This window comes from Bidens hawaiensis, unplaced genomic scaffold (genome assembly GCF_021521415.1).
Source record: "Bidens hawaiensis isolate Kalapana, Puna unplaced genomic scaffold, B.hawaiensis_p1.1 tig00007413_1, whole genome shotgun sequence".
NCBI lineage: Eukaryota > Viridiplantae > Streptophyta > Magnoliopsida > Asterales > Asteraceae > Bidens > Bidens hawaiensis.
Window position 1 is genome coordinate 500,324 of NW_027491517.1, and position 121,896 is coordinate 622,219.

Consider the following 121,896-nt stretch of genomic DNA (forward strand, 5'->3'; position numbering starts at 1 on the left):
TTATCCATCTCCAATTATAACGGGTATGTTAATACCTTAAAAAACCAACATATTCTCGTAAAACTTCTTTAACATTGTTTGCACGTAAAAAGCCAACATACTTTTTGTTTTTTTAGTGGTTTTATATATAACCGTTTTAAAATAAAATTTTAACCGCTTCTATAGAGCTTTTTTGTAGTGGTGTCATGAACCGAGGCCGAGCTTGTTTTGACAGCTCAGCTTATTTCTAGCTTTTTTTTGTTTCTAATGCCCGAGCTCGGCTTATGAGTTGTTTTTTCAAGCTTGAGGTTGTTTATTAATTTAATAATTAGTTTACATACTTTCTTTTAACTATATTATATATTTTTTAATTATAACTTATATATATGACATAATATATATTATTTAGCTAGTTTTTCAAATTTAACATGTTAAGTGACTTTTACGATAACAGTTAGAAAGTATGTTGGTTTTCCATGTACAAGATACTGTTAAGTGACTTTTACTAAGGAATGTTTATGACCTATGTGTAAATTGTAATTACTTGTATTTGATGTTTGCAGTGTAGATGTTGAAAGCGAAGAAGGTGATGAAGATGATGAAGATATGAATGTTGATGCATCCAAACAGCCTGCAGAGATCGAGCAAGCGTTGGGTGCAGCTAATGCACCTGGTGGATCCAGCTTCCCTGACATTGCGGATGGTCTATGTGAACTAAACATGGATGATTATGATAATGAGGATGATGGTATTTCACTTGTTTCTTATATTCCCTTATTATATGTTATTTGAATGAAATGCGCAGCCTGTTTAATTAAACAAGTCAGCCTGAACACAACCCATTTTTTAAATGGATTAAACTTGATTATTTTCGTGTCGTGTTCATTCTGTATAAAGTAGGTTGAATAATGCATAACATCCTTAGTTACTGCAACATGTTCTGTATGTTAACCATTGTAATCCCCCTTGCATTTTTTTTTATTTGCAGTCGACATATTTGGTGCGGGGATCGGGGACACGTACTATCCCAGCAATGCATTAGACCCTTATTTTAAAAATGCAAACGTAAGTTAATCAATTCTTAACAAAACTTCTGTTTGCACTTTTGAGTTTGAGGTTAAAGTTTCAATCTTATTATTTTCAATCCCATTTCTGTAGGATGAGGACTCTGAAGAGGCTGAAAACATGATCATCACATCCGAAGATGCTGTTGTAGTTTGTGCACATAATAAGAACGATATCGGTGAATTATATGTATGTGATTCTAATACAATAATCATTTTTTTTATATTTTGATGTGCTAATCTGAGTGTTCAAACAGGTTCATATAATAGAGGATCCACACGGTGATTTTAACTCGTATAATCAACGTCATATTGAAACCGGTGGTTTTCTTCTTTGCACTGCTTGGCTTGATTGCCCGATTAAAGGCGGAGAAAAAGGTAATTATGTTTTTAAATGTTTTATGATCATCTATTTTATATATGTTTTAACAGTGTATATGCCTGCAGGGAATTTCATGGCAGTGGGATCGACGGACCCGGGAATTAAAATATGGGACCTTGATATTGTATGGAGATTTTGATTTTTGTTATCACGTGTAGGTTTTTAATCAATATATCAAAATATTATTCTAATACGTTGGTTTTTGTCGACAATTTTTCAGATTGATGAAACCAGACCGGCACTCACATTAGGTGGCTTTGCTGAGAAGAAGATAGTGAAGAAAGGAAAGAAAGTTAAGGTATTTAATTAATTCATTAATTTTTTTTTCATTTTTTAAAAACATATTTTTGTAAACCTATTGTAGGAATCCATCAAGTTTAAAGAAGATAGTCACACCGGTCCTGTAATTGCTCTAGCTTGGAATAAGGGCTTTAGGCATGTTATCGAGTTTAAAAATTAAATACTAATCTTAATTTTTTTTCTGTATGATGATGTCATTTTGTCACATTGGTGAATCAGGAATATTCTTGCGAGCGGTGGTGCTGATAAATTGGTGAAGATTTGGGACGTGACGACTGGCAAATGCAAGCTTACCATGGAACACCATACCGATAAGGCAATTTTATAAGACATTTTTAAGTCTTTGGCTAACTCTGATTATTTTATGAATTAAGTGATAAAATAACCAAACATGATGTGCTTAAATCTAGGAACTTTTTTTGCATAAATTACATGTAAATTTGATTTTCATTCAGGTTCAAGCAGTTGCATGGAATCATAATGAGCATGAAGTTCTTCTCAGTGGATCCTTTGATCATACAGTAGTCATGGTAAATTGTTTTGCTATAAACAATATTCGTATTTTAGCTCATAAAATGTTTTGATCGGCTGCAACTCGTCTCAGTAGTGAAATAAAAATATGCAATTATTGTTCATAAATCTTTCTCGGTTGATAATATTATTGTTACATTGCAGAGGGATGGAAGGGTTCCTTCACACTCCGGGTTTAAGTGGTCTGTTGACGCTGACGTGGAAAGCTTGGCATGGGACCCACACGACCAACACTTGTTTGTGGTTAGAAAACTCGTCATGTTTTTTTTTTTTAATTTTTTATTCTTCGCTAGTTTTTTTATTTGACCCGTTTTTGTTTCCAGGTGAGTCTCGAGAATGGAACCGTTGTTGGTTTTGACATCAGAACCGTGACGTCTAATTCACCGACGGAATCAAAGCCTAAATTCACTCTCCATGCGCATGATAAAAACGTGTGTGCTATTTCTTATAATCCCCTGGTGCCAAATGTAAGACTTTGGTTTTTAGCCTTAGCTTTTTAATTTTATATACTTTTATGTAATTACAGTTAACATTATATTCTCTCTTTTTAGCTTCTTGCAACTGGTTCTGAAGACACCATGGTAAGTTAGTATTTTTAGTTTTATATTAAACTAATTATCTCTCATGTCATGAAGTAATATTTTTGAAATAACAGGTCAAACTATGGGACTTGTCAAATAACCAACCTTCGTGTGTCGCCTCACGAAATCTCAATGCGGTACGTGTCCTGACTTCTATTTAAAGAAAACATAGTTTGTAATCATTTTACCTGTTTATAACATTGGATATATATATATATATATTTGTTTTGATTTGTCAGGGAGCTGTGTTTTCCTTGTCGTTCTCGGAAGACTGTCCTTTTTTGCTGGCTGTTGCTGGTTCTAATGGAAAGTTGCAGGTAAACATTGCTATAGTTTTTATACTAGTTAACGGGCGATTTATTTGTTTGTTTGTTTAGTATAATATAGTGTTGTTAACTTAACATCAATATATTTGTTACTTGCAGTTATGGGACATATTATCTGATGCTGGCATTTCAAAAAGATATGGAAAATACTCCAGGCAGAATATGACACCATTTTGATATTCTTATTTTAAAGTCAATTTATTATATTTAGATAAAAAAAAGGCATTTTTGGAGTATAGTGGATTAGTGTCATTTAGTGTTTAGAATTTTTATCTTATATTTAAACACTTTATAATCAAATTTCAAACTTATAAAAGTTTGTATTTTGTACTTTTTTTTCTAACTATTTATAAACTATGAAAAAAATATGCCTTTACATACATTAAACAGTACAAGTTGTCTCATCCAAGAGCAAGTTTTTTCTCTGAAAATAATCTTGATATGCCATTTTAGTTCTTACAAAAAGAAGAAAACCCGAACCTAAACCGACCAAAGAAACGCAGCCCCACCACCCGAACGTCTCGTTATAGCATTCTCGACCCATACACACCCTTGACCCGCCTACAAAAACCACCTCTTTTGACCCTTTGATATGGTGGTCATAAATAACACCACCATACAACAATGACCCCAATGGAATGTTAGTTATTAGGATGTTATGATTAATACCCGCGCTTTTCGAACCAAACAGCTCGGAAGTGATTGACACGGCTGCTGAAAACACGAATCCTGAGCAGATACCGATCAGCCCGGTGGCTAAACTCAGACTGCTCTTACTACCCGAGAAAAATAACACAAGAAACGCAACGGGCATTGGAACAAGTGAATGTGCTAGCCATCCGGTTCTAGTAGTATATCTCTCTGCATAAGGTTATAAACCGAATAATATTAAACATGATAATTTCGACCCGTTTAGACCAGTACTAAAAATATTACTTTAGACTTACTAGTACCCGTATATGTCGGGTAGAAACGGGTAACCAAGTCGGGGACAGCTGATATAAGCCGACCAAAAAACGAGCATGTCGAATAAATTGTAACAATCGAATCGGTATCCAAACCATAACCAAGTGATTGACAAATTTGTCCAAAATTATTACTGTAAACGAGCCCGATAGTACCCGTACAAAAATACCCAACGTAGTAAAGCCAGAAATCGATCCGGGTCACAAGCACCCAAGCAGTATGTTCTTCACCAAGAACCATTAACTGATCTTTCTTTATCATCTTATCAAAAACACCAAAATCACACTTCTTCAAACCAGAAGTTGATTCCTCTTCATAAAACTCGGTATAATTATTTATTTCAACCAAATTGTGTGCGCGCTTGAGGCTATAAACAATCTTTGGCAACGCTAACGGAAACACCACCAGCAACATCGCGACAATAAGTATATTTTGTGACGGTGCGTCTAAAATAAAAAGATAAAGACCCGTGAAACCGGCTAGTATATACAAAAACATGAATGTATGTGCATCATCTTTGTTGTTTGTGTCATCTGTTTGAAGGTTGTTAGTTCTAGAGGTTTGGAGGATTGGGAATAATGCAGCAATGGATGCGATGAACGGGACAAACGCGTTTAGAATAAGGTAAGACGTGCTGTCAATATTATCGTGTGACAGTGAGCTTATTTTAGTGGCGATGAGATTGTACAAGGCTGCGGTTAGACCGTTGAAACTAATGCTTAGGGATAACGCGAGTGGCGAGTTATTAGGAAAGTTTTTGATGCATAAAACATAACAAACAGTGTTGAACCAGGTGATGCTGCAACCAGCTGATAAACACAGAATGAATGCCTGTCAAGTATAATTTTTTTGTTAATTTTATTATATTGGAAATCAATTTGTTTACACATTTTCCATTTTGTTACTTGTAATTTACACTTTTTTTATTTTTATTTTGTTGAATAAAAAGGTTATAATTATTTTTATTTTTATCTTCATTCACATACTGGTCACCAAACCACCAAACAAGTTTGCTTGCTTTATCAAGCAAGTTACATAAGTACTTTAATATGCACCCAACAACTTATTAGGATACCAAACTAAACTGCATTTTGACTTTCTTTAGCAAGAGTCAAAAGTAATAAAAGTCAAAATCCTCTATCTTCTCCAAATTATTACATACCAGCTTAGAATCCGTATACTACACGGGGTGGAAAATATCAACACATAAAATTCTTAAATCTTTATGTACATCTTATAAGTGAAATATGTATTATATATACTAACGAATAACGATCTTTTAAAAATATATGTAAAAACTGATATAATTGGGTTAAAAATACATCAAGTACTATTTAATGTAACATGACTTTCATTTACTATTTCAAAATAGCGGATAATTTAAAATAAATGTGTTTTATTAGTATAAGTAGTATATATTTTCTTGAAAAATATTTCATTATTAAAAAGAGATACTTGTATTTAATAAGACGGATACGGAAAGAAATGGTGAGAATGTATACGGAGGCGATCGCATAATAGATATTGAAATCGTCTAACTAACCATGATGTAAGGCAACGAGACGAGTCTCTGAATAAGAAGCCATTGAAGCCCATAACCGAACAAACCAAGGAAAGCAGCCATGCAAACGATGACGCTTACTGGAAAATGCATTAACATGACACCCGAACACCATCCGAACAGCTTACCAAAATCCGAAGCCATTGATAAGTAGTTTAGCTCCACTTGAGATATCTGCAGGACAGATTTCAGTTGGGTTGAATAAGAAGGGAAGTCGAAATTTGTACCCGTAAACGCTTGTATCCATATCGCTGCCGCTAATACCGTCCATTTCGTCCATTTTATAGGTGCCTTCATAGTCCAGTTTTTGGCACCGTAACCGAGAAGAAAGAAGAGGTGTTGTACGTGTTTATGGGATTTTATAAGGTTGGTGTAATAGTTGGCATGTTTAAAAAGTTGTTTAAATTGTGAGGAATAAACTACGGGTTTTGTCCCTGTATTATTTAGATTTGCATTTTTGACCCAAGCGTGGTTAGTCACAGGCGTTGAGGCAGCAAATCTACTCAAATTTGGTTGTTTTTTATCGGTTTTCGTTATGGTATCATCACCAAAACAAAGAAAATGACATTTGGTCGGTTTCTCTTACGTTCGTTATGATATTAAACTAAATAAAACAAAAAAAAAACAAATTGACGGACTAATACGGTGCCGCCAAGTGGCCCAGTAGGGCATTTGCGACACCAAAATTCTAATTTATATATAGTAGTAATAAAAATATATGTACAATTAATATTAAAAATGTGATGAGCATGCTTGCTAACGAATAAAGCTTCGAGGAAAACTTTATCATACATTCATACCTAAGAGCATTCTCATCCCATCCCCTATAATTATGTGTGGGGAGTTTGCAAATTATAGGGTGAGGTTGTGAGTGATTGTGAGTGTAAATTATAGGTTGGAGAGAGAAACGTAGTGATTTTTTGTAAATTTGGGGAAACATTGTTGGCCCTATTTATTTTTTAATATTTGTTGGATTGGTTGTGAGTAGAGGAGAGAAAACTGTAATTATAAAAGTATAAAAAATATTATTTAATTGAATAGGAGAGAGAAATATAGTGTTTTTTAGTGTAATTATAGAGATAGAGATAAAGAATGTGATGAGAATGCTTTAAAGACTTTAAAAAACATTGTTTACAAAGAATATCATTCGGTAGTCTTTTCCATAAATTTATCCATACATGTTGAGGTCTAGACATATTATTAGTCATCAACATTGCATCGAACTAGAAGAACGTGATTGAATTGCCTCTTCAATTGCATCTATCTATTCTATGTTGTTATCTAATAGTCTAAGACCCCAAGTGAATAATATTGTATGTTGAAAAACCTCAGATCTTAACCTAGTAATTTATATATACTTTTAAGGGCGCTTTCATTTGATGGAATTGATAGAAATTTGAAAGAATTGGAATTTAAATTTCTTAACATGACGTGTTCGCTTGCATACGGAAGGAATTGGAATTTGACACCAATTCTAATCAAATCCCATTTTCACTAAAATTCAAGAAAGCTTTAACTTGGTTTGGGCTGAAACAAGCTTGGGGCCGTTGTTAAGTTTTCATGGGTTTCAGCTTGGTGCGGTTGAGTACATCGGGAGGTTGGGACGGGTTCTGAGCCGACCCGAAACCCATCGTTAGGGCTGTCACTTTTACCCGAAACCCAACCTGAGAAAATACGTACCCGAACTAACCCGACCAAAAAAACCTGAACCCGAGAAAAGACTAACCCGAACCCGAACCGAAGTAATTCAGGTTGGTTCTCGGGTTTGATTTATAAGTTTCGGGTCAACCTGAATAAACTTTTAATGTTGAAAATAAATATATTTTTAGGTATAATATGCTTTGTCTTAGCCACTAATTTTATCTAAATCTGGTCATAATCGATTGTTGTCATTACAACTATTATAGATCGATTCTTTATTGTTAATTTATGTTTTCCGTTTATTACTAATATAACCGTAATCGAACAACCAAATCACGCCCGATTGAAGACGATTATGGTTCGAGTTAGTTTTACTCTTCTTTTGGATTGTAATATCAAGTTATGTTGGTTTATTATTTGATTATTTGCTTACGAGCAAAGAATAATATGATGTTTTAGTTTTAGCATTGCAGTTTTTAATTTTTTTTTGTTTTGTTTTTTAGGATACTCGAAACCCAATTAACCCAACCTGATAAACCCGAACCCGAATGACCTGAACCCGAAAAGCCTGTGAGAGATTCGGGTTGGGTTTCAGGTCAAGATTTAAAACTTTGAAAAACGAACCCTAAGCGTAAACACAACCAGGTATAGACATAGACAGACAGAAAGCAGAAAGGAAAAGCACAAGAGGTTTTGTGGAACCCTAAACCAAATTTTCGTCCATCGATCACCCTACTACTACGACACCGCCATCTCCAACTTCGTTCTTCTCATCTTCCTTCCGGTAATTGATTATGCTTTTAGCTTTTGCTTCTTGCTATAAAAAATTCTTTAATCACCTATTTATTTGATTCATTTATTTCGATTATTCTGTTGGTTCTGTATAGTTAAATTCATATATCACATTATCAAGCTTTTGTATATGACCCAATTTTTAGCTTATGTTTTTGGGTTCCAAATTTAATATGATTTTGCCTGCACTGCACAGACCCTAATTCAAGTTTTGTTGTTGTTTATGTTAATAAAGTGACTTCATCAATGTTTGACTACAGTTTGTTAACGACAAGAGCCACAAATGCTATCTCATGTATTTTCTAAATTAATTTTATTAAAAGGGTATAAATTGATATTTGCAGCAGCTCATTCGGCGAGCGATGGACACATCAGATGAATGGAAATCCTTATGGACAATCTCATCCGTCTACTCTCCACCACTCCTCCTCACTCCGACCGCCACCAACAAAATCGGACCGTTGATCTTCATCCCATCACTCCAACCGCAAACTCACCACCATATCTTCTTCACATTACCTCAAATCCCTCCTTACCCTGCACTTTCCGCCTCTAGATTCCTTCACAAATCATCTGCTATCCTCCCGTCAACAACCTCTTCTATTTCCCAACAACTCCCCTCATTTGATTCTAATCCTCAACAGTTTCTGTTACACAACTCTCTTCAGTTGCTCACGTGTCCTGGTACTGATTCCACTCTCGCATTCTTTCCAACCGGGCCCAACTCGGATCAAGTTGGCTTTGTTACATTGTCGGTTGTGAATTCCCGATTGGCGGTTAAAGGAAGTTATGGTGAGACTGAAGTTTTGAGTTTGGAAAATGGGTTAACTCATCGGATTATCAAGATTTCTGTAAGCCCGCTTGCTGATTGTAAATATACTTCAGGTAGTTAGTTATTATAGTGTTTTTTTTTTAAATAAATAAAATATATATATATATATATATATATATATATATATATATATATTTATTGGTTTTTGTTGTTATAAATTAGGGGTAACTTTACAAAATAGTAATCAAGCTTCTCCATTGTTTCTTTTATTTGGTTTTCCAATTTTAATGTAAATCTTTTATAAATGTTATAACTGTTTTAAAGTTACGTGAGGCAGATGAAACATGTATAAATCTTGGTTACTGTTTAGTGATTATTTTGTTTCCAATTTAACTTATATATAATAACTATGAAACTTGGTTATTATTCAGTGAATTTGTTTATCTTACTATTACCTCCTACTTCAAGCTAATCGGGGAAAAAATATTAGTTATTAGTAGGGGATGGATGATCAATAACCGAATTAACCAAACCGTAAATGACTTAACCAACTTAACTGAACCAAACAATTAACCTATGGTTCTTTTAAGCCATAACCGATAAATTGGAAATTGTGGTTGGTTTTGGTGTGTGGCATAATTGAATTAACCATAGTGAACCGTTTATACATATATGTTTCATTTGCCTCATTTAACTTTAAAACTTTTATACATTTATATTATAAAAGAATTACATAGATTTGAAATACCTGATGAAAGTTTAGTGAATTTAGAGGACATTTGGAAAACTTCGTTACTATTGTGTAAAGTTACCCGTATTATTATTGTACAAACTTATTGCTTTGGCTTTTGACAACTTGGTCAACCTACTTGTTGATTTGTTACAGGTGATTTTTCTGATTTTATCATTGGGTACTTATTGGTTTGCACTACGAATTCAGTTCATTACTTCAAGGTTACAGTCAGAATGGAACATTCTAGAACAGTTACATCTTGTTTAGAATTAATCGATCACAAATCTTTCAAAAGTTCTATAGTTCACGCTTGTTGGAGCCCACATATACCCGAAGAAAGTTTAGTCTTACTGGAAACCGGTGATTTATATTTATTCGATCTTGATACCATTTTGGGACCCACAAGCCCATCTCAAAGGTTGATCGGGAAGAAAGTCAAAGTTCCATGGAAAGAGTACGTTGACTTTGACCAAGGATGTTGGTTGAGTTGTGATTTCAGTTGGCATGCAAGAATTCTAATCGTTGTTCATGCAACTGGCGTTTTTCTTGTCGATTCACGATCTGAAAATTACCATATTACTCCTTTGTTAAACCTTGGCACCCGACACGTTGCAACGAACGATAGATTTCTTGCGTTTTCAATTGTCGGGCCCGACCGATTCTACTTCACTTTAGCTACCAATCACATGCTTTTCCTTTGTGATATTAGAAAACACACGGTTCCTGTTTTACGATGGGCCCACAATATCGCTAACCCGAGTTACGTTTCAGTTTCGCGTTTGTCTGACTTAAGGTCATTATCTGAGGATGTTAGTTACAGTTGGGCTTCTGAAGCCGGCTATGGGATTTTATTGGGCTCGTTTTGGAACGGTGAATTTAGTCTTTTTTGTTATGGCCCACGACCCGATTTCTCAGGGCCCGATTCTTCATCTTTGTATGCATGGGGACTCCCTTCTAACATCCCATTGGGTACCCGTGAATGTGGTTGTGGTAGTTGTCTTGTAAAACAAGATTTTGCAAAAGATCGGCTTCCGGTTTGGATTAATTGGCAACAAAAGAAAGATTTTGTTTTGGGTTTTGGGTTTCTTGATGCAGCGGTTTCTCATCATATGTTTAAAGGTGATAATTTTGGTGGGTTTTCGGTTGTTACATTATCGGCTTCAGGAAATTTTGAGCTACATAGGTATCGTGCTTCGTGGGATTCTTCTAGAATTCCAGATAAAGGCCACGCTGAACACGCGTTCGATGTTGAAGATCCTGTTAATTATGAAACAGGTGAGGATGAGTTTAAGTTTAAAAAGGTTTTTCACTATTTGAAACTTGATTGGCTTGATGGATACTTGAACTCTGATCTTAACCGAATTTTGAGTATAAATTTATGTAAAAACAGTGACAATGATAACGATATCACGAGAAACCCGTCTTTCGGTTCAGATTTTCACGAACATATATGCGAGAGTTTGAAGGACTACGGGCCGGGTGGGGCGCACAGGTCTGTAAACATTAACGATGTGTTTAAAGACGTTTACTTGCCAACGAGCATACACGAAATTGCCTTAAGAAGCATATGGTCAAATCTGCCTAAAAACGTACTACGTCATGGATTCTCGACATATTCAGATCTACTGAACGTCCCGGCATCGTTAACGAACGTACCGTTCGAGTTCTTGGATGTGCCACGTCAGCAACCTTACTTACCTCCGTTCTTCTTTCGTGTCCCCTCTTCTCGTAGCAGCAAGTGGTCGGAAAAACATAAGCCAAGTAATAATCTAGTGGGACCCGTTACTCCAATCCCATTCTTGATGGCGTATCAAAAAACGTTAATGTTAAAAGCAGATAACCGACCGGTTAATTCTGAAATAGATATTGAATGTGATAAAGTAATGAGTGTGGTGGATAATAATCTATTGGGGCCCGTTGATCCAATCACGGTATCTCTTGCTGATGATAATGAGGATGTGTTTCATAGCTCTTCAAATTTACAACATTTGGGTTCGTATAAGTCTCGTGCAATGATGGATGGTTCGGATGTTGAGGATGAGAAACACAATAATATTGTTTTTAGGTCGGGTCAAAAGGACGAGGAAGATTTTTTTGACTCGGGTTGTCATTTGAAGTTTAGATTTAAGGAACAAGAAACGGGTTTCGGGGAAAAAGAAAAGAATTGGTATAAATTGTATAAGAGGCAATTTTCTGATTTTAAACAAAAGTTTAATTGCTATCAAGAATACTTAAACGAGTCTAACATCAACAGTAAGTCTTCATTTCTGATATATTGATTTTTTTTGTTGTTAATTTTGTATTTTAATGTTCTATGTATATTACCAGGTAATGGATAGGGAGACTTGCATATTATTGATGGAAACAATGACGAGTGTTGACCCGGGTATGTTTGAAATGTATTTTCAGGAAGAAATCTTGAGTTGGTTGTTTTAATTAAATCTTTTGATATGATTTATTGTTTTTTTACTTAGGTTGTGAACCGAAAACGGTGTGATCGTGAAGCAAAGATGGTTGAAGTGTTTGTTTATATCATTTTCAAACTGATATAAAGGTAAGATCATGTGGTGATGTTGGTAATATGAAATTTTGGGACTTGCAATGTTATTCAATGATGAACTAATCTCAGCTGCCTCCGTTGTCTGCTTAAAAGATCACTGTCACCGGAAGAGAGAGAGAGGCAGCGGTGGAGGATGACCAGACTAGGAGGACAACCGATTAACACCACTGTCTGAGTTATTCTCGCAAGTAATTTATCATATAATCTCTATGTGTTTTTGCATTGTTATTATTCGTAAAATGGTTATGTGTCTTCTTTATATGCTAATTACATTGTCTTCTAAAGCTTTTTATGACCTGATAGTCATTTTTAGAGCTCACTGCTAACGAAATTATATGGTCCTTTTATAAATAGCGCAAATTAAGAAAAGGGTTTTTATTTTTAATGTATGTGTTACATGCCATAATACTATCTCCAAATAAAAAAATAAAATAAGGAAATTTGATCTAATTTCTCTCAAGTAATATTGTGCCAGAAGTGGAAGATATGTCTTTCCATCTCCATAATGTAAGCTTTACCATTCCTTATGTTCTCTTTGTTATCCTACTTTGACTTTTAACAAATTATAGTTTGAAATACATTTTTTAGAATTCTAAACAAAAACCAGCAATGGCATCAGTAAATTCACAACTGAACTGTAAATATAATGCATGTCAAAAACATTTAAAGCAAATAACAAAATTAAAGTTTTAGCAAATAAAAGTTTTGACATTCAAAATCGAAGGATGAAGACTAAAAGTGTGCGTGAAATTGCCTCAACGAAGATGCAAGCTTATTTCTCTTTATCTTATGTCTGTGTTACATTGCCTTGTATAGTGAATATTTGTTTTTTTGCAGGGTCTATTTAAAGTGAATATTCGATTTTTTCGTCTCTAACACCAAGTAATATGCTTTTAAGCGTTAAACATCATACAAAAATTGAAAGAAAGTTATTTGTATTGTTGCATCATGTAAAGGAGGAAGCTCCAAGTTACTTGCGGGTATTAAACCTTGTTTATATAAATGGAGAGAACTTTTCAATGGATTACTATGAGGCCCATATTACTTTGGGCTTTGGGGGTGTTATAATTATTTAATAGAAAAATTGGATTTTAATAATCCCAACTTAATGCAGTTGGCTGATAATAATCCTAATTTTGAAAGTAGCTGTCACTGGTCCTAACTTTCACACTATTTATTTTCATTAGACCTCCGTTAAAAAAAAAACTTAACGACGTTATGTTTTTCTCCAAATTTCAAACTGATATTTTAGGGCTTTTGATCGGAATGAGAATACGAGTCGTTTGAAATATTATCATAGATTGACCAGTGACAGTTACTTTCAAAGTTGGGATTATTATCAGCCAACTGTATTAAGTTGAGATTATTAAAATCCAATTTTCCTATTTAATATGGTAGGATACTCGGATGATTGCTAGGTGGGCTTTTGGCCTGCTAGTATACGGGTTGCACAAAATATAATTTATGAAACCTAGACAATCTATGATAATATTTCACACACAAGGCCAGTGTTTGAAATGTCTAAACCTTATAAACATAACGTTGAATATTTTCAAACTTGTCCAACATGTTTACAAAAATTACGACTGTAATTTAAGTACGTGTTTTGAGTTTTGATAATTCACACATAAGATTTTACACCGAATATTTTCAAATATTACAGCTATTTGTTTAGTAAATCTAGTTAAATTAAAATAACTTGGCTACACAAATTTTGCTTGTGCATGCATGACGAGGACACCACGAGTTTAAACGAAGGAGTGTTTAACCTCTCCATCACCATTAATTTCTAAACAAAGTTTGATTATTGTTCGTTTATATATACTAATTTATTGAAAGTTAATCTTGAAACAATTTATCGAGAAAGTTGAAGGGGCTAAGTAAAAGTATATTAGTAAGAATAATATGAATTATTTAGTTTTCTATAATAAGTGTTTGTCTTGTTTTGCAAGTTGTTAATTTAGTATAAATATAGGGTTGGGTTTTATGTATTTGTAAGAGTCAAGAATTATAATAAGAGAAGGGTCGAGCTTTGTTGAGATCAAATTTATGTGTTTGTGTTCTTGGGTCTGATTTCCAACATAATTGACTTGTCATAGGTGATGATTTGGGAAGTTAGTATCGGGTTGATTAAAACCAATCAATAATCCAAAAAACCACTTAGTAAATGTATACTTAAAACAGATTCTAGTTTAAGCCAACATGTTAAACTCTTGACCTAATTATTGTCACGAACCTTAAACTGGCGGCTTAGTTATATCTACTGCTTCAACTTTGTTGGTTGGTTTTAGCACGATGACAATTAATTCTAAGCGAAACACGAGTGAACCGTGAACGTGTGATAATCAAGCTCTTATTTGACCCGGTCAAAATAGAAAGCCGCAAAATGAATAGTGCTTAATTTATAAAGTATTTTAAACTGTAGTACCATTATTGTTATTAACTTATTATTATACATTCTTAATCACGTTAACCACGTAACAGGTATATAAACAGATAATAATTTATTATTATAATAAGTAAGCTATTGATTGATTTTTGCTATAAATTAATCGCCATTGTTTCCACGATGATTTTGAGATCCTTGATCTTGTCACTGTTCTGAAACACGTTGAAGTTTTTAAACTTCGTTCTATTTCCGTTTTAAATGGTTACGTCTCTTGGCCCTAGAAAAAAAATAATAAAAAAATAAGATAGTTAAAGTTATAAAGTAAATATTAAATTCATTGAAACCATAAAGATGAGAGAACCTAGAACTAGAACATGAGACATGTTGCAACAGTTGAATCAGATCCGGTTTAATTTGGACCATTAAAATGCATATTCAATGTTCGCATTGAGTACTCTTAAAAGTTTAACTTTTAATTTGAATGGCTGACTTATGATGCCAACCGGGTTGAACAGAAGAATCGGATCAGTAGTTGACTTTTATTTTATTCCAACTCTAGTTCCCGGCTTACTATTCGTGTCTTGGTTTCTTTTCGTGCTTTGTTCGAATCAGCCTCCACACCTACCAAGCTTATTCTAGTATGTCGTGTTCGTGTTCAAGAACTAGTACCCTAGGTGTCTTCTTTTTGTTGAACTTATCGGATTTTTGCCGCGTTTGAAGCTTCTTGATTCGATGATTCAAGCCTTATATATATTGTACTTTAAAAGAGATGGATACACGTTCCATTTCAATCGTTGTTTTGTATTATAAAAGTTTTATTTAATTTATAAATTAATTAACGGGTGCTATTAAACGTACCCCCTCATTACCATTTCTACTTAATGTACACCCCCCGAATTTATTAGATTAATTACAACTTTTAGCTCTTAACATTATTTAGATACATATTAGTCCCTACAACATTGGTTTTCACTTAATAGTCTTCACTACACATATCAAATTATAAACTATTAAGCTATTATTATTAATTTATTTTTTTTGTAGTAATATTGTAAATATTTATAATATCTTTTTTTAAAAATTTTAATAGTATTAATATATTGTTCTATAAATATAACAATTTGTCGATGCATATAATAATAATAAAGATTATTATTATTATTATTATTATTATTATTATTATTATCAAGGACAATAAATACCAAAAAATTAGAAAATTTTAAAAAATATATAGTTTTTATTTTAATATTTTGAAGAGAGACCATAAAATATGAAAAAAAAAGCGTTAAATGAGAATATATCAAATAAATATTTTAAAGAAATTGAAAGTTCGGAAAATAAAAAAAACTTATAGTTTTCAATTTAATATTTTTAAGAAAGACCATAAAATGCTATAAAATGTTGGAGGAGAATAGTATGTAGAAAAAATTTCTTAAAAGAAATAAAAGTTCAGGGGATGGAATATGACAAATAGAGCAGGGGTACGTTTAGCCTATTTTTCTATTTTCATAGTTCTATAATTAAGTCATCAAGTTTACATTTTATTACAATATTAAATGAATGTGGATAAGTTTTCATTGTTTTTCAATGTAACATTTACAAAAATACAATAATATAATACATTAATTTAACTAATGACTTATGGTAATTTTAAAACATGTAATTTAAAACAATATCAATTCTATTTTATAAAATGTTAATTGACATGAATCCAAAAACTCATTTATTTTGTGGGACTGTCGAGTAAAATGTATAATACAATAATTTGCATATATAATTGAATAAAATTACAAACAAGTGGGGTGGGGCCAAGGACATAGAATAAGCCAATATCCACATTACGACTCTTTGAATTGTGTGATAATGTTATATATAAACATTGGTGCAGTTCTAGTTGCCATAATGTATGTGAGCTATCTGGAGAGATGAAGGGGTTATGGCTATGGTCAAGTTTGCTATATGTTCTGATTATGGTCAAAAGCGGCACGGCTAGATTCGATGGTCATGCCAACTCACCTTATCGGGTTATTTTGGATACCGATGTTGATACCGATGATCTTTTTGCTTTATTATACCTCTTGAAGTATAACCGGTCTGAATTTGATTTACAGGTTTTTTCTCTTACATAGTACTCTATAGTCTATACACATATTTATCCATTCATTTTACTTTCACCATTTTTTTGGAAAAAAGTTAGGTTGTCGTTTGCTTTTTTATGCTATTGTCAGACTTGACTATATATGTTAGGTTGTTTGGTTCGTTGAATTCTTTTAGAAAAAAACAAAATATCTTAAAGGAATTAATTTTGAATGAATAATATTTGCACTAAAACTTTTGATACAATTGCATGCAAAATGATCTTATTTGTTTATATAAATTGCTAATAAAACTTGAAATGTGACTTTGTCGACGATAAATGTGGAGGAGTGTTTTACCCTCTTGAAAGAATTTGAATAAACTAATCACAATTATAATTAAACTAGATTGAGGCCCGTGTATTACACGGGTAATTAATGAAAATTTGAAACTTTAACCATTAAGTGAATTACAGCCAATAAAATAATCATATATTGTTAATACAATTACAATTTATATGAAAATTACAGAAATTACATAACTAAGATTACACAACTATGTTACAAATAAGTACTTTCATTCCATTATAAGTGTCATGGTTTGAAAAACATAAAGTTTAAGGTAGATTGAAAGATTATTTTTCTTGCTTAACAAATGATAATAATGTCCTTGGAAATTGGGTCCATCAATATTGGTTATTAATGTTAATTGTGTGTGTTTAAGGGTAAATTCAGAAATTGATTAATAAATTTTGAAAGTGAACATTTGTAATATGACAAACAAAAAAAAGAAACATTGACACTTTTAATTGGACGAAGGGAGTAAAACTTTCCTTGCACACTACATTTGTGATTGTATTGGTTGATATACATCGTTTATCAAAAATCAAAATCTTTATATATGTCTACTTATAACTCTTGATATAACCATGTATAGATGTCTGTGTAACAAATAAGGTTATTCAAGTACATACCGCGACCCTATATAAATTATAATATATATCAATGAAACTAATAAAAAAATATTCATACACATAAAATAGCATACTTTTTGATCAATTAATATATATGATGTCATTTGAGATCATTTGCTCATGTTTATAAAAAAAATGATTATCCTAAAAAAATTACCTGAACTTTGATGATATAATCATTCTTAAAATCTGAAATTGATTAATCATGATAAATTATTTGTTGTTATTAATATTCTGCATATGACAAATTTTAATTAATTTTATATATTAAAATTAACAATTGTATAATCAAGAAACATATAAAACCCAAAATTTAAATATAACAAAATGATTTGTTTTATTTCATATGAATGAAAAATGACAAAGACATACTAACCTTAAAGCCGTGTTCAAATAACAATAAAATTTTAAAAAAAAATATTAATTTGTATATAGCTTTATTATTTTGAATATAAACTATAATAGACACTTTAATTATTTAATACCCAACAGGTAACACTAATATTACCTCAAATCATTGTATTTGTCTAAAAATAAAATTATTAAGTTAATATAATATTGAAATAACTGATGAAAACGATATTGTAGGTTTTTATATCCTAAATGATTTTTGGAAAGCGAAAATAGTGGAAATGGATTGAAACAGATTTTTTTTAAAAAAAATTTTTGAATGCTTTTAATTAAGTAATTTGTATTATAAAGCATATTAAATTAAATATATTTGAATGTATAAAAAAGTATAAATCAAGTCATAAAATATTTGTTTCAGGAGCATTTTTGTCTTAGGTTATGAAAGAAAATGTTGAAAACCAAATATTGATCTTCTTGTTGCTAACCTTTTATACCACACAAAAAAGTCATATAAATAAATGATAAATAGTTCATATAGTAAATTGCTATTCACATGGATTATAATTATAATATTCAACTTCAATGATTTAATGCTAAACACTGAAATATATATAAAATGTATTCTTCATGTTTGCAATATTTATATAAAATGGTTAGAGAAAATTAAGAAAATACACATTTTCCGGAGTTCAAATACATATGAGAAAAGTTTAAATCCAAATTTGAAATCAATCTTATATAAAAAATTATGCATTGCTGTTCAAATCTCAGTTTAAAAAAGTTATATATTTTACCTTGATTTAAATTACCTATGATTTTAAAATTTTATTCTAATAGGTCTGCAACTTCAACTTTGGTATTTCCTTATTTTATTATATTTCACCATTATTGTTAATGAATGAATCGAATAGGATTTACATTCGAGAAAAATAAACTTCAATTCATATATTAAAATGACTTAAAATATAAGGATCAATATTGAAAAGTTGAAAGAAAAGATGAAGAGAGCTACAAGAATGACAAGTGGCAAAAATGGGTAGTCATTTATTATAATAGATAGATTATTCATGTTTGCAATATTTATATAAAATGGTTAGAGAAAATTTAGAAAATACACATTTTCCGGAGTTCAAATACATATGAGAAAATTTTAAATCTAAATTTGAAATCAATCTTATATAAAAAATTATGTATTGCTGTTCAAATCTCAGTTTAAAAAAGTTATATATTTTACCTTGATTTAAATTACCTATGATTTTAAAATTTTATTCTAATAGGTCTGCAACTTCAATTTTGATATTTTCTTATTTTATTATATTTCACTATTAATGTTAATGAATGAATCGAATAGGATTTACATTCAAGAAAAATAAACTTCAATTCATATATTAAAATGACTTAAAATATAAGGATTAATATTGAAAAGTTGAAAGAAAAGATGAAGAGAGCTACAAGAGTGACAAGTGGCAAAAATGGGTAGTCATTTATTAGAATAGATAGATTTTTTATGTTTGCAATATTTATATAAAATGGTTAGAGAAAATTAAGAAAATACACATTTTCCGGAGTTCAAATACATATGAGAAAATTTTAAATCCAAATTTGAAATCAATCTTATATAAAAAATTATGCATTGCTGTTCAAATCTCAGTTTAAAAAAGTTATATATTTTACCTTGATTTAAGTTACCTATGATTTTAAAATTTTATTCTAATAGGTCTGCAACTTCAATTTTGATATTTCCTTATTTTATTATATTTCACCATTAATGTTAATGAATGAATCGAATAGGATTTACATTCAAGAAAAATAAACTTCAATTCATATATTAAAATGACTTAAAATATAAGGATCAATATTGAAAAGTTGAAAGAAAAGATGAAGAGAGCTACAAGAGTGACAAGTGGTAAAAATGGGTAGTCATTTATTAGAATAGATAGATTTTTCATGTTTGCAATATTTATATATAATGGTTAGAGAAAATTAAGAAAATACACATTTTCCGGAGTTCAAATACATATGAGAAAATTTTAAATCCAAATTTGAAATCAATCTTATATAAAAAATTGTGCACTGCTGTTCAAATCTCAGTTTAAAAAAGTTATATATTTTACCTTAATTTAAATTACCTATGATTTTAAAATTTTATTCTAATAGGTCTGCAACTTCAATTTTGATATTTCCTTATTTTATTATCTTTCACCATTAATGTTAATGAATGAATCGAATAGAATTTACATTCAAGAAAAATAAACTTCAATTCATATATTAAAATGACTTAAAATATAAGGATCAATATTGAAAAGTTGAAAAAAAGATGAAGAGAGCAATAAGAGTGACAAGTGGCAAAAATGGGTAGTCATTTATTAGAATAAATAGATTCTTCATGTTTGAGATTTAAAGTTAACAAAAACCGACATAGTTTCCTATAATTACTCTTTCACCACTATAACCGACATAGTTTTTTAGAATTGTTCTTTCACATATATTGTAATGTCACTTGTCAAAAATCTATTGGTTCTTACCATTCTTAGGAAACTTTTCTTTTTATTTGAACCCTTTTCTAGGGGAGGGTTATCTTAAAAATAAATAGTTTCCTAGAAAGAATAGGAATAAATCATAGTCATTGAATCATGTTAATTAATGGTTGAGATTTAAAATTACCAATAACCGACATATTTTCCTAGAATTACTTTTTCATCATTATAACCGACATAAATTCCTAAAATTGTTCTTTCACCATCATTTGTAATGCCAAATGTCAAAATTTTGTTGGTTCTTACCATTCTTAGGAAGCTCCTTATTTTTATTTGAACCATTTTGTATATATATATATATCCCTTTTCTATATATATATATATAATGATTTAAAGTAATTTAGAATAAATCAAATAAAAGTCATCTTACAGTGGCAATATGGTAATTTAGAAAGAGGACATTTATGGTAATTTAGAAAGATGGCCATTTTTAGAATTTGAAGTCAGTCTAATTCTGACGAATCATAGTATCATACAAACCAAACATACGGATAATATCCATATTTTATTAGTTGAGAAAATCATAATTTTATCTCAACATATAGAAAAACTGTCATATATGGATTTTTATGAATAGGTTTTTTTATAATCTTTCGCTTGTAATGGGTCTTCTCATATACGGTTGCCGGGTTTTTTTTTAAGGGTGAAATAAAGATGATTATGCTAGTGGCCTGTTTGTGGTTCAAATGACTATTAAAAAAATACGGGTATGCGTTGCGAAATATTTCTTTGCACCAAACCTACCAAGTTATTTCGAGAGATTGATTTTCAAACAAATAGAATGATATCAATTTCGTTTTTGCAACTATATTTTAACAATTATTTAGTCAAACTTATAGACTTATAAATAAAGTATATTATGAATATTCTTTGAAAAATGACGTGAACGTGCTCGATTAACAAGCATATTGTGCATACCAAAAACATAATTAATAACTAGTTTATCTTACCCCGGCTGGTGTTGTACGTTTGGCTTTGTTATATGCGCGTGGTGAATGCAATTGGTGTGTTTTCGTATTATGGCGGTAAAATGACATGAATTTGGTCGATATCAGGTTACGATATCGCAACTAAACAAAACAATAATAATAAATAAACTCGTCAATACCTAAACACAATAAATTAGCATGATAAAAATAAAACTCACGCGTTACGACGGTTATCTGACGCAAATTTAGTCGGTATTGGGTTACAACACCAGAACAAATATAGTTTTATGAACGCACATATACCACAAATCAACATATTTAGAAAAAAAATATTCCGCACGTTGCGGCAATAAACATGTGTAAAATAAAAAAAAATCTCACACGAATTGGACGGTAAAAAAATATGTACTTCGCGACAGTGAACTAACGCGAATACGATCAAATCGATGGTACTGACACTAAATCGTAAACATAGAATTCGAAAAACATAATGCTTAAAATAACAAATAATGTGGACCAATTAGGTGCCGTCACGTGGTCCAATCACGTTATAGTGGTACCAAGCCATGCAATTTAATAACAACAATGAAACATAAGTCTTTTAGTTTACTTAACAATGAATTCTATTATACTCCCTCCGTCCCGTTAGACCCTCCATAGTGCCAAGTTGTGGCGTTTTGGCTCCGAAATGCCGGGTCCCCCCCCCTTGATTTTTTTCTTCGACGTTTTCAAAGGAGTGTTTCCCACAAAACACGATCATGGCACGAATTTTGATAAAATTGTGTGTGGGGAGGAGAGAGAGAGAAAGGAGAATATTTGTAATTATTGTTGGAGAGTTGTGGCGTTTTGCCCACTACACTACACCACTTTTTGCAAAACATATTGCTGACGGGGATGCCACATGACGCAAAATGCCCAAGGGTGGGACGTTTTGACTACACATGGTCTTAAATTGTTCACATGTCCCTTTTTAATTTGTCCCATTATACATGTCCGCTTTCAAAATTTATTAGCCAATTTCCAAGTCTACCCTTAAACACACACAACTAGCATTAATAAACAATATTTGTTGACCCAATTTTCAAGGGCGTTATTGTCATTTGATAAGCAAAAAAAGTTATCATTCAATTTACCTTTAACTTTGTGTTTTTCAAACCATAACACTTAAAAGAGAGACGGAGGGAGTATTTTATTTTAAAAAGGAACATAAGATTTTCAAGTAACAAGTTTAGATTTTGTGTTATACTTTGTAACAAACTTAGGTACTAACAATAACAATTAACCGAAAAGCCCCTCAAATGCCTAACATGCGATAGTATTTTCGTCACTCGCTAATTAAATAGCCCATATAAAAAATCATGGTTGCAAAAGTCGCTTGACGGACCCTAGGTGGCTGACTGGGGAGTTGGGTGTGCTCGGAGTACTCGAAAATGGTAACTAGAAAGAAAATTAATTTATAGATATTATATATATGTCAAATATCAAAAGTTTATTAATATTTATAACAAAATAAATGAATATCAATACAAATAAAATAAATACATGTGTTAATACTAAATTATGTTTTACTGTTTAAGTTAAAATCAGCCAAAATTGACCGACTAGATGTGATTTTGACTGAAATTGACCAATTTTGATCAGTCCTTAATAATTAGGCGGAGTTAAAGAAACTCCCCTTGACGCCATACCTTGTAACGAGTACTCGTGGAGTACTCGGCCTTGTAGACATACTTTTACAACATTGATAAAAATACATGATCATGGTGCAGGCAGTTACAATAAACACAAATTCATGGACAAATGCTGGACATGCAGCAAATCAAATATATGATATTCTTTACATGATGGGGCGAGATGATGTTGATGTTGGTGTAGGTGGTGATGGTGGAATACTTGAAGATGGTACAATACAACAAGATGTTGGTGGCTATCTTCCTATTATTGACCAGGTATATTAAATAAGATGATCAACATCCTTGTACATATTTCATATAGTAGTCGCTTAGACGACGACTGATATGAATTCGACGTGTATTTATGAACAGGGAAGAGGAACCTCCGGACCTTGTAGATATAGACAATCTATTCCAGTCGGAGGCGGAGGAAGATTAGACATCGATACTAATATGGGTTTCCGAAGAAGCTTTCTTCCACAGGTATATCCACGCTTTCGTAGTTGTTTGACGATATTAGTTAGCTCTTAAACATATATACATTTTCATTTTCAGTTTCGGTTTTTCTAGCCGCTAAGTTTCTGATCTCACTAAAAAAATATGTTTAGTGACCAGACTAGCGGTAGCAAAGGGGGGGACCAGGATCCACTGACAATGACCCTGGTCCCCCCCTCGGCTTGTACAACTATAATTTTTTTCCGGAGTAGTTGAAATAAATGTATAAAAGTTTTAAAATTATCATTTTGCGTCATTTCTTTAATTTACATTTTAGGGAAACCGGAGATACTCCCCTCTTCGACAGCCGACCGCTCAACAAGTATTGATCAAGACGATATCTGAAGGCCCCGTTACTGTTTTAATAACAGGAGCACACACAAATTTGGCCATTTTTCTTATGACAAACCCGAATCTAAAGAAAAATATTGAACATATTTACATCATGGGTGGAGGTGTGAGGTCCAAGAACCCAACAGGCTGCTGTCCCAAAAATGCAAGCTCATCTTGCCAGCCTCAACAGTGTGGTGACCGCGGTAACATGTTTACAACCTTTAGGAGTAACCCGTATGCCGAATTCAACTTCTATCTTGATCCTTTTGCTGCATATCAGGTAACCAGACAATCTAAAATTAGTAAAGTTAATAAATATGATTCTTTAAAACTTACTCTTGCTTTCAGGTTATTCATTCGGGGATTCCTATCACCCTCATCCCATTGGACGCGACGAATACTATTCCCATTACGCAAGAGTTCTTTACGGCATTAGAGAAAGATCAACATACATATGAGGCACAATATGTTTTTAAGTCATTAAAGATGGCTCATGATACTTGGTTTGATGATCAATTTTTTACGGTATATTATAGATTTTAATCAGCATTTATGTTTTATTATAATCGGTGTTGATCACTTGATAGGTTTAATGATCTTTATATTTTAACAGAGTTATTTCATGTGGGATTCGTTTACTGCGGGTATTGCAGCATCATTTATGCATAACGCACATAAGGAAAATGAGTTTGCGGAAATGGAATACATGAACATTACTGTGATTACGTCGAACGAACCTTATGGGATATCTGATGGCTCGAATACGTTCTTTGATGAACGCAATAAGATCCCCAAATTTAACTTGCAGAGAAATGGAGTTCATAGCGGTCATGTTCAAACAGGTGTTCAAGATCCATTTTGCCTTCGCGAGAATGGAACAGGGTTATGTAAGGTAACTTAATACAATTATATGCATAATATGTAATAGTATTAGTTACCTACCAATTATTTCTTGACAAATTTTGTTTTGATGTTTTCTTTCAACTACATAGGATGGTTATACCGAAGAAGTCATTGGACCCGGACCAGGTTCAGTGCGAGTACGTGTAGCAACACGAGCAAAGCCAAATCGCGACAAAACAAGCACCTTGGATAGAGAATATTATGTTAACTTTCTTGATGTATGTTGATAAAAAATGTGAAGCTTATATTATGATTTACCATTGAACTACATAAGACATAAGATGATAATACAAGTTTTGCTACGATTTTAGGTACTAAACCGACCCCTACATAAAGGCCGATTCAACTTTACAACCGAATTCCCTCATTATAAAGAAGTTATACACAAACCAGATTTCAAAGGGAAAACACTCGGGAAAATTGTGGTGTTTGATATGGATATGAGCGCGGGTGATTTCTTGGCGCTCTTTTATCTACTCAAAGTGCCAGTCGAAGAAATTTATCTCAAGGTAACACTTGAGCTCTTTATCGTTCAAGTTTACAGAAGATGGTAACAATGACTCGCTTACTTATAAGTGAGTTGAACATGTCAAACAGTTTGAAAGAATAGACATCAATCATTGTTTTAATATACAACATGCCAAATCATTTCCATTTAAAAAATTGATTTTTTAGTACAATAATTATCTGTTATCAGATTAAGTTTGTATGATTATTTTAAAAGAATAAACTAACATGTTTGTTTTTTTAGCACATGCAAATAGTAACCTTAGGAGTTCACCCTCCAAAACTATTGCCATTTTAGCCCAAACCAATATCAAGTTTCATCTTGTTATTTACTTTATTATAGGCTATACTAGTAACCGGAAGTGGTTGGGCGGATGCTGCAACAATAGACGTGGTATATGACTTGTTACATATGATGGGTCGTGATGATATCGTTGTAGGTTTGGGCAATACGTTTGGTGTGAATCAGTCGTATCCGAATAACCCAATCGTTGGCGATTGCAAGTATTCACAAGCTATACCGCACGGAAGTGGGGGCTGTCTGGATTCTGATACGTTATATGGGCTCGCCCGTGATCTACCAAGGAGCCCAAGAAGGTACACACCCATCCTACGATAGGGTCACACATTTTGAAAAGCTTAGATATATACACTAGTTGAGTTATATAAATTAATACATTTAAAAGGTGAAGATATGTGAGTGTTCTACACACAATTAAACTCGTTCCTTGGTTCGTTAATTTGCAGGTATACGGCAGAGAATTCAGTTGAATTTGGAGCTCCTCGTGACACCGATTTCCCTCAACTTAGACAACCATTAGCACTAGAAGTATGGAGATCTTTAGTAAAATCTATAGACGATGGATCAAAAATTACAATCTTGACTAACGGGCCGTTAACAAATTTAGCAAACATCTTACTTTCCGAGAGTAACGCTAGCTCAATCATTCAGGTTACCAATCCGGTTCATCTTTATATATTTTGTATTAATTCAATGTAATATTAATGCAATATGTTATTACAGGAAGTGTTTGTACTAGGAGGACATATTAACTACAAGAATAACCAAGAAAAAGGGAATGTGATTAATATCCCTTCAAACAAGTATGCAGAACTAAACATGTTTCTCGACCCTGTGGCTGCAAAGACGGTATTCGATTCATCACTTGACATCACACTCATTCCTCTTCATGCGCAACGTGAAGTCCACGCATTCCCAGAGATCATAAAAAAGTTGCAATCAAAGAAGACGACACCCGAGGCTGTTTTCACTCAACGCTTGCTGATGAGGCTTCAGCGCTTACATCAAAGAAATCACTTGTATCAACATGTGGTATGGAATTTAAACTACCTTGAATTTAAACAATGTTTTGACACAAACTGTAAACATCATGTTACACACTTAATCATTTCAGGACATGTTTGTAAGTGAGATTCTAGGAGCCATTATCCTCGGCGGTGATAAGAAAGCTTTAAATTTAACCTTTGAAAGCAAGCATTTGACGGTGTATGCAGAGGGACAGTTAAATAGAGACGGAGAAGTAATTGTTGACACACAGAGAAAGAAAGAAGTTAAAGTATTGCAGGGCTTCAATCATGTGTCATGTTATAATATCTTTTCAAATCGTCTTCTCCAACGAAAACAATCTGCGGTGATAGGAAGCTTTGATGAACAAAAAAGGCTATGGAGTTCCCCGTAGAATCGAACCAGCAACATAATTTCCGGCATTCATGCCTTTCAGTCAACATATATATTGGATTTCATTGGATTTTTAGCATCTTAATTTCAAAATAGAGATGTAAGATTTGGAATTGAAGCAATGTCAGATTATTGCCTGTGTAGAAGATAAATAAATAAAAAAGTTAAATTTCATTAAAAAGGTATGTGACATTTTTAATATTTTAAACTTAAATTGAGTATGATCAACTTTCAGATTTGCAAAATTGATAGATTTGTATTTTGTTCACAGGAAAAAAAAAGAGCACTGTGAAAAGTGTATAACTTAATTTATAGACTATTAATCATTTTCTGGTAGTTAACTATTTTTTGGTGGGAGATGTATTAATAACTAGTAAATTTCAATTGTGTTGTCATGAAAAAGTGTTCATCGACCAGAAATTTGTTACTTATGTTCATCTACCAGAAATTTGTTATTGAATAATTATAGTATTAGATATTTTCTCGTAACATCGATTTCCCTCAAGTTAGACAATCATTCGCACCGGAAGTTTGGGGAGATCATTTAATATATCAATGATGGATCAAGAATTACAATCTTCATAACAAGCTTAGCAAACATCTTACTTCGAGACACTAATTCTAGCTAGATCATTCATGTGATCAGTCGGTTCTATCTTTATATCATTTAATGTTGGGATGATATCCGTGTGACCATAAGTCTTTTGGATCACTTTCGGGTTGTTTGGTACTTGGGTTTGAGCATTTCAATCGCAGCATTGACAACAACGACAACAATTCTAGATCAACAACGACAATAGTTCTAGCCAAGTTGGAAGTAAATGTGATTTGTCGTTACAAACAATCATGTGGAACTAAACATGTCTCTCGACCCTTTGGTTGCAAAGATGGGATTAGACTCCTCTCTCAAATGATCACACTAATCCATTTTTACAGGTGTTCTTAAATATCTTTGGTTGCAAAGATGGTATATCTTTGAAGTTATTTTACTCTGAATGCATGAATGTTATTCAACATATGATTATGGCTTTATCAAAAGGATGTTTAAATGGAATGCGATAAATAAGAAACGGAGAAGAGGCCAAATTTGTGACGAAGCACGACACTTTACATCTTAGAACAACTTTTTTAACTAGACCCCCAAACTTCAATCACATCAACCCGTTCCATCAACCCAAGACCATGATTAAAGATTTAACGTTTCTTTATCTCATCGACTGACTGCTACCTTTTAAACTTCAATCACACCAACCTGTTTTATCAATTCAAGAACATGATTGAAGATTTAAATGTTTCTTTATCCCACTGATTGATTGTTACCTTTTTTCTTATTATCACCACCAATTTAAGTACTTGAAAATGGTTTCTACTTTCTAACACCATATTAGCTTCTTTCAAGTTGAACATTGATTGTTCGTTGTTCGTAGTGTGCCCGGGGGGGTGGGGGTGGTGATGCATGGCCCTTTATCGGTCATTGTGATCGAGATTAGGACTGTGCCCCCTTAGAATTATGATGAGTGATTCATATTTGTATAGTTGGTTCACACAATTCCAAAAACATATAAATGTCGCAAAGCAAAGAACATGACACAACTCTAGTCTTACTCAATATATATCGATGAGGCCTTGTCACTTACATCAAAAGCAATATTTATATAAACATGCCACAATAATACCTGTATAAACACTTGGTTTCACATTATCATACTTAATTTTCATATCAATTTAAATGCAACATTCTTATATTAATAACAAATTATGATCATGTTGAAAGTAGAAATTTGTTAAATGAAATATTTTTACGGTTTGATAATATAATTTTTACAAAAACATTATTACATTAACATTTAGAAAATACAAAAGAAAAGACAAAAGGGTTGGTGGGTCATTACTTGTTGTGACCATTTACCCAACCCATAAGACATGTCCATCTTGCCTCCTCACAACATGTTACACAAACTTCCACATGTTAATATTTTGGCGTACATTGCATATGATACATTATTGGGGTGAATTGTAGGTGTCATAATCACTGATTAGAAAATTCGAATTTTGACTTTGAATTTAAGCTTTTGAAAGAAGGTCTATGCAAAAAGGACAATGATTTAACAAGTTATTTAGAATAGTGGGATTATGTAATGATCATATTATGACATTTTTGCAAATCAACATCTTTGACGGAAAAATCGATTGTGATAGGAAACTTTAGTGAAGAAAAGGTTGTGGGGTATACCGACATAGAATAGAATGATGTGATCGTGTGTTTTGACTAAATAAGGTATCAAATTATCGTCATTTTGTAATTAATTGTTAATTTGATTGTTTAAAAACTTCTAACTAGAGGAAACTTAACAACACCGAATACGTGTTCATTTTGACGTAAAACTTAGGCTTTTATAAACAAATGAATCTACTACTTTTATGTCAATAAAGAATAATTACTAATAATACTACGACAGGTGTAACAACCGGGGTGATGGGAATTGCCACAATTTATGTCAATGACGTAAATTGGATAAACATCGCATATTTTTATTGAATGTGATCAATTCTTGAAGCATATCCAGCACCCGTTGTTGGATACCACTAAAAAAATTGCGTCGATGACGTAAACTAGATAAGCCATTTAGCTTCATATACTTTTAACATTCAAATCCAGCATTTTTATTTTAGGGATTTTCTAACATGTGCCCGGCACATGTAAGAAATATTAATTATGAAAACATTCTTGTTAAACTAAAATTTTATATTAATTACATTCGTCTTTTAATAAGTACCATATTTAACTTTATATTTTCCTCTTCTAAATATTACCTCCATTGATGACTACTAAATAAAAAAATTAATTCTCTCTAAAATTTATTTCATCACCCACCATTTTTATATTCATTTATATGTAAAGAATATTCAAATATGAAAGCGACTTTCGAAATTCCTATAACGTCTCTAAGTGTTGAACCCCCCAATTGCATTAGTTATAGGATCATTATTTTCTGTAAAAGATGATGTAATATCCAAAGTTCCATCTTGGTGTGATTGAGAGACGTTATTGAATTGAGCCTCTTCTCGTCTCCATCGTGATAGCCAATAACTAAAAGAAATTTCAAAACAACCCGTATGGAGAAGAACACTCAAAACATGACGACAAAGTGTCCTGACAAATTCAAAGTTTTGCAAGTGCTGACAGCCATCTTACCATCCCAAATAACCTTATGCCATCGAGTCGCTTTGTAATGCTTGACTACAAAACTTGTGTCATTTTCTTTGCAAGCCGAATATCGAATCGCTAGAGCAAGCTGATCTTAAGTTGGTTCAACACTTGAAGACGTTATAGAAATTTCAAAAGTTACTTTCATATTTGAATATTTTTTACATAAAAATGAATAGAAAAATGATTGGGGTGAATTGTAGGTGTCATAATCACTGATTAGAAAATTCGAATTTTGACTTTGAATTTAAGCTTTTGAAAGAAGGTCTATGCAAAAAGGACAATGATTTAACAAGTTATTTAGAATAGTGGGATTATGTAATGATCATATTATGACATTTTTGCAAATCAACATCTTTGACGGAAAAATCGATTGTGATTGGAAACTTTAGTGAAGAAAAGGTTGTGGGGTATACCGACATAGAATAGAATGATGTAATCGTGTGTTTTGACTAAATAAGGTATCAAATTATCGTCATTTTGTAATTAATTGTTAATTTGATTGTTTAAAAACTTCTAACTAGAGGAAACTTAACAATACCGAATACGTGTTCATTTTGACGTAAAACTTAGGCTTTTATAAACAAATGAATCTACTACTTTTATGTCAATAAAGAATAATTACTAATAATACTACGACAGGTGTAACAACCGGGGTGTAACAACCGGGGTGATGGGAATTGCCACAATTTATGTCAATGACGTAAATTGGATAAACATCGCATATTTTTATTGAGTGTGATCAATTCTTGAAGCATATCCAGCACCCGTTGTTGGATACCACTAAAAAAATTGCGTCGATGACGTAAACTAGATAAGCCATTTAGCTTCATATACTTTTAAAATTCAAATCCAGCATTTTTATTTTAGGGATTTTCTAACATGTGCCCGGCACATGTAAGAAATATTAATTATGAAAACATTCTTGTTAAACTAAAATTTTATATTAATTACATTCGTCTTTTAATAAGTACCATATTTAACTTTATATTTTCCTCTTCTAAATATTACCTCCATTGATGACTACTAAATAAAAAAATTAATTCTCTCTAAAATTACTATTTCATCACCCACCATTTTTATATTCATTTATATATAAAGAATATTCAAATATGAAAGCGACTTTCGAAATTCCTATAACGTCTCTAAGTGTTGAATCCCCCAATTGCATTAGTTATAGGATCATTATTTTCTGTAAAAGATGATGTAATATCCAAAGTTCCATCTTGGTGTGATTGAGAGACGTTATTGAATTGAGCCTCTTCTCGTCTCCATCGTGATAGCCAATAACTAAAAGAAATTTCAAAACAACCCGTATGGAGAAGAACACTCAAAACATGACGACAAAGTGTCCTGACAAATTCAAAGTTTTGCAAGTGCTGACAGCCATCTTACCATCCCAAATAACCTTATGCCATCGAGTCGCTTTGTAATGCTTGACAACAAAACTTGTGTCATTTTCTTTGCAAGCCGAATATCGAATCGCTAGAGCAAGCTGATCTTAAGTTGGTTCAACACTTGAAGACGTTATAGGAATTTCAAAAGTTACTTTCATATTTGAATATTTTTTACATAAAAATGAATAGAAAAATGGTGAGAGATGAAATAGTAATTTTAAAAGGAATTAAAAGTTTTATTTAATAGTGTTATCAATGAAGGTTAGATTTAAAAGGGTAAAATGTAATGTTAAATATAGTAGTTATTAATGTAAGTAATATAAATATAAAGTTCTAACATGAATATATAACCATATTTAAAGTTTCTTACATGTGCTTTAAGGACACATGTTAGAAAATCCCTTTATTTTATTTTAAAATATCTATTTATTTATTGAGCTATTTAATATTTAACTGAAAATACTTATTATGTATGCACTTGTAGATACCATGTTGATCACAAATCTCAACTCGCAAGTGGTGACAATGTCGTTGGTTCATAGACTGCCTTGTCTAGATGTCTATCTTTACTAATGCATCATTTTTCATGCACTTAATAATAAAAGTAAAGTTAACTATTGATGGTTTTAACCGGTTCATTTAATTTAAGAATTAAGACCGATGAGTAGGGGCGGATCTAGTTAAGAACTAAGTTAGCCTCCACTACCCTTCAACTTTTCGTCGATAGTTTTAAAAAAAATCTTTTTGTCAACTTTTGTATTTTGATACCCTTGAAATATATGCCGTTACAGCGTTACTCCTATTAGTTTAAAGCACAACTAAATTAAAGGTTCAAACCAATTAAAACCCAACCAAAATTTAAAGCCAAACAAAATTAAAACCCATTACCTTTTTACAAAATATTGTTGTTGTTTGGTTGGCCGGACATCACAAACAGTCGTTGTTTCCAGTCACCCTTGTTGTCCTCCTTCGGTCACTCACCGGTGTAACACCCCGACCAAAGGCGGATTATACATCGGGGCGCCACATATTGTTTCATTACTCGTGACACTATTGGGTGTCAATATTTAATAAATACATTTGTAAGGCCCCGAACCCGGTAGCCCTACTTTAACGTCGGATTTACTCATAAACACAGTCCTTCAAATCAGAGTTTATTAAAAACTTTTCGCGGAATATAAAACGTCAATCATTTGTTACAAAACATTAAATCTTTTCTTTGATACCATAACACAAAACTTTATATTTAAAACATCTTTACTTCTTTCTTCAGATGCCAGCCGTTCAATCCATGCCGTGTGTCATCCTCATGCTAGCTCTATAATCAGCTCACCTGCGTGCATACTAAAAGTCAGCTACGCTGAGTGAGTTCTAGTTAATCATACAATATCATACAATACCTTCTTACATACATTCGTACTTAACCTCATAACTTTCTTTCATACACACATAAGTACTCATACCTTCATTCTTACTTACATACTTTCTTTCTTACTTACATACTTTCTTTACATTCATAATCATACGTTTTAAAGAGCCTTTCGCCCTATAACCTCACAGATATTATAAGGGTCTGGTCCCTAGTTTTCGAATATTAGAAGGGTTCGATTCCCTAACATCACAGATATTATAAGGGTCTGGTCCCTATCATCACAGATATTATAAGGGTCTGGTCCCTATCATCACAGATATTATAAGGGTCTGGTCCCTAACATCACAGATATTATAAGGGTCTGGTCCCTAACATCACAGATATTATAAGGGTCTGGTCCCTAACATCACAGATATTATAAGGGTCTGGTCCCTAACATCACAGATATTATAAGGGTCTGGTCCCTTGTTTTCGAATATTAGAAGGGTTCGATTCCCTCTTCGTCACCATACAACCATACATCATACCTCGAGTATTAGTAGGGCTCGGTACCCTTTTCGTAACCATACATTATCATTTCTTTCTTCTATTATCTCTATCATGTTCATACACATAAACATACATATCATACTTACCTTACACATAGTGTTACAACCTGACAGTACGTGCAATATCCGAAGATCGTTCACGTACCATCAAGCAATCATTCCTATATATCATATCATTCACATAAGGCATACACTTATCTCTTAGGATAAGCGTATTAACAAACATATCGAGTATGCACACAGCCCCGAAAACATAACACATAAATGGGGCTAGAAACTCACCTGAACACGGTTACGTTCTCCGTTGATTGTAATTCCTTTCTTTAACTGGGCTCGGCTAACTGTATAACATTTACACATATCAATTAACTACTACTACTCGTTTTCGATAACTGCCTTAACACATTTTCCATTAGGTTTTTAATTCATTTTATAAACGAACTTCACTTCAGGCGAAGTTAAACCTTAGGCGAACTTGGAAACAACTTGGTTCTGGCTTGATTCGATCGAATAGGGACATATTCGATCGAATCTGAGGCACACTCGATCGAACTAGACACACACTCGATCGAACCAGCTGGGAAAACTCGTTCGATCGAACATGGCACTCGTTCGATCGGATAGATACTCGTTCGATCGAATACGGATCTCATTCGGTCGAATGAGGCGGAGACCATTCGGTTGCTTTCTTATTCGATCGAATGGACTGGTTCGATTGACTCATTCGATCGAATGGACTGGTTCGATTGACTCATTCGATCGAATGGACTGGTTCGACTCCTTCAAGCTGGGCGACGGAGAAACCTACGGGTTTTTCCGGATTTTCCAGATTTCGACCCAAAATCGAAGTTTTTGACATGGAAATGCTCGGGATTGAAAGGGCTATCGATTCCTAGTACTTTTAAACACAAAAGCTTGCATTTTGACACCAAAACAAGGCGGTTTTTGACCCGAAAACTCAAGTTACGAAAATGGGAGTTTTTGCTCGATTTGAGGTCGAAAATGGTTATGAAAACGGATGATTCTCGAGAGGGACTTACCAAAAACGATTAGGAACAAGATTGTGGACTCGGATTTGTGATTTGAGAACTTTCTCTCTCTAGCTTCTCTCTCTAGAAATGAGAGTGTTTGGGTGGGTGTAAGTGAAGGAAGATGGTGAAAATGGTGGAAGTGTCAAGAACTTTCGTTTATATACTACGGGTTTGGTTAGGCTCGGGTTGGCTTCCTACGGGTCGAGACAGGCCGAGTTCATAAAATAACTAAGCCCAAGACCCGTTCCTTACTCGACATTAAATAACTAAACATAACTTTCTTTTATTTATTTCCTGATAACCCGAGTAAACTTCCCATCTATTAATAAGTAATATAATTAATATTACCTTTGAAATTTCCGGATGTTACAAGTCTTCCCTCCTTAAAGAGGTTTCGTCCCCGAAACCTAACTTATTCCCTATAAAAGGAAAAACTTCTTACATTTACACGTTTTATAGAATTGCCTTCGCTTTCTGAGTTACCCTTCCTACTTCCGACTTTACAGCCATCGAATGGTGGTCATGTGTTTTAGCTATTTAAGGTAGCTTGTCCATGAGACCCTCGATGCACCAAGACTCATCTCATCCTTCTAAGGGTTTCGATTAGTACTTTTAACACTATTGTCTAAATCAACATTTCACCATAACATGATAATCATTCTTAACCAAACTCAAAATAATTACACACCACAGATAAACATAAGTTTTAAACCTTAACACAAAACAAGTTCTTAAGCAAATGTAATTTAATAGAACCATTGCATGAGCAATTATTCCTTCATCAGGTGTTCCTCTCTGCAGTTTCCCAAAGTCTTCATCCTTTCGCACCTACCGCCCCTGATTCCTTGCAATCCCTAGCCATGTGGTCAGCTTTTCCGCATTTGAAGCACTTTGGACGATCAGGGCATTCTCGAGAATAATGCCCACTCTTTCCACACCGATAGCACCTGTCTGTCCCAGTCTTACATTCTCCCAGGTGCACTTGCCCACACGTCTTACATGCATCCTTGTTCCCAACTTTGGCCTTCCTCTCATCAGTTGTTGTCACCATCTCGCCAGACCGCTTAGCAGAGGTAGCCCATTTCTTCTCCTTCTTTTCTCCTTCATGTCCTTCCTTTGGCTTCTTGCAATCCCTTGCTAGGTGCCCACGTCCTCCACAGTTGTGACACCTATGGTAATCATTACATTCCCCAGAGGAATGTCCTGCTCTTCCACACCTGTAGCAAACACCTAATCCCTTTCTGCACTCTCCGGGGTGTCTCTTCCCACATTTTTCACAAGCAGTGAACCCCTCTTGCCTTGCCTTCTTTTTGCGTGGATCCACCTCATCGGCTTCCTCTGGTTCTGGAGTTGGGTTCTTTTTCTTCTTTTCCCCCACCGTTCTTGCTCCCCCACAATCCCTAGCTAAGTGACCCGACTTACCACACTTATAACATTTCTGGTTCTCGGTGCAATCACGAGTTATGTGTCCCTTCTTCCCACATCGGTAGCACTGATTTGGACCAGCCTTGCATTCTCCTAGGTGCATCTTCCCGCACACTTTGCATGTTTCCCTTCCCGCGACCTTTAGTATCTTCTTCCCCGCATACTCCACGACATCTACAGATCCTTTGGTTCCTTTCGCTCCTCCCTTATAATCATCACCCTTCTTTCCGTCTCCTCCTGCCTTCTCAGTGGCCCTTGCATGGTTTTCGGCAGACTTGTCAGTACGAAATTTCTTCTCTGCAGCAGCTACAGCGTAAGAAATGGCAAATTGAGTAACAGGATCCAGCTGATACCCTTCATTGCTGCTTGGTCCTTGCAAAGTTTCACTTTTATCCTTTTTCGTGGTAGTAACTAGTTCTTCAGAAGGTTCTCGGACAACGCGTATTCCAAGAGGACGTCCAGTGTGACCTCCCTTACCAACAAACCTTTTTGCTCCAGCCATCGTAATCTAAAAGGGAAAACACAAACATCATCACTCAAGGAACTATCTAGTACAAGGATAGTAAGGCTAACAGGTAATAACAGTGGCCAGTTGTGATTAGCTGATCACGTTACTTTCCGTGTCCTATACACTTCCCTTTATGAGTCTATTTGTGCTGGTTCTACTTAAGCAGTTTGTCAAATCAAACAATCAATTATTCCTATCCCTGACGTTCTCATATCTTTCCTTTCTCATTAACATATATCATTTAATCATACACCTTACCTTTACTGATCTTGCTTGAGCGACACATGGCATTCTTGAACTGGCATCTTCTTTCCTTTCTTACTTAAATCCCATTTTCTGTTCGAGTCTAAGCATGTAGGATGCTTAAATCTCTCGAACTTATGCTCTGATACCAACTTGTAAGGCCCCGAACCCGGTAGCCCTACTTTAACGTCGGATTTACTCATAAACACAGTCCTTCAAATCAGAGTTTATTAAAAACTTTTCGCGGAATATAAAACGTCAATCATTTGTTACAAAACATTAAATCTTTTCTTTGATACCATAACACAAAACTTTATATTTAAAACATCTTTACTTCTTTCTTCAGATGCCAGCCGTTCAATCCATGCCGTGTGTCATCCTCATGCTAGCTCTATAATCAGCTCACCTGCGTGCATACTAAAAGTCAGCTACGCTGAGTGAGTTCTAGTTAATCATACAATATCATACAATACCTTCTTACATACATTCGTACTTAACCTCATAACTTTCTTTCATACACACATAAGTACTCATACCTTCATTCTTACTTACATACTTTCTTTCTTACTTACATACTTTCTTTACATTCATAATCATACGTTTTAAAGAGCCTTTCGCCCTATAACCTCACAGATATTATAAGGGTCTGGTCCCTAGTTTTCGAATATTAGAAGGGTTCGATTCCCTAACATCACAGATATTATAAGGGTCTGGTCCCTATCATCACAGATATTATAAGGGTCTGGTCCCTATCATCACAGATATTATAAGGGTCTGGTCCCTAACATCACAGATATTATAAGGGTCTGGTCCCTAACATCACAGATATTATAAGGGTCTGGTCCCTAACATCACAGATATTATAAGGGTCTGGTCCCTAACATCACAGATATTATAAGGGTCTGGTCCCTTGTTTTCGAATATTAGAAGGGTTCGATTCCCTCTTCGTCACCATACAACCATACATCATACCTCGAGTATTAGTAGGGCTCGGTACCCTTTTCGTAACCATACATTATCATTTCTTTCTTCTATTATCTCTATCATGTTCATACACATAAACATACATATCATACTTACCTTACACATAGTGTTACAACCTGACAGTACGTGCAATATCCGAAGATCGTTCACGTACCATCAAGCAATCATTCCTATATATCATATCATTCACATAAGGCATACACTTATCTCTTAGGATAAGCGTATTAACAAACATATCGAGTATGCACACAGCCCCGAAAACATAACACATAAATGGGGCTAGAAACTCACCTGAACACGGTTACGTTCTCCGTTGATTGTAATTCCTTTCTTTAACTGGGCTCGGCTAACTGTATAACATTTACACATATCAATTAACTACTACTACTCGTTTTCGATAACTGCCTTAACACATTTTCCATTAGGTTTTTAATTCATTTTATAAACGAACTTCACTTCAGGCGAAGTTAAACCTTAGGCGAACTTGGAAACAACTTGGTTCTGGCTTGATTCGATCGAATAGGGACATATTCGATCGAATCTGAGGCACACTCGATCGAACTAGACACACACTCGATCGAACCAGCTGGGAAAACTCGTTCGATCGAACATGGCACTCGTTCGATCGGATAGATACTCGTTCGATCGAATACGGATCTCATTCGGTCGAATGAGGCGGAGACCATTCGGTTGCTTTCTTATTCGATCGAATGGACTGGTTCGATTGACTCATTCGATCGAATGGACTGGTTCGATTGACTCATTCGATCGAATGGACTGGTTCGACTCCTTCAAGCTGGGCGACGGAGAAACCTACGGGTTTTTCCGGATTTTCCAGATTTCGACCCAAAATCGAAGTTTTTGACATGGAAATGCTCGGGATTGAAAGGGCTATCGATTCCTAGTACTTTTAAACACAAAAGCTTGCATTTTGACACCAAAACAAGGCGGTTTTTGACCCGAAAACTCAAGTTACGAAAATGGGAGTTTTTGCTCGATTTGAGGTCGAAAATGGTTATGAAAACGGATGATTCTCGAGAGGGACTTACCAAAAACGATTAGGAACAAGATTGTGGACTCGGATTTGTGATTTGAGAACTTTCTCTCTCTAGCTTCTCTCTCTAGAAATGAGAGTGTTTGGGTGGGTGTAAGTGAAGGAAGATGGTGAAAATGGTGGAAGTGTCAAGAACTTTCGTTTATATACTACGGGTTTGGTTAGGCTCGGGTTGGCTTCCTACGGGTCGAGACAGGCCGAGTTCATAAAATAACTAAGCCCAAGACCCGTTCCTTACTCGACATTAAATAACTAAACATAACTTTCTTTTATTTATTTCCTGATAACCCGAGTAAACTTCCCATCTATTAATAAGTAATATAATTAATATTACCTTTGAAATTTCCGGATGTTACAACATTCATTCGCGCACGCGCAAAGTAATGTGCATCCAACGTTCCATGTATCCAATCTCAAGAAGTGTTTAGCTGACGAGAACCTTCACATTCCACTTGATGAAGTTCAAGTTGATGAAACTATGCATTTCGTTGAGAAGCCTGTTGAGATTATGGATCGCGAGGTAAAGCAAACCAAGCGCAGTCGCATCCCTATCGTGAAAGTTCGTTGGGAGTCCAAGCGCGGAGCCGAGTTTACATGGGAAAGGGAAGATCAAATGAAGATCAAGTACCCGCACCTGTTCTCTGCGCAACCTACTTCGAGATAAATTTCGGGACGAAATTTCTTAAAGTAGGGGAGACTGTGACATCTGCCCCGATCCGACCCGACCCAGGTACCCGTTTCTCTGATCCGATCTCTTTCTTTTATGATTTAATATTTATTTATACTTACTTTATTTTTAATAATAATATATATTTTCCTTCCCGCCTCTTTCTCTCTCTTTCTTTCCGCCGTCCCGTCCCTCTCCTCTCTTTCCGCCTTGTTTCCCTCTTTTCCTTCTAACTCTTTGCTTGTCCTTTGTTCCTTCCCGCCTAAGGTTGTCTGCGCAGCTCCACGCGCCAGACCCCTTACAAGGAATCCTGCGTGAAGACCACCTGTTACAGCGATACGCGAGACGAACTCTTCTCGCAGCGCGCTAAGAATTGTAATTCTTCTCGCAGCGCGCTAAGAACGGTAGTTCTTCCCGCGACGCGCTAAGGATCTGTAGTTCTTCTCGCAGCGCGCTAAGAATCGTAGTTCTTCCCGCGGCGCGCTAGGAATTGAAGATCTTCCCGCGGCGCGCTTAGAAATATAATTCTTCCCGCGACGCGTTAAGGTTGGTTCTGTCTGCCTTCGCGCTCGCGCACTTTTGCCTTCGCGCTCGATGCCTTCTCGCGCTAAACCCTTTGAGTTTTCTTCTGTTTAATCTAGCCGTTTGCTTTTGTGTTGTCTTATCTGTTGTGCTGTTGACCTAATCTGCTTTATGTCTGAAAAGTTACTTTCGGCGCAGCATGCGCACCAACCCCATTGGTTGGCAGAAAAAGTGACTGACATAATCTTTTGAGATCTGCTTTTGCCATGCTTGACCAGTACCTTTATCTGATCCGCCCATGCTTTTTACTGTTCCCTGTCAGCTTTATCTTGCCCCCTGCAGCTGCCATATCTTTTGATATCTTTTGCTTTTGGAATCTTTTACTTTTTGAGATCTTTTTCCCCTTTTCTAGGGATTGTGTTCCCTAGGGTTTCTCTATAAATAATAATCTTATTTTTCTTAACACTACACACACAAACACTTATTATCTCTCTTCCTTTGCTCTCTGCCGATTGTCCTTCTGCCGCCTCCTCTCTTGCCTCCGTTTTCTCCTCTCCTCTACCCTGCTTTTTCTGGTAATATATTATATATATAATTTACTTATTAATTATGCTAACTTATAATCAAGACTTAGAACCAATCATTAAAACAATAATCTTATTTATAGGTTAACTTGTGCTTGTTTAAAATTGGTTCTTGCTTTATCTTACACCGCATCGTTTATCAAGTGAGTAATCTCGTACCTAATCCCTTTTTGCTTTTAATGTTTTGGGATGTTCATGTGTTCATACAAACTTAGAGTCTTAAACTTGTTTATGAACTTTAGTCGCGCAGTATCCCATGTGTTGAGGACGTAGACTTGGCTGTTTATTTGTATGTGTGGATCATTAACCGTCTTGTCGGTCTATTCCGCAGTTCTCATGGTACCATTAGATGAACACGGGAGAACTATCGTTTATGATTTTCTCTTTTGTTTGCACATGCACAGTTTGTCTTGTTTGTGAGCTCAATTGTGAGCACCGGCAGTCTATGAATCTTAGAGTTGGTCCCGATCAGATTACACCCTTGTTGAAAACCAAACATACACATGTTGCGCGCAGATTTATTGTTATCTATGTATTAACTATTAAACTTGATTTCTCACCAACACGCAAGTGTTTGACGTTTATTTTAACACATGTTCAGGTTTGCAGTAGCTGTTTTGGAGCTTGTGGACACATAGGAAGTTTTCTTTATTTTGGACCTAGATTAAAATGTATCAAGACAAGTTTTTGCTGTTCGAATATTATGATTTATAATATATTGATTTATGATTATTTATGTTATCTTATGTCTACTTTGCGCGTGCGCGAATGAATGTATTTATTAAATATTGACACCCAATAGTGTCACGAGTAATGAAACAATATGTGGCGCCCCGATGTATAATCCGCCTTTGGTCGGGGTGTTACAGATTGGTATCAGAGCTCGTTGACTTTAGGATAGGTGGTTAGACGTAACGACCTAGAATACCTAAGAGTCCCTTCTCGCGCATGAGAGAAATCTCATGTTTGCGCGCTTATTGTTAATTACTCGTTATTTATGAATATGCTCGCGCTTGCGCAGTATATGATTTTATGTTTTATTTCGCGATATTTCGATTTTTGTTGAATTTCGATTTTTATTGATTTTTCTTACATATTCGTTTGTTGGGTTTGAAAATCCGAAAAGTCATGGTGTTACATGAATAGTTGATTTTCAATTTCCATTTACGATTATGTTCTGAGGTTGGAAACTTGAAAAGTCATGGTGATACATGAATTGTCAACCTCCAATACTCATTTTCTTGTGTATTTTATATTGAAGATTGAAAAGTCATGGTGATACATGAATCGTCAATCTCCAATACTCGTTTGCTCGTATATTTTAAATTGGGAATTCGGAAAGTCATGGTGATACATGAATTGTCGATTCTTGATTCGAATTTGTTACCTTTATTAAGTCTGCATTTAGGGTCATTTATTTTACTTTAACTTTTGACAGTAACTGACTCCGCGAAACCAAGCTTTATAAGATTAAAACTTTGCGCTAAAATCAAGATATTAACTAAAATTAAAATTTTTATAGAATGCCTCCGCTATCTCGTCGCCATCTCAAGAAGAAAGAAGCCGCGCGCAGACGCTCGCAGCAACGTTCCCAGGAAATGGCCGCCGCAATAGCCCAAGCTTTGAGCCAAAACAATACCAACACCTCTGGTTACAACATTAAGTCCTTTAACGCGGGTAACCCTCCAAAGTTCACAGGTCTTGAAGGAGCCACCGTGATGCTCCAGTGGCTTGAGAAAATAGAAAACACTTTCCTCCACACCCAATGCCCCTCAGACAGACGAACCCTATATGCTTCCAGTGTCCTGGAATCTAGAGCGCTTACATGGTGGAATGGAGTAGCTCATGCGCGTGGCGCAGAAGCTGCTTCCAGCATGCTCTGGGAGGAATTTAAGGAAATTCTGACGCGAGAATTCTGCCCTCCCAACGAAGTTAAGCGCCTGGAGGAAGAATTCTGGAACTTGAAGCAATACAGCGGTGAAGCGCGCGAGTACGCGACGCGCTTCCATGAACTAAGCCTGCTTGTCCCTCACCTTGTTACCCCTTCCCGCCGAGCCATAGAGAAATTCCTTGGGGGTCTCCCCATGGAAATTCAAGATTCTGTATGGGCTAGAAACCCAGTTACCCTCTCTGACGCCATCGAGTTGGCCGCTGTGCTCAGCGACAACCATGTCAGAGCAGGAACCCTGTTCCTGCGGGGATCTGAGAAGACCAAACTCACCAAGACTGTCCCAGACCAACAGAAACCAAACCAGAACCCTCAAACCATAACCAGAAACGTAGGCGCAGACAAGCTTACGCGCTTACCAGCCCACCCATAGTCCAGCAACCCGCATACCAACCTCCAGTTTATGCGCCTAACCCACTGTCAGCCTACCCAACACCTCCTGTAGTCCACAACTATGCCTTAACCAATCCAGCACTCCCTGCCCCGCCAACTAAGAAACCTTACACAGGAAACCATCCCTTCTGCCCAACCTGTAGACTTCACCACCCACCTCAAGTCCCATGTCGACTTTGTACCCGATGTGGCCGCGCTGGTCACCTTGCAGAAAACTGTAGAGTCCTTCCCGCCAATCCAATTGCGCCAACACCACCAGTCTACCCGCAAAACCCTCAACCAACCTACCAAAACCCACGACCCAGATCGTGCTTTAACTGCGGTGATCCCAATCATTTCCGGAACGCGTGCCCGAGACTACAAGTTCAGATTACGCAAGCGAATCCGGTAAACCAGATTTCAAACCAAGTAACGCGTGGACGAGCTTTTAACATAACCGCGCACCAAGCGCAAGCGAATAATGACGTAGTTAATGGTACATTTTTGCTTAACGGATTTTATGCTTCTATACTTTTTGATACTGGCGCCGATCGAAGTTTTATTTCTCGCGCCTTCGAGCAGAAGCTTGCGCGACCGCGCGATAACTTAAAAGAAGATTTTTCAGTTGAATTGGCTAACGGTGAAACTGTTTTAATTAACTCTGTGATTAAAGATTGCACGCTTAACCTTAACGAAAACGATTTTCTGATCGACCTCATCCCCATGCCTCTTGGGAGCTTTGATGTTATCATTGGTATGGACTGGCTCTCGCATAATCGCGCCGAAGTTATTTGCGCCAAGAAGATGATTCGCATACCTCGAGAAAATGGTGATCTTCATATCTACGGCGAAAAACCCTCCAGTGGTCTTAAGCTTATGTCTTGCGCCGAAGCCCGAAGACTCATGCGGAAGAAGTGTATTGCATTCTTAGCCCATGTGGTTAAACCTACTGAAGAAAAGAAGCTTCGCGATATCCCTGTTGTGCGTGATTTCCCTGAAGTTTTTCCTGATGATCTTCCTGGTATCCCTCCCGCTCGTGAAGTCGAGTTCCGTATTGATCTTGTCCCTGGTGCTTCCCCCGTAGCCAAATCTCCTTACCGTCTTGCGCCCGCTGAGATGCAAGAATTGGCAAGCCAACTTCAAGAGTTGACAGCTAAAGGATTCATTCGCCCTAGCTCTTCGCCCTGGGGTGCTCCGGTGTTGTTCGTTAAAAAGAAAGATGGATCGTTTCGCATGTGTATTGATTACCGCGAGTTGAACAAACTCACCATTAAAAACCGGTATCCCTTACCGCGTATTGACGACCTCTTTGATCAACTCCAAGGTGCCTCTTGTTTCTCGAAGATTGATCTCCGCTCTGGCTATCACCAGTTGCGCATCCGCGATGAAGATGTTCCGAAGACTGCTTTTCGAACTCGTTATGGCCATTTTGAATTCTTGGTCATGTCCTTCGGTTTAACCAACGCACCCGCCGTTTTCATGGATCTAATGAATCGGGTGTGTAGGCCTTTCTTGGATAAATTCGTGATTGTGTTTATCGATGACGTTCTGATTTATTCTAAGACCAAGGCCGAGCATGAGCAACATCTCCGGTTGGTGTTGCAAAAGCTTAGAACCGAGCAGCTCTTTGCTAAGCTCTCCAAGTGTGAATTCTGGTCGGATGAAGTACAGTTTCTTGGTCATGTTGTAAACAAGATGGGTATTCATGTCGACCCATCCAAGATTGAAGCAATCAAGAACTGGATTACGCCATCCACTCCTTCTGAGATCCGTTCCTTTCTGGGCTTAGCTGGTTATTACCGGCGCTTCATTTCGAACTTCTCGAAGATCGCTTTGCCTTTAACGGCTCTAACGCACAAAGGTAAACCGTATATTTGGGGCTCGAAGCAAGAAGAAGCCTTTCTGACGCTCAAGCGATTGTTGTGTGAAGCTCCTGTTCTTGCGCTACCTGAGGGTAATGAAGATTTTGTCGTGTATTGCGATGCATCCAACCAAGGTCTCGGTTGTGTTCTTATGCAACGAGGCAAGGTTATCGCTTACGCATCAAGGCAACTCAAGGTTCATGAAAAGAATTATACAACTCACGACCTCGAACTAGGCGCAGTTGTTTTTGCCTTGAAGATCTGGAGACACTACCTTTATGGTACTAAGTGTATCCTCTACACTGACCATAAAAGCCTTCAGCATATCTTTGATCAAAAGGAACTCAACATGAGGCAACGCCGATGGAACGAACTCATCAGCGATTACGATTGTGAGATCCGGTATCATCCTGGTAAGGCTAATGTGGTAGCCGATGCGCTCAGCCGAAAACCCTGCCAGCTTAACTGTATTTTGCCGCGCACGCATCTTCACTTTGCGCCGATTCAAAGCAACCTTGAATCGCGTATTCGTGACGCGCAGCGCGCATCCATCAGTAATGGTAACCTTCGCGCCGAGTTAGCGTGTGGCGCGGAAGCGCATTTTGTGCCCAATCTGAGTGGAATTCTCTGCTATCTCAATCGCATCTGGATTCCCTTTGATGAGAATCTTCGCGCTGATATCCTGAGTGAAGCGCACAAATCTCGGTATTCTATTCATCCTGGCGCTGATAAGATGTACAAGGATTTGCGCATTACTTATTGGTGGCCCGGTATGAAAAAGGATATTGCTGTGTTCGTAGCTAAATGTCTGACTTGTTCTAAAGTGAAAGCTGAACACCAACGCCCATCTGGTTTGCTCGAACAACCAGAAATTCCTACGTGGAAATGGGAATGTGTAGCGATGGACTTTATTACCAAGTTACCTTTGACAGCAAGCAAACATGATAGCATTTGGGTAATAGTGGATCGTTTGACTAAGTCTGCTCACTTTCTGCCCATTCGTGAAAACTACCGTGTTGAGATTCTCGCGCGTGTAGGAAAAGTTGCCTACAGACTTGACCTGCCGCTCTCGCTCAGTAATGTGCATCCAACGTTCCATGTATCCAATCTCAAGAAGTGTTTAGCTGACGAGAACCTTCACATTCCACTTGATGAAGTTCAAGTTGATGAAACTATGCATTTCGTTGAGAAGCCTGTTGAGATTATGGATCGCGAGGTAAAGCAAACCAAGCGCAGTCGCATCCCTATCGTGAAAGTTCGTTGGGAGTCCAAGCGCGGAGCCGAGTTTACATGGGAAAGGGAAGATCAAATGAAGATCAAGTACCCGCACCTGTTCTCTGCGCAACCTACTTCGAGATAAATTTCGGGACGAAATTTCTTAAAGTAGGGGAGACTGTGACATCTGCCCCGATCCGACCCGACCCAGGTACCCGTTTCTCTGATCCGATCTCTTTCTTTTATGATTTAATATTTATTTATACTTACTTTATTTTTAATAATAATATATATTTTCCTTCCCGCCTCTTTCTCTCTCTTTCTTTCCGCCGTCCCGTCCCTCTCCTCTCTTTCCGCCTTGTTTCCCTCTTTTCCTTCTAACTCTTTGCTTGTCCTTTGTTCCTTCCCGCCTAAGGTTGTCTGCGCAGCTCCACGCGCCAGACCCCTTACAAGGAATCCTGCGTGAAGACCACCTGTTACAGCGATACGCGAGACGAACTCTTCTCGCAGCGCGCTAAGAATTGTAATTCTTCTCGCAGCGCGCTAAGAACGGTAGTTCTTCCCGCGACGCGCTAAGGATCTGTAGTTCTTCTCGCAGCGCGCTAAGAATCGTAGTTCTTCCCGCGGCGCGCTAGGAATTGAAGATCTTCCCGCGGCGCGCTTAGAAATATAATTCTTCCCGCGACGCGTTAAGGTTGGTTCTGTCTGCCTTCGCGCTCGCGCACTTTTGCCTTCGCGCTCGATGCCTTCTCGCGCTAAACCCTTTGAGTTTTCTTCTGTTTAATCTAGCCGTTTGCTTTTGTGTTGTCTTATCTGTTGTGCTGTTGACCTAATCTGCTTTATGTCTGAAAAGTTACTTTCGGCGCAGCATGCGCACCAACCCCATTGGTTGGCAGAAAAAGTGACTGACATAATCTTTTGAGATCTGCTTTTGCCATGCTTGACCAGTACCTTTATCTGATCCGCCCATGCTTTTTACTGTTCCCTGTCAGCTTTATCTTGCCCCCTGCAGCTGCCATATCTTTTGATATCTTTTGCTTTTGGAATCTTTTACTTTTTGAGATCTTTTTCCCCTTTTCTAGGGATTGTGTTCCCTAGGGTTTCTCTATAAATAATAATCTTATTTTTCTTAACACTACACACACAAACACTTATTATCTCTCTTCCTTTGCTCTCTGCCGATTGTCCTTCTGCCGCCTCCTCTCTTGCCTCCGTTTTCTCCTCTCCTCTACCCTGCTTTTTCCGGTAATATATTATATATATAATTTACTTATTAATTATGCTAACTTATAATCAAGACTTAGAACCAATCATTAAAACAATAATCTTATTTATAGGTTAACTTGTGCTTGTTTAAAGTTGGTTCTTGCTTTATCTTACACCGCATCGTTTATCAAGTGAGTAATCTCGTACCTAATCCCTTTTTGCTTTTAATGTTTTGGGATGTTCATGTGTTCATACAAACTTAGAGTCTTAAACTTGTTTATGAACTTTAGTCGCGCAGTATCCCATGTGTTGAGGACGTAGACTTGGCTGTTTATTTGTATGTGTGGATCATTAACCGTCTTGTCGGTCTATTCCGCAGTTCTCATGGTACCATTAGATGAACACGGGAGAACTATCGTTTATGATTTTCTCTTTTGTTTGCACATGCACAGTTTGTCTTGTTTGTGAGCTCAATTGTGAGCACCGGCAGTCTATGAATCTTAGAGTTGGTCCCGATCAGATTACACCCTTGTTGAAAACCAAACATACACATGTTGCGCGCAGATTTATTGTTATCTATGTATTAACTATTAAACTTGATTTCTCACCAACACGCAAGTGTTTGACGTTTATTTTAACACATGTTCAGGTTTGCAGTAGCTGTTTTGGAGCTTGTGGACACATAGGAAGTTTTCTTTATTTTGGACCTAGATTAAAATGTATCAAGACAAGTTTTTGCTGTTCGAATATTATGATTTATAATATATTGATTTATGATGATTTATGTTATCTTATGTCTACTTTGCGCGTGCGCGAATGAATGTATTTATTAAATATTGACACCCAATAGTGTCACGAGTAATGAAACAATATGTGGCGCCCCGATGTATAATCCGCCTTTGGTCGGGGTGTTACAACCGGCGACCTTCATGATGCAGCCGCTGCTCTGGGCTCCCTCTTCCATGGTTCGACTTTTACTTGTTCGATTCAGGTATTAATCTACTTCCATTTAAAATTGTAATTGTTTATTGTGCGGATGAGCTAGGGATGGTACAGGTACCGAAATGTTTGGTTCGGTACCAGTATTTCATGCAAAATTTGGAAAATACCGGTACCGTACCGATACCGAAAACTCAAAACTTGGTACCGATTCGGTAGTGACGGTACCAAAAAACGATCATCTCTATTTATTTGTTTATTTAAATTGTTAATTTGGTATTGTTTGTGGGTAACTGAATGATTGATAAAGGTTTAATAAATATTTGGATAATGTAGATTGAAAATTGGAAATGATTAGGGATTTAGGATTTATGTGTAAATTGGAATTGAGTGGGAATTTAGGGTTTGTGGTAATCAAAGAAACCGAAAGATTGTCATCACTAATCGACCCCATTTTGAGGTTGAGGTTTTTAATATGGTTTTGGATATACAAATTCAAAACTTGGAAATAGATTTAGCGAGGTCCCAACTAGTTTGTTAGAAATTATGTTTAGTTTAAATCCTTGCGATTTGTTTTTTTAGTTTGACATATCTAAGATAGTGACATTTTCTGATATGTATCCGAATGAGTTTAGTAACGAAGAAAGAGTGTGCATTTCGGATGATCTTACGACCTTTTATCTTACTTTAAAGGAAGATGATAAATTTGCAAAATTGGGTGGAAAGAGTGACCTTGCTCATGTAATGGTGGAAAATGGAAAGCACGCCACTTTTTTTTTGGTTTATCGAATATTGAAGCTAGCGTTGGTTTTACCAGTTGCTACCACAATCTTTTAAAGATATTTTTCTTAAATGAAGCTTATTAAGAAAGATTTGCGTAATCGAATGGTGATGATTAATTGAACAATGCTTTAATTTGTGTGCTCGAAAGAGACACGTTTGATAAAGTAAAAGAAGAGGATCTGATGGCTCGATTTCAAACATTCAAAAACCGAAAAGGAGAAATTTGCACCCTATGTTTTAAGTTTTTTTTTTATTATCGTGTTTCTATTTTTGTTTCGTTTACATTGTATGAAATACGATCTAAGCAGTTAATGCGGAAAAATATTGGATATCACTTAAGGACCGATATGTGAGATATCAGTTATCGCGGTGAGATATTGGTAGAATATCAGCAATTTTAATATCATATATATAGCAATTTAACATTAATAATTTAGTATATCATCTTACCATTAACAAATTAACCTTTTTTAACTTGCAAAACAGTATCATGTAAACCACAACCAAGAATTAATAAGTATCATCTAGACATCAAGAAAACAAACAACCAAAACAAGATTCACCAATATAATCAATCTAAACATGCAGATAAAAGAATCAATCTACACATACAAATTTCAAACTTAACTATCATATGACTAATATAAACATTCACGTAAAACAATGTAACAAGGAAAGCGTAGACAAAAAATAACATATATAAAATCCTGTTGTTTAGGGGCTACCCAAACTTCTGGATGCGCTAAGAAGGGGTGGTCGACGAGGGGACAGTCGTAGAGCTCGAAGGAATGACTGTCTTTGAGGTCACCAACAATGTATGGGGTCCTTTTGTCTTTTTACCGTTCAAAATCAAATAGATTGATCTTTTCACCATTTTAATTATATATATTGCACATAAAATTTTCATAACCCCCCCCCCCCCCCCCCGGACACCACCACCACCAAATGACTATCCATGATTTTCAGTTTACTTGGTATTCTTGTTTGATTCCAAAGTATTAATATTGTTATATACACCTTTATAACAAATATATACTTTAATTACCATAAAATAAATATTATTATGAATTTATTATATGCTTAACTACTATTTATAATTTTTAGATACAAATTTATTCAAACAAATCACAATAATTAATATTTCTTCTCTCCCCATTCCTTTGTCATTTGTTTTCACCCGCTTTTAAAAAAAATTAGACAGAAAACTAAAAATAATGTAAATATTTTATTTCTCTTAACTGTAATACAAAGATAATTATCTAACTTAATTATTTTTACATGTAGAAATGCATTATGCTTTTATTGTAGTTTTTTGTTTAAAATTAATTTTTTATGTAACATTATACATACGTTAAATAATGGCTGGTGGTGTCACAAAACTTTTAAAGTCGTTGTTTAGAGTATTTAGGCAATTAGTTTGGTGGTTTAAATTGAAGATATGCACCTTACGGGTTAGGGGTGTGTTTTTTATCCATACCCGAATAAGGAACCTGAACCGAAGCGGCCCGAGACCCAAATAACCCGATTCGAATTCACCCAAACCGATTAAACTCATAACCCGAACCGAGATAAAATATTCGGGTCGGTATTTGGATTGAAATACCCTTATTCGGGTTGACCCGAATAAACCGAAGTATAATACATCGATGTATGTATCCTAATTTTTATAGGGGTTTAGCGGTGAAGTAACATAGTGACCATATGTATTCTTGTTCGGCTGTTCTCAATACTCCAATAATTATTTGGATCTATCACATTGGATCCCAATGTATTAATTATTATAAAACATGTTGAGAACGTATCTTCAATTAAAAACTTAAATAGTATAGTCTTTAAACCAATATGTATTGGGCATGTTTGTTCAATATACACAAGTATTGATCCACATGCTACAACACATCATCTCGTCTAATGCATGTTTGTATGATAAATTTCAGGTTTTGCTAAATATTATAATTCATTATTGAATATGGTTGTATATTACGGTTTTCTAACGGCTTAGAATATGGTTTTTTTTTATATTGTTAAAGGTGGATAAATTTTTTTAATTTGTTAAACCCGAAACCCGACCCGAATTAAACCGACCCGTTTAACCCGAAACCCGAACAAACCGAACTTATTTGGGTTGGTTCTTGGGTCAATTTGTTTTGAGCTCAAACCCGAATAAATAACCCGAAGAACACCCCTATTACGGGTTGGTTGTTGTGTTTGTTAATTTCATCTCTCCTTTTTGGTCCTTTTTAGTGACATAATTTGTTATGGTTTTCTTGATGAAATTAAATTTTTATATAGATGTTTGGTTGTTTTACCTTATGGTACGTGTATACCACACATTTTATTCAACTTACTCCTCTATATCTAGGCTTAGGTTTTCATTATTTGCATGTGTTCTCGGCAAGACAACATAGTCTACGAATTGCAGGTTTGGTTTCAATAATGTTTCGAAGAAGTTGTCGTGCTTACTATGATGTCTTGTTCAGTTTATGTATGTGTTATATACCTACGCCGTGCTATTTTGTTAAGCTTAGGTTCGAAAGTTCACAACTTTTTTGAGTTATCTTTGTCTCTATGAAATATTCGATTTTGGTTGTTGGTTTTGTGTTGCAGTTGCTTTGTTTTAAATACATGTTTTGGTACCGTAACAAACATGACCGATATAAATAGAATTCGTATTGACTTGCAGTAGTACGTCCGTCGTGCCGGGTAAAACGTAGTTATTATTGTAATGTAATGAAATGAAATGAAATGAAGGGTGGCTGGTACTATTTGTATGACCCTCTAGTCTTCCTTCCCCTTAATTTATAAGCCCCAAAATTTCATCTCATATTTATTTTTATTTTAATCATCACAGATTTCTCATCAAATCAAATCCCTAATTCAATCTGCACAGGTAATAATAATAATAATCCTTCAATCATCTGCTCTCTATATCTTCAATTTCACATCAATTTCATCACACAACAACAACAACAACAAATCGTTTATTTTTTTCACAACTAAAACCCTAATTTGTTCGTTTGTGTCTATTACAGTTTCGTTTTCCGTTAAATTCAACTGATTGTTGCAGTAACTGAAGTTTTTACGTTTGCAGGTTTGGATTGGAGCAAAGTGATTGATGAGAAAATGAGTAATCGGCCGAGTACGCGTAACAAAAACAAGCGGCAACGATCGGATAATAATGCTGAACTTATTAATGATTTGTACAGGTGATTTCACTTCATTCAATCTCTTTTCATGCTTGCAGTGTGCTAATTGTTTCATTATTGAACCACATTTTGTGCATTTTGTGTTTGTTCTCAATCTGACTAACCTAGGGTTTGATTTTGGGGAAAAAATTGGTACAAAATGATTATTATTATTATTATTATTGTGACATGTAGTTAACAATCACTGTTTTCTGTTGGTCTATAAACACAAAATATAAACTTTAAGCTTTTGATGTCTGTTATCTAAAGAATATTAAATTTTATTTAAAGAGTTCAATGCAAAACTGAGATAAGTTATTCTTGAAATGTAACAAGAATATGCTGTTTGAAGTTCGACGGTTATTCCTGTTTTCTTAACAACAAGGTTTGATTATTGACGTGCATTTTCTGCATTTTGCGTTTGTTCTCAATCTGAAAACCTAGGGTTTCTTTTGTGATTATTATTATTATTGTGGCATATAGTTAACAATCACTGTTTTCTGTTGGAGTGCTGGTATATAGACACAAAATATTAACTTTAAACTTTTGATGTCTGTTATGTATTATAATTTTGGGAATTCTAGACTAGATGGATTTTATCTAAAGATTATTATTATTATTTTTTTGAATAGTTTAATGCAGAACTGAGATAACTTATTCTACAAATGTAACAACAATTTGCTATTTGAAGTATTACTATGAAGTTTGGTGGTTATTCTTCTGATCTTAACAATGAGATTTTCTTTGCATAAAAAGTTATTTTTGTTTTTGTGTAAATTGGCCTAGTATTCTAGAAAGTACCACTCACTGAGTCACTGTTATATGTAGAATCTACACAGAACTTAATTGAAGTTTGATTGTGTTTTGGAAAGAGTATTTCTTTCCTTTTAAGCTTCATTTGATAATTATAGTTGTTAACAGTATGTGAAGTTTAAACATTTGTCGTATGTTATATAATTTTGGACCATAGTAGTTTGGGAATTGTAAGCTTAGATGGATTTTTATTTAAAGAGTTTAATGTAAAACTGAGATAACTTGTTTTACAAATTTAAGTACTGCATTATGCTATCTGAAGTGTTACTATGAAGTTTGGTGGTTATCTGATTTTTTATATGGTAAGTTATAAACTTTTTCTGTTTTGGTAGGAAAATTCACTTGTCTGGTGCAGTGTCAAAGGACGAAATAAAGCAGCTATTTATGTATGAGAAGCCGCTTTGTTTTCCAGGCTGTAGAGTGAACACGAAAGATAACCCTAACTGTTTTTGTGGGTTGATTCCACCACCAAATGGTAACCGAAAATCTGGATTATGGCAAAAGACTACTGAAATTGTTTCCTCATTGGGTGCTGATCCTCATAAGGATACCCGTGATTCGCTCGAGACGCCAGCTGGATTAACAAATCTTGGAGCCACATGTTATGCAAACAGCATACTTCAGTTTTTATACATGAATAAGTCTTTCAGAGAAGGTGTATTGTCTGTTGAGCCAGAGGCTTTGGAACAACAGCCTGTTTTGGATAAAATCGCTCGCCTTTTTGCACAGCTTCATGCTAGTAAAATGGCTTTTGTTGATTCAGCTCCTTTTATTGAAGCACTGGCTTTAGATAATGGTATTCAGCAAGATAGCCATGAGTTTCTTACATTGCTTTTTTCATTGCTTGAACAATGTTTGAGTTGCTCAAAAGTTTCTAAGGCCAGATCTGTTGTACAAGATCTCTTTCGTGGAGGTGTGTCACATATGACCAAGTAAGTTACTTATAAGTTATAATATGATTTGTATTATTATGGATTATCACTTGATAAGCTAATGTGAATGATGATTTCTCTCTTTTTGTTACTTGTTTGGTGACCTAGGTGTTCAAAATGTGGGAACCAATCAGAAGCCTCATCAAATGTTGAAGATTTTTATGGACTGGAACTAAATGTAAAGGGTTTAAAAGGTTTGGATGAAAGTTTAGATGATTATCTTTCTGTTGAAGAGCTTCAAGGAGATAATCAGTATTTCTGCAGTTCATGTGCAACTCGTGTAAATGCTACACGTAGTATCAAGCTGCAGTCATTGCCACCTGTCCTTATTTTCCAGCTCAAACGTTGTGTTTTCCTTCCTAATGTAAGTTCAAAAACATTTCTGATTTTCTTATGTAGATGCCTTATTTACACTCGTATAATCTTCACAGACTACAACGAAGAAGAAGATAAGTTCTGCATTTTCTTTTCCTGGACAAGTGAATATGGCAAGATGGTTATCTGAACAAAGTGGATCTGAAATGATATATGATCTATCAGCAGTTTTAATTCACAAGGGTGCTGCTGTTAACAGTGGCCATTATGTAGCTCATATTAAAGATCAAGATAGAGGTTTATGGTGGGAATTTGATGATGAACTTGTTTCTGAATTGGGGCAACACCCTTTCGGTGGTGGTTCTTCTAATACACCTAGTAAACCAGCACAATCTGGTTCGGTAGAATCTAAAAGTGTTGTAAATGGAAACCATACAGATGCTTCATCTTCTGAAATTAATACAAATGTACAAACATTCTCTTCAACCGATGCATATATGCTGATGTATTCTCTTAGGAATCAAACCAATGGTGATAGAAAATCTCAAATGGGATCTGGTGAACTGAAAGTAAATGGTGGTGCTTATCTTCCACCTCATCTTTTGAAGGAAGTTACTGAGTTGAATAAGTCATATGATGAATCTTGTCAACAATACAAAGCCAAGAAAGACGCCAAGCTGGCACTCATCACCGAGAGACGACAGGAGGTTAGATCAGTTATAACTGAAGCGCCTGTTCAGTCACCTACAGAGTCCTTTAGGTGGATGTCAGTAGATTGGCTTCGCCAATGGGCAGATAACATCATTCCTACGTGAGCTTCAAGTCTTACATTTTCTTTCTCATTGGTTTTATGTTAAAATCCTATATTTTCTCATATGTGATGATTTTATATTTGTGCAGTGAAATTGACAACAAACCAATTCAGTGTGTGCACGGGAAAGTACCGGTTTCAAAGATTACCTCTATGAAACGGCTATCAACCAAGGCTTGGAATACAATATATTCCAAGGTACCTTATTATATATGTATAATAACTATTTGCTAAATTAATTTGTTTTGATAACTGACTGTACTTCTTATGAAATTTTGTAAATGAAGCATGGAGGTGGTCCAGCATTGGGTGAAAATGACTGCTGCATTGAGTGCCTAATGGAAACAGCATGTACTACTGTAAGTGCAGATAGCTACAGAGACAGAAGGACATCAATGAGAGAACTTGCTGAGTCAGCACTTGCTGGGAAATGTCCTGATGGACAGTTGTACTATCTTTCCAAGTCATGGTATGTTTTTAGTTATCTGTTGCATTCTTAGAGCTACCACTCAAGTTTACATTAAATTGTAGGTTGGGTCAATGGGTACGAAGACGAAACATTGACTTACCATGTGAAGCTGATACTGGACCAACAGCATCAATCAGGTGTCCACATGGTTCACTTATGCCTGAACAAGCTCCAGGTGCCAAGCGGGCCCTAGTACCAGAGAATTTATGGCTTTTTATATATGAATCCGCCAATGAAGTAAAACCGGATGATATGATTGGCTGTTCAGTTTTTCTTTCTGGCTCTGATGTGTGCCCTCAATGCTGTGTTGAACTCACTGAAGTGACTTCCATGGAAGATACCCTTAGGTGGTTTATACTTTAAATTAAACATTCTGTTAAACAATTAGTGAATCAGTTTGACTTCATTGACTTTATCTGTTAACATGTAGGGACTTTAAGCTAAAACAGCGCCAATCTCATGAAAAATTAGCTCTTGGAAAAACCTTGCCGCTTTGTTATAATAACAAATACTACTTGTTACCTACTTCTTGGCTTTCAAAATGGCGGTCCCATGTTACAGCAGTTGGCAAGAATGCATCTTCTACTGAAGAACCAGAAAACCTGAATATTGTCATTGAATCACTGAAATGTGAACAGGTTTTTATTCTTGCTCTTAATATACTTTAGGAAATATTGTTTTATAGCTGTTTGTGGTTAATTTTATAAATTTTATAATCTAAAACAGCATTCAAGACTTCTTCATAGACCTCCTAGTCTTGTAAGGAAACGTGGTGTAATCCTCCAAAAGGCTCCCACTGTAAGTTCATATTTTGTTTTTATATTTTTCATTTTGTAGCAATTAAATTAATGATTTTTCAGGTAGACGAGTTGACAATTATTACCGAAGACGACTGGATATTATTCTGCAAAGACTGGAACGGTAACGGGGAAAAGGGCATACTAGCTATAATTGATTTAAGCAATTCCACTGAAGATAGTATGTTGGGGACGTCTGAAGATACGCCAATCACAGAGGAAAATGTCATCAATCTTGATGATGCGAATGAGACCGAGTCACAGGGGCCCACAGTTAAAACATATCCAGAGGTATATTTAGTTTCTGAGAAGAATAAAGAGTACTTTGTATGATAATTTTCTCATGTGGTGTTTGTAAGTTATTACAGGTGTGTGAAGATTGCATTGGTGAAAGAGAAAGCTGTGAATTAGTGAGGAAACTAAAGTACTGTAACGAGGATATATGCATTTGCTTTGTTCGCGGGAAAGAACCACCGAAATATATTCTCGAAGGATCTGGAAACATGGAGCCGACTAATCGACGAATCTCTAAACGTTCTAGAAGGACATCTTATGGAAACTCAGTTAACTTGAATGTTTCTGGAACTACAACTCTATATGAACTCAAGATGATGATTTGGCAATCGTTCGGGGTATGTTTTTTATTTGCCAAATTCCTTTCTCTGAAATTCGGGTTAACAGAGTTTTGAGTTTTTGCAGATTGTTAAGGAAAACCAGATACTTCACAAAGGTACCAAGATTGTTGATGGGGAGTCTGCTACTCTTGCTGATGAGTGTATATTCCCAGGAGATGTGTTATGGGTGACTGATACAGAGATCCATGAGAACCGTGACATTGCAGGTAATACATAATATGATAGTAGTGCGAGTATATGTTTTATTCGCTTATACGCTTGTTTTTTTACTCTCTTTTGTTTTTGTTTTTGTTTTTCCAGAGGAGCTTTCTGATACAAAAATGGAGGTGCAGCAGTCAGAGGGAGGTTTTACGGGAACACTTTTGACATCAAATATAGGGACACAGGTTGTGTCTCAAGGATGCTACAATTAAGCAGGATCTTTTGAAATGTTATATGCTTCAAGTATTATTTTGTATATCGGAAGAGGAACTGACAAATTTTGGTAAATGTTTAGACCTAACATCACTTTATTGGCTAATGCTAATGAGATTTATCATAGAAGTTAACAAACTCTTGTTTGCACATTTGTTTCAGAAGGATGTGAATCGAGTGTCGGTTGTTGAAGATATTCACTATGCCTGTTTGTGCACATTATTAAAAGTTTGTAAAATACCGAATTTGGAAAAACCAAGTCTTTTTGGTTATTTTGGTACCTGTAGTGATCCATGTAACTGGCTTTATTTTGCTACAGAGCACTACATATGATATACCTATCAGTGGTTGTACCGTGGCAGTGGCAGTGGCAGTGGCATTGACTGGTTTTTCATGTTTATATTTGCACGTGTTTGGTTATTTCTGCATACAAATAGGGGTGAATTGTGGTGATGGGTAACTAGTCAAAACGAGTAATTGTTTCATCCAGGTTAAAACTGTGGGTTTTCCTATTAAGGTAAGCAAGTCAAGTGTGGCTCATAGAGTCGCATAACTGTTAGGTTGAGAGCTTGAACCTTGAGCTAGCTTTGTTGGTTTAGATTTTTTTAGGTTTTGATGGAATATAAATATGGTTATATCTGTTATTTCATAGAATTAACTCTTGCATTGTTAAGTTCAGTATGATAATATTTAGGCTCGAGCTTGTTCAAACATGACTCAACTACAAGCGATTTGACTAGATTCACCCATGTACCCTTTTGGAAAGTACAACATAATATGATAGCATCAGACCAAATCGAAAACAGTCGTAAGTTCATAAAATGTGTTGCCCATAACAAAATTTCTTCATTAAATCCACAACACGACCTAATGGAAAGTCAACCAAAACAACATTTTGTCCGATACACAAACATTTTTCGTGCCTAAACATTTTACAATCATGGCATCCTGCACTTTGGTCAATATTACGGTTATAAGCCAACCCAATATGATCTTCCATTGGAATTGTGTATAGGAGATGCAGTTGGAGATGTCACACACCATTCATACCAAACCTATATCACCGTTAAAAGAATTCAAGTCAAATTTACAAGTGACAAAATTGGGTGGTCAGGTGATGGGTCAAATAAATTTACCTTGGTATTGCCACAACACCGCCAAATGTGAAAATCCAAGGGAGATCCCGCCTTTACATACATTGGTGACCTTAACGGGAATAATATTGGAAACCTGCACCATTAGCATAAACACAATTATGACATCAATTGTAAAATAACCCTGAAACCAAACAAAACTAGTGCTAGAAAGAGAGATCATTTTATGAAAGCATACCAGCTAAACATATTTGGGGTTGCGGTTGTTGGTTCGATACCAAGATGCACATCTTTGTAAAGTACCGAATCAAAATAGCCAGCAAATCCTATACACAGTTTTTGTTAAAAGGATTATAAACTCCATGATTATGATCTTAGTTAACAAAATGAACAAGAGTGCATATACAAAATCACTATACCATGAACAATACATGATCCGGTCTCAACAGGGAAATCAAACCGAAGCTTCTTGTACCGTTGATTACTTTTATTGGGTGAGTTGTTTGGATGGGTAAAAGTAAAGACCTAACAAATATAAGAGAGAAAAGTCATCATTGTCTACTGAAAACATTATGCACTCATAAGTTTAGTCAAATGATATGTAAAAGATTAAGGAACACTCACAGCTTGAGATGGAGACAATTTGGCCAAACGGTGCAGCTTTACAACATATGCAGTTTCAAAGTGTAGAAGATCTTTGTGTAATTTAATCTGAATATTAAAACATTAGATAAATAATGCATCGTATCATTACATAAAATATATAATAGCATGAAAATTTGGAAAAGCAACTTACATCATTGTACAATCTTGATGTAGTCACGGGCTGCATAAAACTTGTATACCTGACACAAAACAATCAATAAGAACAAAATCTATTGAAATTCAAATATATGAGAAAACTATTAGAAAGTACGCACGATTGTGGAATTGAAATCCCATCTGGCTTCAGAAATCGTTGAGCTCCATCAAGACACTCAGGTGACAGCTCATTGTCACCAAAAGAACCAAGTAACTCACTGACCTAAATTCATATACAGCAAAACTGTAATCCATATAATCAAAAAACTGATAAAAAAACACAACAGGTTTATTGGCAAACGTGCATACCAAAATGTCAGCTTTCTCTGGAGCTTCCCAGCAACGCATGTCGCAAGATATTATAGTCACAGTAATTTCCCAACCCTCTAACTTAACCAAGCTCTATTACAAAAAAGAATAATACAAGTTCAGAGGCAAGTTGCCCGCCTACCTGCTATATTGATGTAATATCTATGTTTCTATATAATAAATTTTCATTGATTAGTGCAAAAAAAAAGAGGCAAGTCTAATTAGGAAAGCTAAAATAGCACCTGAGGAAAGATAAAGATTGAATTAAACTTACATGAAGTGTAACAACTGCATTTGGATTCTTTTCTACAGCAAAAACTCTTATCTTACGCCCAGTTTCTTCAGCAGTCTATTCACAAGTGATCAAAGTGAGCCAAACACTATAACGGGTCAGCCATCAACCCATTCATAAGTAAACGGGTCGATATTGCCACGTCTAAACAAGCATACCTGTAATGATGCTCTAATGAGAGGTCCCCTCCCAGCACCTACAACCATCAAAACCTGCAAAACACAAATAGGGTTACATAATGCACATGTCTCTAAATGATAAGCAACTGTAAGAAACATTAAGGCACAAAATATGACTTCCTGATAATGGAGAAAATAGTTAAGTAAGCTTACAGCGGTTGTAGTAGATGCTTTCTCATCAGGAATCCTATCCACTAATGCTTTACTGACTGCCCTTTGGTACTGCCAATCACAAGTGTTCATTAATAAGCATTAAAAAAGATCTCATAAATTCAATTAAAACATGGAACATGCAAAACCAAGAAATTTTTTGATACCTGGATGTATTTGACACTGTCCTTTTCAAATGTTTCATAAGTTTGTGCTTCAAGATTATCCATGAGAGGCTGCAATGAAAATAATAGTGAATAACTGCAATAACTGCCAATAAAAGTATAAAACCAGAACACCAAAGTTGCACAAAGAACTTTACTTGCAAGGGAGATTGTAGATAATCCCTGTAACCAAGCTGCAAGATTAAACACAGGCCAACTTTAATTGTATGTAACAGAAAATAAAACCAGCATCTGTACAACCGTTTAATAAAAAATGATATGCAAAAAAAATCACCTCAAAGCGTTGTGCACAAAAAAGTATAAAACCAGAACACCAAAGTTGCACAAAGAACTTTACTTGCAAGGGAGATTGTAGATAATCCCTGTAACCAAGCTGCAAGATTAAACACAGGCCAACTTTAATTGTATGTAACAGAAAATAAAACCAGCATCTGTACAACCGTTTAATAAAAAATGATATGCAAAAAAAATCACCTCAAAGCGTTCTTGTTCACTAAGGGGTTCCATCTTCTTATATAAATAAGCAACATATTCCAAATACGACCTTAATTCATGTCTTTGAGCTTCTGATTAAATAACATTAAACAAAACCTTCATTATAAATTATTGTTTTTCTAAATCTTGATGGCACTAGGAAAAGAAAGTTACGCTGGGAATTATAGTTATCAAATGCGATAAGCGCTCAAAAGCGTTGAGTCTGGGCCTAGCGCCCAGGCGATAAGCGCAAAAAAAGCGCCCGATTTAAAAAAAACGCACATTAAAAAAACAAATGTTTTAACTACAATAGAACATCTTAATAAGAAAACATACATTCATTCTTGAAATAGTTCATAGAACAACCAAACACCAAAATCCAAAACATGAAGTACCAAGTACATCTTAATAATTAAAAAACCTAATCATTAACACATCTATCATAATATCCACTAATTCAACAACTCTATAAGCATTCATTTTAACTGCCACGAACAACAATTTGACCCATCCACAATTAAAGCATTAACACATCTATCAGAATATCCAGATTTCCAAAAATAAAAAACTAAAACCTAATCACAAATTCTGAATATTTAAATCATTTAGTAACTGAAGTCAAATGATATTTAATACGCATGGGCGGGTTGGGAACGGATTATGGTGCTTTAATAGTGGAGTTTTAGACTTTTAGGTACTCCTAGAGAATAGGAACATGTTGTTTAATTGATATTTAATATGCATGGGAAGGTTGGGAACATATTAATGGCGCTTTAAATATCTGAGGCATGCAACTCGCAATTAATGCGCCTGGCGCTTTAAATGCGCTTAAGTGCAAAATGCGCTCGATTTTAACAACTATGACTGGGAATTATTATTAGTTTGACCAGAACCAGATGGAGAGGTCCCAACAGGAAGGTTGTGCACCGCCTTTCCAGAAAGCACTATCTGAAAAATTGTTGAAGGAAAACTAATTAACCATGAAGTGTTTGAAAAAAGCAGAAAAACACCATTTAAAAGAAAAGCAAAATATACCTGTATTGAATAGTAAAAGAAACTGCTCAACAGTTTCTGATGACGCTTGGAGAGACAAGGGTAGCCCCGTGCATTTGTTAAGAAAGACTAAAACAGTTGAAAAAGTGTTACTTTAAAATACAAAAAATCAACTTGGATCAGTGAAAAAGATAAATAAAAAATGTTTAGAAGTTTATACATCAGTATGAACAATGGCTGTCTTGAGAGGCTAACCAAACCAACGCCCAAGTGAGTTTACTGAAGGTAGTGAAGACCTACCAAATCAAGGTTCATGAAAATATAGTTACTAAATTTAGCAATAATATATTGATGCATTTTGAGAAAACAAAAGACATATATATAAAAGCTTGTCTACTCACAGAACATCAAGAGCAACTGAAAGCTGACTGTGATGTTCACATAATGCACGAAAAGAATTCCATAATTCCCAAGAATCAGTATGCTCCACTACCTAAAAAGTCACAAATAAACAAAATATAAATAAGAACATTATAAGATAAATCATATCGTCTAAAATTAAAAAGTCAACCAGACACCCACCATGCCATCAGAAGTTCCATTCACGGAATCACCATCATCTTCGTCAGACTTCACTAGAGGAATCCTAAGCCACAACTTGAAAACAGAAACAAAGAATAAAAATAAAGAAAAAAAAGGGATAACAACTGTCTAAAGGCAGCGACATATACCTGCATATTATTAAGGTTTTGTAATATATCGTTCACGCATCTTGCATAATTAGCACAGGAATTTCCCTTAGGTGTTGGAAGAAGACACGCCTGAAGTAAAACAAACAAACTTACTGGAAAGCTGTTAAATTGTTCAACAAGCTAACAATGCAAGCAAAACCATTGCATGTTTTAAACCTGCAGAGACAGATGAGAAGCCCAAGCTATTTCTTGCTTCAAAGCAATTTCAGAATCCTCCCGAAGAACATCATCTTCTGAATCCAAGTCAATCCATGAGCTAATCTTGCCTGATAAGATGTAATATCATTACTATCGCTCCTAAAAATTCTTGAAAACTATGTTTTTGATAAAAAAAAAATAAACTAAGAGATAAGGTTATACCAACAACATGACTACTCCATTGTGATGGGCTTAAAACCAAGTCTGATCCAGCAAAAGGAGGCACACTTGACTCTCTGTTCGCCTTATCAACCAAACTAGACCTGTATCCAGGTTCCATCTGAAACACAATATCAGGACTTAAAGTTATTCGATAGATACATGAACCTAGATTCAATACCAACCAGATTTTGCATATTCGTTAGCTCAACTAACAATCAGTTCTCCCGTGTGCAGTGGTTGGATCGGTTTTGGGCGAACTAAAAACCAAAACTTCGGGTTTTGACTTTTTAAAAACCATTCAGCTTCGGTTTGGATTCGTTTTTGTCTTTTTCGGTTTTGCCATTGAGGCTTTGAACTTAGAATTTTTGGGTCAAAAAGTTTTTTTTTGGCCCAAAATAAAGAATTTGGGACTAAATCATTTTGTTAACTAATAACTAATTGATTATTATACATTTGGGATAAAATAATTGAGTTACATATTTATTAAGCTCATAAAAAATTCGTAAAATATAAAAATAACAGATAAAAATCTATACATTCCTTCGATTCTGGTTTTGACTTTGGAGCTTGAAAATTTTGGTTCAAAAACCATTTTTCAGCCAAAATAATGAAATTGAGCCTAAATCATTTTGTTAATTAATAAGTAATTGACTAAAATACAATAAAAAAAAGAGTTGCCATATTTATTAACTTCTTATAATCACCTAAAACAAAAATCCATAAATTTGGTTCGGTTTTTATTACATGCAAGAACATGAATTAGCATGAAATTGAATCAATGCATCCACAATTTCTCTCCAAACATCAACCCTAATTCACCGTCAATTTAATAATTTCCATAAAATCACAAATCATTTCACAATAAAATTACACATGCAACAAAATCCGTAACCGCAACATACACATACAAATTACAAAATACATAGATGAATTAATAAAGTAACTAACCAAAGGAGCTACAACGAAGTCAAATCCGCCAGTGCACAAGTTATACGAAAGCACATGCGGCATGTCATCGTTGAACTCCGTCTCCACTCCGCAGTATCTGGAGTCACTCTTATCGCCATTATCTCCCAACGGCATTGCAGCTGCTGGCTGTTACTTAGGGTTTTAGCAAATGAGAAATGAAGAAGAAGATTGATTGGCTAGGGTTTGTTTGTTATTAGTTTGGATGAATTACAAAATGAGCTTCTTTTATAACTACTTTCACCTTTTAGTCCTTACCGAGTGTGAACGGATTAAGAGATGGTCGTTTTGTTAGGTTTGAGAGAGAGAGACAATGTCACGAAACACGTTTATTTATAAAAGAGTTTGTTTTGTTATTTTGGAAGTTCTGAATAAAGATACTGTGTATATTATAACTTTGGTTGTCATATATGGGAGTATAACTTAACGTTGGTTGTCCTACAGACGTATACCAACAAAACATGCACATATATATAAACGCATAATATCTTTAGACATTGAGTTAGTGGCTCAACATGTTTAATTAGACATGTTACGAGTTAACGTGTTCAATTAAATATGTCATATATGTCGGTCGTACATTACTATTTATTAAATCTGTTAGATATAACAATAAAAAGAAAAATTATATATATGTTAGGTGTTGTTTGTTTTTTAGAGGTAAAATATCTACAGTTTGCGGCCCACATCTGCACACATCTGTAGCAGAAGAGGTGGACCAAATATCTGCAGTCTGCAATAAGAAAATTGTTTGTTTTTTAACGTCTCTAAACTGAAATTTAAAACAACAATTTATCAAACCTAAACTTTCTATAAACTTTATTTAACAACAAACTAATAACAATATTCATCAAACATAAACTTTCTACAAACAAATAACAATCTAACAAAAAACTTTAACAATTAACAAAAAACTACAAACTACTAATAACATAACAATTACAATAATGGTGAAGAAATAAACATACCAAGATAGATGGAGATGGTATGGTGGTGGCGACAGGTACGGCGGCGGTGGGGGGTATGGTGGTGGCGGCGCAGGGTAGGTTGGCACTGGCGGCGGAGGCTGGTATAGTGGTGGATGCGGCCGGTATGGTGGTGGAGGTGTGGCTGGTATGGTGGTGGAGGTGGCTGAGTTTGAGAGAAATCTGATGAGAATGTGTTAAAAGAGGTTTTAGAAGATGTCAGAAGTGGTTGGACCATGTCTGCACTAGGAAGTGGGCGCACAAATGTTTTTTAATGAAACGTCTTCGGATAAAAAACACTCTGCAGATGGTAATGTCTGCGCGACGCAGGCAGAAAAAATCAGGAAGCTCTTTTGGAAAAAAACAAGCACCACCTTAATGTCAACAAATCTCATAAAACACATGCTAAGTGACTTTTACATTAGGAAATGTAAGTTTTTTATATCAAGAAATGTAAGATTTCTATCGTAATTTCTATATTAAGAAATGTAAGTTTTTTTTTTAAATGCTATAAAAATTTAGTATATAATATTAGCATCAACAATACTCTCCCCACTCTTGTAATTATAGAGTTTGCCACTTTGTAGTAATTTGACAGGAGTTAAATGTATATTTGTTATCATTGAGAAGTATTGAGTTTTGTGAATATATTAGCACGATAATTGTCTCAAAACCCTCTCTTCCATCATCACTAATTCACCATCACCTATCCACCATCACTATAAGGTGTGACGTCACAGAGTTTCCGTTATACAAGGATTTGGAATCCGAAGCAGCAATGCTAATACGAAGAGCATTCTCAATAGCCACCATTTATTGAATCCAAAGATTAAATGTTCTATCGATAGCAACCATTTACAAAGATTGAGTTCTGTGAGTCAGTTAATACCATAATCTTTCTGTTTATACTAAAGTAAACTAGATTACACTATAAAATTCATTGTGTGAAGAAGTTGCAAGAATATTAAGCATCATATGTTCTTCCTGGCACAAAACTCAATCAGAGCTAAAGAAACAAAAGGTCCGTGCAATGAGGCCATAAAGCATGGCAAATACATAAAATGTATGTAACAAGAATCCGCTACAAAACATAAACATCAGTTATTGTAACAGAAGTTGACTTGCAATAAATATCATCAGCATCTGCTTCCTTCCTTCAGTTACTCTATACCAAACAAAATGCTAAATAAACGGGCCAAGGGCAAAAAAGGAAATTCAAACAACTACCGAAAACTTTGTCAAAATCACGAGCTCTAGCTCAAAAAATGTATACTGTACAAAGGCTGCTGTGCTTTCGACATGTTCCAAATACAAGCTCACGTATTTTAAAATTTTCCCATTTACCCTTCAACCATTCAACTTGGCTAAAAACTGACTCAAATTATATTCTTCGTTGTACTGTGATTGATCCCAAAGCTCCTCCAGCCCACCAAGAACGGCTTTTAGCCCTTTACCGCCACCTGGCACCTTTGTTAATCCATCAGTGTTTTCAGAGCTCTTTGAAGTGGATGCACCCTGGAAAACCATATATCATTGTGATATGGGTAAAATAGTCATTTGACTAAAAACATGACAAGAGTATGTTTAAGTTTTTACCTTTTTAGTGTCTGCTGGAGTAAATAGATCAAGTAACTGATCTGTGTTCATTGTTTTGAGACTGGCATTTTCTGCATTAATGACTGCATTAGCAACTGAAACTTTGAATTTTTGGAGGCTCATCACTTTCTCTTCCAAAGTTCCTCTCATTATGAGACGATGGACATTAACGACCTTCCGTTGACCCAACCTGTGTGCTCTATCCATTGCCTAGAGTACAAAATGAAAAGGGTAAAAAGGTAATTTCACAAGAAACCCCATACCACATCAAAGTTAGAGCATCATATGTACCTGGAGGTCGCGCATTGGATTCCAATCATGCTCCATGAAAACTAGTGTATCAGCTGAGGTTAAATTCAAACCCAGACCACCAACTGCCAAACACAAAATTAAATGATAAACAATCATATTGTTTAAGCAATATAATTATACAAAGATCACAACTTACCATGTGTTGTCAGGAGCAAAACATCAATAGTGGGGTCTGAATTGAAAGATTTAACAATGTCAAACCGCTTTTCAGGTTCAACTGAACCATCCAACCGCAAGTATGTAACACTGTTTGCATGGTTCACAAATTATTAGGGTTCAAAAACCAATAAATGCAAAATAAGGAGAGTGGGATTTTGGCATAAAAGTTAGAACCTAAAAGTTATTTTTACCAAAGTATACAGATTATCATTGAAATAATATAAATTTAACAATGTCAAACCGCTTTTCAGGTTCAACTGAACCATCCAACCGCAAGTATGTAACACTGTTTGCATGGTTCACAAATTATTAGGGTTCAAAAACCAATAAATGCAAAATAAGGAGAGGGGGATTTTGGCATAAAAGTTAGAACCTAAAAGTTATTTTTACCAAAGTATACAGATTATCATTGAAATAATATAATTTTTGTAAAGACTCACTTTTTCATATGGACGCGAAACAAGTCTTTCTCTATAATGTCCAGCAAGGCCTACAAAGTATATTAAATTTGCATTATGTAGTTTTAAAAAAAAACATAATAGACTTCTACAAAACTATAAGCATACCTTATGTTGTGCAAATATCAAAACCCTATGCTGCCCAACACTAACAGAACCATCAGAACCAGGGCCCTCAACACCTATCCCACACTCTTCCAAAATTTCCTGAAGAGCAACCAACTTTGGAGAGTGATGAAGTTTATGTAGTTCTGAACTGATGTCAGAATTTGCTGCAAAAATATCGGGCAAAAGCCGGGGAAGTGAATCTTGAATTTTGCCACCGAGAACAAGCAAAGGATGACTGCAGAGTTTTAGTAAAAACTGAAGGGCCTGCAATTTGAAGGTGATATTTTATATCATCAGGAGTTTTTTTTTTTCAGAAATTGGAGAAAGGAAATAACAAACCCACCCTTCCAGTTACCTGGAAAACATGAGAAGATGTTTTGGATGCATCTTTTCCTTCACCTTCACCTGATTCTACTTCATTTGATTGTACCATATTTGAAATTTCATTTTTCACATGTGAGCCAGAAAATTGTTCATAAAGTTTTAACTGAACCGGACCCAAGTCACAGTATCTATCTTGTATTATTTTCTCTGGCAAATCTGTCAAAACCTCATCTTTCGTGCGACGTAGAAGAAAAGGCATGACCTAAACAAAATAAATTGTCAGATACAGAAAGAACAAAAAGTTTAATTTACTCTGATAACATGAAAGAAAAAGAAAACCTGTTTGTGCAGTGCTTCCATGGCAAGTATACCGGCTTCAGCATCCTTTGCTGAACATTTAGAATCACGAGCCGCAACTAGTGGTTTCCCATAAGTTGCTTGAAACTAAAATAAGGAATAAAAAAAATAAGTTACCATAACATATTTAGAATACACTAATATTTAAGACAGACCTGTCTCTCAGTTCCAAGAAATCCAGGCATCAAAAAGTCAAACAGAGACCATAATTCCAAGACGTTATTCTGCATAACCAAGTCTACAGTTAAACACAACATTCAATTAATACTCAAAAACACTTGAAATAACAAAAAGAACCTGAATCGGCGTTCCACTTAGTATGAGCCGATGCTGGGCCTTCAACTGTTTTACAGCACCCGTGATTTTAGATTTTGCATTCTTAATGATATGCCCTTCATCCAAAATACAATAGTTCCAAAACATCTGTCTCAAATGCTCGATATCTTTACGAATCACATCATAAGATGTTACAATAACATTATATTTGGGAAACTGTGAGCGGAGTGTAACACGTTCTTGTGAAGAACCAACATATTGCAATGTGGTTATAACAGATGCATCAATGAACTTTTCTATCTCATATACCCAATGTCCAACTAGAGTTGATGGGCAAATAATTAGTGATGGAGGATTTTCAACTGTATTTGAAGCCTGGCGCTCTACAATGTCAGATGCCACAATTGCTGATGCTTGTAGGGTTTTACCAAGGCCCATATCATCACATAAAATTCCGTGAAGGTTAAAGCGTTTTAAAAAGGCTAACCAGTTTATACCCTCCTGCTGGTACCTATACACAAAAAAGACTCATTTAGAGGTAGAAAAGATATTTATACATATTCACACCATAAATGCATGAAATGGGGTGAAGGCAAAAGATGTATTAGTTCAAAGAAATATTAAAGGGCTAAAATCAATTTAACAAAACATATGATGATTTAACTGTTAACAAAGTACAACCACCAAGAAAATATAATAAATTATCATCAAAAACTCTAACAAGCTTAGGGGCTGTTTGGCAATATCGTACTGAACCATTAAGAAGCCTGACTGATTGCCATTAAGGCCTGACAGATTAAGAGGTAGCTTCTGAATCGGTCAGCATGTTTTCGAAACTTACCCATTAAGAGGCTCCATGAACCATTAGGAGGTGTCTTTTAAGTGAGCCAAACACACTCTACCTTTGACCGATTCAGGGGTAGCCTCTTAAAGGAATCATTAAGAGGCTACCAAACAGCCCCTTGGTTGTATTTGAATTGACTTGTATTTATGTGCACAAATTAGGGATGTGCATGAAACCGGAAAAAAAACAATCGAAGTAATATATATATAAAAAATAAGAACTGGAGTAGCACAAAAGTTTAAGACCAAATGTGTACAAATCAATTAATCATCAACTAAAAAAAGGCCCAAAATTTTCAAGCCCAAACGATAAAATTGAAGAAACCAAAAACCGAACCCAATGTAAAAACTGAAAAAACCAAAAGGTTCTCAAAAACCTAAAAACCAAGTTTTCAATTTTTGGTTCGATTTGAGCCCAAAACCAACACATGCAACCCCTAAAACAGATATTGGTGTGATATTAAAGGTGTTAAGGTGGCAAACACAACCAGTTATACTAGAATGGTCAATTTGGATTGGACTTTTGGTAACAGAACAAAACAGATAGCTAAAATGAAATGAGACTTATTGGGTTAAACAGGGTAAAAACTCAAAAACTTGTATTGTCCTCGTCATGTTATTTAAAAGAAAACATCCTCTCTTTAATAATATAATTTTTGTATTAATATTTACTATTCATAACAAATGGTCAGTCAGCACAACCTGTTGGCCAGCTTGCTCCCATTTTTGCTATATCTAAATGTATAAACAAATCAACATAACTGAAAATGTGTAATTTTGAATCATTACCTTCTAAGGGTCACTTTCAACTCAGTTGGGACCTTATAATCATCAATATGTGAATTATCAACAAGTTGCTCCAAGAACTCTGCATCATCACTACTTTTGGACAGACTTTCACTTAAACCCGGAGGAGGAGAAACCCCACAGGCCAGGGGCAAAAGAGGTACAAGTGCAGCAAAGCTATGAGTCACACTCCGTCTAACAGAATGATCACAATCACTCATACACCTCAAAAGTGGAACAACTAACAACCTTGCATATGGGACCAAATCAGTACCGAGCCCCTGAACCAGCAGACTCATTAACATCCCAGCTCCTTGTCTAGCATTGACAGATGTCATATCACCCAACATTGGAATGGCATTTTCAATTATGGGTCCCATAATGCTGACCGTCATTGACTTTGCCATTGCTGTTATACACCTTGAGGCAGCTAATCTAACAGCCACATGAGAATGGCGAACACAGTTAAAAATGCAGGGAAGAAGTGTCATCAGTTGGGGCCTTAAAGTCTCGTCTAGTAAAGAACCAATAGAACGAACCACTTGTATGTTATTTATCAAAACTTGAGGGTCTTTAACAGAATCTGTAATTTGACTAATATGCCCTTCGTCTCCTGATGCCACTGGCTTTAGAACTTCAGTAAGGCAATCCCATAGCTTTGGAAGCTTTTCAAACAATGCAGGACCGAATTTATGGCATAAATGTTTTAAAGTAAATTCTGATCCTCGTCTGCAAATAAAGCCCTCAACTTTTGATCTGTCTTCGTTACCAAGCATATGCACTTTAGGTTTAGTTTTATTTGTGGAATTGCTCCCAAATGGAAGGAGATCTTGTTCTTCAATAATCTCTATTGAGTTCAATACTCCAGCTTGAGGGGTATCAGAAGGATCCATGCATATTAATCCACAAAGGTTTTTAATTAATTTGTCATTAGGACCAGGCTTACGATTCACACAATGATATATAAGCTCTGCAAGAGCCTCAGCTGTCATATCTTGCAGTACTTCCTCCTTTTAAATGAAGCATAAAGTTAAAAAGAAAGTTGCATGCATCTTATAACTAAAATTGAGTGTGTATGTATGTAAATAGAGATGTGTGTGTGTGTGTGTAAAAATACCTGTTCTCTCTTGATTGAAGCCATTAAGGGTAATATTATTGGATTAAGCTTTGCAGGAAGCTCAGACATCCAAACGACTGCTGCAGCAACTAAGGCTGATACAGTAACATGCAAATTGCTCTGTAAATTTAAAAAATGTGAGAGAATACTTATAAGGATAATAAGCCCTACAACCAAATAAAATGCAATACACATGGAACAAACCTGAACACATTTGAGGTACCCTGAAGTGGTTAAAAGTCTCTGCTTTATAGACTCTACTTCATCAAAACTGTTCCTACCAACCGAATCTTCACCAGCACCAGCATCATTACTTGGGAGTTGTAATTTTGATATAAATGTCATTGCATCATCAGGAGTCAAATTCTCCACATCCATGGGCATGTGCACGCCACATGATTCAAGAACATTAACGAGTTGAGAAGCCTCATTTTGCATCTTATCATAGGTTCTAGAAAGTTCAGAGTAAGGAAGACGGGAAATTTTTGTAGGAAATGCAGGATCTGTGCACGTTAGCAACTCCAACAACCAGTTCTTCAGGGTTTCATAGTTGCTAGACGTGAGTCCTTTGATTCCAGAAAGGCCTTTGTTTTTCATCTCTTTAAACCAAGAAATCAGAACCAATGAAGCCACCTAACGACAACAGTAACAGAAGTTTATAAAAAGATCCTGAAAGCAAACTCAAAACCCCCCCGTTTTGACCCATATGGAAAAGAGCATACCTGTCTTTGAACTCCAGATAAAGATGTAATAGCTTTCCATAAGGGATCAAAAACATACTGATCAGAAACCTCATGCAACTTGGATGCTAAAACTCCCAATGCTGTTGAAGTAACTATTCGAGTATTTGTAACCGACATTTCACTATCTGCACCTACTATTAACTTAACAGAATTCATTGAAGAATCTCCATTTCTATCATGAGAAAAACTAGCTTCTGTAGTATCTGAGACCACATTGGGATAAAGACCGTTTTCAAGCTTCACAGCTCTCATTTTGGCTGCAGCTTTAAGTTGACTTTTTCGTGGTAGTGCAAGAGGCCAAAACATTTTTGAAGCATCCAATGGTGACCCGTACGGAGTAGTTACAAGCTCTATCCAAGATGCCATGTATGACTTGGCAGCAGATTCTAAGTCTCCCACTGGACACTGCCATCAGTTCAAACAAATGTTAACTATAATAACAGAAAAGTTACAGTTTTGAATTGAAATTATGCATCAATGTTGAATTAATCACCTCAAGAAGCAGCCTCCAGACCCTCTCGGAGCACTGTAAAATCTCTTGATTTGATTCAAGCAGTAAATTCTGGAACACAATTCCAAGGGTATCAACTAGTATAAATGAAGGCCAAAATAAGCTAGAAGATTCAGATAAACTCCTTCTGTGTTCAGCTTCAAGCAGACACTCCTGTGCATATAATGCAATATATTTAATTATTTATAAGCATTTTGAACAATATAACATGAACAAAATGAGATAATTAGGTTACCAGTGTGCGAATGGCTGAATAACGGACAGATGTGATACTATGCCTCATAAACGGCCACAATCTTGGAGCTAATGTTGGCAGCATGTAGGGATTATCTTGAGAATTAACTGTGCGTGCAAGATCATCAGTGGAAACAATCTCATTCAGATCAAATCCTTGTTTTCCTTGGGCTGAAAACATTCTAGAAATCATCTCCTCCTGAGAATATATTTCGGCCAATAGATTCATCACGCTGTAATGTAATAACACAAATGCTCTTTAGAACACTCAATTCAAAACAAAACCAGAATTCTTAAAAAGGTTAAAAAACACGCACTGCCTACCTGCTAGTGGATGGGCTCAAATCATCCAAATCAAGCAAGATATCCCATAGTAGCATCACAATAGAATGCAACATTTCTCCACTAAGTGAAACAATGGCAGATGCAGTTGGAATCAAGGCCTCTGCTGCAACTGCTCTTACATCATCATCAGGATCTTCAAGGCCAGCTTTACAAGCAGGAAGAACTCGACCAAGTAAATCAGGAAGCATCTCCTGTTTAAGATAATCATCGTACTAGCTTAGCAAAATCTAGAAAATAACATAACTTAACACAAGTCACAAACACGATATTTACCTGACGCACGGCAACCAAATATTTGATACCCAAAAGACTGCCATGGCGAATTTCCCATTCTGGTCTACGCTGGAATAATTAGCAAGAGAAATCAACAGCATAAACCAATAAGATATTATTACACAAAATTAGCAACAAAACGTTTAAAATACGGCCACCCATTAAAATTATTGACACTAGTCCCAAACATGATATTTACCTGCATTTTCAGCAGCACATTTAATGTCTCGTGAACTAGCAAAGGAGACATGTACTTAAGAGCTGCTCCTAATGCCTGTGCACATGTTTCACGCACTGGTGCAACAACTTGATCAGACACGTAGTCCCCAAAACTGCAAACAGATTTTAATTGCTTTAAAAAAATTATTCATAGGAAAGGATTCTTCACAAAGTTAAGAGGTAACTTATCTACCGATCTAATGAGAGCACACACAAGAACAGAATCCCACAATCCTGAAGAAGTTCTGAGTTTTTTACCGAAGAGCTTCTAGCCCGCTTAATCAAATTGCCCAACGCACTATTTTGAGGAAGATCGTCGAGTATATCAACTTTCTCCACCAAACTTTTATTATCACAATTATTTGCTTCTTGTGACACATCAGTAGCAGCTTCAGTAGGCAGATGACATACAATGTCCATAGATTGAGGCTCAACTTTAACAGAAGTCACAACTGCTTCACCATTTGCCTGTCTAACAGACTGGTCGCTTTTGATATCCACAACCAATTTATTTGCATCATAGGTGGCATCCGTGCTAGTGGATACCGCTATACGCATCGGGTCATATGATGCATCTTCAGATTTCAGTTTTTTAAGATCTGGCTCAGTTTCATCTGTCCCTATTTGCATATTCAAATCAATTTCCCGTTCTCTCTTCATATCATTTTTCATTTTATCATCTGTTTCGGTTAGTATTATGCTTTCAGAGGTGTTGTCTGACACTAGAACCCCAGCACAGCCACCTTGATGTGTCAAGATTTCCCTTAAAGCCATGACACTTCCATGCCGGACCTCCCAAACTGGATCAAAGATATCATGAATGAGTTGTTCAACAATATTATGAAAAGGCCAAGTTCCATCTTTTTCATGGTCCAAGGTGTCTTCATCAGGAATAGCAGCATCATGAAACAGCTGCATTGTTATATATTAATATAAAGTTCATAACTTGCCATAAATAATATAAACAACAAAAAGGAAACACTAAGTTTCATTACCGAATTAGCAGTTGGTAAATCTGAAGTCATGCCTTTGGGGGAAATTAATTCCTGAGTGTTTGTTTGGTCTTTGGAACTACTTTTAGCTTTACGTTTATCATAATTTCTTGTACGAGCACTTGTCCCTCTTGATCTGTAACCAGGAATCACATCTACAACAAACTGCTGGACATTACGCCCCTGTCTTTGTAGGTGAAAATGAGATGGTACACTGCTTCCAGCAGGATTAGGTTTAGGCGCCACGAGATCTTCGTCTCCAATCATATCATCCGTAAACGGCTCACACATATCCAAACCTGCACACAATCAATCAGACATACGAGTTTAAAGCAATTCAATAGAGAAATTATTTCACGATGCAATTATAACCAGAGGTAATAGCAAATTCACAACTCACCCAACCGCCGATTTAGGTTTTGCCTTTGTTTGGCTAGTCTTTCTTTTGTGTTTCTGCCAGAATCACTTGCAAGTTCATACTCCTAAAACAGAATAATCAATAATATCAAGATTAACTATATCAACAAGACTTTAAGTTAAAAGTTAAAAAAAATAGTACCTGTCCTCCAGAAGCCAAAAGAGCCCCATGTCTCAACACTTTAGTGAGTTCAAAGCTGTGAATATAAAATGTCAGATCGATAGCTGAAACAGAGCAAAAAATGGGAGTTCGTAAGAGACCAAGAAAACCTCTGGAATGAAGTGCTTGCACTTATTTTGGGGGAAGATGTTGACCAAAAAATAACCTCTTCAACAGAACAGTTTATGCAAGCCTCCTTCATCTTTGTCTCAACAAGATTAAAAAGATCAGTCATAGAAGAATGCTTGAAACATCCAGCAATTGCTCCAATGGCATGAGCCGCTGCAACTCTGGTATCCCAATTTTTGTTACGAAGATATCGTGATACCTGAAAAATGTATTGAGAAATAATCAAATCAATTTGAACGCACAACCGCCATAATATGTCCCAAACTAAAAAAAATACTAAAATAAATCAACACAGTAGCGCATACCTTACGTAGCAAAGAGCTTAAATCCTGAGGATGTAATTTTGCAATCTCCCCTATCTGGCGAGCTGCAGTGAATCGTGTGGCTTGTGTCGAGCCAGCTTAACAACGGTCAAGAAATACAAGCAACCAACACGAACATGAAAAAGCACACATTTTTCATTCTACCTTATTTCAAGCTAATATTATCCCAACTCTTAACATAAGGTGACATTCACAAGTTCCAACCATAAATTATGTCAATCCACTGCATCAGATAGTTTCACCACTCTAAATCCATCTAAAACTATAAATATTAATAATATTTCAACTAAACTCCCATATTGCATCATTTAGTCATACATGCATGGCACCTAATCCACTTTTTATAATCAATTCATAGGAAAATCGGTTACGAAACCAAACTATAAACTTGTTGCTAAAAAATCATCCATTTTCTCACAAAAAAAAACATTTAGTATAACAATAATAACAACAAGCCTAGAAAAGAAAGATTGCATGAAAAGGATACTCTCGAGTAAAGTGAGTAACCGTTGGAGGCGAGAAGATTGCTGCTGCTGTGCCATATCTGTTATTAACTATACCACTCACAACATTTCTCATTCTAATAATCCTTCACAATCCTGTCAAATGATTTCATTCCTCTCACCAACACACAATCCTACACCAGCCAAAAATTATATATATAAAAAAAATAAATCAACACCTCAACCTAAATAATAATAAAAAAACACTTTCCAATCGAATTATAACACTAACAAAACACAACATTATTGAATAAGTATTAAGAATTTTGTTATTATTATAATGATTGAATCGTTAGCAGTTATAATAATAATAATATAGAGAAAAAAGACAAATTGAACGTACCTTAGGGTTTTTTTCGTGAATGGAATTGAGAGACCTAATAATAATAAGTGTGAAGCATTCGATTCAATTGACGGTTATCAGCGTGGTGACGTGGCGGAGGTGTGTTATACGGTGAAGAAGAAGAAGAAAACGAATGGGGGTTTCGGGTTAATAATAATATTATGATGATGATGATGATGATGATGATGACTGAGATCTCTTACTTTATAACTTGTTGTTACAGCCACCACGACGTCGTTTAGGGATCCGGGAGTGGATGTGACGGGTCGGGTTTAGGAATGGACTTTTGGAGTCTTGACGTTTTGATTATAAAATAAAATTGTAGTCAAATGAATCTTATTGATGGTTAAAACTAAATGTAGTACACATTGGTGGAACCACCATCTTAACGGATTTAAAACATTCTACCATTTTTTATGCCTAACCGATTGTATACGTTTAAATATTACTAGTGGTAAACTCGTGCGATGCTGCGAAGACGACAATATGGTTAAACAAATTTTTAGTACTTACAACTTTTTAAACATACAAGATATGTTTTTTTCAAAACAGTGAATGTTGCTTTTTGTATGTTACAATTATTATACAAATCATAAAACCCTAGTTTTATACATGTGGTCCGGTAGTTTAATGTCATAATGACAAATCTATATTTTTAACCTTAAATTTCTTGTTGATAACATTACACGATTGGTTTAACAAATTTGATGTCATTGCACTCCAAAACAATGTCATGTTACCAAATGTAATGATCAGATCACGAGGATAACAAATAGCAAACCAATATTAACACATGTTCTTTTTTAAACAAATAACAAATGTACCTTTTTTTTCCTATACTAATTAAGTGAGGCTTATTAATTAGCATGATTTACTTTCTTCAAATAGTCATTGATTCTTTTTGTCATCTTATTATTGGTTCATACATATTAAAATATATGAATTGAGTTGCAATGTAACATATTCTTTTTTGCTTTCCTTTATTGGTTCATGTAGTTTTGCTACAAACAAAATACTGAAAAAGCACAGAGTATAAAGAGAGCTTCAAGGTACAAGATTTTTTTTTGCTTTTTTCTATTAATCATGTAGTATATAAAATAAGTTGAACTCTCAAAAACTTTTAAATAAGATAGCATTAAATACAATAATACTATATGTGTAAACGACATATACTTTTATTAAGAACATGGTAGATAATAAAACTTATAAATATGGTTTCGTGGCCTTCAATGTATGTGTAAATAAAACATTAACTAGGGCATAGAATTATGGTCATTTTAGAACACTTTGAATTTTTGTCTAATACAAATTTCATATTGTTTGTTAGTTAAAAAAAACAAAAAAGAAATAGTGTATTTACATAATAAACTACACAAATTTTATGAATTGATAATAAATTTATATAATGTTATGTGATAATTAATATTTTATAATAGAAATAGTGTTAAAGGGAAGTAACATGTTAAATAAAATTGTTAAAAAAATTGTAAGTTCAGATGAGAGGATATGACAAGTAGGGGGGTGGGGGTCACGTTTAGCATAACAAAAAAAAAAGATATCTATGCGCGACATATAGAGGGTTTTTTTTTAGCAAAACCCCCGGTGTCTCTAGAATTTTCGTACTTAAAATCCCCCAAACCCAGTCCCATTTCTTTGATCTCACAACTTTAGTTTTGCTGCCCACTGCCTACCAAATTCGCGCCAACAATGGTTAGTGGTAGACTGGTAGTAGTAGTGTTTTTCCTTGACAAAACCGAGCCCCAAAAAATAAATGTGGTTATTCTTCTATGTCCTCTTACAAAATCACATCAAAATCTCTGCCCTCTTAACAAATCAAAATTCTGACAACCCCCCCCACCCAACACAAATCGCATCACTACCCTTCAGATGTAACTCGTTGATCTATCAAAATCCCCATTTGAATCGATTGATTGAATAGTGTTCCAAGAATCTACTTTACATTATTATAGCAAATCTAAATCCATTAGACATAAAATCAATCATCATTTGTGTTATCTGAATAAAAAGGTTGTCTACTTGTAACTAATTTCATAGTCCCATACATACTCTCAAAACAATCCATTAAAAAACGAGGTTTCTAAGCCAAAAGCTTTTTGAGTCATTGTTTGAAAAGCGAAAGAACGACCACAAAACTAAACTGATGATCAGTTTACCGGTTCAAACTCTTACCATATCATAAACCATTTTCAGCTATCATCTTCACTGCTATCAGCAATGACAACCACCTTCTTATTTCTCGGCTTCCTTGCATTTCTATTTACACTTTTTTCTTGTTCTTCATCTGCTGAATCATCACATTGTTCATCATCAGACTCATGCTTTCCAATTACTTCAAGAATCCTCTCTCCATATTTCTGTGTCTTCAATTTACCGATTATCTTCTCCAACTGCAAGTAACAAATGGGACCCGTGATCAAATCTTAATTCTTCTAATTTAATATATTTGGTAAGATTAAACAGCTAAAAGGAAGCCCGTGATAGTACTTGTTCGGTTGATTCTGGTTTTTGAGAGCTTAACATGCTGATCTGCTGAGTAGACAGAATAGAATGAGGGAATATTCCTCCATGTGTGGAAGAAAGTTCTTTCCTTAAATTATCGAGTTTCACTTCTAATCCCGAGTGTCTGCTGCGTTTGGATGATTTAGTAATATTTTTCTGTCCACTGGTAACCTCAAGAGTAATGTTCTTTTTCCCTGTGTGACATCATAATATAATAAACAATTTGGAAAAACAAATGTGATATATTCGTCCGAAGAACCATCCTTGGATAATAAAACAATATGATAATAATGAAAAGAAAACCAAGTGGCATACCATGTAAAACATGCTTCGAAAGCGGTCCGAGTGTTACATAAGCATTAGTTGCATATGCGGTATGAGAAAATTCTTCTTTCTGCATGCAAAAGATTGTATAACTAAAAGAGTATTATTTATATAAAATTGCATTTTTATTTTTGAGAAATTATGATATGAGAGCAAAGAAAGCAGGTATAGTAGGTAATTTACTTTTATTAGAAATAGCATGTGATAATATAAAGACCGTTATCATTACCAACACTCGGTGGAGAATGAGTTGAATCACAAGATGCTCTAATTCATCCTTCTTCAGCTCAAACCCTAAACCATACAATAAGAAGTAAAACATACTTTTATCAGAAATTGTTTCATAGGGTGGGCCCAGCCTCGGCTCTCGATGGGCCCGCTATGACAAACGTGTTCCATGGGGCCCACAAAAAGAAGTACGGAGAATTGGAGATTGGCGTAACATACCTACTTCCTTGTTTTTAACTTTGAACTTGTCCACTAGTTGTAACATTGTGGCTCTTTGATCCATTTCTTGGATTTCTTGCAGCAAAGTTACAAGAGCTCTAGCATGACCTGCAATGCAATCCACACCAAGTGCATCATTTTACCAACAGGTGGCAAAATGGGTAATTTCATTGATTCACAAGTTATAGTTTATATAAGGATGCATACCAGACGCATCAATTTCCTTGACCTCACATGAAAAGGCACAATTATCACACATTCCTGCAACAGGGTAAAATAAAGTGTGATATAAAAATGGATATTTCAATATGCATAAATTATAACAAAATAAAATACCATTGCAGTCTTGTAGCGGCTCAGCAAAATGTTTAAAGAAAGCACTTCGGCGACATTCTCTTTTAGACTGCACTTGTATAAACAGTAATTTGTAAGATAGCTTGAGCAATCATTAATCATTATGTACATTTGCAGGTTTTTGGGAAATAAGTATCAAATAAATAACAATACCTGACAATACCGCACCATGTCATACAGATTTTGCAGACCAGAATTCTCATAGAAGACCATGGAGCTCTATAACAGAGAGTGTGATTGCAAGGTATTATTTATATGAACAAACATATGCAAAACAATGACATCCAAGTATCCAACAATTAGGACCCATTAACCAGCCCATATTGCCAGCTGTAGTGCTGTCCTCATACCTGTCTAGGCACATCAGCGGGCCTAAAGAACAGTAGACATTCAGAAGGAAGCCCGTCCCGACCTGCTCGACCGCTTTCCTGAAATAAAAAAAAGTTACATCCAAAAAATTGCATGCTAGGAATAAGCATTTTTGGAGGGTGCAAACCTGATAGTAAGTCTCCATCGATTTACCTATGCTGTGATGTATGACAAACCTGACTATAGCAAATTAAGGTGTAAGATAAAATATATCATACAAACAAAATATACTGATGAATACTAACCATCTGGTTTATTAATTCCCATGCCAAACGCCACCTGTCATAAAATCGTATCTAAATTGATTAACGGGTATTATAAGTTTATAGCATAGATTTAACAATAACTTTGTCAAACATACCGTCCCGACAATGACCTGCAACTTGCTATTGCTCCACCTGTTGTAAAATCATAAGTTTTTTATTTTATTATTTATATATATGGCATAAATACATATTCAAATAAAGAAGGTCTGTAACTATAGTTACCGCATATGAACTTTTTCACGGGCGTTTACATCCATATCTGCATGATAATAGTCTGCTGAAACTCCTCTCTCACGCAATTCCTTTGCAACCTATAGTTCTTGAGCATGAAGAATATAATAAATATAATACATATGCATAATAAGATGAGTGTGGCAACAAATTTATTTAATATATTTGAGCACCACACATACCTGCTCACATTCCTTACGGGAGAAGCAATAAACAATTCCAGATTCATTGTTGGTATATGAACTTTGTATGAAGTCAGCAATGTCATCAATAACCACTTTTGCAACAGATGATTTCTCCCGCACCTGCCACGCCAGCAATACAGTTCAATCTCTCAGGATGTTAAAAAGACTACTGAAATCCATGATCTACTAGTAATAGTTTTACCATGTAAAAAAGATTTGGTCTGTTCACTGTGCTAACAAATTTTATGCATTTTGGAATGTTTAGCATCTCCATAAGATCTAACTGGACCTTCTTTGTAGCAGTTGCCTGAATAAAAAAAACATACTTATATTAAAATTAAACCTCATTTATTGCAAAGTAACTTCACATGAAAGTAAAACCGGACAGAAAACAATATAGAAGTGAAAAAAAGACATACAGTCAAAGCAATAACAGGAACATTGGGAAACTGAGTCTTCAATATACCAAGATTCTTGTAGTCTGGACGGAAGTCATGGCCCCACTGACTACAACAATGTGCTTCCTGCAAATTACCAAACCTCTAATCATATTCGATCTCAATTTGGTTTAGAAACTATAAAAATGTTGAACTTACATCAATTGAAATCAATGAAAGACGACCAGCATGATGGCACTTTTCAAGTTTGGACACAAATCTCTTGCTTTTAGAAACCTTTTCTGGTGTAACATATAATATTTTAAGGTCCCCTTCACCTTTTTCAAGAGCTTTGTAAACAAACTTTTCATTTTCTTTGTCGGTGGTTGAGGTTAACATAGATGCTGGGATCCCTAATGCAGTCAACCCCATGACCTAAAACATAAGTTTTTTTGATATAATGTTGTTTTGAATAGTTATTACTTATTACTAAATGATATTAACAAAAAAAATACCTGATCTTGAATAAGTGAAAGCAAAGGACTGATGACAAGAGCAATTCCGTTATTTAAAACAGCTGGAAGTTGATAGCATAGACTTTTGCCTCCACCAGCAGCCATTATCACAAGCACGTCTCTTTTACTCATGATTGCATTAATAATCTGGCAAGCAAGTATTGCATACATTAACTCATAAAGTTGTAAATTTGTGTGGTTTAAAATTATTAGTGTGTGAAAATGATAAGACCAACCTCTCGCTGATTTGCACGGTAAGTTGGGATGCCAAAAATATTAAACCTAATGTCATCGGCTTCATTGTCCCATTCAAAAGACCCTGACCAGTTCTCGGTTTGAGGGGCTGCATTATCTTTTTCAGGTTTTTCCGATCCTTGATAAGTTTCTAAAACTGCCTTGAGTTCTGACTGTTTCTCGTATAACCTCTCTTGCTTATCAAGCAATCTCTTTATTTCATCTGGAACATATTATTTCCATAAGATTATGGCAACACTCACACATCCCAATTGAAAAACTCACCCAGACAGTGTCAAATTAGGGTTTGAATCAAATTCAGATTTCAGACACACAGTTACACAAAAAACTAGGGGTGTAAACGAGACGAGCCAAGCCCAAGCTCAACTAGGCTCAAGCTCGGCTCGTTTCGAGCACTTTCTCTAAAGCTCGGGCTTGGCTTGTTGATCGCCTGTTAATTATCTATATACGTTTTTAATTATTCTTATATATTTTGAGAAAAACTTTAAACAAGCCTAAGCTCGGGTCGAGCTCGTGTAGGGCCCTTACACGAGCCAAGTCTCGGCTGTGCAGCGTAAAATTAATACATAGAAGTCCAAAAGACGTAAAACTTCAAAACACACAAGGGTTGTTAAGGCTCAACGAGCCTAAGCAAGCTAAAGCTCGGGCTCGATAACTAAGCGAGCTTCATTTGAGATTCATTCTATCAAGTAAATATAACCTAACAGTTCGTGTATAATTAAAAATAAAATGCAGCATAACCATAAGTTAATTTTTGTTCAATTCGAAATCGATCACACTCACATATCAAATATTCTGGTATATTATATATATATATATATGATTGTAAGATGAAAGGTATATTAAAAATAGAGATAACCTTGAACGTCTTGAAGCTCTAATTCAACGTTGGTTAGCTCCTCCACAAGATCTTCCATTGATATTGATTTCACACCACTTTGCTCCGAAACCCTAATAAAGTAATTCTCCCTAACCAAGACCCGGAATTGTCATCGGGTTGACCCGGTTGGCAAGACGCAAAATGATTTGATTTTGTTTAACGACCCACGAATAGACTCTAGGTACCGAGGTAAACCAATAATAAAAAGCGACCTAATACGTTTCCGATCGCAGATAGTGTTGGGTAGCCCAAGCCAACCATATTCGGTTTTGGGGAAAATCCGCTATCATTGCAGTAATACCCGGTTAAAATCGTATTTGAGCATTGCTCAACTGGCAATCAAATTGTAATTTACGATGAATGATAATTGCTTTAAAATTTTATTTATTTATTTTTAAACGGTTTAAAATATGTAAATAACTAAATAATTCGATAATTAAACGAACTAATTTTTTTTAAAATCATAAAAATAACTAAGCAGATTAAACATTTTAAGTGTATTTATTAAAACATAAAATAAAACGGCATCAGTGGCACGAGCTTGAAACTTACGTCTTTTTTACTTGCAAACCGTAAGCCAGACCTCATACTACGTTGTTTGAAACAATTAGTCGAGTGTTAACGTATGAAACCGACCACACTAGCCATATTGCTTTGGTTCAACTGCTTTAGTCATGTATATCACTCTTTAAAAGATAAAATGACCACTCCGATTTTGAAATTAAATGGATCTAACAAACAAATACCAAGATCCAGCCAATAACTATGTTTTCTAAATAGAACCAAGGATAAGACCTTATGTTGTAGTTTCTAGTTTTATCTTGTTTCATTTTGCTTTGTCAATCGAAGCCAAGTTATCCACGGTTCCACACCCATGCAACATTGTTATAAAATAAAACCATTGTAAGATATGAGACTTGTCTCACAATAGTTGTATGTACATCAAATGCGAGGTTTATCATAACAGATTAGTCTTTTGGATTGAGTTCTCCCGGTTGAGCTATCACAAACAATCATCAATCATCAAGACCAACCAAACATGTCAATGGTTCCATGCCATCTACTGAACAAACAAAACATGTTTTGGATTGTCTGTTGTCATAGCAAACGGGTCATGTTATGGATGACATGTTTAATTAACTGGATCGTGTCCAATGGACTTGCTTTACCGGTTTTAACTAAACAGATCGACCCACCAACCCGTTTAAGTGTTTTAACTCGTCTAGATAAATGGGTTAACATGTGGTGTTCAAGTAGACGTGCACAAAAAAACCGGTTCCGGAACCTAGCTGGTGGAACCGAACCGGAACCGGTTCCAGTTCCAACCCGGTTGGTACAATACCCGGTTTGGGTATTTTTGTACCCGAAAATCGTACCCGGTTCTCCTATTTGTATGTCAGTTGCAGTTCCAACCCGGTTCCTACCCGGTTCTTAATTGGAACCGGTTCGGTTCGTACCTGGAAAAACCGGTTCCGACGGGTTTTTTTTTTGAAGGGTCAAACAAAAGTCAAACTAGCCGTTGGAACCGGTTCCAACGGTAATATAGCCGTTGGAACCGGTTTTTTAGACACCAATTAGCGGTTCCAACGGTAATATAGCCGTTGGAACCGGTTTTTGAGACAACAGATCCGTTGGAACCGGTTCCAACGGTAATATAGCCGTTGGAACCGGTTTTTGATGCCCAAACCTATATATAACTTGTTTCCGCCACTTGTTTTACCACCAAACTCAAAAACAAACTAAAATACTACTCCTTTAGCAAACCCGTTCCTTTACCCGACCATCCAACTAAATATTATTATGGCACCCATCAAAAAAACTAACAAGAAGGCTAAGAAGAGTGCTTTTGTTGCCCCCGTTCCTGTTACGGAGGACCCAAGGGTTGTTACGGTAGTCAACCATAACCGCAACCAAGACATATGGAAGAATTGGGATTTGATTGTGGATGACGAAGGTTATCAAAAGGCTCGTTGCAAACTATGTGGTTCAATATTAAAGCACGATTCCAACTCTACTTTGAGAAAGCACATCGAGAAGCCATATTGCAAGGCGTTGAAAGGGATTGGCACGACTGATCAAATTGACTTGGGTAAATATGGTACACTATTTCGTTACAACACGACTCAAGTTCAAAATAGAATGGCAAAGTTCGTTATTCAACGAGGTTTGCCGTTTAACCACTTTGATGACCCGGAGTTGATGTCGTTGATTCGCGAAACTCTACAACCGAGATACACACATGTAAGTCGTACTACCTTAAGACGTCATTGTATCAGGTTGTGGGAGTGTGCTAAAAAAGAGTTAATCGAGTCTTTTCATTCTTTAGAAGCCATGGTTAGTTTAACTACCGATGTTTGGTCGGCACCACACGGGTTGCCCGAATCATACATATGTGTCACCGCTCATTGGGTTGATCCGGTGACATGGCAATTGATGAAACGCACCATCGCTTTTGAAAACTTCCCGTTCCCACGTACCGCCGAAAAATTGTTTGAATTACTTGATGAAGTTATAACGACTTACAACTTGAGAAATAAAATATTTTCGATTTCGTTTGACAACGCTTCAAACAATACTAAGGCGGCTGAAAAATTTATCATTAAATATTCACCACCTTGTTTCGGGGATTTTTTTCATGTCCGATGTGTTGCACATATCATCAACTTGGTTGTTCAAATAGGTCTTGACAATGAAAACATTTGTGATGATTTAAAATACTTTAGACTTATGTTACAAGATGCCTTCAAAAGTGGTAAAAGAAGACATCTTGAATATAAGAACTATTGCAAGTCGGTTGAAAGAAAGTATTTGGGGCCGAATTGGGACGTTCCAACCCGTTGGAACTCAACTTGTCATATGTTAAAGTGTGCTTTTGCCCAACGCCAAACTTTACAAGCTTTTCATAACAATCTTGTTGAAGAACGCGAGGCCGATATGTTTCCGGAAAGTGTTTGGGTCCAAGTCGGTTATTTGTTGGAGTATCTTGACGTGTTCAAAAAGTCAACAACAAAATTATCGGGAGTCTATTACCCTACTAGTTGTTGGGTTTTGCAAGAATTGTACTATACGTCTTGTGTTTTTAAAAGCTTTGCGGAGAAGAACAAACTCTTCGAAAATATTGTTGCGGTGATGAAAGAAAAGTTCATAAAATATTTTGATAACATACCGCCGGTCTTTACTTGTGCCGCCGCATTAAACCCCTATTGGAATGTTAATGGGGTTGAAACAACGATTGAGGAAATATTCGACAACTTAGGTATGCACGAGATTGACCCGAAGTTGTCGACGGAAGCGAAGGACAAGTTCAACAAAAACCTTCAAGACCTTTATGACCATTATTTTCAAATGTATGGTCCAAGCACGAGATCGTCTTTTGTGAAAAAAACAACAACTAGTAGGCCGTGCAATGACCCACTTATAAACTTGATGAATGGGATTCGTGAATCGGCATCTAAGAGGCAAAGAGGAAACACACCAAGTAGCGAACTTGGTCGATATAGTGGAGCAAACTATGTTGAGGGCGCAACGGTCGACGAAATTCGCAATATTGATTTGTTGGCTTGGTGGAAAGGTAAACAAAACGAATTTCCCATTCTATCCGCCATGGCTCGTGATTTGCTTGCCGTACAAGCCTCAACGGTTGCTTCCGAATCGGTTTTTTCTCTTAGTGGGAGGGTGTTATCTATGCGAAGAACAAAACTAACTCCCGAGTCTCTAGAGGTTTGCATTTGCCTAAAGGACCATTTGGATGCGGTGGATCGTGTACAACACAAGGCGAACTTTGAAGACGAAATACCAATAGAGCGTCATATTCATGATGAGGAGGCGGAGGACGGGGTTTCTTCCGATAACGAAGACGAGGGTGAAGACGAGAATGAAGACGAAGAAGAGTTGTAATTATTTGTTTTGATAAAATTATTTGTAACTTGTTCAACTAATATTTAGTTTTGATTTGTTTTATTATAATTACTTTTGTTACTAATTATTAATTTTTGTTACTTTTTTAATAACGATGAACATTTTATTTATTTAAAAAATAACTATTACAAACATTATTAAAACATAAACGATACTAAACATAACAACTAAAACATAAAAACAAAGTCCGTCGTTTTAATCCGGGAATACTTATTTTTGGGTTGTAGAGCCGGACGACTCTCCCACTTCCGTTTTTTTAGCTTCCAACCTTCTTTTCTCTCGACAATACTTATTCGTATGTTTTCGTAATGTCGAGTTGGACCCTGCTTTAAGAAACTTCGAGCAATATTTGCAACGTGCCAACTCATGTGAGTCGGTCATGAGACACAAATCGTAATGAACCCAAACATCGGGGCATCTTGTTGTTTCGATCACCATAACAACGTTATCATTAGTTGCCATTTGTTGTCGGTTTAAGGTTAATTGTGGTTTGGAGTGTGTTTTATAGTTTTGGAATTGGTTTAACAAGTACACAAACAAACCTTGCTATTTAGAGTAAAAAAATAACCTATTTATAGTTAAAAAACCGGTTCCAACGGTCAAAAACGGCTATATAGCCGTTGGAACCGGTTCCTAACGGCTATGATATTTAAATTTCAAAAAAAACCGGTGGAACCGGTTTTTACGTAAAAACCGGTTCCGGTTCATACCCTACCCGGTTCTTAAAAGTTAGCATATCTGGGCATCGGTTCGGGTCGGGAACCGAACCGGTTCTTGATTGGAACCGGTTCCATTTTACAACCCGGTGTGAAAAAACCGGTTTCGAACCGGTTCGGGTTTTCCAGTTGAACCCGATTTGTGCACGTCTATGTTCAAGTTACACGATTTTAAGTGTCTCAAGTATGGTTGACGTATTTGACACATTCAACTTGTCAACCCGTCACGATTTACACCTCTTCCAAAAACCATTACTAAAAAAAAGCTATAAATCCAAAAGTAGCAACTTGTCTAACTCAGAAAACTCAGGTGTATAAAAACTATTAGATATATCATTAAACAAAACAAAGCCAGTTAGCATAAAAAAGATTCTATCTCATAAGGCTTCTAATCTTCAGCTTCTCATGTATATTCTTAACTTCTTTTACTAGCATATTTGTACAATATACTGCCATGAAGAACACCACCTGTAAAGATCAAATCATTGATCATTCACGAGTTTGTTGAGCAGCAACGTCAAAAGTTCATCTCTCCTCTCGGCCCGACTCTCCTCTCTAATCTTTCTTTCTTCTTCTTTTTCCCTCCACGCCTGCTCGGTCCTCATCCTCTCCATTTCCATTCTCTCCATCGACTGACGCCATTCTTGGTCAAACATTTGTCTTTCATAAGCATGTTTCTCCATCAACTGCCTCCATTGCATGTCGATCATCTGCTGCTGCTGAAAGAACTCATGTAAAATCTCGTGAACTGAATCATTATCTGATTTCATAGGTTTTGGAGTTGCAGGTAGATTTGATGTTTGTGGGCCTTTTCCCCTATCGGGTTTCTTTCTTGTTTGCAGGTCTTGGTGTTCGTCTTCATCTTCTGAGATTTCTTCAAGTGATTGATAAGAATCGGGTCTAGTGACCCGCTTCTTTGACTTTGACTGGCTGGAACCGGCTTCAGGGTCAAACGGTGTTGGTGGTGCGTCTGTTGCTCTCTCGGTGAACAAAGCATGTAGTTCGTTAAAGAACGGGAATGAACGAGTGTTATCGCGATCAGATGTCTCCTTTCCCTAATCAATCACACATTAAAAATTCGGTTAAACAACTGTAAATTCATCCAGATTATTAATATCATTAATGTATATTTAATCTATGCTTATAAGCACCGGATTGGCTCGCTATCATTTTGATTCCTGAAGTTGCAATGATCAATCAGAGTCCAAACAATCCAAAATCACAGCCAAAAAGTAATATCAGAGATTTAGAGCAAAATCACACAATAGATAAGAACCCTGCACTACATTAACAAGCAATTAAACAAAATAATTCAAAGATTAGAGCAAAATCAGACAGTATATAAGAACCCTGCATCAACTTAAGCAGCTAGCACACTCACTGAACCTTAACCAAAACCGAACCAAAAGCAGTTAACCAAAAAACCAAATTAAACGGAAAATCAGTTACGGTTTTTTTGTATGCCCTTGGTTAACTGAATTAACCAAAACCAATCTTAGCCGAAAGTCTGAAACCGATCGGTTTCAGTTAGGGCTAAAAACCGAACCAAACTGAAAATTAACCACAACTGAATTAATCAAAGACCAATTAAATTAAACCGAAAATCCTTTACTGTTTTTCTTGTCTACCCTCAGTTTCGGATTCTATTAAGGATAAAAACATAACCAAACCATGCACACCCTTAGCACAGAATGAATTTCAAAGATTTGACGCAAAATCACAAAATGAATAAGCACCCTACATCAAATTAACAAGAATTAAGCAGTAAACAAACAATCAATTTCAAAACTTTAGGGCAAAATCACACAATAGATAACAACCCTACATCAAATCACCAACCAATTAAGCAATACACACAGAAAACAAACCTCACAGATTCAGCGCAAAATCACACAATGAGTAACAACTAAAAACACTGAAAATCAAATCATCAACCAATTAATCAAATTACGCAGTGTGGTTCGCAATAACATAACTGTTAACCAAAACCAAACCAAAAACTGACGAAACCGAACCGAAATTAGCCAAAAACCGCATTAACCGAAACCAAATTATTCGAAAACCGGTTATTGTTTTTTTATTGTGTACCCTTGGTTAACCAAATTAACCGAACCCAACAGGTTTTCAAAAACTCTTTACCAAAAAGACAAAAAGTTCAGTTTCGGTTAGGGCTAAAAACCGAATCTAACCTGCACATAATGAATTTCAGAGCTTCGGGGCAAAATCACACAATAGATAACAAACCCTACATAAAAATTAACAAGCTTTTAAGCAATACACACAATCAACCTCACAACTAAAACCCTAAAAATCAAACCAAACCAAACCAAACCAAAATTAACCAAAAACAAATTGAACCAAAGACCGATTAACTGAAACCAAATTAAATCGAAAATCCGTTCCGGTTTTATTGTGTACCAAACCATGCACACCCGTAGCACAGAACAAATTTAAGAGATTTGAGGCAAAATCACACAATGAATAAGCACCCTACATCAAATTAACAAGCAATTAAGCAGTAAACAAACAATCAATTTCAGAGCTTTAGGGCTAAATGACACAATGAGTAATAACTAAAAACCCAAGACCAAATTAGCAAGAAATTAGGCAGTAAAGACACAAAGAATAACAATTTGGGGCATTAGAACACAATGGATAAGAACCCTAGATCAAATTAACAAACAATTAAGCAGCACCTTATAACGAGTAACAAGGTTCTTCCATTTGCATTTACACTGCTCGGGTGTCCTCCGGTACCCTAACTCCTTCATCCTCACACTCACCACTTCCCACAAACCCTTATTCCTCTTCGCCACCGTGAATTCTCTCTCTAGCTCCCCTCGTATCCCTATCAGATCAACAGTCTCCTTGTGGCTCCACGTCAGCATCCGCCCGTCTCGTCTCGAAAACTCATCCGTCTCTCCCACACCACCAATCACCGGCTGCGGTGGAGGGATGCTCATCGTTATGTGTTGCAGTCGAGTTAGGACTTCATTGTTATTATTATTATTATTATTATTATTCATGTCGCCGCCACCACCACCACCGCTGCTGCTGTTGCTTCTGAACATGATGGTGATATGTGGCGGACAAAGTCAACAAACTGCTTTTTGTAGGTTTGACTTAAAAGACTTTATTAATCTGTCTATGTTTCTTACTTTCTTTACTTGTACCAATTTAATGAATTTATTGCATATAAAGGTGAATTTTTACCCAACTTTTACATTTATTACTAGAGACGCGTAAAATGGTGTGGTCATGTTTACGTGTGAGAAACTGAGAATAAGCGTTGTCAATGAGTTGTATTTTAATGAATTTATTTTTTTGTTTATTATTAGAGACGTGCAAAATGATGTAGTCAAGCTCAGTCATGAGAATAAGCATATGTACTTTAACAATGAGTTGAACCTAATAATAATTATGTTGTATTTATAGTGGTAGTAGTAGTTGTACATGTGGTTATTAAATGCTAATGTGACACTGTTCACTCATTGTTTAGTATGGTTGTAGTGTTAATATAATTATTAGTATTATTGTATATGGTATATGAATTATGATCAATCATATCACTTGGTCTAGTACTCTGTTGTTACGGTGAAATGCAAACTGCAGTCATACCATATCATGCCTTTGATGATATGCTGGCTAGGCACTTAGACAAATCATGTGTACGCTTGAGGTATGTCATTTCAAATGTACTTGTATATCTTTATTTTCAACTATTATTAAGGAGTTTGTAAACACATGTATATTGAGTGTATATGTAATACATAGATAGATAGTTGTATGAAATACAAAAAAAAATTTTATTTCAGCTAAGATAAGTTGTTGGGTCGATTCGACAAACATAATCAGCCTATCAAGTTTGATTTACCATTTTTTGTTGTAATTAGTGATTTAGATAATAATTTTTACCAAAACGAAATAAACCAAACCGTGAACACCACTATTTTTTTCGCCCGCTTAATCCATTATCAATTAAATACAACTTGATTACATACTATTGAGTTAAAAACCCCCTACAAATCATTCTTTTTCCAGTGTTTAGAATGTCTTTGTTTATCAACTAAAATGCCCCATGTTACAAGACTGATCAAACTACAACATTTATACTACCCGAAATCATTTTCACTATCTTTTGTAAAATTATGGTTTGGGCATGTGAAAAAGAGACCAACAACAACGCCAGTTAGAGTAGTGGAAACCCTCATTGTGGAAGGAAAGAGGAGTAGAGGCAGACCTAAATTGACTTGGGATGAGAGAATTAGACATGACTTGACAGAGTTGCACCTCTCTGAGGACATGGTCCAGAATAGAGATTCGTGGAGACGTAAGATTAAGGTTAGAGACTTTCTAGGGGAAGGTACCTAGTTAGCTTAGCTTTGTATTTAGGGTCTACTTTGGCTAGCTTGATTGCTTATGTATATTTTTTGTTTGATGCTGTATTGTGATTCTTATGCCCAAATCTTATTTACAGATTCCTTGGTATTTTGATAGGGTGCTACTCTATGTATTGCTAAGTGTCTTTGCTTGTAGGATGTATGTTTACTCTGTTTACCTGTATGTAGCTTTATGAGCCGAGGGTCTCTCTGGAAGTAATCTCTCTATTCTCACGGATAGAGGAAAGACTTGCCTACATCCCACCCTCCCCTGACCCTATCGATAGCGTGCTATGCGGTGGGATATACAGGGCTTGATTGATTGATTGATTTTGTAAAATTACCTGTAAGTATATTACATTTTTCAGTGAACGTATAGGTTGACATAGTCGACAAAACCACTAGATACAGTCAACACTTCAGCAACAAAATACACGATCTTAAAGTACATGTATGCACACTAGAAGTGTAAAACAAACCGCGTTTCACGTAGGCCACCCAAGATTAGCTCTCTAAAAGCTATAACCGAGCCAAATTTGAGCGAGCTCAAGCCTAGGATAGAGCTCAATTAATAAACGAGTTTTAGACCTAACAATCTAACATCACGTGCCAAGCTTGATTAAGCCCATGAGCCTAAGCAAGTCAATTAGTTTTTGCATACAAAAACTAATTAAATACATAAAAAGAAAGTAAATACTTAACACAAATAATAAGCGAGTCGAACTCTAGCTTGTAAAATTATTCACTAGCCAAGGTAAGAGCTTTAGACAAAGAGCTCGAAACATACCCAAGTGGGATCCACTCTTCTTGTCTAGTTTTACACGTATAAAGCCGGCACAAAAATTCAGTTTTAAGCATATACGAGTGATTACCACTGAAGAAAAGCACAAAATGTTTACCATAAGCGACACGAAACCAGCATGAAAGGTGTACTTTAACCAAATTTCAGTTCACCATAGTCGTGGAACAAGACATGAAGTATAAAAACTAAATGCCAATAAAAGCCGAAGAACTACAATAGTCAACAAGTCAACAACACAAACTTTTTGCAGCGCGTTTTACACTTTTGACACCCATCACTCGTTCTTGTAAATGAGTACTAGGTTCCTATAAACAGAAGACACAAGTTTTATCCCATAAAATGGAACAATCATAACTTCATGTTTTGCAAATCCAGAAACCGATCATTCAGAGTTGCTTGGAGGTTTCTCCTTTGGATGCTTGGAGCCGTAATGATCATTTAGCTGGTTTTGATTTGCTAACTGCACCTGAACACCACAACTCACTGAGTTATACCGAGCCAAGAACTCAAAACACATTAATAACCTAAATATGCAAGCAGATAAATCAACACCTTTTGACATCGACCCACAACCTCGTCATTGGCGAGTAAATAAACAAAAATGGTCACAATTTGGTACAATAAGTGTTGATCTATAGATAATTAAGCGTGCGTCTATTACTTATTGAACAGATAATTGTCATGTTTCTACTTCAGCAGATATAATTTTGTGTACATGAATTGTCCTAGTTTCAAGCTCCATTTAAATGAATACACTATACTCCTTACACACACAAAAAATACAATGGTCGATTCGACAATTAGTTTGGTAAAAGTGATAAGTTATTAGTAAACAAAAGAAACTTTAAATTTGAACCAACATCAATGCTATTAATATCTATAATATAATGTTTAGAAAAAGCAATATTGAGTTGAAGCTCTGTCAAAATAACATATTTTCTATATATTTCCAAGATAAGAATTTAAGGGGACGTTTGTTTCGTTAGCATTCAACAGAACAGAAATTTCAATCCTAACATGTTTGGTTCGCATAATTTGCTGGAACTGGAATATCAATTCAACAGATAACATGTTTGGTTGGAGAATGAAATGAATTTCTTAAATTCGTTTAAATAAAGAAATTCAAACCATCTCAGAGAACGTAAGACCAGAAACCAACACATCTTGTTGTAATATTGCTTACGTGTTAAACATAGTTGATGGCGTTAAGTTAAAAGAAAAGAATTATACATAAAAGATAGACGTACGTGTATAGAGACGATTGCTTCCAAATTGTCATCCTTGGGTTAATGCCTGGAAATGGCAAAAATTTAAACTAGTGAAAGTGTGTGATGACGAGGATACATATGAAGATAAAGGTGTATAGAGTTTGCTTGTGAATTCTCATCCCTTTAACTTAATGAAGACGTTGGTATAATACCATCTCGATCATTTATAACCAGCCTTAACATCCATCATCCTCTTCCTCGTCATCACAGACTTTCACACATTCAAGTTTTTGCCAGTTCTAGGCATTAACCCAACGCCTTCATTAAGTTAAAGGGATGAATAACCCTGGAACTGGCAAAAAGTTGAATGTGTGAAAGTCTGTGATGACAAGGATGATGGATGATAAGGCTGGTTATAAATGATCAAGATGGTATCATACCAACGTCTTCATTAGGTTAAAGGGATGAGAATTCACAATCAAACCCTATGCACGTCTATCTTCCTATGTATCCTCGTCATCACACACTTTCACCCGTTTAAATCTTTCCATTCCAGGCATTAACCCAAGGCCGACAATTCAGAAGCAATCATCTCTATACACGTACGTCTATCTTTTATGTATCCTTTTCTTTTAACTTAACGACAACAACTATGTTTAACACATAAGCAATATTACAAAAAGATGTGTTGGTTCAGTGACAAGATTAAACAATGGCAAATCAGTTCAAAGTATAGTCCATTTATTAAAGTAGATAGATTCAGACGTCTTGTCACAGTGACAAATTAATGATGATTCAGCAAAAGGTTGTTTCAATAACACAAAGTCTAGAGTCAAATCAAAGTAATATAATTTTTTCCAATTATTATCGAAATAAATCAAAGATGAAAACTCAAATCTTATTGTATACATATGTAATATGTTGTTCACCGGATATCATACAAACAAACCAACTAGAAACCGTGATTGATCAGATCACTCATAGTTTTGAAGATACAAATATTAATTTAGTATCTATCTTATGCAAACCACATTTAAAACAAAAATGAGTTAAAGAGATGATATTATCTAAAAAAAGCCCTAGATCAGCATAATTAGAACGTAAAACCCTAATTAAACTGAAACAATCAGCCAATCCGTAATCCATAAGCTACAAAATGAATGAAACTAATTAATTTCAGCAATTGATATAAAACACGAAAGAATCAGTGGCAAAAATGAAAGAGGAGATGAGATGGGTTAATTTAATTACTTTGCAGATAGGACAGATGACTTTGAGAGCAACAGCACGATGTTCCAATTGAGAGCCTTTTGATTTCTGATTCTTCTCTGCGTTCTTCCGCTGCGCTTCGATCTTTTGTTTTCCACGAGTCATCCTCTCTCTAATGTTGTTTTGCAATTTGGGTATTATTGTTTGTTTGGGGGTTGTATCTATACTTGCGTATGGGTATGCACGATTTGGTTCAGTTCGTTTTAACCTTAACTAAATTAATCAATCGGTTTTTGGTTTATTGGGTTTATACTTAAAAATAGATGAAATGAATACATAGATACATGAAATGATTGTATATATCCATGAGCACGACAACACATACGTCTTTAGTACTTATGGTTTATTTGTATTTACAAGCGTAGGATCTTCTAAGCTGGTTAGGCTTTTGAGTTTTGAGTCACATGTAAAAATGTCTAGGTTAAGCTTGCTTACTAGATGATCTTTGTTCTTGTGATTACATAAATCGATTTGTAAATAAAGTAACCAACTAATGGAGTGAATGTAAAATGCAAATTGTTCAATGATATTTGTTTATGTTCTTGTATTACCTAAACACATTTTTACTCCTAACGCTATCATGCTCATCATTCTCACATCTATTAAATATTAATTGTGTGATAGGAAAGAAAATGCCATAAAGTTTACATTTATAAAAGATTCCAGCTTTGTAAATAATTCCAGCTTTGTTTACATTTTACACAAGTTTCTCAATGGGCCAAATTACATAATGTGTTTAGTGGGCCTGGCCCATCACACAAAGTGTACTGAGTACGACTACACTCCTGTATTCTATGTTCTATGTTCTATCCACAATATGAAAACAAAATGCCAAAAAGTCCATGTGGGATACAGCTGTGTTTGAAGACTTGTGGTTCTGCAAATAATTATATCATATTCTTATCCTCACATAGAAATGATTTATTAAGATGATAAACTAGAAACTTACTAATTATTTTGCTACATCAAAATACATTCATCCTACCTTAGAAATCAGAACTCCAAAAAAGTAGCAAAACTTTCTTTCCCAATGGCTGTTGCTGAAATCTTTATAGGTGCATTCATCACAGTGTTGTTTGAGAAACTAGCATCTGCTGACTTGATTAGACTAGCTCAATCTGCAGGAATCTATGCAGAACTCAACAAATGGAACAACACCTTGTCCCAGATCCAAGCTGTCATTCTTGATGCAGGCCAGAAGCATATTACACAGACAGTGTAACATTCATCATTTTAGATCTTTTTTGTATTTGTATTTGTATCAAAACCCGACCCGATTTGTAAACCAAATCTTTCACTAATATAAAATGTTGGATTTTTATGTTTCATAATCATCTCTTACCTTTTGGATTTGTTACTAGATTGTATTATTTAAACCTTTTTTTAAAAAAAAACACATGCAAGTATTGATATAAAACAAGGAAAACAAGTTTGACTCCTTCCCTATATAAACAACCCCATCATCTTCATTATTCTTTGCTCGTTCATCTTCTTTCTCTCCCAAATAAAGTTCATATCTCTAACCTCTAAGGTTCTTAATAATCAAGCAATAACCTTCTTTAATTCTTGTTTGTTACTTATTAATTCATATCTTGTGGCACAACATATATATAATATGCACCCCTTGTTTCCTTCGGCTTTCATCTTCTTCGGGAGGTGATATGCTACAAGACAAGGCTACATGGAGAACTCTTTGTAGTTCTTGTTTATACTATTTTCCTTTAATGCTTTCCTAGTCTTGTTCATATTGTAAGTAGTTTAGCTTTTAATTCATGTTTAAAGAGTTTCATGGTATTGGTTATGAAGTCACTAGTCTCGGTTTTATCCCGAGATTAGACCCGAATCAAGACCGAACCAAGACCAAACTCTTGTTTACTAGTCTTGTTTATACTATTTCTCTTTAATGCTTTTGTTTATATTGTAAGTAGTTTAGCTTTTAATTCATGTTTAAAGAGTTTCATGGTATTGGTTATGAAGACACTAGTCTCGGTTTCATCCCGAGATTAGACCCGAATCAAGACCGAACTCTTGTTTACTAGCTTTTGTTTTAAATAGTTTTGTTTACTAGTTTTGTTTAAAATAGTTAAATAAACATGTTTATGAAAGATTTGAACCTTGTAACTTTTAAAACCATTTTGATAGTTCTATGGTATTTGGGTATGTGGCAACCATCCTCGGTATCATTCCGAGTCAAGGACCGAACCAAAACCGAACTAAACCGAGTTCACTTGCCTAAGACACACAAGTGTGTTTTTGGCCATCGAAACTCATCTTTTCTTCAAGAATGTATTTTAAACTAATTTTAAGTATTTTATCAACTTAATTGGTGTGTCGGTATCCAACTTGATCTTATAACAAGCTTGGACCGGTGATACCAAATACACACTTAACGGACGTTAAGGTTCTTCATAATAGAACTATATACTTGGTTAAGTCTTTCGATTTTATTGAGTTATCTCAAAACATTTTGGAAAGTTAACTTTGAGTTTAGTTAATTATCTAGACCCAAGTTAGCAAATCCGAACACTCGATTAAAACCTTGTTTTGGTGTTCATATACCTAAAGGGTCTTGCATTAGTGCATTATAACCCACATAAGTTACTTAACATGGGTTGAGTAATAATTATGAATGAAATACCAAGACCCGGTTTCGAGTAAACTTACTTTTTAGAACATGTCTTTAATTTCCCAAGTATTTACATTTTTAAACCATAAACTTCATTTATTTACTTTACTTGTCATATTTTATTTTAAACCCTTCCAAGACTACCTACTAACTTAAGACCCGTTTAATCTAGGTCTTGCTCGTTAAACCCGATCTCTGATTATTCACGAATCAATCTTTCAAGTTACTTAGTTAACGTGAGTACATTTCATCCCCCGTTTTCACTTTTATCTTTTGGGGGTAACATGCATACTTATTCAAACAAAAATGATTTATATTATACTCATTTCTCAAACCACAAACTTTAGGGTATATGATGCTAGAATACTTGCTCTATTGTGTGTTATATGTCTCATATGCTTTACGTGCGCGAGTGTTTATTTTTATATTGTTGTTGAGCCTCATTAAGTATGATCATACGCTCCCCTAACTACTTAGCCTTGTGCTAGTAGAATAGGGCCTTATTATCCAAGTATGTCGGTATTCTTACCGATTAGAAAGGATCCTCATTTACATATGTTTTATATACCATGATTGATGCTTTTATTTATAGTCTCATATACGTTTGTGGATTTCACTCATATTATATATACTCAAAACTATGAAATTGCTCACCAACATACGTGTTGACAAATGTTATTTTATGCATGTTACAGGTTGATTATTACTTGAGTTGGAGTTTGAAGACGTCATTCTATTTTGATACCGCTAGGTTATTAGAAGAATGAACAATATCTATTTCTTATGTTTTGATGTTATTTGTATGAACAATATGTGTTACTTTGGTGATTGAATGAAATTAATGAGTTGCTTAAATATTGTCACTTTAATAGTGTCTTGTGTATTTGTCCAATCACGTTGCACCCCGGCATGTTCCGCCGCCTTTGGTCGGGGTGTGACAGACAGCTATTCAACTCTGGCTGCACAAACTCCAGCATTTAGCTTATGAAATAGATGATGTTCTTGATGATTTGACCATTGAATCTATCAGGCAACAGTTGAAAGAAGAATCTAGTGCCAACACCAGCACAAGAACTAGTAAGGTAATGAGGATTATCCCAAGTTCTTGTACTAGTTTAACTCCTCATGCCTTAAAGTATGGTAGTAAGATGAGTTCTAAGCTCAATGAGATTACAACCAACTTGAATGCACTTTTTGTTGAGAAAAATATATTGGGGTTGGTTAGTAATGTGGAACGGTCAAATAGAACAAGTAGACGGTTAGAAGAAACTTCACTCGTTGATTTATCGAGATTTGTGGGTCGTGATAGGGATAAATAAAACATTGCTCGAGAAGTTGTTACGCAACGAATCGTGCGATGAAGATGTCAGCATCGTGTCGATTGTTGACTTGGGTGGGATAGGTAAAACCACTTTAGCTCAAGTATTGTACAATGATAAGAAAGTGAAGGAACACTTTAAAATCTATGTCATGGGTTTGTGTTTCTGATGAGTTTGATGTATTTAACATTAGCAAGGCTATTTTTAAAGATGTTGGTGGGTTAGTTAAGTATATTTACCCTACCTCTAATTTACAAGAAATTAGTTTAATGGCTGAAGGAATGAAGAACTTATCTCCTTAGCATTCTCTGCTGGGTTAGTTAAATATATTTACCCTGCCTCTAATATACAAGAAATTAGTTTAATGGCTGAAGGAATGAAGAAAGCCATCAAAAACTTTCGCAAAAAGATTGCAGCAGCAAAAGATGCTAACATCTTCATTACTTCTACACTCCCAGATTGGTATCAAGGAAAAACCTTCCAAAGCTACTATTATCTAGAAATCGGTCTTGCTAAAACAAGAACCGTAAATCCATCCAAGGTCATAGAAGAAAAATATGAAGACCCGAGCAATTGGGTTGAAATAATAGTCAAGAGTTTTCTAAAAATTCTTGAAAATTTGCAGAAGATAAAAGCCGGAAGCTTTAATAAAGTAAACTATTACAGTCACCACTGCATAATTACCAGCTTCAGTAGTCTTCCACTACCAAAGCACGAGAAAGAAGCTTTAGAAAAGATGGAGCAGAGAATCATCTTTAATAAAGTAGAAGCAGGACCAGTCACTAAAGAAAGACTATGTCAGAAGCTTCAGAGCACTTACGAAAATCATAATTGCCAATACTGTTCAAGCAGTACAAAAGAAAATAATAGCCCTCATCTTTACAGCTATTACTCTGACGAAGACACCAGAGAACTGGACCCAACACATAGGTATGTCAACTAGAAACGTCATGCATGACGAAATTATAAGGGCATTTTAGTCCATTGTATAAATCTACTCCTCTTATATAAAGGGGAATGATTTTTAAGTTTAGGCATCGCATTCTCATCTAGTTTTTCTTTTCTCTCTACTTGTAATATCAATCATGTGTGTGAGTGAGTAATCTCCTTGCTAAAGGAGAGTATTATGTAAGTACCAAGAAGTTCTTCCCCAGAGAAGAACAATTATGAAATAAATATATCAGTTCTTATTATCCATCATGTTCATCTTTAAGAATTTTGCAAAACTTGGAGCCCTGGAGCCATAAGAGCACCATTAAGGCAGGAGGCCATAGGGAACAAATTGGTTGGGTTGGTCACTTGAAAAATTCAAGATTCACTTAGCTGGATAAGAAGAAAAGGTATGGTTTATTTTATGACTGTTAAATTACTTTAAAAGTATTTATCATAATCTCTCCTTAAGCATTTTTAACAAAAATTTTATTTCTCAAACAAAACTCAATTAGTCTCTATCGAAACTAAATGATTTCTAATTGGAAACTTAGTAAACACAAGACAATAAATAAAGACTTCATGTCACATTTAATACTACAAAAAAATGACCATCGACATCTTTTCTTGTCTTTCGCCATAAGTACCTATAAAATGAATTTAATGTTCCAAAGATTGTGCACGAGACATGTTCAAATGCACATGTCTTTCTCCATAATTTCTCATAAATTGAATTTAATGTTCAAAAAATTGGTGCTTCGACTATTCTACATGTCTTTCATCATAAACACACACAAATTGAGTTTAACGCTCAATAAAATGGTTTTCCAAAAATGGTTTTCTAACATTTATAAATTGCTTAACGGCTTAAAAGATTTCAGCATCGTGTCGATTGTTGGCTTGGGTGGGATAGGTAAAACCACTTTAGCTCAAGTATTGTACAATGATAAGAAAGTGAAGGAACACTTTAAACTCATGTCATGGGTTTGTGTTTCTGATGAGTTTGATGTATTTAATATTAGCAAGGCTATTTTTAAAGATGTTGGTGGGGAGGACATAAAATTTGAAACTCTTAACCAGCTTCAAGTAGCTCTTACGGAAAATCTTTTAAATAAGAGGTTTCTACTTGTTCTCGATGATGTATGGAATGAAAACTACAACGAGTGGGAACTCCTCCAACGCCCTTTTGTTGTAGGGGCACGTGGGAGTAAAATTATTGTGACAACATGGAAGACCATGGTTGCATCCATGATGGATTCTTTTCAAGCTTACGCTCTCAATCTTTTGTCACATGAAGAAGCTCTATTGTTGGTTGCGCAACATGCTTTAGGTAAACAAAACTTTGATTCACGTCCAACGCTTAAATCATATGGTGAAGGTATTGTGAAGAAATGTTGTGGATTGCCTTTGGCTTTGATAACTCTAGGGAGGGTGTTGAGAACTAAGTCAAATGATGGAGAATGGGAGGAGTTGTTGAATAGTGAGATATGGAATTTACATAATGAAAGTAAAATTCTTCCGGCTCCCACCACATCTTAAGCAAATGTTTGCGTATTGTTGCTTATTCCCAAAAGATTACTTGTTTGAAAAGGATGAACTAGTCATGCTTTGGATGGCAAAAGGGTTTTTGTACGAGTCTAATGGCAACAAGTCAATGGAGATTTTAGGTCGGGGGTGTTTTGAAGAGCTTGAGTCAAGGTCGTTTATTTAGAAATCGACCAATGATAAATTTGGATATACAATGCATGAGCTGATAAATGACTTGGCCACGAGTGTTGCGAGAGAGTTCTTTCTTACGTTGGGTGATAAAATGGATCTCTATGGCATGAAAGAATCTTTGGAGAAGTTCTACCACCTCTCATTTATTCGTGAATCATACGGAATATACAAAAGTTTCAAGACATTACATAGAGCTAGACGTTTGAGAACTTTCTTAGCCATGTCTGTTACAAGGTTGAATTCATGGCAAAGATTATACTTATCGAACAAGGTTCTTATAGAGCTACTTCCCAAACTCAGTGGCGGATGTAGGAAATATTCTCACAGGGGTCGGAAATTTTTTGTATCCGTACACAGTTAACCATCGCTATATAAATATTTTTTTGGTCCAGTTCGACCATCGGGTCGGGTAGAATTGCGTCGGTCATATATATAGAAAATAATGATAATCTAACTAAGCATTATATAACAAAAAAAAGGACGAGAAACTTCATTATAAATGCATAATTATTGAACAATATATCTAGCTTTTCTATACGGGCTTTCATTTTCTGAAATCTAACCAAAACATCATCTAGTTTGACATTTATAAGCAGGTTTTCTCTTAATGAAATAAATAAAATCATCGTTTAAACTCTCATCACCCATATGATTACGCAAATTGGACTTCACGTACTCCATCGCCGAAAAGCAAATTTCAGCACATACGGTTGCAATGAGTAATAATTGTATGAGAGCTAACTTCAATTAACGAATAAACAATACACAAATGCAAATAAAATGAAGTAAGTGAGCAAAATAATGTATAGCCGAAACATTTTTTAGATTAAAACACTTAATCCATTTAATTTACCTGACCTATTACTTCCGCCACCATACTCCTTTTTTTTAAAATTAGCTTAAATGTAGATTAAGTTGGGAGTTTGAGACTTGTGCTTAAAAATTGAGCATAGATTAGTTTAGCATTTGAGCTTAAACTTGTATTTAAATTGTTTTCTATTAAACTCAAATTTAGTTGGTATATTATTTGTATACATTTATATAATTAAAGTTGTAAATATGTAAAAAAAATTTATTAGGGACGGTCTCAAATTTCATAAGGGTGTTCTCGAAATTCCAACAGGGTCGTTATGCCGTTCTCGAAATCACACAGGGGTCGGGTTCAAAATTATACAGGGGGCGGTTGAGATTTTAACTGTCACACCCCCGTCTTAGGCCTAGGAGCGTGACCCATCAGTTGGTACCAATATTGTAAATAAATCAGAGTTACGTTTATTTGCGGAAGACTTATAAAACTTAAAGGATCAAAAGATAACTTTTATAAATATAATCAAAAGACGGGATTATTAAACACCCGTTTAGAGTTATTAACAAAAGATTACTTGTTTATGTTTACAAATTACCATATTAAATTGTTACAAAATAAATCCGAGCCATCGGATACCATAATACTTCGTCATTCCAAGCTCTAACTTTGTTCACTTGCAAATTGTAAGAAAATACGTCAGCAACGAATGCTGGTGAACACGCTGACGCAAAATAATTTCTTTTACTTTATTACCCCTCGAGACTACGCCTGCCTCGGCCCAACGTGGCTTAGGAATAACAAAGTCAAATAACACATTATAAACTAGAGCCTCTACTCTAGGTCACCTCAGAAAACACCGCAGCGTTCGACTTAGTCAAGTACTTGTAAATATACACATAAGATCGTACTCCCTGCAGGAGAGCGTCCTACGACCAAGGGTGGTGCGATCATGCCCATACATCGCATAGTACCACTTATGTAAGGATCCAGACATACGTATATCACAGCCTGAGGGCTAGGTTTATACCCATAGTTATAACGGTTTTAGGAACACGTAGTTCCTTGTAAACAATTTCATATAACAAGTTTGACTCATTTGAAAACAAGTTTAAAAGTTTGGGGGCGTATTCACCTTGTCTCTTTAGGATCGGCTTCACTCACCGTCCAAGGGTCTTTCCCTTTCTTTATCTTGCACCTATAGTACGAGTATAAATATTTGTTAGTCGGATACACGATCCGGCTTAAGACCTTTAGTCTTATCTCAATCCTCGATGAACCTTTAGTTCATTTTCTTTTACTTAAAAACCTTTAGTTTAAAAGTAAATTATAAACCTTTAGTTTGTAATAAAAACCCGACGTTTCTTCTTCTCTAAGAAACGTAATCTTTTTCTTTTATTATTTAAGAATACTCTTTATTCATTAAATAATATTTTCATAACAAAGAATATATACATATATACTTACACACATATATATGTAACCACAATATTCAATACTCATTCTTTCATTCATTTCTTTGTTATGTTTGTATTTCTTTTATCGAGGCATCGAGTATAACCTCGACTTAAGGCCTAAGACTTTAATATAATATTGAATTATATTGAATTCATTATTACGCCTAACTTTAGTGGCGTATCGAAACTCTAGGGACTTGAGCAGCACTCCGACGCCGCTTTACTTTTCTTGATACGTAAATCGAGGAACGCCAAATCTTCAACACACAATGGCACGAACTTCGAGAACAAACACCATCTTGGTTGTATGTGGGTGGAGGGTGGCAAACACTTCGAGGAAAAGATGTATACAAACAAAGGATCGGGGCACGCTTATCGAGGAAACGAGACACGGATTTCGAGGTATTCTAGAGAGAGAGTATAGAGAGGAGAGAGCTGTTTTGGTGTGCATAAATAAGCTGCCCTTGGCCGCTATTTATAGACTTCAAATTGGCTCCCATCGCGGTACGCGATGGGTCCTTCAGCAGACCTTTCGCGTACCGCGATATAGGTCTGCTGACGCACAGCGTAGACCTGCCACGTGTCGACACGTGGCAGGCGCCGCTCCACGTGGCAGCTGTGTTGTCACGTGGCAGCACATAGTGCCACCGTGTGCCACGTGGCACACGTGTCACAACGTGTCAGAAGCTCCATCGCGGTACGCGATGGGCTTCTCCTTTTGTCCATCGCATAGCGCGATAGGACAAGAAATCCGATTTTTCATTTTTAACCCTCAAGTTTGGAATTTGACAATTTTAGTCCCTAGACTATGGAAAGTTGATACTTTGAACTCGAAATTTTCACGTTGTTACATTAACACATATATACTAGTAAAAAAAAATTTTCACAGGGATCGGCCGACCCCCTACTCAAAGAGTGGCTACGCCACTGCCCAAACTACAGTTCTTGAGGGTGCTAAGCCTTGCTAATTATAATATTACTGTGGTGCCATGCTCCAGTTGTAGCCTTAAGCATATACGATACCTCAACTTTCCCAACACTGACATCATATGTTTACCCAAACAAATTGGTGATCTTTATAACCTGCAAAGCTTGTTGGTTTCTGGTTGTCTTATATAGCTTGCCGAATAGTACCATAAAGTTAATAAACCTTCGACATCTTGACATTAGTGACACTCCAATGTTGCACAAGATGCCGCTAGGAATTGCTGGGTTAACGGGTCTACAAACTCTATCCAAAGTCATTATTGGAAGTGCAGATGAGTTTAAAATATCTGATCTTAAGGGTCTATTGCATCTTCACGGTCAACTTTCCATACAGGAGTTGCACAAAGTGATAAATGCAACACAAGCGAGGGAAGCGAACTAACACCAAAAAAAGGGTCTTCGTGATTTGGAAATGAAATGGTGTGATGCATTTGATGGTTCTCATGATGAAATAACCGAATATGAAGTATTCGAAGGGTTAGGCCTTCTGAGAAGTTGACAAGCCTTAAGATTTTTTACTACATGGGAACAAAATTTCCTAGTTGGGTTGGGGATGCCTCACTTGTTTACTTAACCCAACTTACATTACATGGGTGTCGTAGTTGTACACGTCTACCAACACTTGGGCATCTACCGTCACTTCAAAAGTTGTTTGTTCAAAGCATGAATTCGTTGAAAAATCTGGATTTAGAGTTACTTGGACCTCCTGATTCTTACCATTCTATTGCATTTCCGTCACTTGAAGTTTAGGAATTTAAAGATATGGAGAATTGGGAGGAATGGACAACTAGCGGTGGCAACAATGATAATACCGTTGAATGTTTTCCAAGTCTTCATGAAATATCCATAATTAATTGCCCAAAACTTGATGTAGTGGCAATTGAGTTAATACCATCTCTTCGGGTTTTACATATACAAGGATGTTCAGCAGCGGTGTTAAGAAGCATTGTTAGTGTGGCTTCATCAATAATTAGAATGACGATTTGGGATAATAAAGGACTTATTCAGCTACGTAGAGAAGGCTTAGATCATCTTCGAGCAGTTGAACATTTGCGCATCTTACAGTGCAATGAACTCGCTTACTTGTGGAAATCAGAAGCAGAGGCATGCAAGATTCTTGTGAGTTTACAAAAGTTGGAAGTAAGACAGTGCGTAAACCTGATATCATTGGGAGAGGAGAAGGTGACACATGAGATTGGCATGAAATCTTTTAGAGAAGTGGAAATTAATAACTGTCCGAGATTAGAGAGTGAAGAAACGTGGATCTACTCACTAGTAGCAGATCTACTTTCCTCGGGTGTGATTAAACTATTTCACCGATGGTTCTTCTGGATCCGAGTTCTTCCACCTACAAAATGAACAGCGCCGTTACTTACCCCTCAGAAAGGGACAGAGGGGTCCTCTTTGGGGTAACCCTCCGGCGTGAGAATCAGTATCTTTTGGAGAAGATAATAATGTTGTATGTAAGTGAATCTCAAGAGTATTGCTGAATCGCTGAATACCCTTGATGATGTGACTGTGTGTCTTTCTGTAACTGACTGTGAGTGAGTATGATTCAATATGATTGAATGTGATATCACTGCTTGTAACTGTCAATGATTGAGTGTGAATGAATGTGTCATCAAAGTGGAGTTGATGCTGTATTTATAGTGCTAGGGTTTCCACTGGTTGGGCTCAGCCTCGTTGGCCTCCTCCAACCGCACTGCGCCATGTGTCCTCTGGGACACCTGGCGCTTTCTCGTTGGTTGTAATCATGTGGTAGCACATGTGTCATGCTGAGTTGTCGACCTTTCATTTGGCAGCTGTCAACATCAGCATATTCTTACTCCTTAAAAAGATGCCTTCTAGAAGATTGTCTGACGTGCACAATCAAGGTTGCCCTAACCCTGATTTGGATAAGGACGAGGTTGATTATGTGCACGTGTGATATGCGCCCATCCTGAGGATGCGCGAAGTCTTCTTTTTATTCTCACGCGCAGATATTTCATGCGCAGGTGTGATATGCACGAGCGTGTGATATGCGCCGCGCGCTGGTGCGCCACGCGCATATGTGACGCGCGAGCATATGTGATGTGCAAGAGCATGCGATATGCGCCGCGCGCATATGTGATGCGCGAGCATATGATGCCTGAGCATGTTTTGTATGCGCCATGCGCCTGGGTTTTGGCTTTGTGCCTTCATAATGTCTTTATCTTGCGGGTTGACCCGCCTTGATTGGTGTTGAGGCGGGTACATACCTCTTCAAGCCCCCCCAGTCTAATGTGTGTCTTATCTCGCGCGAGCGCGGTAAGATAGATATTAGACTCACTGAATTGTCCTTTTGTAGGGGGTTTTGTCGTTTTCTTGGTTGTTTCCATCGTCGCGCGAAGTTCTATCCATTTGGTTGAAAACGAAAGGTCCAAACACGTGGTTGGTTGGTGATGACGTGCGCCGTAAACGTGTCAGACTTTTCGTGTGCTCGAGGTGCTACAGTTGCCTTTCACGTCCCCTCACAGCTGTCTTGAACACGTGTCGCACTCGCATTGGTTTGTACCTGCGAGTGAGGGCGCGTGTCTGTTCCGTGGCAGGTCGGTTACATCTTTTTGTCCCCTCACACAGCTGTTAGGGACACGTGTCGCGCCTTCCTTGGGTTGCCCCTGCGAGTGGGGGCGCGTGGAATCCGATCAGCTGCCACTTTTCTCTCTCCTGGTCCTATAAAAGCAGGCCCTTAGGAAATTTTTATCTTCATCTTCATTGTTTCTAAAATTCAAATTTCTGCTTTCAATTTCTGATTTGAGTGTTTACATCGATTGGAATCCTCGATTATCGGCTATTATAGTTGTATGTCTGATAGTTCATACTCGTCTAGCCCTTCAATCACCTCCGTTGCCTCTCGAAGACGCCGTGTGAAATCTGTGGTGATGTCGACATTGAAGCAAAAAGGAAAGGGGAAGAAGGTTGTTGAAACCACATCGGAGGAAGTAGGGAGGACCAAGGCCACCAAAAGGTGGAATGAAATCCCCTGCAAATTGAAGCAGGCCGATCTCGACAACCTCATCGCCTCTCAGGGGTTTCCCACCCTGTTTGGCTGCATGTTGCCTAGGTCCGGGCAAACGGCGGCGGACCCGCCTGCCGGCTATATATCCCTATATAGCCACTTTTTCACCCACTGCAACCTTCGTCTCCCGATGACAAGGTTTGTGGGTGCACTGTTGAAGTTCTATGGGATTCACATATCCCAAGTCCATCCGTTTGGACTCGTGCGCGTGACTCACTTTGAGTTCATGTGCAAATCCCAGCGCGAGGAACCCACTCCTCGGCGCTTTCAATATTTTTATAAGGCCAAGATCCAAGACAATTGGATCTCTTTTATTCCTCGCAGTCAGAAGGTGAAGTGCTCCACTGTTTCATTCAAGAGCCTTCATGACTGGTCTGAGAGGTTTTTTTACATTAAGGCCGGTGTGATCCCCATCCGTATGACCATGCGCTCTATCACTTCTGCGCCTGCGGATGAGGATGTCCTCAAGAACCCAACTGGCGCATGGGTTAAAAAGCTGACCGCCGAACCATCCCCCGCGAAGAAAATTTGCGAGGAGGCGCTGGTTGGGGTCGGGATGAGCAGGCTCTGGGCCGACAGCGCGCTTGAGCCCGTTATCCAAGTCGACGGGTTGTGTAAGTGTTTTTGTTATTTTTTTTTTTTGTTTTTTGTTGTTGCGCGAACATCGTTCTTTTGCTGATATCATTTAACTTGTCTTTGCGCAGTCACCAAGGATTACATCCTTGCCGCTTATGATGAACATGTGGAGGGCGGCTCCGTCGAACTTGGCGTTGGGGAGGTTGGTTTCCCGGATCGCTTCGATGACATGTTCATCCCAGTGGATCTGGATTTTGACTTTGACGGTGACGCGCCTGGTAAGCCTTCGCAATCCTGCTCATTCCTTTAGAATACCCAAGTTTATTAACAGTTCTGTCGCTTGTTTTTGTAGATGCGCTTGAAAACTACGAGCTAGAGCTCGCGGAAGAGGAGGAGGAGGAAGAGGAGGTGCCTCTACTAAAGCGCAAAGCTAAGGGGAAATCTGGCGCAGGGGCCAGTAAGAAACAGAAGAAAGAGGACACCCCTGTCGCTCATCCCCATGCTCAAACGAAAAGACCTAAGGAAACCACAAAGGTTTCTTTAAGTTCTCTGCCTGTGAGAGTGGGCAGACCTCCTGTCCACTTGAGGTATGGTGCCGTCGCCTCCTCCGTTCGCGCTGCTGAAGAGAGAAGCCGCGCCGCGCCTGCAACAGGTATACTTTGCTTATCTTCATCTGACTGAGTTATTATTAAACCGTTGGTTATTTGAATGATTGCAGAGCCGGCGACGGTAACAGATCAGCCGCAGGCGCCACAAGGTGCTACGGCTGCGCCGGGGACTCCATCGAAGTCCCCTGTTCTACCCTCTGAAAAGGGTAGGATGAATTTTATGGCGATGTTCGACGCGCGAACAGAGTTGCGCCAAGGTAAGTGTTGCACATTTGTCTTCTGAATTTTTCCTTTTGGACTTAGTCATAAACCCTTCCTTGTTTATTTGTTCATAGGAGTTGTAGCTGGTACAACAGTTGCTGATGATACTCCTGGCGCAGCTGCCGGCGCCGCTGGTTCTGGTCCTGCTCCTGCTAGTGCTGAGTCTCCCCTTGTTGGGATAACCAAGGAGCAGGAAACGGTGTTGCGCGCCGAACTGGCGGCGTCGAGACCTCCTTCGCCTCCTCCTGCACGTAGCCCTCCCCGCGAGGCTGGTTTGGAGCCTTCCAGGTCGCAGCAGAAGAGGCCTGTTGAAGGAGACGAGGAGGACGAGGGGGTTCAAGGTGAAGACTCCTTAGGAGATCGCGCCAGCCCTGCGATGCCGCAAGTGTTCGCAGCGCAGACCTCTGGTGGGGCTGGCGCTGACTTTCCTGCTTCATCCCCGCAGGTATGTATTGATTTGTTGGTCCGCTGCGCGTATCTCCCTATAAGTATGTTTTATGACTTAGAACTTTTCTTACATTTTTGCAGGAAGGTGACCACGTTTACCGCCCGAGATGGAATATTAATGAAGAAAGTTCCTTTCAATCCATGGGCGTATGCGAGGACTTCTGGGCTCATGCCGTGCCTCCTACTGAAAGGAGGTATCAAGAGGAGCGCACTCGCGCGGACTTGCTGAACGACCATGTTTTCGCTGGGTCGGCTTTTTTCGCTGCTTCCCAAGAGCTTCGTCGTGATTATATTAAAGTACGCGACGCTCTTGTGGAAGCCCAGCGAGAGGCTAAGGTGGCCGCCTGGAACCTGTCTGATGCTCGCGCGCGAGCTGAGAAACTCCAGGCGGAACTCAGTGAAAACCGAGCAAGTGCCAACACCGCATACATCAAGCGCGGGCATGAGCTCCAGGCTGCGCGGGAGAAGCAGCAGTTGGCGGAGGCCGAAGTTGCCAAGTACGCGCGCAGAGTGCGTGTCTTGGAACAGCAGGCCGAGGCGCGTGACCAAGCTATCATCAAGAGTATTACTGAGAAATCATCGTTGGAGAGCGAGGTTGCGCGCCTGAAAAGGGATTTGGCGGCCGCGCAGGCCGATAGAGATGAGGCCTTGGCCACGGCGGCGTCCAGCCAGGAAGCACTTGGTGCTGCGCAGGCGGAGAAAGAAAAATTTTTGGCAGCAGCAGCGTCTGACAAGGAGGAACTAAAAAAGGCTAAGGAAACTGTTGAGTTATTAAACTCTCAGGTTCCTGCCCTCGAGACGTCTGTTGCTGGCCTCGCGCAGGATCGCCAATGGCTGGTGTCACAGGGCATGGCTCGCTGCGCTTTGGCGATGAAATATTCCGCCGAGTTTCAAGCCCTTGTGATGGACTGCAATGCCGCCGCGCGTTTGGTGGGCCGAGCTGAAGGGTTTACGGATGGGTATGAATATGGCATGTTGAGGAAGAACCCATCCGAGTACCCTTACAAGTTCGATGCGGCCTGCGCGGACATGGCCGCGGTGGGGGAAAAGTATATGAATACTCCCATCCCCATCCTTATGCAGGTACCTTGATCTTAATGAGTTTTACTTTACTAACATTTCTAAGTGTTTGTACTCATTACTTTTCTAATGATTTACAGATAGCTGCGCTTGCTGACCAGCCCGACCTCGGCGCACTAAAGAAGTTGCTTGATGATTGCGAGAGGGCTGGTGGCGATGATGGTGGCGCGGGGGATGTTGCCCCTGCCAGCGGCTCTGGCGCGGCGAAAGAATCTGCTCGTGACACCGTTGTGATCGAAGACTCCAATGAGGAGGAAGAACTTGACTATGGTCAGTTCGGAGATGAAGAGCAGACCGCGCCAGATGCTGCGCGAGATGATGAGGATGATGAAGCGGCTGACGTCGACGTGGAGACTTGAGAAGCCCTTCATCAAATTTTGTATATTTATCTTTTATACTTGTAGTTTGTAACTCATCATACTTGTAAATTTCGATCCAATGAAATGAAACTTGTTATCTCCTTTTCGTATCTTGCGCATTTCCATTCATCTCTTCATGTTTGGTTGTATAGATATAAGATATGCTTGAACGTTAAAATAAGAACAAGGTTGTAAGGAAATTATTCACTTAACCTCTGTTCTATTTTGTTTGTGGCTCTCGCAGTATCTTGCTCATGCTGACATGCACGCTAATTTTTCGTTATTTCTTTTTCGCGCGTTGGTGTCACGCGGTATGGAAGTATGAGTTTAGCCATTACATGTCAGCTTGTGTTACTCAGATATCCACTATGGTTCCGCGCGCGGCGTCGACCTGAGACCTTAACATGATATGGCATGTACTTTGCCTTAGTTTTGTTTAAGGATTTTTATGATCAGGCTGCGCGGGGTGTAAGATGGATGTATGTGAGTGTTTTGAGCTAAGGCTCTTTGTTTTGGGCTAAGGCCCTGACGATTTTAGAGTTGAAGAAACACTAACCGAACCCTGGGCAGATTACTGGTAACCTGGGGGTTGGAGAGATGTTTCCCACGAGGGGTTAGACCCTTGGAAGATGGTTCTTCTGATAACCTGCAAAACAGACACCGTGAGCTCGTCACTGAGAAGGGGGGGGTTCCTCCTTGTGACCACCCTCCGGCGTGAGAATCAGACTAGATTGCTCTTTAAATATAAAAGTATATTAAGAGATTGCTAGAGCAGATATCAGGTATATATGATGATAATGTAATAAGATATGATGATCATACCATTTGTGGTATTTATAGCCGAAGGTAGTGTTTCCAAGGGGTTTAGCCGGCCCAACACGCTACCAACTGTAACCTATGCACGTGCCCTGCCTGTGAGTGGTGGATAGGTAGCGGCTGACACAGAGCAGGCGTGTCGTGCACTCTTCCTCTTCTGCCAACTACAGGCTAGGCACGTGGTATGGCAGGAGTTGGTGGGTAGGCGGCGGCTATTGGTCACAGTGCTGTGGCGTGCTGTCTGCCATGCTGCTGTCAGTGAGCTGTCGCATCTCTGATCAGATCTTTTGCCCATACCTCGTCAGGTACAGTAAAAGATCCTTCAGTATACGGACTGGCTTATTTGGGCGGGAGTATTCCCCCTCCCGCCTCTGTGCGGGATTGCTCCCGGCTTGGCTCATTCCTTCAGGTGACACTGAACGATTGAGAGCTAAGTGCCTTGTGCGTGTAGCCATGCTGCGCGGGTGGCCTTCCCTCATGGCTTGTATCCGAGGCTGCGGGAACAGGCGGAGTCCTTCACCATGGGAGGCATTTCCTGCGGGACCAGCTTGCATACTGCGCGTAAGGACGTCACTTCTCTGAGCATGGTTGAGTCCTGCGGATCCAGTTGGTCTCTGCGCAGACGTCGCCTGTTTAAGGTGAGTCTTGCGGGTCCAACTGGGCTCTGCTGGGACCTACCTCTTCAAGTCCCCCCAGTCCAATGTTCTTCTCATGAGTGTTTAATGAAGTGAGGTGAACTTTTGGACTTGAGCAAAGGGTTTTGAAAAAGGGTTTTGTAAGGTTTTCCATGGGGATTCTTTCCGCGGAAGTCCTTGTCACTTGCAGAAATGCCGAGTTTCCTGCTTGGTCTTTGGGTATGATGCGGGTAGGTCTGTAACCTTCCTCGCAAGTCAGGAGCATTGAGTCCCAGTTGTATGTATTTTCCATGAGGTTTTGGTAGTTTTGAACATAGTGATCAATTATGTTAAGACCACCAATTCCATCCTGGAGCTTCAAACAACGTAGTTCTCGATGTTCCCCGCTATGCGGGGATGCTATTTCCGTTTCCGCAAGCATTGCCCAGAAGATCCTTCTTGGTTTCAATTCCCAGCGGAGCGCTAGGTATGTGAAGGGTTTTGCCTTAACACTGTACCTGCGCTCGTCTTACGGTTACTTTACTCTCAGGTATTCCTGGCGTCAATTCCCTGCGGGTGCTAGGTATGTGAAGGGTTTTGCCTTTACACTGTACCCGCACCTGTCTTATAGTTACTTGGTTGCCGAGGTACTTGGCTTCAATTCCCTGCGGGTGCTAGGTATGTGAAGGGTTTTGCGTTAACACTGTACCCGCATCCGTCTTATGGTTACTTGTTCGCCAAGGTTTTCTTGGCTTCAATTCCCTGCGGGTGCTAGGTATGTGAAGGGTTTTGCCTTTACACTGTACCCGCATCCGTCTTATGGTTACTTGTTCGCCAAGGTTCTTGGCTTCAATTCCCTGCGGGTGCTAGGTATGTGAAGGGTTTTGCCTTAACACTGTACCCGCATCCGTCTTATGGTTACTTGTTCGCCAAGGTAAGGGGGTATTTTCCCGCTTCTTTTTAAATTTTGAATTTTGAAATTCGAAAGGTTGGTGAAAAGATAAGTCCAAACCTTTGAAACGTCGTGCGACGGTTTCTTCTGACTGTGTCAGGACGTGCAGGAAGTTATGGTGACGTGACATGAACATGGTCATTCCAGTCGCTTTTTCAGGCGCGTGGGAGCGATTTTTCGGGCGCGTGGCCGCGAAATTACTGGCACACGTCCTTTCAACAGCTGTTGCCAGCTTGCTTTTTGCCACGTGTCATAGTTTCATTGCCCATTTGATTTCTCTCTCCTCCGCATTAAATTCACCGCATTAATTGCGATTACTATATAAAGGGGGAGAGGGTTATTTGCAATTCACACTTTCCACTTTCATCTCTTCTTTTCAAGTAATTTCCGGCGAATTTTTCTGTTCAGTAAAGCTTTACCCTGAAATCTCTTTTCGTCTTTCTTCCACCATGTCTTCTCATGATGCTGATGACCAGAAGACTGCTGGCGAATGCCAGTGCTCTCTTCCCGTCGATCTGTACCAGTATATCATCAGGAAGTTCATGCTCGAGTCTCTCGAGCCTGAGTTTCCTGAACCCCTCAACCATACTGTGTACGATGCCCCTAGTGGCAAGATCGGGGTTTATGCTGCATTCTTTGTCTACGGGAACCTTAGGTTTCCGTTGACAAAGTTTGTGTACCGTGTCCTAGAGAGGCACGGATGTGCACCTGACAGAGGTGCACCCCATGGCCATTGCCAAGGTCCGGCACTTTGAGTGGGTGTGCCGGATACTGGGCCTTGAGCCCCTCGTTGATCGCCTGATGACCTGATAGCCTAACAAATACCTACGCCATTAAGCGAATGCATTTCATGGCCGATCAAGGAGCGCCTGAGTTCTGGGTTGAAGTCGAGATGCTTTCAAGGGTGCGCCATTGTAACCTAGTGTCTTTGATCGGTTATTGCAATGAGGAGAAAGAGATGGCCCTTGTTTATGAGTACGTTCATAACGGAACCCTTTATGATCATCTTCACAAGAAAGCTACACTTTTGACTTGGTCTCAATGGCTCAAGATATGCATTGGAGCTGCACGTGGTCTGGACTACCTGCACACTGGTACTAGCACACAAGATGGAATCATACATCGTGATGTGAAAAGCTCCAACATTTTGTTGGATGAGAATTACGCTGCCAAGATTGCAGACTTCGGATTGGCTAAAATAGGGCCGATAAATCAGACACGTACACATGTTAGCACCGCAGTTAAAGGCACCTTTGGGTATATGGATCCAAATTATTTCTACACCGGCAGACTGACAAGAAAATCCGATGTTTATGCCTTTGGGGTTGTATTGATTGAGGTGTTATCTGGAAGGCCGGCTTTGGACGAGAGTCTTGATGAAGGTTTAGCAATATGGGTGAAGAAACGTGGATCTACTCACTGGTAGCAGATCTACTTTCCTCGGATGTGATTAAACTATTTCACCGATGGTTCTTCTGGATCCGAGTTCTTCCACCTACAAAATGAACAGCGCCGTTACTTACCCCTCAGAAAGGGACAGAGGGGTCCTCTTTGGGGTAACCCTCCGGCGTGAGAATCAGTATCTTTTGGAGAAGATAATAATGTTGTATGTAAGTGAATCTCAAGAGTATTGCTGAATCGCTGAATACCCTTGATGATGTGACTGTGTGTCTTTCTGTAACTGACTGTGAGTGAATATGATTCAATATGATTGAATGTGATATCACTGCTTGTAACTGTCAATGATTGAGTGTGAATGAATGTCTCATCAAAGTGGAGTTGATGCTGTATTTATAGTGCTAGGGTTTCCATTGGTTGGGCTCAGCCTCATTGGCCTCCTCCAACCGCACTGCGCCATGTGTCCTCTGGGACACCTGGCGCTTTCTCGTTGGTTGTAATCATGTGGTAGCACATGTGTCATGCTGAGTTGTCGACCTTTCATTTGGCAGCTGTCAACATCAGCATATTCTTACTCCTTAAAAAGATGCCTTCTAGAAGATTGTCTGACGTGCACAATCAAGGTTGCCCTAACCCTGATTTGGATAAGGACGAGGTTGATTATGTGCACGTGTGATATGCGCCCATCCTGAGGATGCGCGAAGTCTTCTTTTTATTCTCACGCGCAGATATTTCATGCGCAGGTGTGATATGCACGAGCGTGTGATATGCGCCGCGCGCTGGTGCGCCACGCGCATATGTGACGCGCGAGCATATGTGATGTGCAAGAGCATGCGATATGCGCCGCGCGCATATGTGATGCGCGAGCATATGATGCCTGAGCATGTTTTGTATGCGCCATGCGCCTGGGTTTTGGCTTTGTGCCTTCATAATGTCTTTATCTTGCGGGTTGACCCGCCTTGATTGGTGTTGAGGGCGGGTACATACCTCTTCAAGCCCCCCCAGTCTAATGTGTGTCTTATCTCGCGCGAGCGTGGTGAGATAGATATTAGACTCACTGAATTGTCCTTTTATAGGGGGTTTTGTCGTTTTCCTGGTTGTTTCCATCATCGCGCGAAGTTCTATCCACTTTGTTGAAAACCAAAGGTCCAAACACGTGGTTGGTTGGTGGTGACGTGCGCCGTAAACGTGTCAGAGGTTTCGTGTGCTCGAGGTGCTACAGTTGGCTTTCACGTCCCCTCACAGCTGTCCTGAACACGTGTTGCACTCGCATTGGTTAGTACCTGCGAGTGGGGGCGCGTCACTGTGCCGTGGCAGGTCGGTTACATCTTTCTGTCCCCTCACACAGCTGTTAGGGACACGTGTCGCGCCTTCCTTGGGTTGCCCCTGCGAGTGGGGGCGCGTGGAATCCGATCAGCTGCCACTTTTCTCTCTCCTGGTCCTATAAAAGCAGCCCTTAGGAAATTTTTATCTTCATCTTCATTGTTTCTAAAATTCAAATTTCTGCTTTCAAATTCTGATTTGAGTGTTTACATCGATTGGAATCCTCGATTATCGGCTATTACAGTTGTATGTCTGATAGTTCATACTCGTCTAGCCCTTCAATCACCTCCGTTGCCTCTCGAAGACGCCGTGTGAAATCTGTGGTGATGTCGACATTGAAGCAAAAAGGAAAGGGGAAGAAGGTTGTTGAAACCACATCGGAGGAAGTAGGGAGGACCAAGGCCACCAAAAGGTGGAATGAAATCCCCTGCAAATTGAAGCAGGCCGATCTCGACAACCTCATCGCCTCTCAGGGGTTTCCCACCCTGTTTGGCTGCATGTTGCCTAGGTCCGGGCAAACGGCGGCGGACCCGCCTGCCGGCTATATATCCCTATATAGCCACTTTTTCACCCACTGCAACCTTCGTCTCCCGATGACAAGGTTTGTGGGTGCACTGTTGAAGTTCTATGGGATTCACATATCCCAAGTCCATCCGTTTGGACTCGTGCGCGTGACTCACTTTGAGTTCATGTGCAAATCCCAGCGCGAGGAACCCACTCCTCGGCGCTTTCAATATTTTTATAAGGCCAAGATCCAAGACAATTGGATCTCTTTTATTCCTCGCAGTCAGAAGGTGAAGTGCTCCACTGTTTCATTCAAGAGCCTTCATGACTGGTCTGAGAGGTTTTTTTACATTAAGGCCGGTGTGATCCCCATCCGTATGACCATGCGCTCTATCACTTCTGCGCCTGCGGATGAGGATGTCCCTCAAGAACCCAACTGGCGCATGGGTTAAAAAGCTGACCGCCGAACCATCCCCCGCGAAGAAAATTTGCGAGGAGGCGCTGGTTGGGGTCGGCATGAGCAGGCTCTGGGCCGACAGCGCGCTTGAGCCCGTTATCCAAGTCGACGGGTTGTGTAAGTGTTTTTGTTTTTTTTTTTGTTTTTTTTTTTTTTTTTTTGTTGTTGCGCGAACATCGTTCTTTTGCTGATATCATTTAACTTGTCTTTGCGCAGTCACCAAGGATTACATCCTTGCCGCTTATGATGAACATGTGGAGGGCGGCTCCGTCGAACTTGGCGTTGGGGAGGTTGGTTTCCCGGATCGCTTCGATGACATGTTCATCCCCAGTGGATCTGGATTTTGACTTTGACGGTGACGCGCCTGGTAAGCCTTCGCAATCCTGCTCATTCCTTTAGAATACCCAAGTTTATTAACAGTTCTGTCGCTTGTTTTTGTAGATGCGCTTGAAAACTACGAGCTAGAGCTCGCGGAAGAGGAGGAGGAGGAAGAGGAGGTGCCTCTACTAAAGCGCAAAGCTAAGGGGAAATCTGGCGCAGGGGCCAGTAAGAAACAGAAGAAAGAGGACACCCCTGTCGCTCATCCCCATGCTCAAACGAAGAGACCTAAGGAAACCACAAAGGTGTCTTTAAGTTCTCTGCCTGTGAGAGTGGGCAGACCTCCTGTCCACTTGAGGTATGGTGCCGTCGCCTCCTCCGTTCGCGCTGCTGAAGAGAGAAGCCGCGCCGCGCCTGCAACAGGTATACTTTGCTTATCTTCATCTGACTGAGTTTTTATTAAACCGTTGGTTATTTGAATGATTGCAGAGCCGGCGACGGTAACAGATCAGCCGCAGGCGCCACAAGGTGCTACGGCTGCGCCGGGGACTCCATCGAAGTCCCCTGTTTCTACCCTCTGAAAAGGGTAGAATGAATTTTATGGCGATGTTCGACGCGCGAACAGAGTTGCGCCAAGGTAAGTGTTGCACATTTGTCTTCTGAATTTTTCCTTTTGGACTTAGTCATAAACCATTCCTTGTTTATTTGTTCATAGGAGTTGTAGCTGGTACAACAGTTGCTGATGATACTCCTGGCGCAGCTGCCGGCGCCGGTGGTTCTGGTCCAGCTCCTGCTAGTGCTGAGTCTCCCCTTGTTGGGATAACCAAGGAGCAGGAAACGGTGTTGCGCGACGAACTGGCGGCGTCGAGACCTCCTTCGCCTCCTCCTGCACGTAGCCCTCCCCGCGAGGCTGGTTTGGAGCCTTCCAGGTCGCAGCAGAAGAGGCCTGTTGAAGGAGACGAGGAGGACGAGGGGGTTCAAGGTGAAGACTCCTTAGGAGATCGCGCCAGCCCTGCGATGCCGCAAGTGTTCGCAGCGCAGACCTCTGGTGGGGCTGGCGCTGACTTTCCTGCTTCATCCCCGCAGGTATGTATTGATTTGTTGGTCCGCTGCGCGTATCTCCCTATAAGTATGTTTTATGACTTAGAACTTTTCTTACATTTTTGCAGGAAGGTGACCACGTTTACCGCCCGAGATGGAATATTAATGAAGAAAGTTCCTTTCAATCCATGGGCGTATGCGAGGACTTCTGGGCTCATGCCGTGCCTCCTACTGAAAGGAGGTATCAAGAGGAGCGCACTCGCGCGGACTTGCTGAACGACCATGTTTTCGCTGGGTCGGCTTTTTTCGCTGCTTCCCAAGAGCTTCGTCGTGATTATATTAAAGTACGCGACGCTCTTGTGGAAGCCCAGCGAGAGGCTAAGGTGGCCGCCTGGAACCTGTCTGATGCTCGCCGCGCGAGCTGAGAAACTCCAGGCGGAGCTCAGTGAAAACCGAGCAAGTGCCAACACCGCATACATCAAGCGCGGGCATGAGCTCCAGGCTGCGCGGGAGAAGCAGCAGTTGGCGGAGGCCGAAGTTGCCAAGTACGCGCGCAGAGTGCGTGTCTTGGAACAGCAGGCCGAGGCGCGTGACCAAGCTATCATCAAGAGTATTACTGAGAAATCATCGTTGGAGAGCGAGGTTGCGCGCCTGAAAAGGGATTTGGCGGCCGCGCAGGCCGATAGAGATGAGGCCTTGGCCACGGCGGCGTCCAGCCAGGAAGCACTTGGTGCTGCGCAGGCGGAGAAAGAAAAAATTTTGGCAGCAGCAGCGTCTGACAAGGAGGAACTAAAAAAGGCTAAGGAAACTGTTGAGTTATTAAACTCTCAGGTTCCTGCCCTCGAGACGTCTGTTGCTGGCCTCGCGCAGGATCGCCAATGGCTGTTGTCACAGGGCATGGCTCGCTGCGCTTTGGCGATGAAATATTCCGCCGAGTTTCAAGCCCTTGTGATGGACTGCAATGCCGCCGCGCGTTTGGTGGGCCGAGCTGAAGGGTTTACGGATGGGTATGAGTATGGCATGTTGAGGAAGAACCCATCCGAGTACCCTTACAAGTTCGATGCGGCCTGCGCGGACATGGCCGCGGTGGGGGAAAAGTATATGAATACTCCCATCCCCATCCTTATGCAGGTACCTTGATCTTAATGAGTTTTACTTTACTAACTTTTCTAAGTGTTTGTACTCATTACTTTTCTAATTATTTACAGATAGCTGCGCTTGCTGACCAGCCCGACCTCAGCGCACTAAAGAAGTTGCTTGATGATTGCGAGAGGGCTGGTGGCGATGATGGTGGCGCGGGGGATGTTGCCCCTGCCAGCGGCTCTGGCGCGGCGAAAGAATCTGCTCGTGACACCGTTGTGATCGAAGACTCCAATGAGGAGGAAGAACTTGACTATGGTCAGTTCGGAGATGAAGAGCAGACCGCGCCAGATGCTGCGCGAGATGATGAGGATGATGAAGCGGCTGACGTCGACGTGGAGACTTGAGAAGCCCTTCATCAAATTTTGTATATTTATCTTTTATACTTGTAGTTTGTAACTCATCATACTTGTAAATTTCGATCCAATGAAATGAAACTTGTTATCTCCTTTTCGTATCTTGCGCATTTCCATTCATCTCTTCATGTTTGGTTGTATAGATATAAGATATGCTTGAACGTTAAAATAAGAACAAGGTTGTAAGGAAATTATTCACTTAACCTCTGTTCTATTTTGTTTGTGGCTCTCGCAGTATCTTGCTCATGCTGACATGCACGCTAATTTTTCGTTATTTCTTTTTCGCGCGTTGGTGTCACGCGGTATGGAAGTATGAGTTTAGCCATTACATGTCAGCTTGTGTTACTCAGATATCCACTATGGTTCCGCGCGCGGCCTCGACCTGAGACCTTAACATGATATGGCATGTACTTTGCCTTAGTTTTGTTTAAGGATTTTTATGATCAGGCTGCGCGGGGTGTAAGATGGATGTATGTGAGTGTTTTGAGCTAAGGCTCTTTGTTTTGGGCTAAGGCCCTGACGATTTTAGAGTTAAGACTCATTAACGTGTTTGAGCTAAGGCTCGTAATTTTGGGCTAAGGCCCTGACGTTTTAGAGTTAAGACTCGTTAACGCGTTTGAGCTAAGGCTCGCGCATGTATGTTTTACTTCGCTTTATTTTGTTTTGAAGTCAATATAGTGTTGTCATATTGTTCCAATTTAATAAAGGAAGTGTGAAACATGTATGCAAAGGTAAGAGAACCAATATTGAAAGATAGCGCGACAAATATTGAAAGATAGCGCGAATCATCATTGATGATGGCTTAAAAGCCTTGATTACAAATTTGAACTTTTTACATGAAGCATTTTCTAAGTTGTGCCGCGTTCCACGCGCGCGGTATCTTTGTTCCGTTCAAATCTTTTAAAGCGTACGCGCCTTTCCCCAGATCTTCTGAAATTTGATAAGGTCCCTCCCAATTGGGGGACATTTTTCCTGGGGGTATTGCGCGACTAGCTTCATTGTTTCGAAGGACAAAATCATTTTTCTTGAAGTGGCACTCTTTAACGCGCTGATTATAATACTTTTCCAGCTTTTTCTTGTATCTGGCTTCATTAATGATAGCCGCTTCTCTGCGCCCTTCAAGCAAGTTAAGGTCCAACCTTCTATCGCGGTCGTTATCAGTTTTGCCCATCATGAGTACCCTATGGGATGGGCATCCAATTTCCGCTGGGATCATAGCCTCTGTCCCATAGGTTAGGCTGAACGGGGATTCGCCATTGCTAGTTTTGCTTAATGTCCTGTGCGCCCACAGGACATTAGGTAACTCTTCGACCCAAGAATGGGATTCTCCCTCCAATCTTTTCTTCAGCCCATTTAGCAAACTTTGATTCGCGCGCTCCACTTGGCCATTCCCTTGAGGATGGTAGACGGA

The 121,896-nt window shown here is 37.2% G+C and overlaps 8 protein-coding genes, 1 long non-coding RNA gene and 2 pseudogenes across 12 annotated transcripts; 6 read left to right on the forward strand and 5 right to left on the reverse strand.

Moving 5' to 3' along the window:
- Positions 1-3,442: 3,442 nt before the first annotated feature.
- LOC143635191 (protein NUCLEAR FUSION DEFECTIVE 4-like) lies at positions 3,443-6,097 on the reverse strand. Its single transcript, XM_077103076.1, has 3 exons — positions 5,673-6,097; positions 4,111-4,960; positions 3,443-4,024 (listed from the first exon to the last, which is right to left on the reverse strand). The coding sequence occupies exons 1-3, from the start codon at positions 5,985-5,987 to the stop codon at positions 3,546-3,548; spliced, it is 1,644 nt and encodes a 547-aa protein (XP_076959191.1). The 5' UTR covers positions 5,988-6,097; the 3' UTR covers positions 3,443-3,545.
- Positions 6,098-8,485: 2,388 nt separating this feature from the next.
- On the forward strand, positions 8,486-12,058 carry LOC143635211 (uncharacterized). The gene is made up of 3 exons (XM_077103092.1): positions 8,486-9,008; positions 9,782-11,881; positions 11,957-12,058. Exons 1-3 carry the CDS (start codon positions 8,486-8,488, stop codon positions 11,965-11,967), a joined length of 2,634 nt encoding a protein of 877 aa, XP_076959207.1. The 3' UTR covers positions 11,968-12,058.
- Positions 12,059-16,307: 4,249 nt separating this feature from the next.
- On the forward strand, positions 16,308-27,197 carry LOC143635239 (nucleoside hydrolase 3-like). Its single transcript, XM_077103114.1, has 12 exons — positions 16,308-16,688; positions 23,213-23,392; positions 23,489-23,599; positions 23,889-24,224; positions 24,293-24,469; positions 24,558-24,836; positions 24,937-25,065; positions 25,159-25,356; positions 25,698-25,951; positions 26,102-26,306; positions 26,379-26,687; positions 26,770-27,197. Exons 1-12 carry the CDS (start codon positions 16,503-16,505, stop codon positions 27,052-27,054), a joined length of 2,649 nt encoding a protein of 882 aa, XP_076959229.1. The 5' UTR covers positions 16,308-16,502; the 3' UTR covers positions 27,055-27,197.
- Positions 27,198-51,685: 24,488 nt separating this feature from the next.
- On the forward strand, positions 51,686-57,698 carry LOC143635240 (ubiquitin carboxyl-terminal hydrolase 26-like). Its single transcript, XM_077103115.1, has 15 exons — positions 51,686-51,811; positions 52,013-52,127; positions 53,252-53,851; positions 53,960-54,215; positions 54,283-54,977; positions 55,067-55,175; positions 55,265-55,446; positions 55,509-55,793; positions 55,877-56,084; positions 56,173-56,244; positions 56,307-56,534; positions 56,612-56,875; positions 56,943-57,084; positions 57,179-57,362; positions 57,455-57,698. The coding sequence occupies exons 2-14, from the start codon at positions 52,045-52,047 to the stop codon at positions 57,289-57,291; spliced, it is 3,237 nt and encodes a 1,078-aa protein (XP_076959230.1). The 5' UTR covers positions 51,686-51,811; positions 52,013-52,044; the 3' UTR covers positions 57,292-57,362; positions 57,455-57,698.
- Positions 57,699-57,972: 274 nt separating this feature from the next.
- On the reverse strand, positions 57,973-63,964 carry LOC143635241 (protein arginine N-methyltransferase 1.5-like; annotated as a pseudogene). Its single transcript, XR_013154015.1, has 24 exons — positions 63,830-63,964; positions 62,882-62,999; positions 62,678-62,787; positions 62,501-62,590; positions 62,352-62,426; positions 62,171-62,262; positions 61,990-62,065; positions 61,812-61,898; positions 61,642-61,724; positions 61,475-61,476; positions 60,777-60,868; positions 60,640-60,675; positions 60,285-60,353; positions 60,121-60,189; positions 59,947-60,000; positions 59,771-59,845; positions 59,497-59,589; positions 59,307-59,410; positions 59,183-59,231; positions 59,011-59,097; positions 58,806-58,911; positions 58,625-58,712; positions 58,429-58,522; positions 57,973-58,347 (listed from the first exon to the last, which is right to left on the reverse strand). The product of XR_013154015.1 is annotated as a protein arginine N-methyltransferase 1.5-like (transcript).
- Positions 63,965-65,819: 1,855 nt separating this feature from the next.
- On the reverse strand, positions 65,820-76,152 carry LOC143635242 (TATA-binding protein-associated factor BTAF1-like). 2 transcript variants are annotated; one of them, XM_077103117.1, is made up of 26 exons: positions 75,982-76,152; positions 75,477-75,571; positions 75,153-75,370; positions 75,025-75,079; positions 74,866-74,947; positions 74,469-74,764; positions 73,667-74,385; positions 73,454-73,586; positions 73,255-73,323; positions 72,961-73,172; positions 72,638-72,869; positions 72,385-72,555; positions 71,871-72,296; positions 71,353-71,781; positions 71,149-71,268; positions 70,035-71,041; positions 68,424-68,913; positions 68,282-68,350; positions 68,109-68,213; positions 67,801-68,031; positions 67,446-67,709; positions 67,320-67,369; positions 66,857-66,966; positions 66,700-66,782; positions 66,409-66,618; positions 65,820-66,327 (listed from the first exon to the last, which is right to left on the reverse strand). In XM_077103117.1, exons 1-26 carry the CDS (start codon positions 76,034-76,036, stop codon positions 66,160-66,162), a joined length of 6,099 nt encoding a protein of 2,032 aa, XP_076959232.1. In that variant the 5' UTR covers positions 76,037-76,152; the 3' UTR covers positions 65,820-66,159. The 2 variants fall into 2 exon arrangements, with proteins under 2 accessions (XP_076959232.1, XP_076959231.1); XM_077103116.1 differs by having other exon boundaries at positions 75,144-75,370.
- Positions 76,153-78,268: 2,116 nt separating this feature from the next.
- Positions 78,269-83,112, reverse strand: LOC143635243 (ATP-dependent DNA helicase Q-like 2). Of its 2 annotated transcripts, XM_077103119.1 has the most exons (20): positions 83,043-83,112; positions 82,165-82,385; positions 81,929-82,075; positions 81,633-81,848; positions 81,456-81,560; positions 81,239-81,343; positions 81,034-81,156; positions 80,843-80,931; positions 80,716-80,752; positions 80,600-80,633; positions 80,482-80,534; positions 80,336-80,413; positions 80,139-80,204; positions 79,968-80,034; positions 79,839-79,892; positions 79,632-79,739; positions 79,414-79,478; positions 79,176-79,254; positions 78,846-79,054; positions 78,269-78,748 (listed from the first exon to the last, which is right to left on the reverse strand). In XM_077103119.1, exons 1-20 carry the CDS (start codon positions 83,098-83,100, stop codon positions 78,548-78,550), a joined length of 2,115 nt encoding a protein of 704 aa, XP_076959234.1. In that variant the 5' UTR covers positions 83,101-83,112; the 3' UTR covers positions 78,269-78,547. The 2 variants fall into 2 exon arrangements, with proteins under 2 accessions (XP_076959234.1, XP_076959233.1); XM_077103118.1 differs by having other exon boundaries at positions 79,839-80,034; positions 83,043-83,106.
- LOC143635244 (uncharacterized) lies at positions 80,630-81,096 on the forward strand. The gene is made up of 3 exons (XR_013154016.1): positions 80,630-80,754; positions 80,839-80,936; positions 81,022-81,096. It is a non-coding gene; the product is annotated as an uncharacterized LOC143635244 (long non-coding RNA).
- A 4,850-nt stretch (positions 83,113-87,962) lies between the features above and the next one.
- LOC143635212 (trihelix transcription factor GT-3b-like) lies at positions 87,963-90,768 on the reverse strand. The gene is made up of 2 exons (XM_077103093.1): positions 90,394-90,768; positions 87,963-88,752 (listed from the first exon to the last, which is right to left on the reverse strand). Exons 1-2 carry the CDS (start codon positions 90,766-90,768, stop codon positions 88,180-88,182), a joined length of 948 nt encoding a protein of 315 aa, XP_076959208.1. The 3' UTR covers positions 87,963-88,179.
- Positions 90,769-96,385: 5,617 nt separating this feature from the next.
- Positions 96,386-99,300, forward strand: LOC143635214 (uncharacterized). The gene is made up of 2 exons (XM_077103095.1): positions 96,386-96,573; positions 99,012-99,300. Exons 1-2 carry the CDS (start codon positions 96,386-96,388, stop codon positions 99,298-99,300), a joined length of 477 nt encoding a protein of 158 aa, XP_076959210.1.
- A 364-nt stretch (positions 99,301-99,664) lies between these two features.
- On the forward strand, positions 99,665-118,452 carry LOC143635215 (putative disease resistance RPP13-like protein 1; annotated as a pseudogene).
- Positions 118,453-121,896: the final 3,444 nt, after the last annotated feature.

Bases quoted from the DNA above. Each gene is read 5' to 3' on its own strand.
- LOC143635212 (XM_077103093.1), bottom strand. From the start codon at position 90,768: ATGTTCAGAAGCAACAGCAGCAGCGGTGGTGGTGGTGGCGGCGACATG. The intron at 88,753-90,393 runs GTGCTGCTTAAT...GTGATTGATTAG, and splicing joins ACCTTGTTACTCGTTATAAG to GGAAAGGAGACATCTGATCG.
- LOC143635211 (XM_077103092.1), top strand. From the start codon at position 8,486: ATGGACACATCAGATGAATGGAAATCCTTATGGACAATCTCATCCGTC. The intron at 9,009-9,781 runs GTAGTTAGTTAT...GATTTGTTACAG, and splicing joins TGATTGTAAATATACTTCAG to GTGATTTTTCTGATTTTATC.
- LOC143635239 (XM_077103114.1), top strand. From the start codon at position 16,503: ATGAAGGGGTTATGGCTATGGTCAAGTTTGCTATATGTTCTGATTATG. The intron at 25,952-26,101 runs GTACACACCCAT...GTTAATTTGCAG, and splicing joins CTACCAAGGAGCCCAAGAAG to GTATACGGCAGAGAATTCAG. The intron at 26,307-26,378 runs GTTACCAATCCG...ATGTTATTACAG, and splicing joins ACGCTAGCTCAATCATTCAG to GAAGTGTTTGTACTAGGAGG.
- LOC143635240 (XM_077103115.1), top strand. From the start codon at position 52,045: ATGAGTAATCGGCCGAGTACGCGTAACAAAAACAAGCGGCAACGATCG. The intron at 53,852-53,959 runs GTAAGTTACTTA...TTGGTGACCTAG, and splicing joins GGTGTGTCACATATGACCAA to GTGTTCAAAATGTGGGAACC. The intron at 56,085-56,172 runs GTTTTTATTCTT...AATCTAAAACAG, and splicing joins AATCACTGAAATGTGAACAG to CATTCAAGACTTCTTCATAG.
- LOC143635243 (XM_077103118.1), bottom strand. From the start codon at position 83,100: ATGGAAGATCTTGTGGAGGAGCTAACCAACGTTGAATTAGAGCTTCAA. The intron at 79,255-79,413 runs GTAATGATAACG...TTTTGCATGCAG, and splicing joins TCATTCTCCACCGAGTGTTG to AAAGAAGAATTTTCTCATAC. The intron at 79,055-79,175 runs GTATGCCACTTG...GATGTCACACAG, and splicing joins TTCGAAGCATGTTTTACATG to GGAAAAAGAACATTACTCTT.
- LOC143635242 (XM_077103116.1), bottom strand. From the start codon at position 76,036: ATGGCACAGCAGCAGCAATCTTCTCGCCTCCAACGGTTACTCACTTTA. The intron at 67,370-67,445 runs GTATGCTTATAG...TATACTTTGTAG, and splicing joins TGATATTTGCACAACATAAG to GCCTTGCTGGACATTATAGA. The intron at 66,328-66,408 runs GTAAAAACTTAA...ATGGTTTTCCAG, and splicing joins CTCCAGCAGACACTAAAAAG to GGTGCATCCACTTCAAAGAG.
- LOC143635191 (XM_077103076.1), bottom strand. From the start codon at position 5,987: ATGAAGGCACCTATAAAATGGACGAAATGGACGGTATTAGCGGCAGCG. The intron at 4,961-5,672 runs GTTAGTTAGACG...TATACTTGACAG, and splicing joins TCTCGTTGCCTTACATCATG to GCATTCATTCTGTGTTTATC. The intron at 4,025-4,110 runs GTAAGTCTAAAG...AACCTTATGCAG, and splicing joins CCCGACATATACGGGTACTA to AGAGATATACTACTAGAACC.
- LOC143635214 (XM_077103095.1), top strand. From the start codon at position 96,386: ATGGCTGTTGCTGAAATCTTTATAGGTGCATTCATCACAGTGTTGTTT. The intron at 96,574-99,011 runs GTAACATTCATC...TGAATCTATCAG, and splicing joins AAGCATATTACACAGACAGT to GCAACAGTTGAAAGAAGAAT.